Source organism: Ruditapes philippinarum, unplaced genomic scaffold, assembly GCF_026571515.1.
Source record: "Ruditapes philippinarum isolate M1 unplaced genomic scaffold, ASM2657151v2 ctg1655_1_1_1_1, whole genome shotgun sequence".
Classification (NCBI taxonomy): Eukaryota; Metazoa; Mollusca; class Bivalvia; order Venerida; family Veneridae; genus Ruditapes; species Ruditapes philippinarum.
Genome location: NW_026865771.1, coordinates 28,805 through 172,983, shown reverse-complemented (window position 1 = coordinate 172,983; position 144,179 = coordinate 28,805). Strand labels below are relative to the sequence as shown.

At 32.9% G+C, this 144,179-nt stretch overlaps 4 protein-coding genes across 7 annotated transcripts; all 4 read left to right on the top strand.

The window, feature by feature from the left end:
* The first annotated feature begins 30,981 nt into the window (after nt 1-30,981).
* Nucleotides 30,982-34,800, top strand: LOC132730255 (uncharacterized). Of its 3 annotated transcripts, none has more exons than XM_060716137.1 (3): nt 30,982-31,062; nt 31,656-31,711; nt 32,870-34,800. In XM_060716137.1, the coding sequence occupies exon 3, from the start codon at nt 32,870-32,872 to the stop codon at nt 33,737-33,739; it is 870 nt and encodes a 289-aa protein (XP_060572120.1). In that variant the 5' UTR covers nt 30,982-31,062; nt 31,656-31,711; the 3' UTR covers nt 33,740-34,800. The 3 variants fall into 3 exon arrangements, with proteins under 3 accessions (XP_060572120.1, XP_060572122.1, XP_060572121.1); XM_060716138.1 differs by having other exon boundaries at nt 31,013-31,062; nt 31,646-31,711; XM_060716139.1 differs by lacking the exon at nt 31,656-31,711.
* Nucleotides 34,801-34,804: 4 nt separating this feature from the next.
* LOC132730249 (uncharacterized) lies at nt 34,805-37,199 on the top strand. Its single transcript, XM_060716129.1, has 2 exons — nt 34,805-36,213; nt 36,295-37,199. The coding sequence occupies exons 1-2, from the start codon at nt 35,420-35,422 to the stop codon at nt 36,938-36,940; spliced, it is 1,440 nt and encodes a 479-aa protein (XP_060572112.1). The 5' UTR covers nt 34,805-35,419; the 3' UTR covers nt 36,941-37,199.
* A 4,004-nt stretch (nt 37,200-41,203) lies between these two features.
* LOC132730248 (uncharacterized) lies at nt 41,204-78,724 on the top strand. Its single transcript, XM_060716127.1, has 7 exons — nt 41,204-41,294; nt 44,013-44,174; nt 64,556-64,696; nt 71,040-71,098; nt 71,290-71,344; nt 76,708-76,893; nt 78,422-78,724. The coding sequence occupies exons 1-7, from the start codon at nt 41,204-41,206 to the stop codon at nt 78,646-78,648; spliced, it is 921 nt and encodes a 306-aa protein (XP_060572110.1). The 3' UTR covers nt 78,649-78,724.
* Nucleotides 78,725-105,726: 27,002 nt separating this feature from the next.
* Nucleotides 105,727-114,468, top strand: LOC132730254 (uncharacterized). 2 transcript variants are annotated; one of them, XM_060716135.1, is made up of 6 exons: nt 105,727-105,879; nt 108,577-108,654; nt 109,746-109,910; nt 111,169-111,464; nt 112,399-112,503; nt 113,271-114,468. In XM_060716135.1, the coding sequence occupies exons 1-6, from the start codon at nt 105,792-105,794 to the stop codon at nt 113,766-113,768; spliced, it is 1,230 nt and encodes a 409-aa protein (XP_060572118.1). In that variant the 5' UTR covers nt 105,727-105,791; the 3' UTR covers nt 113,769-114,468. The 2 variants fall into 2 exon arrangements, with proteins under 2 accessions (XP_060572118.1, XP_060572119.1); XM_060716136.1 differs by lacking the exon at nt 105,727-105,879 and adding an exon at nt 108,028-108,181.
* Nucleotides 114,469-144,179: the final 29,711 nt, after the last annotated feature.

Below are 144,179 nucleotides of genomic sequence, written 5' to 3'. Positions count from 1 at the left end.
ACAGCAAACTAATTATAAGTTGTCCATTTCTTATATATAGAGAGAGATATGATAATTTGAAAGTCAAATCTCTATAATTATTCTTTGTTTCTAACGTTTACATACGCAGAATTTGAGTGAAGCTTCACAAATCATATTTTCGTCTATAATTGTCATTATGAACAAATGTTTGAAATCATTTGTTTTAAAAACGTAAGGCCTGTGCCATTTACGTTTATGTTATCGGTAATTAACACCCTTGTAAAATATCCCGACTATGGAGAGCCATGGCTGTCTGATATTGTTTTGTTTCGATTTATTTAACCATTTGGATAATATATAAGTTCACTTCGACTATATATGACTTGAAAACACCTTCTCGAAGTGAACTTATATATTATCCAAATGGTTACATAAATCGAAAAAGAACAATATCAGACAGCCATGGCTTTCCATACCCGACCATTTACTTAATTGTTGTTGTAGTGCAAAACAAATATAAGCTACAAAGTGCTTGTGATTTGAAAATATACCAGTATAACAAGAGAACCGCAAAGCCATGGCAATATACGCCCGAATTAGGATAAAGAAACTTGTCTGAAAAAGTTTTATCTTAACTATCCTTATGCTACTATATGACATTCAAAGTGGAGGCAATTCTACACTAGCACAGCCTTTTGATATTTGGTATACAGCATCAACACATGGTCTTATATCGTGAGATTTGATTTCAGGTCTGTCTCTCATCCTTTTCCTGTCTGCCGACTTAGTAAAATTTTCAACAGTAAGGGTCAATAGTTGGAAATTTTCGTAACAGTTTTCTCAACAACTACTTATCACAGCCTTTTGATATTTGGTATACATCATTATCACGTGGTCCCATATTGTGGGATTTGATTTCAGGTCTGTAGCTCATCGACTTCCTATTTGCCGACTTAGTTATTAATGATAAATGGTAGGAAATTTTCGTAACAGTTTTCACAGCAACTACTTACCACAGCCGCTTGATATGTGGTTCACAGCACTGACATGTGGCCCCATATTGTGGGATTTCATTTCAGGTCTGATGCTCATCCACTTACGGTTTACAGACTTAGTTAAATTTTCAATATCAATGGTCAGTGGTAGAAAATTTAAGTAACATCACAGCCTCATGATATTTTGTATACATATGCAACCCGGCCTTTTCTGTCTTTGACCCATTTTTAAATTTATTTTTCGGACGAAGTCAGTGTGAGATCGGTTTGATTTCCTGTAAAATGTACAGAAGAATTTTCATTGGCCATTTTTAAATTGCAAACTAAAACCCAGGAATTTCATTGGCCAGTCTAAAATTAATAATCAAAGTTATCTAAAGGATCTTTTTGAAACGTATTCATGTCCAAATTTTAAAATAATCTATCTAAGGAGTGTCGGAAACACATATTCTCTGTGAACTTCCTTCCAATAAATATTTTACAATGCTTCAAAAGATTCATTTATTCTCTAGTGTATATCATATTCAACAAAAGAACTTAACGATTTATAAATGAGATTCAGAAATGAAGAAACGACCAAAAACGCCAACGATGCCGGAAAAACATGTGCATACCAAATGGCACCAAGTAAAAGCAGTTTTACCTCGTCCGAGTATCTTTTTAAAGATACTTCTTGTTTGAATTTAATCAATGTACATGTTTACCAAAATAATAGTTACATGACACGTCGTTATTTGCACGTAATCTGTTCACTTACGAGATGTTAAATTCAAAATGATGTTAGCATATGTTGAAAAAATAATCTTCTCCGAATCTATGTTTATATTTCACTGTTCGTCATATTGCGTTGTATTGTTTGTTGTTGTTTTTCCCAATCTCATCCTCAAGATCGTGTTGCTTTATGGAATATGAGTAATAAAAAACTGAAACATCATTATTATTCTATCAATGTGAAAATATACTTGATGTATATATAATGAGTAACTCTGATAAAAGCGGAATGAGATTAAATAAAATATCCCCAAAGAGTGTGACCTGCCGAATATTGTCGTGGGTCACATTGTCCAAGTTTGGGTTAGCCTGTCCCAATTTGGGACCGGTTTCACATGGAGCAAGATCAACTTTGAACCGGGTTGACTACTTCTTGTCATCGAAAAGTATTTTAAAATTATGCAGCTTGGTAAAAAACAACACCCAATGTGGCCTCGTAATTGACTATTGCCTTAAAATAGTGTGACCTTTTTTAAGCAATGTATCTCAGGTGAGGGATCCTGGGCCGCTATGGTCCTCGTGCTATAAATTGTCACTTGTACGGCTGGGGATATGTCATTTTGTGACTGCATTTTTGTCTCTGTCGATTTCTAAAGGTATTGTTCGAGAGTATCAAAATGACAAGAAACGTATTTGTGGATATATTTATTCCTTTGTCAGAAATAATAAATATCATAGACGTAAAAGTATCATTTTACAGAAAAATTGAATATTTCCTGTAGTTTAATAATTTAAATCATTTTATATTTTAGGTGACCTATATAGAAACTTTGGATATTTTGATATTTTTTAAACCTGATTTATTCGCAGACTGATGGCATCGGTACAAATGATTTGGACACTAATCAAACAAAAGGAAACAATACGGAAGCAAATAAAGGTAGCAACTAAAACTGTGTTTAATTTTAACGGTTAATTTGTAATGTCAAGTCGTATTGGTAGCCACTGAAGTTGTAGAGCAGTGGTTGTAATCGTTCTCTTGATCGAAAAAGTCGTGGTCAACGTTTATGTCATAGCTTTACGAGTTATCCTTTTAAAATTGGAAAATTTATTGGTAAGAAGCCTGTGTTTTTAATCTATCATTATTTTCTTTTCGTTTTCCTAGATACATATGAAGTGTTTATTCGGGTACACGTTCAACTTTCGTGGTTTGAAACAATCAATCCGGATTTTGTCATAGAGGGGTTTGAAAATTTCTTATCTGAACAACATGGCATACCGAAAAAATACATTTTTAGGGTCATTATGGACATTAACTATGGTACGTAATTCAAACATTAAATATTCTTTTCTCTTTAACATGTTTTATGAAACGATTTTGTTTAAAGTTATATGTTCAATGGCTTACGTTTGTGCAAGGTTTTTAAAAGAACTTAAATTTATTCTACTGACTTCACATTGACCTAGTCCATTTATCATGTTTGTGATTTTAAGTCAGGAAATGTCGAAGATTTAAGACATAACACGGATTTAAGAAGTCACTTAAATGAAATACACAAGAAAAGGGAAAAAGAATAAATAAACTGATTTGGTGGTATTTCTCTCTGCACGCATTTTTATAAAAAAATCTATTAAATTTATCCTGCAATTTTCAAAGTCTTCTAAGGTATAATTCTGAAATGCAACAATTTTTTTCAATTTCTAATCTGTTTTACAAATTGTTTTTTCCCCATTTTATTTGCGACTTTTTATTTACACAGTGTCTTTTCTTTTTTCACAGGATCATTTGCTTTTGAATCTGTGTTAAGTTTTTTCTCACCTTGGACGCGTCAGTTTTTATATTATATCAAAAATGGTTATTCCTGCAGCGTTTGAGTTTGGTTAGTTTATTGTACAGTTTACATTTTCCTTCTTTGGGTATTGATGAAGTTAATTTTAAAAAGTAAACTATTTCTGTATCAGGAATATTAAAATAATTTTCAACTGGGCAAAAGTTTTTAATTTTAGATTGATTTTTGTTTCTTTTCAATGTTAAAACTATTTTTATTTTATAGATATTTCATGTGAATTCTGCCATATATTTGGTCTAATATATTTTTTTATTACATTTTATTTTACTCTACTTTTACTCATTCTTTAAAGAAAATAATTGTATTTTCGTAGATCATTTGCGTTTAAATTGCCAGTAATTTTAAACCGATTCCACCTATTATTTTTGTATTTTTTCTTTATTATTTCTATCCACAATCTACTGATCCAGCTTGATTTAATCGGGTTAATGAAAATTGACAAGTCTATCATATTTAATCCTTTATATTTAAAATCTTGTATAATAGCATCCCTTTTAAATGTCTCTCCTTTTGAGTGACAACTAATTTTAAAACAGTTTTGCAAAAGTGTTTTAATAATTTCTTCTGGTGGACTCGGAAGAACAGATATTATTATGGTCAGTTTTGAAATAATTAAAGATTTGTAGACTTTGTGGATATATTGCCAATTATTGTCATATTTCTTGCTCTCCATCTTTTAAATGTCTGTTTTAAATTTGTTTAATTTCTTCTCGTAATTCAATATGATTATCAAGTCACATTTTGACTGGAACGTTACGTCTAATGTTTTTTTTCCAGATTCAGATGGACAAATTATATTTGAATATTTTTTTCTACAAAAGATTAGATCATTTTGATTTTTAAGTGAGCCTATTCTGAGAACTTAACATTTCTAGTAATTAAGTTAAAGACCATAAATAATAAATGAAAATTGTTCAAATATTTCCTTTCTTCAAAGCTGTTTAATTTAACATTTAATAGTATAGTTGCAACGTCTGCAAACATGCTATTTTTAACTTCTAAATAAAAAATTCTAAAACCAAACCTTCAATATTGTCACTAATATCTCCATTTTATGAAACCTGGTTGACTTTTTTATTATCCGTGTAATTCTGTTACCATTACCCTTTAGTAAGTATTTAATAATGTTCATTCAGCAGACTTATTGGTCGCCAGCCATTTGACAATATTAATAAATATTTATTTTGTTTTGGAATTAGATTTATTAATTATTGTGCTTAAAGCTGACTGACACAATCAATTTCAAAAGAAAAATTCAGAGCACAAGATAGTAATGATTACTCTCCTGAACCTAATATGCATTGACTATGTGATTTACATATATTAACAAATGTCTCAATCTCCACTAATATCAACAATACATACTATGTCATTTTATTTCATATACTACATTTCAAGTGTCACTTTTGACATTTAAACTTTCTTTTGTTATTTTTTTAATATAAAAAACGAACACTTAGTTTATCAGGCATCGTAAAATTAGCAAAACGGCACAATTTACCATGGTAAAGTTAAGCAGTATATGTATTTATTGTACATGTTTATAATAACTGGAGTAATTTAACTAATTTCTTTGAGAGTATTACTATGAAAAGCAAAAATAAACCATTTAACCGGCATCTAGGACAAAACTGTTATCTGACAAGTTGATAATCTTTATGTAAAATCATCTTAATCATCTCAGTTTCGAAAATTTAACAATTTCCCGTGACGGCAAAATGTCAATACCAAGCAAACAAAAAATAATTAACGGTAAGCGTCGGGGGTCACCAGAATTTGTGCGTTGTTAAAAAGTGCCGACTTGTGTGATGTCGTGTTCAAGTTTTTATTAATATCTCAACGCCCAATTGGGCAAGTGAGAAAAGAACAATATAAGAAAACATTAAAAAACAAAGTAAATTGGCATACAGTAAAATGAAACCATGGCAATGATAATAACATATGTAGTAAGAAAATAAAAGGTAAAAATAATAAAAAGAATTAACAGAGGATTGCTAGATTGAGTAATACATTTTTGCTTTCAATTTTCATTAACTTTGAAAATATTTCAATGTAAGATCTATAAAATTACGAATTGTGTTCTCAGGCAAACAACTAAATAAATGAAAATCATCACCTTACAGATTATCAGAACATAAACAACAAACTCTTACTCTTATATCCAAATTTTAAAAAAAAATCTGCCTTTTTCAATGGTCACTTTGTGGTTCATACATCTAAGTGTGAAAACGCTATTGCTAAATCTGATGGTAAAATGTTAAAATATTTTTCAAAACATAATGGCATGTTATTTTTGTCTGCATACAATCATGTTTATACGTCCTGGCAAAATTAAGCAAATGCAAAATCCCAACTAAGTGCGTCCAGTGGCAATACGCATGCGTACGAGAACGCCCACCGAGAAATTGGCTAGAGCAAGACATGTGACCATTTGCAATTTGGGGAATACGCGTGGCCATTTGCTTACACGAGCAGGACACGTGGTCCTTTTCTTAGACTTAGAAAAAATGAATCAGTATACAAATACAAACAAACAGACAAAAATATACAAACAAACGGATTTAAGTTTACTATCATTATTTACATAGGTCAGCAGATCGATGCAGAAATACATAATATATCGTGTGTACTGCATCCTGAAATTCACGACATTGAGAGAAAAGTTGAAGGACTTCAGGGACTGGAAAATTGTTTAACTGGTTTAAATTGTTCAAGCCTGTCTGTCTTGGGGTTTCAAGTTCGAATAACAAAATCAACTGGTGCTAAGATTGGAAAATGGAAAGGTATGTAAACAATTCATAAATCGTAAATTGTATTAAAATGATTTTAGGCTAATAGATAAATTAGACCTTGAAATCATAGATATTTCGATATTTGGTTTAATATAATCAGGCCATATCAGGTTATGTTCATCGTTTTTTTTATAAAACAAATGATTTTCTAAAATGCTTGGACGTCACATCTGTTTTTTGAGCTCCCTGAGAACGAAGTGCTCAATGTGATTTTTTGTGATCACAATTTTTCCGGCGTCCATCGTCCGTCAGTGCGCCCGTGCGCCAGTGCATCCGTGCGTAACTGGGCCAAATTTGATGAAATTTCCATTGGGAGGGTCCTAGCATAAAGCTCTGCTAAAATTGTTCAAATGGTTCTGCTCAGTTGAACATCTGTGTCAAGGGGGCTAAAATATTTTTTTTTAATGAAACTTTAAAAAACTTTCTTCTCTGAAAAAGCATCATCTAGAGCTTAGATATTTTGTGTGTATTATCATTCAATGAAATTTTACAAAAAATGTTCAAATTATAGCCCAAGGGTTAAAATCGGCCTCGCCCGTGCGGTCTTTGGTTTTTCTAAATTGTTTATAGAAAAAAAAACCTTAAAATATACACACACATACCACCACATAAACTGTTCTGCTAGGCGCTGTGCCGTAATTGGACTGGCATATCGATGTGGTGGTATGTGTGTATATATTCTCTCATTTCTATAACAATTTATCTGCACATTTGTATCTTTATGTGATCCCACGCAGAGGAAAGTATAACTGTATTGAATTTAATTATCTCCCTTTATATATACTTTATCTGTCTAAATTAATTGTATCCTACGGATCTACTTGATCTTACGGGATCCAGTTGACTTTCGGAAATAGATATATAGTTCCCTGGTCCCAATCAGTGAAGAAGACAATAAAATGTCATTGTGAGACATGATAACAGAGGACAAACTCTATCTATGTGAATGTTGAGCTTGTTTCAATGTGTAGTGCAGTTTGTGACTGTATATAAAGCTGTTCTGAAACCATCATTTTATGGTGGTGGATGAGCAGTGGCTATGCTTTCATAACTGTTCTGCTAGGCGCTGTATCGTAATTGGACTTGCAGATCGATGTGGTGGTATGTGTGTATATATTCTCTCATTTCTCATATTACCCCTCACTTTTTTCGTAATGCTAATTTCCCATAGGCCTCTGGGAGTTATTCTTACTGTTAATGTGCAAGTGTACCACGTGACTAAGAATTTTGTACTGTTACATAGGTAACAGTATTTTTAACAGTATAAAATCTGGTCACGTGGTCTATTTTCTAAATAAAATGAAATAAAATGGCCGCCATTTCTTTCTCTCGATTCATTCTTATTTTCGACGTTAAACCCCGATAGGACATCAATTTCTTCTCTGGAGTAGCTATGACACTCATAAAATTTAGTTGTTCGCACCCTGATGTGCTTTTCGCGTATAAAATATCTTTTTGTTGAATAGTCAAAAGGTGAACATCCGTTTTCAACGGAAGTAATTGCAATGTAAATAATTATGTGTCAAACTGGAACATGCAGACGATTTAAGCATGCAACAAAGGATTATTTAACAATTTTAATCAGTGAAACGTTACAGATATAGTGAACAGACATAGGATATAATCGTTATTTTATCAAAAACCATGCTAAGAATATTCTGGAAACAGAAGTATCAGATTTCACAGATCATAACCGTGTAAATGGGTTAGTGTTTTGTTTTCTAAATAAAACCTAGCTTATTGTATGTTTATGATTTGTAGATATCATCACTTGCTTAAAGAATAAAAGAAAAAGAAAAATTCTCAAGTAGGCCTAAAGTACATTTCAAACTTAAAAGGTAAGGATACCTTACAGTTTAGTTATTGTTACTCTTGGTGTTTTTTTTTGTTACAGTTAGATTTAGTTGACAGTTTTAGATCATCACAGTATTTTTGTTCGGGGTAATAAAATAAATAACACATGGGTTTGTGAGTAACAGTAAAAATATCATCTCTCGTAAAAATACTGTTACCCTCGGCTACGCCTCGGGTAACAGTATTTTCCTCGGGATGATATTTTTACTGTTACCCACAAACCCATGTGTTATTTATATAATAATATATATAATATAAACAATATACAATATAAAAATTTGGAGAAAAGAAGAATATTTATATATATTTCAATTTGGAGAAAATAAACGTTCATACAGTGCTAAAGTATAAATACCCAAGTACTTTCGGCGTATTATGCCTTCATCTTCACAAAATCTCTATACGTGTGCACTGTGTCAAATATTGAACTGAAACACTGTCGCTGGAAAGGTGATAAAATTGCATCGATTATGAATAGACCGTTATTGAATGGCCATTGTACTACACTTTATAGCCTGTGGACAATATGGCAAACTCGATTAAACTCGATGTGTGAAGTTGGCGGCCTAGTGGTCCAGCGGTGTGAAGTTGGCGGCCGGGCGGCCCAGCGGCTGGCGGTGTGAAGTTGGCGGCCGGGCGGCTCAGCGGCTGGCGGCGTAAAGTTTGCGGCTGGCGGCCAAAAACTTTAATGTTGCAGAAATGTTATTTAAACAATAAAACGACATTTAATGAAGTTCTAAAGACAATTCTTATTTTTTAAAGGATATATAAAAAGAAAAAAATCACTTTGAGATTATTTTGTTGATTTTATCATTTTCGTGAAGTTGGCGGCCCTGTGGCTGTGGCCAAAACTTTTGATGTTGCAAAAATGTTATTTAAACAATAAAACGGCATTTAATGAAGTTCTAAAGACAATTCTTGTTATTTAAAAGATATATAAAAAGAAAAAATCACTTTGAGATTTTTTTTATTTTATCATTTTTTGTGAAGTTGGCCCAGAATTTCAATGTTGTTAAAAAAAAGTCTGGAAAGGATTTGAAAAACGACTCTCAATAAATTCTTTTCATTTAACAGTTATATAAAGAAAATCAAATCACAATAAGAAAGTTTTTTTCTCTTACGACCTGGCAGCCGGAAATCGAAATGTTATAAATATGATAGTCAAAGCACAGAAGGCGCTGAATTTGTTTGGGTCTCAGAATGTTTTTGTATAGTGCCACCAATGCTTTCCAGCGTTTTAATTGTAGTAAATTGGCTATAAGACTAATTGCAACACTGATATTAAGTTCGATGTTTATTTGACTTAAACAGTTTGAAAAAAAAATGAGTTGTCTTAACTGGAATTTGAACTCCAGACCTCTCACTTCCTAAGTGAGCGGGCAAACCACTCGGCCACGGTGAAGTTATATGTTAATGGCCTGAAAAAAAACCATTATAGTATTCTAAATTAAGGTTTGTAATCCTTATTATTTCGACGCTAACTGTTGTTTAACACAGATGTAAATAATCATGGAGCTTACTATAAGCATGTATATCTATAAAGAATAAAACAATATTAGAAATTTTCGACCATTTTGGAACTATTTTGCTTGAAGATTAATGCGCCTGTCATTTGACCATCTTTACGCAGTGATCTCCCCTGATTTTTTCGGCGTTAGTGTACGGTTAGGTAAGTAACCGCTTCAAAAAAGCGGGCTACTTTCGGCATTTGCAATTAACAGCATCAGGGTCTGAAATTTCGCTACCATTAGTTGTTTGGTCTGACGACCCAAATAAATAAAAACGGGACTTTATGAAGTTCTTAAGACTATTCCTGATATTTAAAAGGTATATAAAAAGAAAAGAGAAAAAAAACAATTTCAGAGAACTTTTTTATTTATCATTTTTGTGAAGTTTGAAGAAATGTTATATAAAGAAATATTTAATGAAGTTCTTGCTATTTAAAATATATATACTTTGAGAGATCTTTTATCATTTTTGTAAATGTAGCGGCCTAAAATTGTCATATATGGTACACCTGGGATTCAGGCGTTGATATTTTTTGCTTATTCATAACATACTTATTCGTGTTCTTGATAATATCGATTTGCCGAACAGAAGCACATAAAAAATGATAGACTGGAACGCAGGCTAATATATGGTGTACAATTTCTGTATCAAATCTGAATCGTCCTTAATTAAGTTTAAAACAATATTTTTTCGGGTCCCATCCAATTTATTCTCCACGTACTAACCATGAGTAAAGGTTAGGTAATCATCCTTTACTGACTTTACAAAATAACTTTTGCTTACACATTTATTAACAATAACTCGTGATTATAGAATTGGGGTTATGGTCATACCCTAAATGATTACCTCCTTGTTATTGGATGAAACTGAAATGTTGAAAAAAATGGACAAATGATTGGGATTCCGATTGCAAAAGTGTAAACTAGTCGTTATTCGGGTGGAAAATCGTTGCAAGGTTGTATTGAATATTTTCATGTTGTCATTTTAACGCTATTATTTGTTTAAGTTCAATACGTGATCTTGAAGTTTTTAAACTTTGATTTGTATTAACATTTGTATACATGTATGTTGTATTTTGCTTGTAATTGTATGTAGTTGTTTAAGTTATTATCATCATTGCGAATATATAGTTCTTGCTATTGATGTATTTAAAAAATTCATTCCTATGGTGTTGTATATACAGACATTCACAGAATAAATGTACAGTAGCTGTGCTTTCTAATTAAAATTATCAAGGTGTTGCTTCCATTTTCGATCTACATCGCATAATGACATACTTATACCTCAACACACCAAGAATTTTGGTAAAAAAATACATTTTTGTTACAATGGTGTCAATATTTGGAATATAATCTAATTTTATATCCGTCCCATTTTTTTCTAACATAAAAATAAAAAATAACTTGCAGATGAAATAAATATCTTAATAACCATATCATTATGTTTTAATAATTATTATGCATGTATATTTATAATAAATTAAAGTATTAGTATGGCTAGTGGTTAGCGCGCCGGACTAGTCATCTAGTTTGGGCACAAACCCGTCAGGGTAAAGCCGTTATTTTTTTAGCAAGAAATTTAACACTAAATACATAATGGCTCCGATGCCACGAAACAACGGAACGACGATGGCCATAGGACGAAAGTACGATGACGATGATACGATATTATACCGAATTTTCACCATCGTGTTTTTTGTTGTTGTGTTTTTTTTTCTCTCGACTTTATACTTTTATTAACGTTGATTCGCGTTTTGTGTGTGTCGCGATGGCCCTAATGGGACGTCGTGGTAATCAGAAGAAAACTTTCTGGAACAAAATATTTCCATTGTTTAGCGTTTATTTAGGGCATGTTCCACTTAATTATTTAAGAAAAATGCAAATTACGTTTATTTTATGTACTAATAATCTGTAACTATTTAAATCATGAAATAAACAATAATTTTGAAATCCGAAAATATAGGCATAAAGCTTTATTCACTAGTATGAAATGCATACACTATTTTAAATACATGTACTAGTATGTCCCTTTGCTTGTTTGAATTAGGGGCATGCCGCTCATTTAGATGTTTTGGCCCGAACACCATCCGTTAACTTCGGTTTTACATCGGTTTTTGAGAAACCATTTTGTGCTTATATAAAACCATTCACGATGACTGCTTTCTTGTTACTAAAAGGTGCTCAAGTGGAAAGAAGACATAGATGGGTGTCGTGACCCAGTTACTTTTCCAGATTTAGAATATGTGACCAAATTGTTAGGAGTCCAATGCTGTATTCATTGACCACTGACACCGTAAGCTTTACGTAACTAAAGTATTGGCTGAATCTACTCCTGCTTCGTCATAGATATAAATGTGGATCATATATATAGAAGAAAAAAGATGCGACAAATGTAAGATATACAACACTTGAAAATTCAACATGAGCACAAAACCCGCATTAGATGGGGCACATGGAGATTCGTGCCAAATGTGCTCAATGTGCTCCTACATTCATGAACTTCTCATAAATAAAAAATATATAATATTAAATAAACATTATTTTGATCTCCCAATTGAAGAAACAGCATTTTCCCCTAGAAATTTCCATCACTACCATCCACAGTTATCAAAATTTTCATTACTATGATACTTTTTTACTTGCGTAACTGTGATGCACATTTTTAGCAGGCCCTTTGTATATGCTCTTCGAGCTCGTAATAAATTTTCCTTTATTCAAGTTTACTTGAGGAAAGTGACTTCCGGGGCATCGTCAATTTTGACCATGCTTAATATGCCTATTTGTAAAACTCTACAAACGATTTCTAACCCCTTTGTAGTTCACATAAATGTGTTTTCCTATAATTAAGTGACCCCGGTGTATCCTATGTTCACATAAAAAACAATGCCCAATTTGAGACAAACATACCTTGAAGACAATACTGACATTTAGTTTTTATTTATTTTTTTTTTCGGACGAAGTCAGTCTGAGATCGGGTTGATTTCCTGTAAAATGTACATATTAGAAGAATTTTCATTGGTCATTTTAAAATTGCAAACTGAAACCTGGGAATTTCATTAGCCATTCTAGAATTAATAATCATAGGAATATCTAAAGGATCTTTCTGAAACGTATACACGTCCAAATTATAAAATAATCTAAAGGAGTATCGGAAACACATATTCTCTGTGAACTTCCATCCAATAAATATTTTACAATGCTTCAAAAGATTCATCAATTCTCTAGTGTATATCATATTCAACACACGAACTTAACGATTTATAAATGAGATTCTGAAATGAAGAACGCCCAATGATGCCGAAAAAACATGTGCATACCAGATGGCACCAAGTAAAAGCAGATTTACCTCGTCCGAGTATCTTTTTAAAGATACTTCTTGTTTTAATTTAATCAATGTACATGTTTACCAAAATAATAGTTACATGACATGTCGATATTTGCACGTACATCTGTTCACTTACGAGATGTTAATTTCTAAATGATGTTGACTAAATAACCTTCTCCGAATCTTATTTATATTTCACTGTTTCGTCATATTGCGTTGTCTTGTTTGTTGTTGTTTTCCCCGAATCTTATCCTCAAGATCGTGTTACTTTATGGGATATGATTAATAAAAACTTGAATCATCATTATTCCTCTATCAATTTGAAAATATTTTTGATGTATATATGATAAGTAACTCTGACAAAGGCGGAATGAGCTTAAATAAAATACCTTTGACTGACATTCTCGAAGACTTTCAGGATTTTGGTACAAATGGATTGATAGCTTATTTTAGGTTCTAGTTACCCTCAGGAGTCCATTTCTGTAACTGTCTGCAACTGATTATTTGGCACTCGTACACTTTCTGAAATATTTAGTGCCAATGAAGATAATGAGATTTTTGATTTCTACGGGACCTTCAAGTGTCTATTTCTTTGGTCTGCGACTGATTCTGGGACAATCGCAGACTTTCAGGAATTTTTGGTGTTAATGCAGATAATGACATTTGTGAATTCTAAGGACCATCCAGAGTCCATTTCGTTGGTCGGCGACTGTTTCTAGAACACTCGCAGACTTTCAGAAATTTTCGGTGCCAATGGAGATAATGACATTTTTACTTCAAAAGGACCCTCCTGAGTCTATTTCGTTGGTCTGCGACTGATTCTAAGTCACTCGCAGACTTTCAGAAATTTTGGTGTCAATGCAGATAGTGATATTTCTGACTTATTGGGACCTTGCTGAGTCCATTTTTGGTCTGCGACTGATTCTGAGGCACTCAAGACTTTCAGGAATTTTTTATGTCAAGGCAGATAATGACATTTTTTACTTCTATGGACCAGCGATGGTCCATTTTTTTGGTCTGCGACTTATTTTAAGACAGTCGCAGATTTTAAGGAATTTTTGGTGCCAATAGAGATAATTACATTTTTGACATCTTTTGGCCAACCAGAGGCTATTTCGTTGGTCTGCGACTGATTATTGGGCACTTGCAGACTTTCAGGAATTTTTGGTGCTAATGCAGATAATGACATTTTTGAGTAAAAATGCTTTGCTTCTGACTAAGGGGTCCTTAAAATTGAAAAATGTTATGATCTGCAATGGCACCAAACATCCTGAAAGTCTGCGAGTCTCAAAGAATCACTCGCAGACCAAAGAAATGTACTTTGGCGGTTCCCTAAAAGTCAGAAATGTCATCTCCATTGACATCAAAAATTCCTGAAGGTCTGCATGTGTCCCAAAATCAGTCGCAGTCCAGCGAAATGAACTCTTGGGGGTCGCTAGATGTCAAAAATGTCATTATCTCCATTGACACCACAGATTGTTGAAAGTCTGCGAGAGTCCAAGAATCAGTCGCAGACCAAAGAAAATGGACTCTGGCGGGTCCCCAGAAGTAAAATTGCCATCATCTCTATTGGCACCAAATTTTCCTGAAAGTCTGCGAGTGTCCAACAATGCGCCGCAGGCCAATGAGATGGACTCTTAAAGGTCCTTAGAAGTCAAAAATATGATTATTACCATTGGCACCAACCATTCCTGAAACAAACAAACAAACATACGGCAATCTTCATGAAGGTGCAGCATACTCCGAAATTCGCCCGATTCATTTAAAAATATCACTTTCACACAGTGCAATCAATGGCATTTTCAAAAATGACCAATAGAGTGTCTGTGATACGTTTAGATATTTTACAAAATGTATCCAAATTTTATTACTTGTTTGTATGGAACGCCACAGCTGTCTTTTGTTCACGCATTTCGTGGTAACTTGTCAGTGGGACAAGTGAACTTCTCTTTTCAGCGTGTTTACATGTCAAGACATAATGTTGACTTGTCTAGCTACCATTTGAATATGTCAATGCGCCATGTGATATTGTTAAAATAACGTCTTATTATGTTAAAAGAACATGTGAACTTCTCAGGACTCCGTAATATTATGTTAAACAACAATGTTGACTTGTTTAACTACCATTTGAATATGTCAATGTGCCATGTGATATTGTTAAAATAACGTCTTATTGTGTGTCATGTGATATTGTCAACGTATCGTTTTATTATGTTTAAAGAACAAGTAAACTTCTCAAAACTTCACATTTATATGTTAAATGACAATGTTGACATGTTTAGGTTCAATTTGAAAAGGTCTATGTGTCATATGATATTGTTAACATAATGTCTTATTATGTTAAAAGAAGAAGTTAAATTCCCAATGCTTCATACCAATATGTTAAATGACAATTTTGACTTGTCTAACTACCATTTGTAAATGTCTATGTGTCATGTGATGTTGTTAACACTACGTTTCATTATGTTAAAATAATATGTGAACTTCTCAACACTTGGTTTTAATATGTTAAATGACAATGCTGACTTGTATAACTACCACTTGAATATGTCTATTTGCCATGTGATATTGTTAACATATCATCTTATCATGTTAATAGAACATGTGAACTTCTCAAGACTCCGTATTAATATGTTAAACGACAATGTTGACTTGTCAAACTACAGTTTGAACATGTCTATTTGCCATGTGATATTGTTAACATATCATCTTATCATGTTAATCGAACATGTGAACTTCTCAAGACTCCGTATTAATATCTTAAACGACAATGCTGACTTGTCAAACTACAGTTTGAATATGTCTATTTGCCATAAAACTGTTAACGAATGCACTTATTTAAAGTAAATGTTCTAAAATGTTTTTTTCCAAAGGAAATATAGTGGCAAAAACATTCAATTAGACAGGAAACAATACGAGATGTAACCAACGAATATCGCGCTTTTTAAAAAAAGTCGCGGGGTGAGGACACGATGTCCCTAATAGGATTCCGTAGACAAGTACTTTCAGACAACAACACACTTACATGTTGAGAAGTTCACATGCCCTATCGACATAATAAAACCATATTTAACATAACATCTTACTTTGTTAAAAGAACATGTGAACTTCTCAATATTTCCTATTTATATATTAAACGACAATGCTGACTTGTTTAACTATAGTTTGAACATGTCTATTTGCCATATGATATTGTTTACATTATGTCTTATTATGTTAAATGAACATGTGAACTTCCCCAGACTTCGTATTAATATGTTAAATGAATATATGAGATTCTCAAATCTTCGGTTTATATGTGAAACAGCATTGTTAAATTGTTAAAACTTGACTGATGATGTCTACATGACTCGTTGAATTGTTAAATACCATTTTATTTTGTTAAAAGAACATCTTAGCTTCTCATAAGAGCGTGCCATTCTGTTAAATATGGTTTTATTATGTCGATAGGGCATGTGAACTTCTCAACATGTAAGTGTGTTGTTGTCTGAAAGTACTTGTCTACGGAATCCTATTAGGGACCTCGTGTCCTCGCCCCGCGACTTTTTTTTAAAAAGCGCGATATTCGTTGGTTACATCTCGTATTTTTTACTGTCTGATTGAATGTTTTCGCCACTATATTTCCTTTGGAAAAAAAACATTTTAGAACATTTACTTTAAATAAGTGCATTCGTTAACAGTTTCATTACAATTTCGGTCACCGGGCAAAAAAAACTCGAGGTTTACAGAATGATTTCGCGGTTTTTTATGAGGTTGTTTCAATGATCCCGGACTATCTTTAAGATACCAATGGGCATTGGTGAAATGTAGCTGACCATCGGTTGACCGGTATGACTAGATATCGGAAATGGCGCCTTTCCGCGGAAAGAATTTTGCATGACCGGAAAGGGCCGATTATATGCTTATATCAAAGAAATTCCTGCAATACCTTAAAAATCTCTAAAAATCTAACATGAGAATGTACCAACGAATCTCGCGTTTTTTTCCTACGGTGTTTCAAAAGGGCGTGAGGCGAGGGCGTGATGTCCATAATAGGATTCCGTACTTGTCTGACGTCATATGTTAGTTTTTTGCTGCGCGTGCTTATTTTAAATCATGGAGGATATCCCCTCTTTGGATATGGAGGCAATTTTAGTTAGGGTAGACCTGTAGACATTATTGTCGAGATTTTAACCTGAAAAAAGACTCAGCCGTAATTGAATCAATGCGAGACGATGACCTCATTTGCCTTGGAAGTCTTAAGAAGTTCATTTATACTTTTAACATAATAAGCCGTCATTTAAACACTATATCATGTCTTAAAAACATATTCAAATTATAGTTAAACAAGTCAACATTGTCATTTAACATATTAATACGAAGCCTTGAGAAATCAACTTGTTCTTTTAACATAATAAGACGTAGTTAGACAAGTCAAAATTGTCATTTAACATATTAATATGAAGTCTTGAGAAGTTCACTTGTTCTTTAAACATAATAAAACGATACGTAAACAATATCACATGGCACATTGACATATTCAAATGGTAGTTATACAAGTCAACAGTGCCGTTTAACATATTAATACGATGTCTTGAGAAGTTCACTTGTTCTTTAAACATAATAAAACGATACGTAAACAATATCACATGGCACATTGACATATTCAAATGGTAGTTATACAAGTCAACATTGCCGTTTAACATATTAATACGATGTCTTGAGAAGTTCACTTTTTCTTTTAACATAATAAGACGTTATTTTAACAATATCTCATTGCACATTGACATATTCAAATGGTAGTCATACAAGTCAACATTGCCGTTTAACATATTAATAGGGAGTCCTGAGAAGTTCGCATGTTCTTTAAACATAATAAGAAGTTATTTTAACAATATCACATGGCACATTGACATATTGAAATGGTAGTTGGACAAGTCAACATTGCCGTTTAACATATTAATAGGGAGTCCTGAGAAGTTCGCATGTTCTTTTTACATAATAAGTCGTTATTTAACAATATCACATGGCACATTGACATATTCAAATGGTAGCAAGACAAGTCAACATTATGTCTTGACATGTAAACACGCTGAAAAGAGAAGTTCACATATCCCACTGACAAGTTACCACGAAATGCGTGAACAAAAGACAGCTATGGCGTTCCATATGTTTGGCATCAACTGTCAAAGCTTGATTTTTAGCTTTTTCACCTCCATTTGGAGAGTCACAAATACATACAAAGCTACCAAATGATCAGTTTCGGGTAAAAACCCAAAAATACTTCTCATTTCCTACACACAAACAAGAAAGAATTACAATGAAAGACGAATATCAAAAGTTTCAAGTACCTTCAAAACACCATGTCTGAGTTATTAAAAAAAATTGACCGGGGCCATCATTCGAGTATGTCCCCTGCCCCCTTAAGTATCTTTATGTGCTCCCTTTTAAAAGCGTTTCCAGTTATTTTCTTAAAATATGGAGTATTTCGCATTAAACGTTTTGTTTGAAAAGTGCGAACCGTGGTAACTTTGTATCAAATCATATTTAAAAAAGACCCTATTTCATGGGAAGTACAATGTCTGTTATATGATCTGCTTAATATCAAGTACTGCAATAAAGATACCACTGTCGACTTATTTGAAATCATATACACTTGTAACAACTGTAAGTGCTCAATTATACATTATCATGTCAATTTGCGCAATATAAAATTGTTTAATCTGGATAAATGTACACATTCTGTGAAGTACATATTTTGCCAAAATACCAAATTTTTTATTACTTCCCTTGACTTGAATGCTACCTTGTCCACACAACTTGATAAATCCTACAAGTTACTACCAATTGTTACTAACAAATGCAGGAGAAATGATTATGGGCACAATTGGGTCAATTCCAACACATTATACAAATTTTAAAACTTCCTTAAGAGGACAGGGGACCTAAAAATGAACAATTTTGTACTTCAGTGTGGCCAGAATCACAATTCCAAATATTTAAAAATCTGTTTCACAGGCAGATAATCAGTTGCACAGCATTATTCAGCGATATGAAGAAAATAATAGTTTGCATGCATTGCTCCTAACAAAAAGAACTGACAGCAATTTATATTTACCCCCACCCAGCAAAAATCACACTTAAAATATACCAATGTGAGCAATCTTCATGAATGTGCAGCATACTCCGGAATTCACCCGATTCCTTATAAAATATCACTTACACACGAAGCAATCAATGGCATTTTCAAAAATGACCAATAAAGTGTCTGTAATATAAACGTTTAAATTTCTTACTTGTTTCGCGCCAAATGTCAAAGCTTGGATTTAATCTTTTTTACTCACCTGCATTCGGAGAATTACAAAAACATACAAAGTTACCAAAATGGTTAGTTTCGGGTTAAAGTCAAAAAGTATTGCTTATTTCCTACACACAAACAAGAAAAATTACAATGACAAAGAAATATCAAAAGTTTCCAGTACCTTCAAAACACCATGACTGAGTTATTGAAAAATTGACCGGGGCCATCATTCGGATATGTCCCCTACCCCCTTAAGCCTGGAATCCGGGTTGTGCGAACCCAGTATGGCCGCAAAAATCCAAGCCGTTATATATTTGGTATTTCAGCTGTAGTCATAACTAGAAAAATATGAAATGGCACCAATGTATTATATACACATTAATTTATATTCAAGCCTCGGATCCTGGGTGTGCAAATCAAAGTTGGCATGAACAAGTTGCAAATTTATACTAAGTCAACGGCAATAACTCTAACAAAACTGAAAAATTCCATATGCAAAATCCCAGATGCATAGCTTCACAGTGATGTTGATCATTATTCCTGTATAATTGGTTGATTCTAACTCAAGCACTCAAGGAAAAAATAACACAACATAATGAAACGGTTTTTACTAAGTCACGAGCAATAACTCTACAAATTCTGGATAAATCCAAGCGAAACCCAAGGTGCACAACTGCACATGCTAACCAACATTCCTGTTAAGTTGCATGACTCTAAGTTAAATATATTTTGAGCTATGCACGATACCAATTGAAAATTGCAAATTTTCACTAACTCAAGGGCAATAACTCGGACAAAACATAAAAATTCACAAGCGAAATCCAGGTACACAGGTTTACAACTTCACATGCGAAATCAACATTGCTGTAAAGTATCATGGCCCTATGTCAAATACTTTTTGAGCTACGTGTGACACAAGTTGAAATTTGAAAAATCTAAATGCCCCGCGGCATCACCCCACCCCACCCCAACCTCCCCCCCCCCCCAAAAAAAAAAATTAAAAATGGGGCACAAAAATGGGGGTTAAACCATGTCATAATTTCATTACCTGTCCACTTTGCTAGTTTGTGATAATTTCAAGGGCTAGTAACTTGCAATCAAAACTTAACTGAGCCTAATTCAAATGATTTTATATGTATGTAGTTGACCACCTATTTGGTCATGGTGCAAAAATTAAAGGTATGGTACACAACCTTTTGTATATTCTTACCAACAGCTATGATATTTTCCCTAAAAAGGAAACACTTCATAAGAATATTTTTTCAGAGGTTTCTAGGCTATGAAATGTGTATATTGATAAGAATAAAAAGTAAAACGTAACCAAAAACTACTTGAACTAGTTTGTTCTGAGTCAAAAGTGACCAGTTCTTAGAAAACTTAGAAAATTGTTTCTGGATACTAGGCAAGTAAATTGCTGAAAATTAAGAAATATTGATATTATACAGATTTATACATCAGGTCGCTTTTATGGTACTGATTTTTAAGTGTTATCATCTAATACTGATCAGTATAAACAAGAAAAATTAAGTCAATTATTCATAATTAACACCTATTGATCTAGTACTGAATGATGGTCCAGTTAGGGTCAATTAAGTTTTATTGTTATTGTGATTCTAGAAGAACCAAATAAAAACAAAAAAGAAAGCTGAACAAATGACAAGCTACGTTGATTTCCAACAGACAACAGACAGTGAAAAAACTCACGAATTAAGCTAAATGCGGCATGATTTCCCTAGTCCTTTTGTACTTTTAAGACAGTTGTGGAAAGAAGAAAAAAAATTTAATCTAAGTAAACAACAACGGTATTTAGATTTATAATTTGCTTTGTTTTTTTTTTTAATTCTTTATATTGTAATTAAGGTTGTTACCACACTTAAGTGAAATTTTATATATGTATATAATTATGCTTCTAAAACAATTTTCAAGCATCGAAGAATATGTAAAATATGTACCGCAAATATTTATGTACATTATATGTAATCATTAAAATACATGCATTCATTTCTTATTGCTCCGCGCCCACAGGCGCGGAGCTATTTGTGTTTACTATTTTTTTTTGTCCATGGACCCGGATTTGAGCAATAAATCCTTTCGAATAACAGCTAAAAGTAAATCCGCATTCAAGAACTCCTTTTGATTTCTATATTGGTTTCCCCGTCGATGATTCGCAGCATGTCATATTAATGAATGAGAACCGGAAAGCAGTTCTGCTGTTATATAAATTCGAAAGCTATAAATAGCTATAAATGTTATACATTTGTTATTTCCCTTTTTAGTAGTACATGCAATTATAATTTGTAACATTTTGAAATACATTTACACACAGCATATCAAGTATACTATTAGTGATTGAATTTGTCAATATAAAGAAGATTTGAGGCAAAAGATTTTAACAATTTTGCTTTTGATAATTATTTTTAATTTATATTTATGAAATAAAATGTTTAATAATAACATGTTGATATATTGGTTGTTTTGAAATAATTAAACTTTAGTATATTATGTTACATTTCATTAGCGGCATTGGCACAGCATACCACTTTGTGATATTGGTATGAATAGTGACATGTTCGGGGGGTCCGGACTCGAACAGCGAAAGCTGGATTTTGTAGCCTTGCGAGCGGATGCACCCTCATTAAGGTGAATCCTCTTTTGTCAGCCAAGTTTGTTTACACAAAGTTTGAGCCAAGTGAGAGTAGGCCAAAATTCATATATCAATAAAGCTCACATTGTTAGATGATGAGCCATTTGCAAGTACACTTCCAATTCTATGTTTTAAAGACTATTTTAAACAAAAATAAAAATGATAGCAATAAGAAATTTACCTTGAATGGGCTACATTTCTGAAGACCAAAAACATTCTGTTGCAAATCTTTATGCACATTTTATGAATGGCAAAATCCAGTTTAAAGTCTATTTTAGTGCAAACAAATGGTACTTTTTGCAGAAAATACAAACAAAAACTTTTAAAAACATAAATCTTAGGAAAGTAGTTTATCTGACCTTGAAAAAACATGGCCTCCATGACATGTGTAAAAAAGTGGTACCTTAATATGAAAATAAACATCATTTACCTATTTCTTGTGTACATGACAAACAGACACACTTCACTGTTACACACAAAAAGGTTAGATTTTAAAGTTTGATTGTGTTTTCATTTTAATTGTAGTTCATAAGGCTATAAATGATGATTGTTTTCTTGCACTACTTTTTTACAAAAAAAAAATAATGGAGGCCATGTGCTTAGAAGGACATGAGATACTGATTTATTTGGAGTTAAGTTTTGAAAGATTTTTTGTATTTGCTGCAAAAACAAAAGCTTTTGTTTGCACTAAAACAGACTTTTAAAAGGATTTTGCAATTCATGAAATGTGCATAAAACTTTGCAACAGAATGTTTTTGGTCTTCAGAAATGTAGCACATTCAAAGTAAATGTTCTTATTGTTATCATTTTTATTTTTGTTTATAATTGTCCTTAAAATATAAACCTGGAAGTGTATTTTCAAATGGTTCATCATTTTACAATAAGAGCTTTGTTGTTATTTGAATTTTGGCCTACTTTCACTTTGGACAGACTTTAGTTAAAACAAACATGACCGACAAAGCGGAATCACCTTAAGCATAGGCTATAGATAGATATCATGACAACAACAGAAACATTGATCTGCAGTTTGAACATGAAGTGTAATGGTTTTTTTATGAATGGTTTTAAAGCAATTCAACATAAAATATATATTGATCTCCCTAAAAATTAATTAACAATAGTTTTTTTTATATATTACCAATGTCAAATAGCTTTCATATCTTTGTCTCACATGAATATGATACAAGTGAATTTCCTCATACCTACCTTAAATTCGGGTAACAGTCTTCTATTATATTGATAAATACTGTATCACCATGTAACGCGTGTATAACAAACAAAAAAATCCTGAATTTGGTCTTTTGGAAATTCATCCCATTTTTTCATTCCAGAGTGTGTTCTACTTTCAGTATTGAAAGAAACCATTTTTTTAATTTGACATGAAAAATATATATGTAATATTACTATATTATAATATTAGTCCCTTTTGTTACTATTTGTATATTTGTAACAATTATATTTCTATCATCTTTCTTCTGTTAATGAAACAGAACACAGTACAGTCATGTCACATAACATTTACAAGTCTTGTAAGTCTTGTTTGTATTCAATGGAATTACTTTCCTTACCAGGTAGGCATCAGTGAAAGCATTTTTATATTAAATATGTTTCCCCTCTTTTTAACAATGGACAGTTATAGACAGTGCATAAGATAAGTATAATTATGCAAAAATGGTTTACAAAACATTCGAAAAAAATCTACAATAGTACTTAATCTGAATATAACATGACCTGTGCGTAGGAATAATTTGGTAAGGTATCTGTAATAAGCACATTTTTTTGCGCGGAGCTTCTCAATTGCTGCATTGCAGCAACATTTGTACTTGGACAGATTGTACTTAGACTTCAAAGAAAACAAATTTCTAATTACCTCCCTTCATTAACATGAAATGTGGTAAATTCAGTAATATCTTTACAAATAATGCTTTTTGAAATTCAATTCAATTCAATTCAATATTTATTTGGCATAAACATATACAATGTTCATCGCCAATACACAACTGTATAATGTACAATTGCGAAAAGTATGTAATTATAAAGTTACAGTTGTAGATAATACATGCATTTAATAATTGATAAGTCAATAAATGACATTAGTCATATATAATTCTTTTAAATTATTTTACAATATCAACACAATGCAAGAAGTAGTTAACAAGCTATAACAATAAATACAGACTCATTCAAAAAATGATGAAAAATGCAATATGATCATAACATATTTCTTTTAACATTAGCTAAATATATAAATCTTGAAGTTTTATTTAAAATGCGACTCTGAGTACTAGATAATAATGTTTTGAATTTGTTCAAATTAGGCCAATGACAATAATATTTCGGCAAACATGCGTTTCTTATTTCTCTATAAAAAGGGCAAACTAGTAAAAAATGATATTCGTTTTCAATAAAACTCATGTTACATTTTGTACATATTCTTACATTTTGTACATATTCTAAGTCTTCCCTCAATATTTCTATGCATTTCCTCTTCTATAAGTAGATTATGAGCGTAACATCTTAGCATAGATAATGCAATTCTGTGATTAATATTAGAGATACTAGATAAATATTTCTCTGTACAAAAATCTGTCTTCATCAAACAATAGCCTATGTTTCTAGTTTTGGTGAGTTACGAAGTTCAGAATAAAACTGTTGAATATACTGATCATAAATTGATCTATAAACACACTGAATCTGTAAATTTGTTACATATGAATTATTCCATAGGTAGGAAAACCCTGTCCCCTCAAATCGTCCCCGACGGATACAATATGATCACGACCATTATATTGACAAAATATATAGAATGAACAACAGAACAATTTAGTTATGAAATAACGTTTAATGTGTTGCAAGCGACTTGGTTATAGCTGACTGTACATGAAATGAACCAACATATATATGTACAAATAAACCCTCATTTGCAAATAACATACATTAATTTATATCGTTTCATAAATTACATGTAAATAACTTCAGTCAAAGTACAAGACACATTACTAGAAAAGATGGAACACGTACATCTATTGTCTAAAATCCTTAACAAAACTTATAATAAAAATCTTAATTTTCTTCTTCGGACATGTTGACAGTCGGTTAACCAAGCGCTGAATGAATTTGCAACGCTATTCCGAAAATCACGTGCTGATTTTGGCGCGAATAGCGCCCTCATGTGATCCGACGGGAACAAAACCAGGGGAAATAATTTTCTTCTAATGCACTTTGTTTAAACGAAGAAAATTTTATTCCCCTCAAATCTTTCCCGACGGATACAATATGATCACGACCATTATATTGACAAAATATATAGAATGAACAACAGAACGATTTAGTTATGAAATAATGTTTAATGTGTTGCAAGCGACTTGGTTATAGCTGAACTCAAAGAACGGGATAAAGCATGAAATGAATATAAAGAGCACGTGTTCCAAATGATCAAAAATGTTTTAATCAACGAACTGGTTGTAAATATCATAAACCTAAGCGCTAAGAAACGAATAATCGTTCCTCCAAACTATCTTTTACATAGCCATCCTTAGCTTTTTCAAATATCATAAACCTAAGCGCTGAGAAACGAATAATCGTTCCTCCAAACTATCTTTTACATAGCCATCCTTAGCTTTTTCACTTAACCAACGACCATGTCGTTTGAACATTCTATCCTTGACTCCTTTATTAACGCCTGACCTTAACGAATGTAAACAATATTTGTTTATATCTGTTACAAATGGAGTTAAAGCATTCCTAAATAAATCTCGCAAAGTACTATATGACATTGCTCTGTTATCATTCCTACACTTATAACCATTTTTAGTAGCGCTCAGATTACAAAAAATGAAACATGAAGAATCCATAGAAAATTGAGCCCATTCAAGATACTTTTCAATATAAGTGACTGGACATAATTTCGTGCCTGTTCTTGCTATTATAACCCAAGATCCATCTCTATACTGATCTGTTTTACTCGACTCAATAAAAATTTTCATATGTGTACTTGAAAAATCTAGATCACATCTTTTTATACTTAACAATTCAGAACTTCTTAAAAATCCAGAAAATGAAAGTAGAAAAGCACAAATAGTTCTCTGTGACTTAAGATTTTTATCAACATACAAATTATCAAAAATAGAAGAAAGTAATTCTACGGTAATCGGTTCTTTTTTAAGCACCGGTTTTGACAAAATACGCTTTGCTGATTGTAAAACATTTTTTACCATACTAGAGTCAGTAGGTGGATCTAAACCATTAATCTCGTGAATCCATTTTATTGCATAAAATGCTGTCTCTACAGGCTTTGGAGTGAAAGAACTTTGTATTAAAGAAGTCAAATATATGGCTAACGGCAACTCACTGGCGGGCAAAATGTCCCCACTACCCAGATCATTTAACATGGCCCACTTAATCCATATATTAAACGCACTATTATAATTTTTGCACGTGCTAAAGGCTCTAGAATGTTGAAGTATCTGTGGCAATTGGGTCACCTTATCCACCAGCTTAACCGGAAGCTCGTCTATATCTTTTTTATGACACTGAAAAAATAAACGTAAAAAAATATTTTAAATTAAATATTCTAAACAAAATATATGAAGCATGAATTAACAAATCAATGTTTACATGAATAAATCGATATGAATGTATATTATACCAATGGAACTTACATTATTTAATATAAAAATTAAAGCTTAATTATAACATTATGAAATAAAAACTCCAGATATAAGAAATTGTTATAAAAAGAAAATACGATTCAGAGTACAATACTTAATCGTACATAACTGCAGTGCTGCAGTAATCTACACAAAACTACATTGAGTCAAAACTCGTGTAAATTTACTACTATCATGGCTGCAAAGCCTATATACAAAATGTAATACATAACTAATATCATGATTATAGAACCTTAATTACCATTTGATTATTATCATGATTGATTAGTCGAACTATTATTCCGAGTACAAAACGTTCTAAAACTTGTTTGGCTATAATCACGGCTGCAAAGCCTAACTGTTAACTTGGTTGCAAAACATAGCTATTATCATGGCTGCGAAGCCTAACTATTATCATAGCTTCAAAGCCTTGCTATTATCATGGCTGCAAAGCCTTACTATTATTACGGCTGCCAAGCCTTACTATTATCAAGGCTGCAAAGCTTACTTTTATGGCTGTAAATTCTTGCTATTATCATGGCTGCAAAACCTAGCTATTATAGATTCAAAACAATTCGGTATAAAATTATTATCAAAATACTTATAACAAACGAATAAAATATATCTAGCTTGCTATATCTCTATAGAATTATTTAAATGATATTCTTATAGCAAGCATATTGAAATGCAAATTCTGATTTCCAAAAATTCCCTTGCCATTTTTACAACAGGTAAAAACGGTATTTTATAACCTTGTCTAATTGTATCTATTACAAAAGAATTTGAACCTATATTTATCCAGAATTCTACATGACTTTTCAATCGACCATGTACTATAATGTCTTTTTGGCCAGATTCATATTCAAAATAGTTATTTGTTAAATTATTTTCTTGCGAATTATGACAGTTTATAATATGAGAATAATACTCATCTTCCATAGATAAATGACCCGGATTTTCATTGCTTCTTGGCTGGAAACCGTGCTGATCTATCGTCGGTGGGACCGTTGTCATAGGGACAGAAGCGCCTAAAATGATCGAATGAACCGCAGGAGAAACATGATCCGTAAGTTGAAGACTTTGGTGTGAAACTGTTGAAGCCTCGAAAAGGTCTTGTTCCCCTAGCAGGCAGGACCGGATAGATGTCGTCTGCATTACTGCGAAAAGCAGTAGGATTATTGAAAGTGCACCGGAAGTAACGGTAGAAGACGGTGGCACTTTGCGAGAAGACTGGGGACGTTTAGATGTTTTGATTTGCGTTTCTTGAGAGCCTGATTCTCAGCCTTGCGGAGTTTAGTTTCATCCTCGACATCGCTTGACAGTGGATTAGCGGTATAGCAATTAACCGTTTCCCAGCCTGCTTCGGACGTATCTGCAATACGTATAAGCTTTTGACGATGCTTCTCTTTGTCCAAAGTCTCGGAAATGATATCTCGGCAGTAGGCGTATTTGTTATTGTCAATTGCCCAAGTGGCTTGATTCAGTAAGTCGATAATATCACTGTTAAAGGTATACTGAACTTTGTTACCTTGTCGTTTCCAGGTAATATCAATGTCCGATTTGATTTTCTTCACCTCTTTGCCAACGGAAATATTCTTGCCACGTACCTCTTCTCTCAATTCTGTTACGTCTTGCCTTTGTAAAGAAAGCTGCCTTGATATCTCAGCTAATTGAGCCTGTAGAGTTGAACCGTTGTCGGTAGGTTGAAAAGGAATTGAATTTTCTTCTTTGGACATGTTGACAGTCGATTAACCAAGCGCTGAATGAATTTGCAACGCTATTCCGAAAATCACGTGCTGATTTTGGCGCGAATAGCGCCCTCATGTGATCCGACGGGAACAAAACCAGGGGAAATAATTTTCTTCTAATGCACTTTGTTTAAACGAAGAAAATTTTATTTTCATCTAGAATATTCTTAACATTTTTAGACCATTTATTTACTGGATTACCATTAAAATCATGCTTCATAAATAATTTATACATAAGCAAGGGGCAGGCCGTGAAGTGGTTGCACACTTGGTTCAAGCGAGCGAATTGGTTGCAAACTTGACAAAATGGCGAACACGGCGTGATTTTTCGAAACGGGTGAACGAATTATTGCCAGGCGAGTGGGTTTCTTTGATATTTTGAAGTTCATAAGTATGTCTATTCCATAATGTAATATATATGCCTCACTCGGTTAAAGGTTTCAGCATCCTAGATTCTGTTTTGACGAAGTTATTGAAGATATAAACTGATCATGTAGATATTTTGAAATTTGACATATGACTGTTCTGGTCGGTTTTTCTCCTAATTTATTCGAATTTGTAAGTTTTGAACTGCATTTAACAATAACAAAATATGTTTCTGTCAATGCTGTACAAATGGTTTAGTTTGCAAGTCCGAAGATAACGTTCAACACACAAAAATATCTTGTTCAAGCACATTTTGGTTGCAGACTTATACTTCAAGCATTTTTGGTTGCAAACTTATTCTTATTCTATTGAAATCCATAGTAAAACTTTTCAAAAGGAGTGTAGAAGGTTATATTTATTAACCAATTTTCAATGGCAATTATTGACATAATTTATGTTCTGTTACTTGTTTTTGTTATAAATGTTATTTATATTTTCTTCTTTTACAACAATTATGCACTTTTTGTTTCAAATTACATGGTTCTCAGTTCAATACTATAATCATCAGTAAAAGCCTGCAAACAAAATAATAGCATATAGAAAAATATTTATTGTTATTTCAAATCTAAAATATATCACCATATGTAAAATGCAAATGAAAACTGCATACAAAACAAACGTATGTGAAAGTACTGTTGTATGTAAGTGAATTATTTTCATCATAAACATAAGGACATGTGCACACACACGATGTTACTCGGCAAAATGTCCAAAGTTTATCAAAACCACAAGATATATTAATTTGTTTGTTTCATATGTAAAGATCAGTAGTTGCTTTAGACATAAAGTATGTAAATGCACTTAAAATATTTTCACAAACCAAAAGTTAAAATGACATGCTTGTTTACAATATTTCGGATTTAAGGTACATCATAATTATGTCAATTGGTATTCTAAAGATGATTTTGATTATTAGATCATAATATAAATGATATACGAGTGTTTATTTACATTGACTTATACGTGACAAAACTACTTGAAGTCATTGTTCGAGTTATGGAATTTGGAAGATGTTTCGATTGGTCAATAATAAGGAACATTTTAAAGAAACATGTGAATAATGCCCTTGTGTCAATGTTAATATAGTTTTTATCTACTATATAATCAAATTTATTTCAAATCTCAAAAAAGAACAATAATGGAAGCTGTTTGTTGCCATTTTTTTCTTCTTTTCCTTTACAGTTAGTCATGCCAAGATATAAAAAAGTCCTATGACTTTGTAAAAAAGAAAAGAAGTATATCGAGGAGAAAAAATGATGAAGATAAACACAACTGAACAATTTAGCATACACTGTATTGTGTTTTATATCTATTTGAAAGACCCTGTGTTAGGATATATCTGCACGCATGCACAATTTGTATATATATTTCTTATAAGATGAGCGGGTATTATTGCCTTAATATTGCTAATTATTTTAAAAAAAATGATTAGTTATTCCTCGCTAAAAATATGCATGCCACATTATTAACACAAAAGTTTGCAACCAAAAATGCTTGAAGTATAAGTCTGCAACCAAAATGTGCTTGAACAAGATATTTTTGTGTATTGAACGTTATCTTCGGACTTGCAAACTAAACCATTTGTACAGCATTGACAGAAATATATTTTGATATTGTTAAATGCAGTTCAAAACTTACAAATTCGAATAAATAAGTAGAAAAACCGACCAGAACAGTCATATGTCAAATTTCAAAATATCTACATGATCAGTTTATATCTTCAATAACTTCGTCAAAACAGAATCTAGGATGCTGAAACCTTTAACCGAGTGTGGCATATATATTGCATTTTGGAATAGACATACTAATGAACTTCAATATAACAAAGAAACCCACTTGTCTGGCAATAATTCGTTCACCCGTTTAAAAAAAATCAAGCCGTGTTCGCCATTTTGTCAAGTTTGCAACCAATTCGCTCGCTTGAACCAAGTGTGCAACCACTTCACGTCCTGCCCCTTGATAAGGGAATCTGTGTTTGACATTATCTTAAACCAATATTTAATCATTTTTAACTTACGCATAAAATATATTGGAAGTCTTCCAAATTCACCATATAATGTAACATTTGATGTTTGTGCTAAAATTATAAAGTTTGTTTTAAAAATTTTATATGAACCTTTTCAATATCTGGTGCCTTATGAAAATCAAACACTTCACAACCATAATACTGTTTAAGCCCTATATGCTTGAACACGTTACAAGGGGAGTAATTCTTGATGGTTTAAATTTTTTTACGGTAGATGACGGTTGTACCGGAATTTAGCAGTCTACCTTTCCATTCGCCATCTTGTACAAGGGAAGGTCAAACTTTTGGACAGGGTGTATATTTTTGTAAAATAATCATGTTTAAGTTTAAATGTATCTTGAAATTTTGGTCATAATGGATGGATTAAACATTTGTAAATAAGCAGGAATACTTTTGATATTTATTTACATTGTTTTATATGTGGATTGACGCGGATTTTGATTTAGTAAATTTTATCACATTGTATAGGAAGCAGCCATTATCGGAAAATATTTGCGTCGGTAGTTCTACAAATGTTAGATTTGGATGTTTGATTATATATGTACACTTTAATTGTCTGGAAATTTAATAGGTAATTGGAATTATAAGTGTTTGAGCTAGGCTGATTGGCAATTTTGATCACATTGTTTAAGCAGCCGTTATCGGAAAATGATTTCATCGGTAGTTCTACCAATGTTAGAAGGATGTAAGATTATTTATTACATTTATTTGATTGAAAATTTATTGATTGAGCTAGGCTATATGATTATAATATATCATTAGGTCGAACGCAGGCCTGCTCACTGAAGTAATGTGAAGTGGTGCGAGACCACTAAATTTATTTATGCAAAGATTAAAGTTTCTTGATCACTCTATTTACTTTTTAATTTTAAACAGTCTTTTACAGTTGAAGCATCCTTTATCTCTGGTTCATCATCCCTGTGTCTGACAGCTTGACAAAAGGTTTTTCTTAGGTCGAAGGTGGTATAGTATAGATCTATATTATTCAAGATGTCAAATAAACAAGGTTCCTGGCGGTGCCAAGTAGCCCATCAGGGTTGTGATTCTCTGTTGTGGTTATGCACTCTGGCTGTGGTGCCATTTTATTTTCTGTTTTTTTTTTTTTTTTTTTTTTTTTCAATTTGCCTGGCAGTAGCTTACAAATTTTGTGGACAAATGTTTTTTGTCTGGTAGAGGATATAGAAGTATTTAAAATGCTACTGTTCAGTGTTGTATTTTTTTTTTAATGGCAATGTCATGCATATTTAGATAATATGTAACTTGGCATTTATTTTCATGTCAAATTTATATTATGATACATGTCACTGTTGGGTGCAGAATACATGTCACTGTTGGGTGCAGAATGTATTGAATACCATACATATTTAGAGTTAATATGGTATTTCTTTCAATTTATTTCGTTTTTGAGTGCCTAAATAAACAGTTGCCAGTTGGGCGTCTGTTGGTAATTAATTTGATGCAGGCGTTTGACCACTTGTATATTTAGGTACTTATTTCATTTCACATTTATTTTGTATTGATTGCCCATGTAAACAGTTGCCAATTGGGCGTCTGTTGGTAATCTATTTGATGCAGGTGTTTGACCACTTGTATTTCATTTTACATTTATTTTGTATTGATTGCCCATGTAAACAGTTGCCAATTGGGCGTCTGTTGGTAATCTATTTGATGCAGGTGTTTGACCACTTGTATTTCATTTTACATTTATTTTGCATTGATTGCCCATGTAAACAGTTGCCAATTGGGCGTCTGTTGGTAATCTATTTGATGCAGGTGTTTGACCACTTGTATATTTTGATTATTATTTCATTTCACATTTATTTTGTATTTGATTGCCCATGTAAACAGTTGCCAATTGGGCATCTGTTGGTAATCTATTTGATGCAGGTGTTTGACCACTTGTATACTTTTGAAATGTGGGGTAATTGTGATAGAGTTAATGTCTGATGAATTTTGTTCCCACATAAACAGTCGTTAACTTTGCGTCTGTTGGTAATCTTAATTTGCAGGTGTTGGCCTGCTTGTGTATATGATTTGCTACAATGTATATATGTATAGTTCAGTTATTTGTTTGTTATTAGAACACTATAACCGTTACAGATGCCTAAAGCTAAAAAGAGGAAAGTGGCTTCAGGTGATGAAGCGTCAGTCCCTACATCAAGTACATGTAATGTCATCCAGTTGTCTGATCAGCAGTTGGACCAAGTGGCGGAAAAAGTTGCTGAAAAAATGCATGTCCCTCAGCAGATACAGCATGGGGCTGAACAAATTGATGACACTATGTCAGGTGAGCCTTCTTTAGAAGACAATCTAGGGGTTCATTTGAGTAATGGGACTAAAACAAAAATTATTAATGGAGAGTTTGTCGAGTTACATACACTTTTACCCTCTAATAAGGACTCAGATGACAAGCAAGTTGTTGTTATTGATGGCAATATTCTAGTAAAAGAGAAAAGGACTAAATCTTCCTTAGATATTCATGCTTGGACAGATGCCTTTTTGATTTATGCTTCCGTCTACAGTTCGGTACATTGCAATGAAAGCCAGGGTCTCTTAAAATACATGTACAATGTTCGTTTGGCAGCTTCACGAGTCATGGGTAAAGGTTGGCTAAGCTATGATGAACAGTTTAGGCACAAAAAGGCTCGTAACCCATCATTGCCATGGTTTAAAGTTGACCAGGAATTGTGGTTATTGTATGTTTACAATAGTCGTAGCTCCTCTCAAGTTAAAAGTTCTCCTAATCAGATTAAGAAGTGTTATGACTTTAATTTCAAAGGCTTTTGCAATAAAGCACCTTGCAATTATTGTCATTTATGTATACTCTGTAGCAAATCTCATCCAAGTAAATCTTGTAAATTGAAATTAAACAGACCAAATGTTTCTAGTAGCAGGTCAAGTCCTAATCAAGGAGCTAGAGCAAGTGGAAGTAACAGCTTCGTCCCTTGGTCTGGCAAAGTCGCCAATTAATCTTAAGGTTCTACAAGATTTTTTAGCAGAGTATCCAAACAAGACGGATGCTGAACTTTTAAGAAATGGTTTTATGTTTGGTTTTAAACTTATGTATGAGGGGCCCAGAGTTGAGTCCTCTTGTCAGAATTTAAAGTCAGTAATTCAAAATCCAAATGAGGCAGTTAATAAGATTATGAAAGAAGTCAGAGCAGGGCGAATAGCGGGCCCTTTTAAAGAGAGGCCTTTAAAAAAATCTAAGGTTATCACCAATTGGCCTTGTTCCAAAAAAGAACGGATCATGGCGTTTGATTCATCACTTATCTTTTCCAAAGGGTTCAAGTTTAAATGATTATATAGATGACACATTATGTTCAGTTAAGTACACCTCTCTTGATAAAGTCATTGATTCTCTCAGTTTACTAGGATGTAATACATTACTTGGAAAAATTGACATAGAGAATGCATTTAGGATTTTACCTATACATCCTAATGATTTTAGCTTACTAGGCTTTACTCTGAATGGTTCTTATTTTATCGATAAATGTTTACCTATGGGGTGTTCTTTGTCATGTGCTCTATTTGAAAAGTTTGCAAAATTCTTAGAATGGTTAGTAATGGCTAAGGCTCCAAACGGCATAGTCCACCATTATTTGGATGATTTTATTTTCATGGGAAAACCTGACACCAATGACTGTATGAATCTCATGAATGCATTTTTAGGTATTTGTAAGGCTTTAGGTGTACCTTTAGCTGATGATAAGACAGTTTGGCCAAGTAAAGTTCTCGTGTTTTTGGGCTTTGAGCTAAATTCAATCCTGATGCAACTTCGAATACCGCCAGAGAAACTGGTAAAGCTTTCGGAGTTGCTAATCCTATTCCTTAAGAAAAAAAAAGACAACATTACAGGAATTTCAATCCCTCATAGGTTTATTAGATTTCTGTGCAAGGGCAATACCTTGCTCTAGGGCATTTAACAGACGTTTCTATGATGCTACATGTGGCATTTTAAAGCCAAACCATCGTTTAAGACTTACACACTCAATCAAAGAGGATTTAAAAATGTGGCTTTTCTTCATTGATTTTTTTCAATGGGTCTTGCATTTTTCCAGAGTTAAATTGGTCCGATAATTCTGTGTTACAATTATATACAGACAGCTCAGGCACATTAAGTTTAGGTTGTGCCGCAATGTTTGGCAAGCATTGGGTGTTCATGCAATGGCCAAAAAAGTGGTGCAAGTCACCAATCATGGCTGATCTGTCATTTCTAGAATTTGTTCCCATAGCACTTGCCTTTCACATTTGGCTTCCCAATTTTAAGGGTAAGAAAATTATCCTTAACACGGATAATGAAGCTTTAGTTACAATTTTAAACAAAAAATCTTCAAAATCTAAGTATGTTATGTACCTGCTTCGCCCATTTGTTTTAAATATGATGTTGAATAATATCCAAATAAAAGCTGTGCATGTGTCAGGTTTAAATAATGGCATTGCTGACTCTATTTCTCGTAAGCAGTGGGACAGGTTCCGTCGTCTGGCACCAGATGCCGATCAGCAAGCCACTTTGGTCCCGGACAGTTTTCGGAATCTGCTCTCTGGGCTGAGGCAGACAAACTATTAGATTCCAGTTTATCTAGCAATACTCACAAGGCATATACAAATGCTATTGAAGTTTTCAATCAATTCAGAACAAGACATCAAATGTTACTAACCTGGCCACCTCCATTGGAGCAAATGATTAGATTTATTGCTTACAATTCTTTGATTGGTCGTGCCCCAAGAACAGTTAGGCAATATGTATCTGGTATCGCATTCCATTGCAAGATTAACAATATTGAAGATATAACTCAAAAGTTTATTGTACGTAAACTTCTTAATGGCCTAGACAAAAGTTCGTTAAGGGTTGATAATAGGCTTCCAATAACTTTTGACTTACTTGGGAAGTTAGTGTCAATTCTACCAGCTATCTGTATTTCCAAATACGAAGAAACGTTGTTCAAATCTATGTTTCTCACAGCTTATTTCGGATTTTTTAGGCTAAGTGAATTAGTTTTGTCAAAATCCCCTGATGTGCAGCATGCTATATCAGTTGACAATGTTTCAATTGTTTCTGACATGTTACAAATTTTTGTACAATCATCTAAAACTGATCAAACAGGAAAAGGTGCGTTAGTACAGATTTCTTCTGTTGGTGGTGAATTTTGTCCAGTTATGGCTGTAAAGCAATTTCAATTAGTTCGTCCATCACTTCCAGGGCCTTTCTATTGCCATTTTTCAGGGCAACCTGTATCACGTTATCAATTTAATGCTGTGCTTAAAAAGGCTTTAAGCGCTCTAGGCCTTGCTAAAACAAACATCAAATCTCACTCCTTTAGAATAGGTGCAGCCACTGAAGCTGCTTTAGCGGGTTTGTCAGACACTGAAATAAAGGGTCTTGGTAGGTGGCAATCAAGCGCATTTAAGAGTTATATAAGAATACCGGTAAACAAAATTATTTCTCAAAGCTAACTATTTAATTGTCTGTTCACAATTATATTAGTCACAGTAGATTGGTGGCTGCAGGAAATCTAACTTAGATTTTTAAGAATTGCAGTACCTAGGAAGGTCATATGGATTGTTGGTTCATCAATAATCAAGTGGGCTGCTTATCATGCACGGGTTAATCATATAGGGGGATCACAATTGGATTTACAACGTCACAATGCCTCGTTATTCTGGCAGGGCAAGGGCGGCATGAGGTGGTATCAGGTTTATAATCGTATTCATCATTTATTGAAATTTGAGGACCGACCACATATTTTAATTTTACATTGTGGTGGCAATGATATTGCTCAAGTACCAGTATTACTACTGAGAAGAAAAATTTTAAGAACAATTCAAATCCTTAAACATGAAATGCCTGATGTAACTTTTGTATGGTCTCAAATTTTGCCAAGGCAGAAATGGCGCAATGAGATATCCCATCAAGCAATGGAAAAGGCTCGCAAACGCCTTAATAGTTACATAGCCACTAAAGTTATTGCATTAGGTGGTGGTTATATTCGTTACCCCGAAATCACTGATTCCAGTACTGGACTGTTTAGAGATGATGGGGTTCATTTATCTCACATGGGAAATGAATTATTTTTGTACAGGTTACAACAGGCTGTTCAGGCCTTCTTGAAAGACAATGCAAGTGTTTCACCTTTGGTGGGAGAAGATGGCCCATGGCTCAGGAATTAAACATTATTGGGTGGAATTTCAATTTTTCTTTTTTCTGTGGTGGCGATATGGCTGAATTGATTTAGTCATTATTCAGCCATGTGGCGTTTTTTAGTTTTCGCCACCAGCCTTTTTTGTGCTGTATTAAGTAAAAAGGAACGAAGTCAGCATCTGTTCCCAGGGCTTTCTTCGCTCTTTTGTATGTAAAATAATAATTAAGTTTTCATTGAGCCATGGCCGTATTCTCCCATTCATAAAATAAACAAGTATCAAATTTTGATATATTTTTGTGTTTTTTGTTTAGAGTTAGTTTTCCTTGTAATACTGTTTAAGCCCTATATGCTTGAACACGTTACAAGGGGAGTAATTCTTGATGGTTTAAATTTTTTACGGTAGATGACGGTTGTACCGGAATTTAGCAGTCTACCGTTCCATTCGCCATCTTGTACAAGGGAAGGTCAAACTTTTGGACAGGGTGTATATTTTTGTAAAATAATCATGTTTAAGTTTAAATGTATCTTGAAATTTTGGTCAGAAATATTGAAAGATACAACATCGAATAATTAAGAGAATACAATGCTCTTTGTGCTTGTTGTGATAATGATTTCTGAGCTTGATAAATACATCCGTTAGAAGATAACGTTACACCTAAATATGTAAAAGTACGTACATTATTGAGCTGACAATTGATATAAAATACTTCAAAATGTTCTGGATAATTTCCCTTTTTAAAAACCATAGCATCTGTTTTATCAATGTTAACTGTTATACCCCAATTGTTACAATACACAAATAAATTATTTAACAATCGTTGAAGCCCTTCAGAAGAATATGACATTAACACAGTGTCGTCCGCAAAAAGTAAAAGGAAAAATTTCAGTTCCTCTAAACAAAACGAATCTATTGTGTCATCAAGAATACATTGATACATTTCATTTATGAAAAACAAAAATAATAACGGCGATAAAGGCTCGCCTTGTTAAACAACTTTAACACTATCAAAACTTTCAGAACACATACCATTAACACGTACACAACTTTTTACATTTTCATACATTTTTGCAACATTTTAACAAGTTTTGTCGAAGCACCTGATTCTAATAACTTTAACCATAAACCATTTCTATATACAACATCGAAAGCTTTTCTTAAAGTCAACAAAAGCACAGTATAACTTTCTTTTTTTCGAGGGAGATAACTATATCTTCAATCGAAGACAGAACAAAAATGCAATCAATTGTGCTTTTGTTTTTTCTAAAACCATATTGAAAATCTGATAATAATTCATTTGATTCTGCCCATGAGCGAAGCCTTGTATCTAGCAAAACTGAAAATATTTTTGAGAAAATACTAGTGAGAGTAATACCTCTATAATTGTTAACATCGTTTGTGTCACCTTTTTGTGGAACAGGGACAATCATGCCCTTTGCCCAACCAACTGGATATATACAATTTACATACATATGATTGAAAAGTTTACATAATAATGGGGCTAACAAATCTTTACTGTCAATAAACATTTCAGGAATTAAACAATCAATACCCCCACTTTTCCCCCTCTTTAATGCCGACATTGATTTTAGAACCTCTACTATAGTAAATGATTTATCGAGCAGCTCTACATTAGATACGTTGCTATCATTAGACAAAATATTCTCAACATCATCATTTTCCGAAAAAAGTCTTTAAAATGATAAGAAAAACTTCCGAACTTATATTATTGTTTTTTGACTTTTTAACTTTTAAATTATTCACTTCTTTCCAAAACTGCTGTGGTTGTGTGGCAGCTAATTTATGCAAATTATTTTTTTGATTTGCCTTAAATTTCGTTTTAGCCTTACGTTTAGTGTAACGGTAAATGCGTCTTTTCCAAGAAGAATGTCACTGTTATTAGTAGATCTATTGCTTTTGTATAACTTCGAGGCTGAACGAAATTCACGTTTAGCCGTCTCGCATTCTTGCGTAAACCACGGACTTTTAAATTTGCGTTTACGATTTAAATTTGAGACATTTACTGACCTACCAAAAACGCTATATGCACATTTGTAAAAGATATCTGCAAATTGATCTACTCCAGAATTTATATCTATATTGGAAAAAATAATGTTATCAACAATACTTCTAGGTTATCTTTTTCTAGGTCAATTAAATTTTTATACTCTAAACATTTTACATTTCTCAACACGTTTTTATCAACAGAAGTGTCCTTACCTAAGGACTTTTCACAATGATTTTTATACACAAATTTATCTGTATAGGTGCATGGTGAGAACATGGATTTATGTCATGAACAATAAAATCTTTAATGTAATGAAAAATGTCACATGACATTAACACATAATCAATTATGCTATACCCAACATTTGACATAAACGTATAACTGCCTACACCCGCATCATCACCAATACGGACGTTAACGATTTTTAAGTCACTACATATATAGACATATATTTAATAATTTATTGCCCGAGTAATTTAAAGTTTTGTCCATAGAAAATCTAACAGGGAGGTTATAGTTCATACTGTCAAATTCATTATTTTCTAATACTGGTATATATTTTTCAAAAGTGCAAGAATTCTGCAAAAATTCAGTACGCTCTCCGCACCTCGAGTTTAAATCACCAATTACTGACACTTAACCCAATGCTTGGAATTTCCTCATTTTACTTTCTAATAATTCAAAAAATGCTATGTCATGAGACAAAAAATACACAGAATTACAAGGTGGTATATACACAAAACATAAATAAAGATCATTATCGAACGCAAAAACATCTTTACATAACTTGATCCATATAAAACCAGAGTTATCACTTTCAATTAAAGAAATTCCGTTACTTATTATTTTTATAAAAAAGACAAACACCACCGTGTCCTCTTCTTGAACCTATACTCTCATGTCTTGGAACAGAAAATAATGTATATCTATTTAATGAAAAGTTTTCGATAGTTTTTTGCCATGTTTCACTTAAAAAGATTACATCATCATCCAAAACAAAATTCAAAAAAGTCATCGTCACTTATACATGTATTAAAGCCTTCTATATTCCAAGAAACAATTGCTTAACTAGTCCCCATACCTTTCTCTGCTTTCATTGGAACTGCCCTATGTATATATGCACGTTATTATATTAATAATTATATACTACTAAAACCAAAACGAGCCTTATTTACACCCTAAACCCATCCCCCGCGGCATGACCGTTCTTTGCGTCTATCTTAATTCCTTGCCGGTACTGCATCAGTCACATTGTAGTTTTGTCGTCTCTCTAATTTAGCAACCTTAAAGCGCATAATTCTTGTTAATAAAAAATAAAATTGAGATCATTGTCAAACTTAAAAGGCCCATCATGGCTCTTGTTTTTTTCCCCTAGGTAATCTTGCCAATTCTGTGATCCTCTGATCCATATACTTATACGGGATTTTGAGAAGTTATCTATTTTCAAGACCACCTATTTGCACAAACAACAAACACCTTCAGCACACTTTTTCAATTTGATTAGGCTCTTGTGAACTAGTTTGGTCTGTCATCACTGGACTATCGGTGTCAGAGAAAACCGGATCAGACGAAAATCCCTCAGGGATTCCAAAAAAAGTAAGTTGTCCCGCATCGAGCGACATTTAAGATCCAAAATAGATTCAGCGACGGTTTTACTGTCAGCTTTTAGCTTTCTATTTTCATTAGCTTTTTGGAATATATAATATTGATAAATCTACTTTGAGCATTATATTAATAATATAAAACCATTAAAAATGTGCTACAGGATCTTTAATTGCTTTTGGAAAAAAGTCTGTGATTAAAAAGCAACCATTTGTAATATCAGGAAAGACATATGCTTATGAAATGCTTTATCTGGTATATCCACTGCTATAAAATATAAAAGGAAGAAATTAACAAAAAAATTAAGAGCGTTGACGCTAGAATGCAGCCCCATATCATCTTTCTCATAGAAATTTGTCAAAAACGCATCATTTAATGGTGGCCATTTTGGATTTTGAAGCCAAAATGGAATTTATACCGATGCTACTAAAAAACATTTTTCCAAGAAATTACTATCATTAACCTACAATGTAAATTTATATCTTTTTCATGCCGTAAATAATTTCATTTTGTCATTTTGGTGGCCATCTTGGATTTTTAAAAAGTGAATCTCAGGCTAAAATGAACCGAAATACTATTTCCTGCCACCAAGCCAAGTTACATGCTTTTCACAGAAGGTGCCCAATTATTTCATTGATTTCTTTGACTACTAAACTACATAAAAAATTACACATTGTATAATCATGCCCATTGATGCTATTGTATTCACTACAATTAGCTTTGGTATTGCAGGAACCACATTAATTGCTGATAAGCCCAAGCTATCTGCGGGTGGTAATTTTCCTTTTATAATTTACATTGCATTACATCTGTAAATGCAATTTTAACTGCAGTTATGTCTTATGTTAAGACCTTGTTACAAATTTTTATGGTTTTATATCATAAATCTTATGTTTATGTGGCCTCTACAGTGGACCTCTATATTTTGTTTTCAAATAATAGCCCTCCGGTCAAAATTTGTTCTGTCCCGGGGAACATAGATTTTCCATTTATTGTAAAATCTTTTTAAAAACATCTCTAAATCTACAGAAGCTAAAACTTAGTTTCAATAGCATCAAGTGACTTCGTAGCAGCCATTTACTTTATAGAAATGTATTTCATAGCAACCACTGACTTCCATAGCAAACATTATCTTATCTACAATTGGATTTTATTTATTTTGTACAGCAACCAGTGACTTCTTCAAACTCCGCGCACCGGTAACGCTACGGCCAGTAACCACTGCCTTCACACAAATAACGTGATGATGGTCTTATCACATGATTGTGTAAAAATTGCGTATACGCCAATAAAATCGTTGAAAAAATGTTTTATCTGTAATAAACAGCGACATTAAAACTTGAACTCTGGTCTCAAATATGTCGATATGATTGAAAGAAAATCATTTTCGTAAAGCGAAGAGTCGAAATTAATAATTACTTGAACGAGAGGGGCCATTGTTTTGGAAATAAACGGTGCGGTATTAAAATTTTTAAAAATTATTTTCATAATATTTATGTTTCCAAAATTATTTTTTATTTTAGTTCACATCTAACACCTAACGGTCTTGAAACATTAACAAAACCGTGTTTACTTTTTAAAATAAAAATAAAAATTGAAAAAATTCATATCGTCAAAAATGTTGACGAAAATGTTGTGATGGCAGAGATCTAATCCTGTCAGGGGAGATCACTGCGTAGGAGATTGTGACTTCTTATGTAACTGTTGTGTTCACGTAGCAAAAGCAACCAGTAATGTTTTAACATGTGCAATATTTCAGATACAAATATGAACTTTGTGATATCAGTTTAAGATTTAGATTTTCTATCTGCTTTTGTTTATAGTTTAACAATGTCACTTGTTCCTTCTCATGGACATTATCAATATTCAGGTGAGCGATATTAGCGCCATCATGGCCCTCTATTTTTTGTGTTGCTGTTTAATTTGAACAAGTCTGACACAACTCCTAAATCTGAAAATAAATCAAAAACACATATATATACATGTATATAGTAAATGAATATATATTCTCTGAATATGACGATAAGTGTATCCCGTTAAGATGGTTATGGAAAAATAGAAATTACAAAATGTAATAAAAATGGGTAAATAAATAATATTGGTTTTCGTTGTATCAAGAGCCTAAAAGGAAGGAATACCTTTTTATGAAAAACAAACTGACATTTAGCTGATTAATATGCTGTGACATGTAGAGAAAAATAAATACCAACATTAACTTTGCGAATATGTTTTCTCTTGTATATCTGATACGATTTCTGATGTTTACACCGGTGCTTTAAAATCGCATTGACAAAGGGTCAAAGGGTGGTTTACCAATATCATTAAAACAAGTATTAGCATTTTCAAAAAATACTAGGTATTGCCTTTTTCGCGAAATAAATTCATGCACAATAGAGCTCTAGAGAGAAATAGTCCATAACCCCCGCAGGAGCCTACAGTTTCGTACATAATTATAAGACAGTATTTCAGTTCTGTATTTAAGTAACCCGACACAAACATGGCAAATCGCGTGCCCTGTAGACGCCCCTTTTAAAGGTCTTTCGTCGTATAACCATAATATGGTTAAATTCTCCATTCTGTTTAGCTAATGACAGGCGGTGTATGGGTAGAAATGATCAACTCCTGCTAATTCCAGGAACATCAACAAATTACCGCTACACTTTTTGCTTCATGTAAAACAAATAAGTTGAGTTAAGATTTGATGGCAAACCAACGTGACTTGGAATAAAACAAGGGCAACATTGTCGCAAAATACGTCCCTCACAAAGGCTTTTGACAGAGATGTGGGCCTTATAGATATGCATATAGGAAATATGCTCTGTGCAATATCCGAAAAATATCTGGATATTTTATCATCTCTAGTGACCTTGACCTTGCAAAAATTAACCTCAATTACATATTTCACACGTGTAGTCAAGATAGTTCATCATTTCTGTTACAATCTATAAATAAATGATGACTAAATGGTCCCTGTACACAAACTTTCACCTCTCTTTTGACCTTGACTTTGATGGGAGTCCGAGTGAGAGCATTTAGGGGTAAAAAACCTTATCCCGTCTAACGATTTCTTAGAATAAAAACATATTTTACCTACGAGTCGACGGGATGTTTACAAAATCCCAGCCAGATTTGAAGAATTTTGCAGGTGCGCGATTACCATTGCATAAGCTAAAGGAATATATCAGTTTTCTCAATCTATTTCAAAAGAATTATTGTTGAGAAATGTGCAATAAAAACGGCTCTCAGTTGTAATAAACAGTCTCCCTGGGGTTACAAATTCCGGTCTATACCGGCAGCCGATGTAAGAATTTCACTTTTATATTTCAGTACATAACACGTGACTCTCATCATGTTCTCTAACTAGAATTCCAGATCTACAAATCTGCAAAAAAATAGATCACGTCAACATAAAAAACAATTATAATGATTTTTATTCCTTACCGCAAATATAGAATTCTATTATGCAGCAGGATGTGTTTTTTATTTTTTCAGACACTAAAGCGAAAACAGGTTTTGAAATTAGCATAGGATACAGCTTCTTGGAATTTGCAGGGCTTTTTGAGGGGAAAAAACAGATAGCAGAGTTTCTGCATGAGATATTTTTGGTAGACCCGAGGGATGTATATGATCTTGAATTAGCTGAGGCTGCAGAGGGTAAACCATTTTCTAACGGTTGTCTATTGTAAAAAATAGAAATGCCAACATTTAGCAGAATACATGCATGCTCAAAATGCGAACGCACGCATTTATCAAACCGGCCAATCTTTTGAAAAGTGTAATAAAGGTCTTTTTATAAGTGTTCACATGGCAGCCACACTTACCAAAGGTCATATGGCGATTTTCAAACTTTATATTGGCGGAAAAAGACCTAAAATGCCCCTCCGTGCAGTATTTTAGACATTGATGGGCACCAGAGTTGCTTCCTCGTATGACACAATCCAAGTCCCTGGCGGGTACGAACCCACGGCGATGAGGAGCTGGTGGTTTGAGGTCAAGGACCTTAACCAGTCGGCTAGGACCGCATTACGTGAAAACCGTTTCGTAATGATCTGTTTTTGAGGTATCGTTTCTTTAACTATACCAACTTTAAAATCAGGTATATATTTCATATTTACAGTACCATTTCAGGCATGTGTTTGTCAAATTATAACAAAAAACCTACTTTTATGAGATTTTGTTTATGACAAATTATTTATTCAATTTACATTTTTACAATTGTTTTTACATATTTTGTTTAGTAAAGCTTTAAATTTTAACATGGTCATTTTGAAATTTTCTATATTGTCCTTCAACTATTCAATTAAAAATGTGAAAGCTTCTAGATTATACTTGAATGTTATTAGTCGGTTGTTACACAACTGTCAACTGTTTTGTATGTGTTCTATATTATTTAAAAATCAAAGCACTGCAAGCACTGAGGTATACATTGCTTGACATCAAGACCATGTGATTTTAATCTACTGAACTCAATAGAAGTCATCTGCTGGTTACAATCAATTTCGAACACAAATCTAGGCTTATTTCTTCTCAAGTTATTAATAGGACAAGAAAGAGGTGTTGTTCCTACAGACTAGTGCTGTGTTTTTCCAGGCAATACTATATGGTTTGCGAAATTGAAGAGCAATACAGAAATCAGTTTTCAAAAACCGGTTTATTATCTGCAGTATACAATGCTAAAATAGTAAAATAGAGTCTTAAGTGTTTTTATCTATTACTTTAAAAACAAGACCAACATGTGGGTTTGTAGTCTACAAAAATAGGGTATTGAATCATTCAGCAAGACTTAAAAGTTAGGTGAACATTTTTGTTTACATGCAAAACGCATTCACTGGAAAAAATGCACTCCATAGTGCAATTATTGATTCAAAATAAAAGCATTTGTACTTAACAAAATTTAGGCATCAAAGCCCTAAGCTCTAGCCTTGTACATTCTTAAATTTTTACTACAAGTACATTACGAAAATTAATGACCCCCCCCCCCCCCTACAAGGCAAATTTTATCCCAGGGCTAAAATTAAAACAATCTTGGTAGAGGTCGACTACACAATGCTTCATGCCAAATATCTTACCTCTAGTCTTTGTCAATTCAGAGGGGAATACTGTTTAAGTTTTTTTTCTATATATGTATATACATTTTTAAGGAAATCCTAAGACACCATGGTGCCTGGTAAACCTTGTACCTTCAGACAAGATTTTAAAAAAAAAAAAAATATTGTATACATACCATATAATGAAAACCCAAAAAGACTCCTTGGCAGAGCCATTTTGACCCCAGGGCTATAATTTGAACAATAGTTGATAGAGGTTTATTACACACGTAAAGGTTTCATGCCAAATATCAAAACATCTAGCCTTTGTCAATCCAGAGGAGAATATTTTTTAAGTTTTTTTTTTTCTATACATGTTTATACATTTAAGGAAAACCTATGACACCCTGGTGCTATTTCACTAGGGCAACATTTGAACAACTTTGGTAAAGGACGTACTTATGATATTATTTACCAAGTATCTTTAAAGCTCTAAGCCTTAAACCTTCTGATAAAAAGATTTTAAAAAAGTTTTTTGCTATATACATATAAGGAAAACCTTAATATATGACCCCAGGGGTGAGGCTAATTTTGACCCTTGGGCTGTAACGTGAATAATCTTGGTAGAGGTTAACTACCAAATGTTTCATGACAAATATCTAACCTCTAGTCTTTGTCAATTCAGAGGAGAAGATTTTAAGTTTTAACTACATACATATCAGGAAAATCTATGAACCCTAGTGCAGGGCTAATTTGACACCCAGGGTATAATGTGAAAATCTTGTGAATGTCTACCAGACAATGCCTTTTGCAAAATATCTATGCTCTAGGCCTCATTTAAGTCTTTGAACAACTTTGGAAGCCCTTTACTCATGGAACAACCCTGTCAAATTTGGTTAAATTGGACAAGATGTTTTCAAAAGATGTTAACTACATAATGTATAAAACACACACACATGCACGCATGCATGCACACACACACACACAAAAGAGGGGAATCGCTATATATATGCCAACACAGCATCTACATGCATCAGACCAGCAGTCCAACACATTTTCAAAAAATAAAATGACAATTACATTGTTGATGTGTTGAAAGCCTTGTGAAATTTAATAAAATTAAGCTTAATATAATATCTAGAATAAACTTTCATTTTTTCATTCCAAACTGTAAACAAACAATATGAGGTATGGTACATGTTATGGTCAACCAAGTGGATCTCATTGGAGCTAGGTGGAGAGGAGTGTGGGAATCCAAAGATTAGTAAATCATGTTTGCTTACTGAGTTCATCAGAAAGTATTTAAGCACTAAGTTGAAATTTATATGGCATAATGCACTTTGTGTGTGTTAATATGCTATATATCAAAATTAAATACTCAGTATCTTTTTTTGTTAACTATAAACTTAAAGAATTAATAAATTTCTTTTATATAATCTATGAATTCAGTTATAGTATCTTTTTTGGTTTGACTTTTATCACAGTCTGTGCTTTTTGTGATACCATACTATTGTTTCCGGCACCTTTACTCCAAGTAAGCAAATGAAGTAATTGAAGACCAGGACCTTGAGTGTAGTAACTTCCTTTCTGAGTGGGGGATCTCTGAACATCACTGTCTGTCCTGTCCACCTGGTCTCGATATCGGATTTGTCTTGGTACAGACCATCCTGTCTCTATGGTCTGCAAGGTCGTGCATGTATGGCCAGCTGGGACTGTTTAATGTTCACCGAGGAGAACTCCATATAGTTTTTTTGACAATCAATAAATATTTCACAATCCAATAGGAAAAAAAAGATTCATGTAGTATCTTTTTTAGCTAAATCCTTTCAAGCTATCATCATCGTGTACAATAAAACTTACTGGTAAGGAGTTAATTAAGGGCTTCTCCCCAAATACAAAAAAGGTCAAATTAAGAAGTAGTACTGTTACAATGCCTTATCAAAAATAAAGTCACATGCATATATAGACAATAACTAAATTTTTAACAATATTGATTTAATACAAATAAATCATTAATATATGCAGTCCAGCCAATAATGAGCTGAAAATATTTATCAATATCAAAGAGTGAGAAAATGAAATGCAGACTGACTAAAACTCAAACCAGAGACACTCAGAATACCATACCTCAGCACTACCAAAAAACCCAGAACCCTTGGAATACCATACAGCAGCTCTACAGCTTAAATATTTTCAGTCTCATAGTTCTATGTATTGACATAATCCACAGCATATTGAAATGTTTCCTTTTTCATTGGCACACTTAAGTAACAAAGTGAATTGACTTATGACTCAGTTATGTACCATCATCACTGCGGTATACCGTACCCCGGATATTGCTCGATATTATGAGGACGTCCCATTTCGCGACTTTGAACGAGGAAAGAAGGTAAGTTAAGTGACGTTATTTAGTCATTTTGAAATGGTTTGATATAAATTTTATAGAAAAACAAATACTTCGATAATTTCGCTAGTTATTGAAACCCCAAAAATGTTGACAAATAGCTTTGAAATGTAATTAGGAGGTAAAATTCGTCTCTTTCCTCACGTGATAAATGAGCTCGGATCAGTCAAATTTGACGTTTTTGTGCAATTACTACCTTAAAAGAAAAACTTGAATCGAGTGAAATGTGAAAATGATGATAAATTTTATGTTGTAAATGTTCATTCAACAATAGAACCTCAGATGACAGAGCATTTTGAGAATAAATACACATGTCAGTGTACCGAGTATTGCTTTGGAGTTGCCTGCCGGTGTCACGAGTATTGCTTTTTAGTGTAACGAGTATTGGTTATCAATATAGAGTAAATTGCAAGTAGTTAACACAGAGTATTTACCACATTAATTTTTAAATATTTCTTATTGTGTATACTTATGTACGGAATATGCAGTTCGGAGGTACTTTGCTGGAAACAACTGCGAATAATCCAGATTTTCATTCCTGCTCATGAAAAAATCTGAGTGGCACGAACTGAGCAATTTTGTGTGTTTACAAAGTTCTCGTTGTTATCGAAGGATCACCCTTTCCAGAATTTGTTAATAATTATTGCATATCTTACTTTAAATAGTAAAAAAATGCATTCAAAATGCATTAATGCTGCCTCAAGATTGTCAATATTAGGCGGTATTGAGCAAGTGTGTCAATATCTAATATCAACCGACTTCCTACTATGTAAAAATCCATATAAAGGTAACTTTCGGTCATTTTGCACCTGCACTCGAGCAAAGGCAGACCGTCTGCACGTGAAATTTGTTACGTCATTAGCAATGAGTTATCGTATCACTGTCGAGCGGTACAGCTAAAAAAACGAATACTGGATTTTGATAAGATTATGATAAAGGGAAGCAGATGCAATAAAAAGGTTATGTTCCTCATAACCTTTTACCTCATAAAGGCATGTTTTGAAGGCTTTACACACCACCTCTATTGAGGCCTCATATAGTGTAAAACATGCGCTATTTAGGCCCCAAACACTGTTTTTTCTTTTAAGAAATGTTGTTGACTTGATCACTTTTTCGGCGTCACTCCCCCACCATATTAAAAAAGGTACATCAAGGGGGGTGCTACAGAAGGATGTGCCCCCTTCTGTTTGGGGGGTTTGAAGTGGGGCAGTAGCCCCTCTAATCGCCGAGAAGATTTGGAACTTGTGGTGGGGGGCTTAAATGGCCTCAGGTCGATTTAAAGGTATCGTGTAATCAACGCCGAAAAGCCTTAGACCTTATCTCAATCAATTAAAAAGTTGCTGCACCTTGAAATCAGTTTTGATGGGAAAAAAAACAACGCAAAGTAGAGATTTTTGGCAATATTGAGACGGCCATGGTATTTGGAAATTTAAAATTGAGCATGCTTTTCCACAGGCTATGGTCCAGCCAACATTTGTGCCCAGTTTGATCAGTATTGAAGCATTTTTTTTTATATTTTCATAGCAGTCTGAACTTATACCAGGAGGCTTAATTCAATGAAAACGGCCATCTTTCGCAAGATGCTCATGCAGTAAAAGGTTAAGACGATACCGGCATGCTTGGACGGCATAAGCCCTCGGGCCAATATTTGACTAAGTCTGTCGATATGTTTCTTAAGGCAAACTTTCCGTGTAAAAACCTATTATTAATGTCATCTGAATATGTTTTGTATTCTTTTCCTTCTCAGAGATGGTCTCATTGATCACAGTTTCTTGAGATATGTATTTAAAGATTTTATCGTCGATTTTGATGGTTCTACCCTGCTCTCCCGACCCTGCTTCCGACCATGCACACATTTTATTTCATCCATAGTGTGATTTTCAATCAAATGGGAAATTAAATCTCTCTACGTATTTGCCCATAGGAAAAGAACAGTAATAACACTGAAAATGCATTTTTGAATCTGAAATATTTAAATAAATATATAAACAGTACATTATCAGCAAAACAAAATGGAATCGATAAACAGACGTAAAAATAAGACAAAAATATCGATTTTCCATACTAATGTGCTCATTCTGTTTTGCAATACACTGTACACTAAAGTTGAGTTAATTTGCAATACTCTGTACACTTAAAATCAATACTCGGTACACTTTCTTGTATCTTTTTTGGCCTGTATCTTTTTGTACTTTCACACTTTTTGCCTGAAATTTGGACAAAACATAATTGGATTGTGAATAAAAAAATTGCTCGATTCAATTTTTTTATATTGGTAATATAAAAATTTCTAACGATTCTACAATATCGCGGTCAGTATTTTCTCGTGAGCAGCGGAGCGTTTAGGGGTAGTTTAATAAATTTCACAAATATCTGTAATACTTTTATGTCTTTTAGAGCTACAAAAATACCTCTAGATATATAAAACCCGTTGAGATAAATGAAGTAGCCATTAGTTCGGAAAATATCGTCGCTGAACTTACCTTCGTTCCCCGTTCAAAGTCGCGAAATGGGATGAAAGTCCTCATAATATCGAGCAATATCCGGGGTACGGTATACCGCAGTGATCATAAACATATATTGGACCCTAAAAGTAACAGGGTGAAAATATCACAGGGTGAGAAAAATGTGCAGTTTGACCGGAATCAAACCTGAATCAGAATATTATACATGTATGTGGGCTGTACTGACTCACTCAGCTGAGCTATCTAGCTGGCAATGTCAATTATCTATTACACATGGGCAAAGAAGTCAAAGAAACATTCATTGATAATGACCCATTATTTAAAGTAAATCATATCAGAAACATCCCTTGAAAATGATATCATTTCATTTTTGACCCACAGTTATTACCACTACCTCCTAATGGGCCTAAGTAAACTGAGCCTGCAGAATTTTATAATTTTGCTGTCTGTCAGACATGGCAATTTCTTATGGGTTTCATCTTTATCTCCATTTGAAGGGATGTAACTCATGTTTACTAAATAGTTTGTTCTTATCTGTCTATCTTAGCCATTACAGACTATTCTAGCTTTATATAAACATAAAAAATCTTTTATATTAACAAACAAATCATAATAAGATGAAAAATTTACCAGTTGGAGAAATTCATCAAATGGATGGAGGTCCAGGAATGATGAATATGGATAGAAATATTTTTTTTGACTGGCTTTATGTACCTTCTAGTTATCATTGTGGCAAGGAATTTTATAATTATTCAGTTAAACCTGGTTTTTCAGTTAAGATTTCATCATAAAAAGATCTTCAGGACTCTAAATAAATTCAAATTTGTGGTATCAGGGGAAATTAAATTACTATTTGTGCTAAATCTGATCATAAACATCAATCTAAATATTTAGAATGTACCTGTGTTGAGTGTCATATTTCACTCTTCACTTTGGTTATCCCAGGTCAACCCTTTTTTTTACTAATGGCTTTAATTTAACTGCCCATGCAATCATAAGCTCATATATGGCTAATAATTTTACCTTATATATATATATATATATATCAATAGTCTAAGGAGTTATGTAAAAAATGTTAAGGGTGGCTCAGCCTGACTGAGTGATTTGATTGTAAATAACATATTTCAAAATATATTTCTGGACTCAACATGCTTTCAAAACTCTGTAAGAAAACTGTCAAATGATGAATAATTATCTGGATTTGTTACCCAAAATCTGTGTGATTCTAGCACTTCATTTTTTCTAGGATTGCAATAGCTTTCTATTTTGTCAAATAATTTTTTTTCACTTTCAGTTTATGTTCTGCATTTGCCCATGTAAATTGATAACTTTAAGTTTAAGTTTAAACATAGTTTATTTCAAACAATGATACAAGTACATGTTGTTAATACATTTACAATAATTAGATACACGAATGAAAAAGGATTAGAGCCGAAAGCTATAAAGCTTATAAAGGTCTTCTCCTACATATTTGCACAATGCAGTTAAATTATGACAGTGTTTGCAATATTGTTTGATAACTTTAGGTCCAGCACAGTGTAATAGGATATTTACTTGTATCTTTTCATCTTTCTCAGCATTTCCACTGGCAGTCAACACTGGTAAAGTAAATTTCCATTGGCGCTTCCATTTGATAAAGTTGTGTGATATGTTACCATTTTCAACATCTAAATGTCCAGGGGGTCTAAACATATCTGCCATGATTGTCAGTTCGAATAATACCGATTACGAAGGCTAAATTCGAATAATATTGAGTACAAATCCTTAGTTCGAATAATATTGAGTACGAATCTTCCCTTTCCCGAAAATGGCTTTTGGACGATATATTTCACTAAAGTGGCAGAAATACTTCACACTGCAGGTGTGAAACAAATAATTGCATACTCCTCCGATGCCACCACGTTGATAGGGTTCTATTATATGCAATTATATGACAATACGTCAGAACGTAAACTTTAATCCATTCATACAGACGCTTACAATGTTACATAACACTAAATAAGACATATATATCTGTATATGCTCGTTTTCTAAAACAGTTTGAAATAGAAAAAGTATGCAAGTCTATATTTAAAAGTAAATAAGGTTTATTTGTTTGATTTAATATTAATTTTGGGTGTTGGACATATTTTTATACAGAGTATGTCGTAATTCATTCATTCTTGCACGCGCATGCGTGGATACGAAGTTTGAAGCTTAGGTTTACACAATGCTTTTATGAATGAAATAGAAATTTTCATATTTTTTGCTTTCATGTTTAGAAAATGTTTATTTGAACTGAAAGTGCATAGTTTTGAACTTTCAAAGCTTATTGACCACTATGCAAACAGCATATTAATAAAAAGTGATCTTAATGTGACAATCCTGCAAAATGAGGATCTACTTTTATCGAGGTTTCATCCAAAGGTGGATGTTGTTCAGCAAAACACGTTAGGTGTACTAAATCTGAAATACAGCTATAACTCTGTATACATTGCAAGCAATGTATACAAAAATCAAAATAATTTTAACATTGCTTCCAAGATATAATTAAATATTTCCAGCTCGTGACTGCCGAGGTTAATAGCATTAGCCAGGTCCATAGTCTTTATTAAATTACTGTTTTATCAGCTAAATGATCAGTTAAAAAATCAGTTGGTTAATTTTCAAGGTTGTATGAAAATCCTTTTTAACGCTGATAGAATGTATATAAGCTCTCAACAAGCGGACGCCAAACAAAAAATGTTTTTAAGGCCCGCTTGATGATACTTCTGACCGAGCCACCGTATCTGTCTGTCATACAAATTTTATGTCAAGCCTGCATACGACAAGAAAGCAGACGACGATAATTTGCCTAAAACAAGGTATAAATCATCGAATTTTTCATTCTATCGACTGTGTCTTTTAATTGAAGCTTATTAACCTTTAGTACATGCAAAATGCTTCACTATCTAAATCAAGAAAGTGAAAACAGGGCATACTGTGAAAAATATTGCTTTGATTGCGAAATATAACGATTTTCTAGTCCGTTCAGTTCATATGACTGATCGAAATTCAGTATAAATATATACATAATTGTCGTTTGAACAAGTTATACCACTTAAACAATCTGTTTTATTTGTATATTTTATATGATTTCATGTTTTCACGTGTGTACTTTAGGCACCGTACAACTTGGTCAATAGTAAAAGTGGACATTGCATTATTCGTATTCGTCCTTAAATCATCGCATCATTTTTTTTTCAACTCTTCCATAAAATAACATATTATTTATGATAGAGAAAGTGAATAGTCCTTCATCAAATAAAACATATTTGTAAGTAGACCTGTAAGTCTACTGTTACTTTTAAAAAATGGTGCAAAAGAAAACAATTCCAGTTATTATCAGTCTAACGGAATAAAAATGCGGTGTTAGAATTCATCGTTGTGCGGTGCTCCTATATTCGTGTCAGAAGGAGTTTTTCCACCAATTTTCCCCAAAAACAATTACAAAAGAATCACATCCTTAGTGTGGAACCGTAATTTATTCTTAACCATTATATATTTATATACGGACTCGTCAATTCATAGCAAAAGCATACCACGACCCTTTGTAAACACTATTTCTCCGATATATGTGAAGTTTTGCGAATAATGTTGTGCTAGATAAACGATGAAACGTTTCAAAATTCAATGGAATAATTAAAATAAGTTTGCAATATCTTACTACTAGAGTAAGATATTTTATAAGCTATTTATTACAATTCGATCAGCCAGCCATAACTTGTCTAGAAAGATACGGTGTCTTGGGCAGAAGTATGATTGTTTTTTTTTTAATTGGTCGGTAGTACCCTGAATCCCGTTAACTTCCAACATTTCATTTACCGCGTCACGACCAATAGCGACACGAAGAAAATGTTGGTTATGAAATCATTTAATGTTACAAGATTATAGAGTATTTTTAAACTGTACCACTAACACTGTTTCATTTAAAATCAACAGAAAGTGTATATGTTAAGTTTTCCTTGCCACCCATTATGAAAAATAACATTATGGCTCTTCTTGCTGATATAAAGTCATTCGTTGATGCGCCCTGTGTCAACAACTGTACACATGTGCACGGGTTATCATCAAGCGAATGCTCCAGCTGCCAATCTATACAATTACATGGCACCAATGTTTATCCGGTTGATAAATCGTTTTGGATAGAGTGGGACACATGGTCAGGTTTGTAGGGGTTTTTTTTGTGTTTTTTTTAATGCTATTTATTTATATTTCGAGACATTTTATGATAGGAAAACAACTGGAAAGGTTTTCAAGGAAAACATCAATGTTAAATAACTAATTGGTTTTAAGAAAGTAATATGATATGAATCTTACACCGGCTGCCGGTACAGACCGGAATATCTAGCTCGAGGGTGACTGTTTACTACGGTAACGAGGTTCTGTCGAGTTTCCGCTAAACAGTTACCCGAGAGCTAGATATTCCCGTCTGCACCGACAGCCTGTGTTTGATTCTTTTTCTTGCATATTACATATCAATTATTTTCAGAACAGAAACTACGAAAACTGATATTCTCATAATGCACGTTTTTCTTATAGTAGCGTATGAACTTGCAACTTCATTCATAACGGTTTAGTGGCGTCATCCTAAGAACGCAATTCATTCAAAAAATGCGCGCGGCAATGACGTCATGTGAAGCACGCGACTTGACTTACATGGGGGTATAAGACGGGTTTTCTAGCACCGGTGTAAACGGTAGATAATCCTGTCTGATATGCAAGAAATGTAGATATCTGTTCCATTAATATGATATGGACAGGAATTTCATAAGTATTATGTTTGGGTTTTTTGTTTTATTGTGATGTAAAATGATCCACTGTGACATGTAAGGCGGCAAGTTTGCAAGCTCTGTACAGCTCGCGGTAACGTAACTGTGACATGTTAGGCGGCAAGTTTGCAATCTCTCTACTGCCTGGGGTAACGTCACTGTGACATGTTAGGCGGCAAGTTTGCAAGCTCTCTACAGTCCGGGGTAACGTCACTGTGACATGTTAGGCGGCAAGTTTGCAAGCTCTCTACAGTCCGGGGGTAACGTCACTGTGACATGTAAGGCGGCAAGTTTGCAATCTCTCTACTGTCCGGGGTAACGTCACTGTGACATGTTAGGCGGCAAGTTTGCAATCTCTCTACTGCCCGGGGTAACGTCACTGTGACATGTTAGGCGGCAAGTTTGCAAGCTCTCTACTGCCCGGGGTAACGTCACTGTGACATGTTAGGCGGCAAGTTTGCAAGCTCTGTACAGCTCGCGGTAACGTAACTGTAACATGTTAGGCGGCAAATTTGCAATCTCTCTACTTCCCGGGGTAACGTCACTGTGACATGTTAGGCGGCAAGTTTGCAAGCTCTCTACAGTCCGGGGTAACGTAACTGTGACATGTTAGGCGGCAAGTTTGCAAGCTCTCTACAGTCCGGGGTAACGTCACTGTGACATGTTAGGCGGCAAGTTTGTAATCTCTCTACTGCCCGGGGTAACGTCACTGTGACATGTTAGGCGGCAAGTTTTGCAATCTCTCTACAGTCCGGGGTAACGTCACTGTGACATGTTAGGCGGCAAGTTTGCAATCTCTCTACTGTCCGGGGTAACGTCACTGTGACATGTTAGGCGGCAAGTTTGCAAGCTCTCTACTGCCCGGGGTAACGTCACTGTGACATGTTAGGCGGCAAGTTTGCAAGCTCTGTACAGCTCGCGGTAACGTCACTGTGACATGTTAGGCGGCAAGTTTGCAATCTCTCTACTGCCGGGGTAACGTCACTGTGACATGTTAGGCGGCAAGTTTGCAAGCTCTCTACAGTCCGGGGTAACGTCACTGTGACATGTTAGGCGGCAAGTTTGCAAGCTCTCTACTGCCCGGGGTAACGTCACTGTGACATGTTAGGCGGCAAGTTTGCAAGCTCTGTACAGCTCGCGGTAACGTAACTGTGACATGTTAGGCGGCAAATTTGCAATCTCTCTACTGCCCGGGGTAACGTCACTGTGACATGTTAGGCGGCAAGTTTGCAAGCTCTCTACAGTCCGGGGTAACGTCACTGTGACATGTTAGGCGGCAAGTTCGCAAGCTCTCTACAGTCCGGGGTAACGTCACTGTGACATGTTAGGCGGCTAGTTTGCAATCTCTCTACTGCCCGGGTAACGTCACTGTGACATGTTAGGCGGCAAGTTTGCAATCTCTCTACAGTCCGGGGTAACGTCACTGTGACATGTTAGGCGGCAAGTTTTGCAATCTCTCTACTGTCCGGGTAACGTCACTGTGACATGTTAGGCGGCAAGTTTGCAAGCTCTCTACTGCCCGGGGTAACGTCACTGTGACGTGTTAGGCGGCAAGTTTGCAAGCTCTGTACAGCTCGCGGTAACGTCACTGTGGCATGTTAGGCGGCAAGTTTGCAATCTCTCTACTGCCCGGGGTAACGTCACTGTGACATGTTAGGCGGCAAGTTTGCAAGCTCTCTACAGTTCGGGGTAACGTCACTGTGACATGTTAGGCGGCAAGTTTGCAAGCTCTCTACTGCCCGGGGGTAACGTCACTGTGACATGTTAGGCGGCAAGTTTGCAAGCTCTCTACTGCCCGGGGTAACGTCACTGTGACATGTTAGGCGGCAAGTTTGCAAGCTCTCTACTGCCCGGGGTAACGTCACTGTGACATGTTAGGCGGCAAGTTTGCATGCTCTCTACTGCCCGGGGTAACGTCACTGTGACATGTTAGGCGGCAAGTTTGCAAGCTCTCTACAGTCCGGGTAACGTCACTGTGACATGTTAGGCGGCAAGTTTGCAAGCTCTCTACAGTCCGGGGTAACGTCACTGTGACATGTTAGGCGGCAAGTTTGCAAGCTCTCTACTGCCCGGGGTAACGTCACTGTGACATGTTAGGCGGCAAGTTTGCAATCTCTCTACAGTCCGGGGTAACGTCACTGTGACATGTTAGGCGGCAAGTTTGCAATCTCTCTACTGCCCGGGGTAACGTCACTGTGACATGTTAGGCGGCAAGTTTGCAAGCTCTCTACTGCCCGGGGTAACGTCACTGTGACATGTTAGGCGGCAAGTTTGCATGCTCTGTACAGCTCGAGGTAACGTTACTGTGACATGTTAGGCGGCATTTTTGCCCTCTTAACAGATGGACCCTTTTAAACATAGGATCTAGCTACTAGCTCTTGACTTGACATATTTCAGAAACAAACAACATAATTATGACCGTATTGTATTTAGAAGAAATGTACATTTTGAAAACAGGATATTGAATTGTATTGTAAATAGTTTTAACTGTCTAATTTAGGTCAGGAGGAGCGTTTTACCTTGGCAGAAAATAATGACCCAAGCAAATGCTTAGAACATCAGGTAAATTTTATAGCATAGAAAAAATATTATAGATAATCATATATCAAGCCATATATGTGTAGATATGAACATATTAGACCGGAACCTCTAGCTCGTGGTAACTGTTTACAGGTGTTGTTGGGTTTTTCTTAAATCTTTTTGTTTGCATATAACCTAGATTTTTAATATCATATCTCCCACTAAAAGTTGCACATGTATAGCATACAAGACAATAATGTGTTATATATACGCCAGTAGGAACTCAAGTTTTTGAAATGAATGCATATAGTTACATAACTTTCGGTAAGTTAGACATACGATAAAATCAGTAAAACTGAATCAATAAAACATGTTCAAGTTGTTCAACCTTTTAGAGTCCTTTTAGAATCGTTGACAATCGGACAAGTACTACCTTTTCATATTATTTATGAAATTACATCTCTACTGTACTCGTATACTCCTTTTTTAAACGAATCATTTTAGAACAAAAAAATAGAAGGTTAACATAATTCTTATCTAAGATCTTAACAGTTATACAAACATTACATCATGATTTTATTTTTAAGTCCTCAAACTTGTATTCCTCATCAACTTCTTACAGAAGTCTTCGATATATTGTTCTGCTTCTGCTTTTTTGTTTGAAAGATATACCATTTAACAGTATCTCAAATTTTGTACGGTCAATCAAATGTGTAGACAACCGTTTAACACGTCGACAGTCGTACTAATATATCAATATCTATGGAACGCCATAGCTGCCTCTTGTTGTTACATTTCGTTTTATTTTCTCCTAAAAGCGTCTTAGTATGTATAATAGAAGACTTGTGTTGGCTTGCCAACGTTTTATGAGAACCTGTCTTAACGAAGTCTTATTAGGTCAAATATTCTTTTTCTCTCGTCAAAACGTAGTGCTGACTTGTCTAAACACCGTCTTATTATTTCAAAAAGTCATGTTATCATGTGCAAATCCGGTGTTAACATGCCGAATGGAAGTCTTAATATGTCTAACATGCACGCCATCTTTTCGAATTAAGAGTTCAATATGTCTGAACACAGACTTGTTTAAATGTGGTGTTGAATTGTCTTGAAATTGTCTTATCATGTGAAACAGAAGTGTTATCTTGTCGGAAGTTGGTGGTCATCTTGTCCAAATGTGATCGTGGTATGTTATGACACTGTTGTATTATGTTATACTGTCGTTTTTGTCTTGTCCAAATGTGGTATTGACTTGTCTAAACACCGTCACACCATGTCATTGTGTTCAAATTCGGTGTTATCTTGCTAAAGAATGTCTTTTATGTCAAAATAGCATGCTGTCTTGTCCAACTGTGGTGGGTAATTTGTCTAGAAATTGTCTTATTATGTGAAACAGTAGTGTTATCTTGTCGGAACTTGGTGTCAACTTGTCAAACTCATGTCTTATTATGTCGGCTAGTAGTGATATCTTGTTCAACCATTATATTGACCTGGCTGAGCGCTGTCCTGTTTTGTCAAACTGTTATGTTGCTTAGTATGAGGTGGTGTTATTCTGTCTTATTATGCCAGAACATCACGCTTTCTTGTCTAAAACTGTTGTTATCCTGTCTAAAAATATACTTATTATGTGAAATACTAGTGCTGACTTGCCAATAAATTATGTTTGTTTGTGTAAACGTTATTGCATTATATCAAACAGTATTGTTGACTTGTCGAAAGATGGTATTGACATGTCTAAACACTGCCTAATTTTCTCAGATCGCCATGCTATTTTATCCAAACTTTATGTTAACCGGCCTAAACACCGTCTTATTATGTGAAATAATGGTGGTATCATTTTTTCCTTTTCAAATGTGGTGTTTACTTGTTGAAACACAGTATTATTATGTAGTACAGTAGCGTTAACTTGCCAGTTTATGACGTTAACATGTCTAAATACCGTCTCATTATGTCAGATAATCGTGTTATCCTGTCTCAAAACTCAGTATCACGTGACCAGAATCCGCGCGGAGCGTGAAAAGAAAGAGCAAAAAAGATAACGAGGCAGTTTCGCAAAATCAGACAGCGCTTTCTTAAGACAGAACTAAATTTGAACAAATTTACACAATTATCAGACACAATAAGACTATTTCTGTGTTTTACGAGAAAACATCAAATTTGGACAATATAACACTTCTGTTTTACATTATAAGAAAGAGTTTAGACACGTCTTTACCACATTCCGACAAGATACCTTTTTTTTTTGACTTTATAAGACTGAGTTTTAACCAGTCAAAACCGCTTTTTGATAAAATAGCATACAGTTTATCATAATAAGGCATGATTTAGCCCAGTCAACACTCCATTTCGGCAAGATAATTCGAATATTTGATATAAAAAGACAACTCAGAAGTGTACGTTGGCAAATTAACACAGATGTTTGACACAATAAGACAATGTTAAGGCATTTAAACACCGTATTTTGACAAAATAGCATGGCAGTTTGATAAAATAAAGCTTTGCTTTCACAAGTTAACACCAAATAACGACAAGAGAACACTACTGTTTCAAATGATCAGGCAGTCTTTTGATTAAACAGCTCCACAATTTGACCAAATAGCGCGACAAGTTGACATAATATGACACATTTCAGACACGCCAAAACGACATTTTGACATGATAACACTATTGTTTGAAAAAATCAAACAATGTTAACACAAGTCAACATCACATTTTAAAGAGATAAGACTACTGTTACGCATAATAAGGCAATGTTTAGACAAGTCGACAAATTACAATGGCATTACAACGCTTATATTTGACATAATAAGACGCTTTCTGAGCAAGATAAAAAGAAATGTAAAAACATGATGCAGCTATGGCGTTCCATAAATATCGGTATAAAACATAATTGACGTACGGTAACTATTTATCTATTTTTTAGGTCGACTATTCTATAAGAATAAGTAAAACTATTGTAGGCACCCGAGCGTCGGTGTCGGCGTCCGCGTAACAAAGTCCATTGACATACGGCTTTGAAACTTTGCATACTTATCCACCATCTAACAGTTTCAAGATTCAAGCATTGACACAATTATGCCCACTTTTCGACTTAGAATTTACATTAAAGTTTTTGTAATATCTCAAATATTTTCAAAGTCCTTAGACATATGTTTTTGAAACATTTTCACATTTGTTCACCATCATGACCTCAACCTGTAGACAGGAGGCGGTAACTGTATCAAGCATTTTGACAGAATTTTGCCCCTTTTTCGACTTAGAATTTATGTTAAAGATTTTGTAATACCTCAAATATTTTCAAAGTCCATTGACATATGGCTTTGAAACTTTGCACATTTGTTAACCATCATAACCCCAAACAGTAGACAGGAGGAAGTAACTTATCAAGCATTTTAACAGAATAATGCTTCCTTTTTTAGTTAGAATTTACGTTAATTTGTTTTGTTATACCTCAAATATTTTCAAAGACCATTGACATATGGCTTTGAAACTTTGCTCACTTGTTTAACATCATGACCCCAACCTGTAGACAGGAGGAGGTAATTTTATCATGCTTTTTGACAAAATTATGCCCCATTTTTACTTAAAATTACGTTAAAGTTTTTGTAACACCTTAAAGTCCATTGACATATGGCTTTGGAACTTTGACACTAGCCTGTAGACAGGAGAGGGTAACTGTTTCAAGCATTTTGACAGATTTATGCCCATTTTTCGACTTAGAATTTTCGTTAAAGTTTTTGTTATACCTTAAATATTTTCAAAGTCCATTGACATATGGCTTTTAAAGTTTGCACGCTTGTTCACCATCATGATCCCAACCTGTAGACAGGAGGAGGTAACTCTATGAAGCATTTGGCAAATTAAATCCCCATTTTAAACTTAGAATTGACATTTAAGTTTGCATACCACCTCAGATATTTTCATATTCTATTGACACCTGGCTTTGAAACAAGTTGAAATTTTATACTCTTCTTTGGGAGCATAAAATGACTCTCTCCAAGGCCTATAACTGTAGCATGTATTTAAAGAAAAAAATTGCCTTTTTTTAACTTATAAATTTTACATTTGTTACGTACATATGTATGTACTGAGTTATTGCGCCTTTATTAAACGTGACGCGCCTTTTTATATGTTATTGTATTGACGTCATTATATGAGTTGACTTCAGGTAATCGATAATAAAACAACGTTATTGAAGAACCAGTGCAATCTTTTGATTATTATTAATTATTAACAACATTATCAAGGCTCTTTTACTAACAAGAACTAAGTATAGTCGAGCGTTGCTGTCCTACTGACAGCTCTTGTTAAATTTCCCTAACAATGTTCGAGTAAATCAATGTAATGGATTCATAGTCAACATCTTAAGAAGCCTGCTTACGAATTTCTGGTCCTGTGCAAACTTTACTCTACATGAATTTTGATTGAAAATAACCACACTTTCCGATGAGATGAGGCATTTAAAAATGTCTTTTTCTCATGATAATATATCATTTTAAGATACGATTCGTAAACATCGACAATTTGTCATTAAGTATTCCAAACCATACCTTCAAAAATGCTTTTCTTCTAAAGATAAAGGGTATGTTAGTTTGTATGTCTTCAAAATTTGAGTAACGTCATCAACCGTTCGCCTCTACTAAATGATAACATCGACATCCAGTCATCAGCAAGAATGAAAAACACTGAAAACCGTTCAACGAAACAATTTTTAGGGCTTTTTCGCTATAGAAGCTAGGAAAGAGTAAATTTTTTTTTGTTCATTTAAAGTACATTAATTCATGGTACTTTTGTTGTACCGCAAATTGTGCAGCGTATTATTTGTTCGTTGTTCTTGATGTAGTTGTTGTTCAAGTTTCGGGAAAACTCTCAGGCTATAAGCTGTTACTGACTTAAAGTCATTGATATTCAAAATCTAAAATATTGTCATAAGCTTCCTGAGTTTAGTTTTATAATGCTATTTTGCCAACTTCAGGAAACGACGAGCTTATACAGGTTTTGTGTGTCATAATATGTCTAAAGAGTTAACCAATGAAAATTTCCGGAAATACATAAAAGCTTTAAATTGACCAATCAGACTCAAACATGTATATAACATTCTGTTTACAATTGACCACTTGTTTCTCAGACTTATGTGACATGTAGACTAATTAAAGTAACAACTTTATTGTGTCAAAACATTAAGTTGACATTTATTTGTCTGTAGAATTTGTACATAGTGTGTCCACAACTTATTATATATTCTATGGCAGATAAAAAAACACAATACTTCATTCAATAACAGTATCTGATAAAATCTTTGAGAATACTTTTTCATTGTTTTAAAACAATTATTTAAACTGAATTATATTTCAATAATAAAAAAAATATATTTATAATATCAATAAATCCATTATAATATCTATATTTTCACGGCAGAACACTTTCTAATGGACCTCTTGTTTACGAAATCCATCTACACTTCAATAATTTTTAATTGTGCTCCATATAAGATGATTTATTTTACAGCATATCAATTAATTTATAAATGTAAGCATAAGAAAATAACACCATTAAATATGATACTTTACATCGCCTTTCTTAATATCACTTCATAAACATCATCATCATCATCGACAAAGTTATATTCTTCGCCAATAAGTGATTGACATATTTTCTTATGCTATTCGAACTGTGTTAAAAGGTCATTGTGAAATGGACTCATGAAACTCGTCAACGGTGAAAGGTCAAACAAGAGATTACTCTATCTACATGTTATCAAATATCAGTTGTAAAAAGTAATATCAGAAATGTTAGATTCAACATTTATTTCTCTAAATCAAAGTTTGTTAACATTTTTATAACCCTTGCATAATGTAGGGAGGACGATTTTTTATTTTATTTTTTTTATTTTTATTATTTTTTTTTTTGGGGGGGGGGGGTGGTGCTCTATTTTTTGTTGTTGTTTTGTTTGTTTGTTTTGGCGGGGGGGAGGTAGTATATATCAACCAACGAGGTGTTCATTGAGAATCTAATGTTACTGAATGTGTGGTTGGGGTGAGACAAATAATAAATAAGAATTTTCATATAAGATGGCTATAAACAGTACAATAATATAGAATTAAATAATGAGATTGAATAACGACTTTGCTACAATTAGTATGCAAGGATACCTTGATATCACCGACATGTTTTTTATATAATTATTTATATGGTTAAAGAAAAAAAAGATAAATTTATTTTAAATTGAAAAATGCCATATCAAACATTGTATTACCTATTCTTTTGCATTAAAACAGGAGGTCTGCAGAGACCAGACGGGTGTACACAAATGTGTTGGGATTGGTAGATGTGATAAGTTATTTTATAAGACTGTAAAATGTACGCATGCATACAACTTATTATTTATAGTTATTATTTTACCATTTCTTGAAAAAGCCTAGCGGCCCGGCTTATATGTGCAAACAACTGTTTATATAGGGCCACATAACCTATCAAAATCTTTATAACAATATTCGCTCACTTTTTTGAAAAGCAAAAACAACTTAGCTTAAAGCGAAGACACAAGCTGCTGACGTAATTTTAGACTAAAAATGAGCAAATTACACGTATTCTGTGATCAAACTTTGATCAAACTATATATAGAAACGTTTGGCATACTCATGAGACTTTAAAACAAAAAGGAAGTAAAATTGATAAAGTTTGTTATGTATCAGTAAAAAAAAGATGAAATTAAATTTATTTATTAAGATGTAAACAAATGGTGCATTTCCTTGAATTAATTTTTGTCCACATCTAAATGAAATATAAACATTTAAATTTCCAGTGTTGTCGAAAATCTCTTTCTTTTCAGTTTACCTTGGTATCTATGGTGATATCAATGTCCTTGATTTCTACGGATTGGACTATGCAGCAGAGACTGTGCTCAATACCGTTGCAAGTTTTATAGAACTTTCCTGCAAATCAGCCATTAACATATACTTTTCCGAAAAAGGTAAGGTTGAACAAAGTCCACCACTGGATATTAAAGGCTTATTATGCCATCGCAATGCTTTTATTTTTTATTTCTCAAAAGTTCTTTAATTTTGTTGACCTTTCATATTTTCTAAATAAAATTTACATACCTATCACCTGAACAATCATTTGCTAATGTTGCAATTTAGCAATTAGTACAGATTTGGTGAATAAGTATTTTGTATGGAAGTCAAAATACTACTGTGTTTACATTTTGCTTCATTTTCGACATAAATTTTCACATACAGTGCTAGTTTCTTCAAGTAAAATACATTTACTGTGCATTTAAATGGTTAAAAAAACATTATAAAAACCCATTTTTGTCCTTTCTTAAGAAGAAAAAAAATATTCGTTTGTGAACCATAATGTGCCTTTAAAGTAGTAAGGTTTCCACAACATCTACAATACTATCGCAAAGGTAAGTTTTTAATAAAATCCACTTCACTATCCAAAATGTACAGTTTAATCCACCACAGTATGTAAAGGGTAAGGTTCAACAAAATCCGCCAAACTTTCTGAAAAATTAGGTTCGTTCAACAAAATTCACCACACTGTCTGTAAGGTAAGGTTTCAACAAAATCCACCACACTGTCTCTAAAGTATGGTACAACAAAATCCATCAAACTTTTTGAAGAGTAAGGTTGAACAAAATCGACCACAGTGTCTTATAAAAATCCACCACACTGTCTCTAAGGATAGATTTAACAAAATTCACCACATTGCCTCAAAGGCGGGGTTCAACAAAATCCACCACAATGTCTCTCAGGTAATATTCAACAAAATTCACCACACTTATTTGAAGGTGATGTTGAACAAACTTTTCCACACTAACTCGAAGGTAATGTTGAACAAAATCCGCAACACTATCTTAACGGTTATGTTCAATAAAATCCACCACAGTCTATGAGTAAAGAACACATGACAAAATCACCCACAGTCTATGAGTAAAGAATACATGACAAAATCCACCACAGTCTATGAGTGAAAAATACATGACAAAAGCCACCACAGTCTATGAGTGAAAAATACATGACAAAATCCACTACAGTCTATGAGTGAAAAATACATGACAAAGTCCACCACAGTCTATGAGTAAAGAATAAATGAAAAAATCCACCACAGTCTATGAGTAAAGAATACATGACACAATCCACCACAGTCTATGAGTAAAGAATACATGACAAAATCCACCACAGTCTATGAGTGAAAAATACATGACAAAATCCACTACAGTCTATGGGTGAAAAATACATGACAAAGTCCACCACAGTCTATGAGTAAAGAATACATGAAAAAAATCCACCACAGTCTATGAGTAAAGAATACATGACACAATCCACCACAGTCTATGAGTAAAGAATACATGACAAAATCCACTACAGTCTATGAGTAAAGAATACATGACAAAATCCACCACAGCCTATGAGTAAAGAATACATGACAAAATCCACCACAGCCTATGAGTAAAGAATAAATGACAAAATCCACCACAGCCTATGAGTAAAGTATACATGACAAAATCCACCACACAGTCATAAAAGTTAAGAATACTTGACATATTTCGGTGTAATGAAAATAACATGCAACGCTCATCTTTTCTAATACATGCAATTCTTCATAATTCAAGTGCCTATACATATGATTCGGTTAAAATTTTGTTTAATTGCTTAAGATTTCAAAAAGCCAAACAATTACTAAGTATTTATTTAAGAGTTATAGTAAAGAATTGTAAGATAGTGAAACTATATGTAGGAATATGTTTCCATCTTTCTAGCAAGAGCTACAATGGGTGCGCACATTGATGTCGAACCATCTCCCGGTAGAACAACTAGCTTGCAGAAAATGGAGGACTTAATTTTGAATACCAAAACTTTTCAATTTGGCACTTTAACGATTGAAGCTATTAAAAATTCTTTTAGAAAGACATACGCAGATATTGGTAATGTATCTTTCTTGAATATTCTGTAAATTAGACAAAAATGTTTTGTCATTTCGGCCAGAAATTAGACGACAGAGGTTGTTGATAAAGTTTTGTGATTTTGCACATTTTAGCATTATTCATTCTAGGACTAAATGATTATTAATTATCTGAGATTCCCTTACTTACCATGAACGAATTTGTTCCGAAAATTGTATGCCATCCATTAGTTTAAAAATACTTTTTACGTTACATAGAGATAAATGATATTCGCCTCTGATATAATGGAAGACGTATGTAACATCTATCAATCCGGTAAGCGTATAGTGTTTTGTTTTTTTTAGGTTTTATATATAACAATGCACCGAAAAAATCACAATGGTTGACATTAGATAAATCCATCATTATTCATTGCTTGTATCAAGACAATATTACAGTCATTATAATATATAATCGGTATAAATAATTTCTTTTTGCTTCCAAGTCATGTTTTTTGCAACTTAACTTTATGAGCTAAGCCTTACATATGCTTTTTTTTTCAAAAGCTTTTTATTTTTATGGTGTCGTGTATCAGATTCCAAAATGTTACTCAATATATTTACAGCTAAGTCATCTTGTGTTTGGTTTTTTTTATTGCAGTTATATTTTTCAGGTGATCAGAATCTTACATGCTCTTTTTTCAATATTACACATATTACTCCTTTCTAAAGAATTGGGGGAAAATCTTACACTTAATATGCCATTAAAACTTAATTTAGATATATGCAAATACCAGCGCTACTGCTCTTTCTTGTAAGTCACTGCTGCTCGTTGCATTGTACAATTGATCTCTTACCGGATCATTAAGGCTTGATAATAAAGCCAGGGTCTGACTATTATAACAGGCTCAAAGTCTAGAATATTAAGAAAATAACGCAATTATTTCTATTTTTATATTTCAATGATGTTAATTTTAATCCCGTTTGTGACTGAATTTAATCGAGAGAAATATTAACAATATGAACCTGTTTTTGTTTCTGTATACAGCTCATGCATCATGGTGTAAATCACCAAAGAAAATATAACTATCTTATCCTTTATTTGTTCCTCTGTTGGTAATTTCTTTAAATTCGCTAAAGATAATAAGTGGCTCAAACTGGATAATAAGATGATATTTTTTCGTTTGATTGAAATATGGAATATATTTTCACGAAACATTATAAGATGCCACATATTTTCACGAGCCGGGACGGCGAGTGAAAATATGAGGCATTTTATCATGTTGAGTGAAAATATATACCATATTTCACGAAAAACGAAAAAATAACCTTTTTATTTAATTTCATTATCAAAGAAAAATGGTTATGACCCCCCTTGCCTGCTACGCAACTGCAATTGTAAGCGTTAATGACTGAATTAAAGATATTGGTGTTCGGATTTATTTTCTTAGTTAGACCATTTTCTATCATTTCTAGATAGTTTTCAAAACAAACTTCAACAAAAAAGTTGTTTGTATTTAGCAGATTTTTCAAACAAAATGGCGAAAGAAGTCCCTTAAAATAAATATGAGTTTTGACTCCGCCCACTTTCATTTTATATTTCATATTTATTTTAAAAAAATATGAAATATATTTGACTGATAATAGCATCATATTTCATAGGTAAAATTAAATAATGAGCAGGAATTTAATTTTGGCATCAAACAAAATTATCGATAAGTAGAGGATATTCAATACTGAATTTATTGAACGAGTTGTATTATTTATTAAAATTGTATTATGCGAGTCTCTGGCGAGCATACTATCATTTCATTCAGCGAATTTAATAAATTTAGTAATGAATACAACTTTTAAATCTGCGAGATTTTATGTCAAAATTGTATAAAATGTCGCGGCTTAGGGAAATTCGCGAGTTTTTCTGTCACACTTCTGTGTAAAAAGTCGAGTTTTACTAAGGAAACCGCGACATTTTCTGTCTACATAGTATATTAAGCTACCCAAACATATGCCCACTTAAGGTAGCCAATTGCGGCCATTATAATCCGCAATATTTTGTTTTGATGCATAGGCCTACCTTGTAAAAAGTCGAATTTGAGCACTCAGTTTCGACTTTTTGTGCCGGGAAATCTCTGCGTAAAAAGTTGCGGCTAAAAAGTCGCGGATTTCTTACAAAAATCTCGGGTAAAAACAAACGCGACTTTTTATGAAAAAGTCGTTGTAGAGGAACAAAAAGTCGCGGCCTGTTATTTTTCTCCTCGACTTTTGGTAGAATTTCTACTACACTTGCAAAAAAATGTCGCGGATTTCTTTCTTTTCGACTTTTTTTACTACAGACAAATGAGAGATACAATGTAGAGTCAAACCATGGACGCTACCGACCACTTGAGTCAAAATGTTCCTTGCTGTGTCCAACAACTATTATAAGATATCGAGGTTTATAAGTTCCCCCCGACATTTTGTATGATTTCGGCCGAAAATCTCGCGGATTTGTATGATTTCGGTAGGAAATTTCGCGGATTTGTGTGATTTCGGCAGAAAATCTCGCAGATTTGTAAGTTGCACGCGACATTTATGGTAAAACGATAAAATTTCTCGCGGGTTTGGAATGGCCGCAACCGGCCACCATAAGGGTATGTGACCAGTTCTCATCTGCTAAATTACGCTCCGTCCGTCTCTTTAAGTGAAATTGAAAAAAAACATTGGATGTACAAATGAAAGATTCAAAATGAAACAGAAAATGTAATAATTATGTATAATCTGAGTTTATTGACATGACAATTATGAATATATTATAGCACCCATTAAAATATTCGCACTTCGGTTCTGTCCGTGTAGTTTACGAGAATTAATATGGAGTATATCTTATGTTTTAAAGTTCACACCAGCCTAATGTAATGACAGTCGTTACATCCGCAATAGCACAGTCTGATAAGTGATTGCCTGATATATGAGAGGTTTGTGGTTCGATCCCTTCTGTTGCCATTGTTTTAGACCTACTCTTTATTTTTGCAGTATATTTTATTGAAAATGGCCGAGTTAACATAATTGTCTACACGGATATGAAGCTACTTAGAAACACTGTTTTGTTTTGAGTTTTACGGTATTAAATTGACACGTACTGATTTTAATCTGAATGGATTTTAAATATTAATTCTCACACAAAGTTATTTTTAAAAAAAGCATACTTTACCAAAATAAGCGCAAAACATATTAAAACAAAAAGAACAACATAAAAAGCCAATCATAGCTCCGATAACGTTGAAAATATAAATAAAGAAAAAGCAAGGACCTACACGGTCTCGGTCTTACAACACCTAGGGCATTTAGAAATTATTAACCCGTAGTTCCCCCTATTGCGCTATAACGCTCACTATACTACTGCACGTTTGTAACGTCGCTTTTCATTGGATAACCGTGACGTTTATATTATTAGTTATAAAGATTGTTGACAGGTTATATGGCCATATATAAACGGCTGTTTGTAAATATAACCCGAGCCGCGATTATCCAATTAAAAGCGACGTTACAAACGTGCAGTATTATAAAATTCTATATACACGGATGCTGTCGATTCATGAAGTAATCTTACCTTTTCTCTAAAAAATTGATGCGTGCTGTATTATAAATTCGTGATAAAGATTGTTGACAGGATATATGGCCGTATATAAACGGCTGTTTGCAATATAACCCTCGCCTAACGGCTCGCGTTATATTTACAAACAGCCGTTTATATAGGGTCATATAACCTGTCAACAATCTTTATAACTATTAGTATAATTACTTCGTTCACAAACACATCATCTTACTGCGAACATATCACGGAACTTACCGAAAATCTACCGAAGATTAATATGTTGTGTGCATCGACCGTATAATCAGTATGCAATTGACAGGTTAATAAAATCAAACAGTACATCGGAAAAAATCTTTCAAGAAAATAGTTGAATAAAAATGTAATGAAATATGTAACTAACGAACAACCATTTGAAATTCACGAGCGATACCTTTCATATCCTTGCATTCAATTTTTCCACGTGCAGAATTGCAACAAAATGGTTGGTCAATATATTTCGGGACTTGTGTACGGTAAAGATTTATGAAAAATAACATACGAGTTTATTGCATACAAGTACATGTAGTCAATTTTCTTTACACAACTACCTAAAGTTAAATGGAAAATAATTGTAATGTTGAGCGATTGGTCGAAATCTCCACCTTGTTTAGTGATATTCACCATGAAGCAAGTAGCCTAATATAATAAGTTTTACTTTACTTTTATAATGCATTTAAAAAAATCAGCACTTGTAGTCATTTGATCATGATCCAGACTTTTTCTTAGTAAACATGGGGCCATATGAAAACTTGTTTGAAAACGAAGATGCTATAAATAAGTATGCCGTTAAGTGTTTCTTGTTTTCCCTTTCCAGACAAGCCAATACCAAAATACCTTGCTAATTCTGAATGTTTCGGATGTCTTGAAAACGAGGTAATTTGCTTATTTAAATACAAATTTACATTACTGTTTGTAAGAAGTACAATATTGTTAATGTACAATTGAGCCGACAAATATAGAATAAAATTAATTGAAATAAAATAAATAATTTACTTAACTCATCTTGCAGTATTGATTTATTTTAATTAATAGATTTTTCGGCTTAATTCATTATTTTATTTCAGGTTTGGTGTATATTGATGAATGCTTCTTTGTGCATGGAAAAGGTTAAGTGCATCGGTAAGTTTGTCGTATAAATTAATGTATCGATATGACTGTATATAGAGCAGAGTAAAACAAAACTTAAGTTTCTTCGTTTTAGAATGTTAAACAAAAATACCAGTACATGTATGTGTATATTAGTACATGTATTTGAAAAAGTGGACCGTTTTGAATATATACTAGTAGTCTATGCAAATAGTATTGCTACCAGTGTTTTTGTATGAGTATGTTGCAAAGTGTAAGGTATGAGAATGTTTGCAAAGTGTATAAGTATAACTATATTGGAAAAAGGGTATTAGTATGTTGGCAAAATATATTGGTATTATTTTGCAAGCATAGTATTGGTATGCTTATATTGGCAAAGGGTTTTGTATGAGTATGCTGCCAATTGAATATGTATGAGCTTTTTTCAACGTGCATTGGTATGACTATGTTTGCAATGTAACTTGGTATGGTAAGGCTGGCAAAATGTTTTGTTATGGGTACGTTGGCAAAGTGTGTTGTTATTATTATATTGAAAAAAATGTTTTGGAATATTATTTTGTTGACAAAGAAAATTGGTAAAAATATGCTAACAAAATATATTGTTATTATCATGTTTGCAAAGTATATTGGTATGAGTTTATCTGCAAAGTGAATTGGTATGATTATATTGGCAAAAATGTTTTGGTATGAGTATGTTTGAAAAGTGTATTGGTATAATTTTTTCAGCAAAGTGAATTGGATGATTATGTTTGCAAAGTGAATTGGTATGAAGAAATTTACCATGTGTATTGGTATGAGTATGCTGACAAAGTGTTTTAATATCAGTTTACTGGAAAAGTGTATTGGTATTATGATGCTGGCAATGTGTTTTGGTATGAGGATGTTTGCAAAGTGTATTCGTTTGAGTATGCTGGCAAAGTGTTTGGTATGAGTGTGCTGGTAAAGTGTATTGGTATTATTATTCTGGCAATGTGTATTAGTATTATTATGCAGGAAATGTGTATTGGTATGAGGATGTTTGCAAAGTCTATTCGTATGAGTATGCTGGCAAAGTGTTTGGTTTGAGTGTGCTGGTAAAGTGTATTGGTATTATCATTCTGGCAATGTGTATTGGTACGAGTATGCTGCAAATGGTATTGGTATGATTATAATGGCAAAGTGAATTGGTATGATTATTTCAGCAAAGTGAATTATCATGTTTATATTTGCAAAGTGTATTGGTATGAGTATGCTGGCAAAGTGTTTGGCATGTTTTGTCTGGTAAAGTGTATTGGTAAATTGTATTATTATACTGGCAAAGTGTATTGGTATGAGTATGCTGGCAAAGTGTTTGGCATGTTTTGTCTGGTAAAGTGTATTGGTAAATTGTATTATTATACTGGCAAAGTGTATTGGTATGGTTATGTTTTCAAAGTGTAATTTTTTTAATTTATATTGGTAAAGTGTATTGGTAACGGTATGCAAACAAAGTGCATTGATACGAATATGCTGGCAAAGTGTGTTGGTATGAGTATGTTAACAAAATGAATTGGTATGATTATGCTGGAAAAGTGTATTGATATGATTATGCTGGAAAAATGTATTGATATGTGTATGTTTGCAAAGGGTACTTGTATAAGTATGTTTGCAAAGTGTATTGATATGAGTATGTTTGCAAAGTGTATTGGTATGAGTATGTTGTAAAGTGTATTGATATGAGTATGAATGCAGAGTGTATCGATATGAGTATGTTTGCAAAGTGTATTGATATGAATATGTTTGCAAAGTGTATTGAGTATGTTTGCAAAGTGTATTGCTATTGCTATGATTGCAAAGTGAATTAATATAAAATTTAATATGTTTGCAAAGTGTATTGAGTATGTTTGCAAAGTGTATTGGTATTGCTATGTTTGCAAAGTGTTTTGGTAACATTATGCTGGAAAAGTGTATTGATATGATTATGCTGGAGAATGTATTGATATAAGTATGTTTGCAAAGTGTTTTGATAAGAGTATGTTTGCAAAGTGTATTGATATGAATATGTTTGCAAAGTGTATTGTTATTTCCATGTTTGCAAATGTATTTATATAAATATGTTTGCAAAGTGTATTGGTATTAGTTTGTTTGCAATTATATTAATATGATTCTGTACAAAATATGAATTAGTATGACTGTTTGTAAAGTTTATTGGTATGATTATATTGGCAAAGTGTATTATTTCAGCAAATTCAGCAAAGTGAATTAGTATAATTATTTCAGCAAAGCGAATAATAATGTTTATATTTGCAAGGTATATTGGTATCAGTATGCAGGCAAAGTGTATTGTTATTTCCATGTTTGCAAATGTATTTATATAAATATGTTTGCAAAGTGTATTGGTATTAGTTTGTTTGCAATTCTATTAATATGATTCTGTACAAAATATGAATTAGTATGACTGTTTGTAAAGTTTATTGGTATGATTATATTGGTAAAGCGTATTATTTCAGCAAATTCAGCAAAGTGAATTGGTATGATTATTTCAGCAAAGCGAATAATAATGTTTATATTTGCAAGGTATATTGGTATCAGTATGCAGGCAAAGTGTATTGGTATGAGCATGTTTGCAAAATTTATTGGTATGATTATGCTAAAAAGTGTATTGATATGATTATGCTGGAAAAGTGTATTGATATGAGTATGTTATGCAAAGTGCATTGGTATGACTTTGTTTGCAATGTGAATTGGTATGGCAAGTTTACGGTATTATTATGCTGGCAATTTGAATTGGTATTATTATTTCAGCAAAGTGAATTGTTATGATTATATTTGCAAAGTGTATTGGTATGAGTGTGCTGGCAAAGTGTATTGGTACGATTATGTTTGCAAAATATATTGGCATTACTTTGCCGGAAAAGTGTATTGTTATGATTATGCTGGATAAGTGTATTGATAGGAGTATGTTTGAAAAGTGTATTGATATATTGTGTTTTTTGATATAAGTATGTTAGCAAAGTGTATTGGTATGAGTATGTTTGCAAAGTGTATTGGTATGAGTATGTTTGCAAAGTGTATTGGTATGTGTATCTTTGCAAAGAGTATTAGTATGAGGTATGTTTGCAAAGTGTATTGGTATGACTATGTTTGCAAAGTGTATTGAGTATGTTTGCAAAGTGTATTGATATTGCTAGATTTGCAAGTGAATTGATATGAGGTATGTTTGCAAATTTATTGATATGAGGTATGTTTGCAAAGTGTATTGGTATGTATATGTTAGCAAAGTGTATTGGTATGAATATGTTTGCAAAGTGTATTGAGTATGTTTGCAAAGTGTATTGATATTGCTATGTTTGCAAAGTGTAATGATATTGCTATGTTTGCAAAGTGTATTGATATGAGGTATGTTTGCAAAGTGTATTGGTATGTGTATGTTAGCAAAGTGTATTGGTATGAATATGTTTGCAAAGTGTATTGAGTATGTTTGCAAAGTGTATTGATATTGCTATGTTTGCAAAGTGTATTGATATGAGGTATGTTTGCAAAGTGTATTGGTATGTGTATGTTCGCAAAGTGTATTTGTATGAATATATTTGCAAAGTGTATTTGTATATTCATGTTTGCAAAGTGTATTGATACGAGGTAAGTTTGCAAAGTGTATTGATATGAGTATCTTTTCAAAGTGTATTGGTATGTGTATGTTTGCAAAGTGTATTGGTCTGAGGTATGTTTGCAAAGTGTTTTGGTATGAATATTTTTGCAAAGTGTATTGAGTATGTTTGCAAAGTGTATTGATATTGCTATGTTTGCAAAGTGTATTGATATGAGGTATGTTTGCAAAGTTTATTGATATGAGGTATGTTTGCAAAGTGTATTGGTATGTGTATGTTTGCAAAGTGTATTGGTCTGAGGTTTGTTTGCAAAGTGTTTTCGTATGAATATTTTTGCAAAGTGTATTGATATTGCTATGTTTGCAAAGTGTATTGATATGAGGTATGTTTGCAAAGTTTATTGATATGATGTATGTTTGCAAAGTGTATTGGTATGTGTATGTTTGCAAAGTGTATTGGTCTGAGGTATGTTTGCAAAGTTTATTGATATGAATATTTTTGCAAAGTGTATTGAGTATGTTTGCAAAGTGTATTGATATTGCTATGTTTTCAAAGTGTATTGATATGAGGTATGTTTGCAAAGTTTATTGATATGAGGTATGTTTGCAAAGTGTATTGGTATGTGTATGTTTGCAAAGTGTATTGATATGAGGTATGTTTGCAAAGTTTATTGATATGAGGTATGTTTGCAAAGTGTATTGGTATGTGTATGTTTGCAAAGTGTATTGGTCTGAGGTTTGTTTCCAAAGTGTTTTCGTATGAATATTTTTGCAAAGTGTATTGATATTGCTATGTTTGCAAAGTGTATTGATATGAGGTATGTTTGCAAAGTTTATTGATATGAGGTATGTTTGCAAAGTGTATTGGTATGTGTATGTTTGCAAAGTGTATTGGTCTGAGGTATGTTTGCAAAGTTTATTGATATGAATATTTTTGCAAAGTGTATTGAGTATGTTTGCAAAGTGTATTGATATTGCTATGTTTTCAAAGTGTATTGATATGAGGTATGTTTGCAAAGTTAATTGATATGAGGTATGTTTGCAAAGTGTATTGGTATGTGTATGTTTGCAAAGTGTATTGGTATGAGTATCTTTTCAAAGTGTATTGGTATGTGTATGTTTGCAAAGTGTATTGGTCTGAGGTATGTTTGCAAAGTGTTTTGGTATGAATATTTTTGCAAAGTGTATTGAGTATGTTTGCAAAGTGTATTGATATTGCTATGTTTGCAAAGTGTATTGATATGAGGTATGTTTGCAAAGTGTATTGATATGAGGTATGTTTGCAAAGTGTATTGGTATGTGTATTTTAGCAAAGTGTATTAATATGAATATATTTGCAAAGTGTATGGGTAAGATTATGTTGGTTAAGTGCATTGATATATGGTATGTTTGCAAAGTGTATTGATATGAGGTATGTTTGCAAAGTGTATTAATATGAGTATGTTTGCAAAGTGTATTGGTATGAATATATTTGCAAAGTGTATGGTTAAGATTATATTGGCTAAGTGCATTGATATGAGTATGTTTTCAAAGTGTATTGATAAGAATATGTTTGCAAAATGTATTGATATGAGTATGTTTGCAAAGTGTATTGGTATGTGTATGTTTTCAAAGTGTATTGTTATTGCCATGTTTGCAAAATGTATTGATATGAGTATGTTTGCAACGTCTATTGGTATTTGTTTGTTTGCAATTGTATTAATATGATTCTGTATAAAATATGAATTAGTATGATTATGTTTGTAAAGTGTAATGGTATGATTATATTGGCAAAGTGTATGGGTATGATAATTTCAGCAAAGTCAAAATATTTCAATCTTATTTATTGCAGAGAATCTAATCAAGCTACCGAAGTTTGCAAACGATACTGATTTAGTGCGTATTAGTATTCTGGTGGAAAGTGATACGACAGACTTTGTCATTGACGAAATACTTAAGGTAGCCATCAAACAACAACTTGCCGAACAAATTATGTGTCCATCGAATATATTAACAAGGGTAGACATTGTTCACTTGGGTAAGAATTAATATGTATATTACATGTTACATTGTTACAACGACGTGCTGTATACTTTTATGTGAATAAACTCCTGTTCTGCTGTGTTCTATTTTGCATAAATTAGTGGAATGAATTTGCGATGTAAGGTTTAAAGTAAAACAAAAATTTATGAATATAAGCAAACATATTAATAATAGACTTATATCTATATAGCAATATTGACAATGAAGCCGCCTGTAAGAGGAACACTCTTTTGGAGTGGGGCAATATACGGTAATGAGGGTTTTAATAGCATTTAGTATTGTTTAAAAATTAGATAACAAGTACAATAAACGTTAGTGTAAATTTCATATTAGACAAGTTACAGTTATTCGTTCTTGGACGTCATGTGGTAAATTTCTAAAAGAAATGCGAAATGATTTTATAGGTCGTTTTGGCGGACTTTTTTGTTTGTGCTTTTTTTCTAAATAAATAACTTTGGGAAGTTGTGATATAACATATTTCCCAACCCTTCAATCTCTCCCAGAATTGTATTTTAATATGTTGTTTCCCCGTAATGGCTTACATAATATTTTCGTTGGAAATCGTCACAAGAACATTAAAGGATTACTTTGAAAGTTTACTGCCTAATTGTTACTTCTACAGATGTAACTTTATTTTAAATAACCTCTGCCGTCCCTCTCACAGGTGAACGTCGCGTGGCCATGACTTACAATATACCCCGTCCCCCCTCTACAACCAAAAACCCTTAAACATCATCCAAAAATCATAAGTATTGACAAAAATTAATTTTATGAAAAAAAAATATGACTCTAAAAAATTAAAAGGTATTTAACTCTACTTTCATTTTGTATAGAAAAATCACTAGCATCTCGATTTTCAGCGCATATATTCTTCAAATTTTAACCAATCTTAACAATCTTTGTGTCAAATCTTAGATAAATAAATACTTTTTAAGAAAACAACACTGGCACCTTCGCTGATTATACGTAGCAAGTAATATTCAAGCCCAAACTGTCAACAAATGAAACTCGGAAGAGATCTGATTGCACTGTTTCAGTATAACTCTCATGAGTAAAAACACACTAAATTCACAGTCAATGAAAATTTTGTTGTATTGCGTATTTAAATATGATAAAATTAAATTATTATTTGTAATAGTGTAAAAGCATCATAAGAAACTATAACGCAACTTCGTTTTCCTTTGCTTTTGTGTGGAGTATTTTCATTGGTCCGAGGTTTTCACGTGTCCAATGAAAATACTCCATATGAAAACAATCTGCTGTGCCATTTTACTTTAATTTTTTATTGATATTTTGACATTTCGGAAAAAAGGTGCGTTATAGTTTTATTCGATGGAACCCCTTAATAATATTAAATCCCACCTTTATTCTGTAGACAACATGCCATGATTAACGTCAATAATTTCATTAAAAAATAAAGAATGAAAGGTACATAATTAATCAAAGTTTCTATACATGTTTAGTGCATTTAATTTGTTACCGATTGTAATGTCATTTTTGTTCTTTATTTCCATGGCAACCAGAACAGTTACATTATGAAATAGGATTGCAGATCAACAATCAAAATAACCTAACCGAACTTGAAGAGTTCACCATGAAACTGTACAAGCTCACTGATATTGGAATTCTCAAATTTGTTACTCAGAGTGCGATACTCACTTCAGTACAGGAAAGTTTTTTGTATCAACAGCGTATATATGGCTACACGAAGGAAGCAGAAAAGCAGACAGCATCGTCAGTAGGGACTTAAATCATCATCGGGGTTATTCTGCTGCTAGTTTTCATCGCCCTCTGTTTGACTTTGTCTCTATCGTTGCGTGCTAGGATAACTTCTCGTAAGTTAACACATTCCTAGCCAAAGAATCTTATAAAAGACCACTGGCATAAGGAAACAATCTTTACGGCATTTATCAGACAAACTAGTAATGTATGCTTAAAGATTTTCAATTCTCTAGCTCTTTAAAAAGTAAAACAAACTACAGACACCTGCTTATCAACATCCATTTATATTTACCTTTAACATCTCAATGATAACTCTCTTTTTATTTTTAACGTCTATTATTACCTTGTATAAATGTCATTTGGTATTTTTTACTGTTTTCTGAAATTCTTAAAACATCCACGTTCGACTGTTCAACTGTTGACCGGTCAATAGTTTTGACTGTTTCCCTCGCGTGCTCTGACGTCATGTAGAGGATCCCCCCTTGGAGCGTCATAAACCAGACGTGACGTGACAGAGTTAAAAGATTGTTAAATTCGGAAAATGACGTCATTTTCGGCATCATTTCCAAGACAAATATAGCTCGATTCGGAAAAGAAAATAGCCGTAAATATTTTATTTCTGTACCAATTTCTTTGGGATATACACCAGTCTACGGGGGAAAATATAAGCTTTCCACAGAATATTGGATCTTCGTCAGTTTATAAGCCGTTTTATCAAACACTTTGCATAACCTTGGAAGTTGCTTGTATTAGAGCGGGCTTCAGTTGCAAGCTATTTCGTTTTCTGGCGTTTTCTGGTCTACGCCATGATTAAAAAGTCAGGTTTACATCAACCGGGAGTACGGAAGGCAAAACTCTACCTAAATATGTTCATATTTTTATTATGAATGACATAAATCTTACATTTTTCTTCAATTGTCAATTCTGGCACCAGTTCCAAGTCGAAAAAAAGGACTACAGTTTAAAACAGATTTTAGAATCCGTTGCAAATGCGAAGCAACATGCCTACCGTTCTCTTTCTACAAATTAGTTTTTTATTATTGATCTTTCACAGAGAGATTTTGAAAAAACTGATTGTTCCTTAAAGCAATAACACTTATATACTTGTATCACAGTAGTGCGCGTCAAATCACGTAGATTTAGTCCTCTCGAAAAATAATATTTTGGTTTCGTTTTGAAGATGTTTAAAGTTTTGCTCATCTTATCCTATGTAGTAAAATGTGTTTTATTCTATTTCACAATGGCGAAATTGATAAGAAATATATGTGCTCTCAGTGAGAGAAAGAGTTAAAATAAAAAAAAAACTTTTGTATGCTACGGAAAGGGTTACACTTTAACGCGAGTGTTGTAAAGCTAAAGGTAATTTTTTTCAGTCTATTTTTCGTAAAGAGTAAAGTTTGACAAACACTGACACTCGTTAACGTGACGAATAGGTTCTTCTGTCATCTAAAGAGAGACTTTTCAAAGGTATATATTTTTTCTGGAATTGCCGTATAATAAATTTCTATAAAGTTTGATAAACGAAATCACAATTTGAAGTACTATGCACATGTATCGGTATTAAAATCTAATTGTCACGCGCATTAACATGCCGTTGACATTTTATGCTTATTAAACTATAAGCACTTTCATCATCAGTCAGATTCTGTTCTTTGTGTAGAACAACTTTAAATATCATTACATATAACTTTGCCGTGTAAACCTGATAGAATTGTTACTTAGTTACATTACTAATGATTCTCTATTTATCAAAAAGGCCCAAAATAGCCATGAGTCGCCAACAGAGAAGAGAATGGACGCCATGTGGAGTAAACAAAGTAGAAAATAGTAAACAAATAAATGATTTTACAAACCAATAGCCATCGATCACAGTCAAATTTCTTGAAACAAAACATTCAAAAAGACGGAAATAACAATGATTATCAAAACTTAAATATTTACATTAACATCTGTAATAGCAACACCGGCAAGATCAACATATGATTGGGGTCCATATGACACGGATGCGTCCATTGAATAATTGATAGCTAACATAAGCTAAGTAATAAATTACGATTACATTTGAAGAGTATATTCAATTTTTATCCTTCAACTGCCAAATCTTTATATACATATCAGATAATTCACTTATTTTGCATATGCATTATGTTTATCATGTTTTAGATTTTAATATGTAGTCCTTTTTTAAATCTTAAAATGCTACAAAAATCCTGTTGAGGACATCTGCAGGTCATGCCGCGTGCAATAATCCATGCATTTACAGCCAATGACCACATCGATAAGAAATAGTCCCAAATAGACCTATCGTTTTTATTCAGTTGAAAGAGACATTATTGTTAAAAAATTCTACTCGATTTAAATGTTTTCAAACCATAAATATTCCGTTCCCTTCCTCTTTTTACAATGAGTTTTGGTGAGCTGTCTGATCTTCTTCTCTTCTTCTTCTTCTTCTTCTTGTCGTTCGCCCTTCTACAACGTCACCCCAGCCACAGCGATGAAATGTGCAGTCTTCTGGAGGGCCTCAAGGTTCCCGTAGAGTTTCTCCTCCAGTGGGGTGCTTGCTGGCCACACTTCTCTTCGCAGCTGCTCTAAATGTGGGCATCTTTGTAATAAATGTTCTGCCGTTTGATTTTCCAAGGCACAGGAGCATAGAGGTGATTTGGACAGCTTTAGCTTATCATGCATGTGTGCGTTCAGCCTGTTATGGCCAGTGCGTAGCCTGACAAGCGCTACCTGTTCAGCTCGGGTAAGCAGATGGTAATCATCTTGTGCTGTCTTTGGCTTCATCAGTGCCTTTATCAGCGTAACTTTCTCCTCATGCCTTACGGTGTTCTGTGGTTGGTCTCTTTTGGCACCTAATTTGGCTAAGCTGTCTGCTTGCTCATTTCCAGGGACTCCGCAGTGGGCTGGAATCCATTGCAGTGCCAGCTCTCTGCCATGGCTAACATGGCTTACAGCTCTGGAGAGTTCTGGTAGCCGACAGTTGTTTAGGGCCTCAAGAACAGACAGGGCATCTGTAAGCACCACCACGGGTGAGCAGTCTTCTTGCGACTCTTCAATAAGAGTAATAGCCTGCATAATAGCTTCAACTTCTGCCCTGTAATTGGTGCAGTGTTTTCCGGTTGGGCAACTATTTGTCTCCGTTTTGCCTCCTGGGTACACAATGTAGATGCCAGCTCCCCCATCTTGGACAGCGGCAGTCGCTGAGCCATCTGTATATACATGGGTCCAGATCTCTTGTGGGAAGTCCTCATGTATCATAGCTTGTGTAAGGGATTTCTTGGTCATCTCCTGTTCCCCGGATGATAATTGTGGGACAGTAGTGCGAATTTGTATGTGTGACAGGTCATGTTTCCATGGCTCTGATAGGTCCTTCCTACCGAGAGGAGTGATTGCTGGTCCAAGTCTAGGGCTGTATTTTTTGACTAGCTGCTTGGATTCATGTATAAAGCTGCTCCTTCTAAGACGATTCTTTGTTAGACCATACAATTTGTTTTTCATGGGATGGTCTGGCAGGTACTGGTATTTTGCCACTTGTATCATCGTTTTTCTTCTCTTCTGTGACCAAGTGGTGGAATAGCGGTGAGATCTTCCATAGCTTTTATTGGAGTCGATTTCATTGCTCCAGTGATCACACGCAGGGCTTGGTTTTGGACCTTGTCAAGCACTTGCTGGTTTGTCTTGGCATATGTCATCCATGCTAAGGATCCATACTCCAGGTGGGGTCTTATAGTGCCTTTATATACTGTTTTTAGTATGTCCTGACTGGCTCCCAAGGTGGTGCCTGCAAGTTTTCGGAGGATGGCTAGTTTCTTCCGTGCTTTGCTTTCAGCTTGTGCTATATGAGCCTTCCATGTAAGCCGTATTCCATATCTGTGGGAGGTTGCCCTCTTTCCAGCTGAGGTTGAAGATCTCAAGAAGGGTATTGGTTGCAAACGTGCCCAGGTGGGTGAGCATTTCAATTGTTATGCCATCTGGTCCTGGTGACTTTCTGGCTTTCTGAGAGCTGCCTGTAGCTCATAGAGAGTGAGGTCTTTCTCCATGGGTTCTACATCTGAAGTGTTTCTTCTCCTCTCTCTTTGTTCTCTTCTGGACTCTCTCTGTTGTTCTCTGCTGATGGGGATGTTGCTTACATTTCTTTAATTGTCAGCAAAAGTGTTGGCTGCCTGTTTTCCTGTCAGCAGAGTGTCATTCTCTTCCAGTGTTACCGTGCCTTTTTCGTTTCCACCCTCATCATTCAATTGTTTGGTCAGTCTCTAAAGTTTGGTGCCATCCTTTTCCATGTTAAGAGAGGCAGTTTTCTCTCTCCAGCTTCTCCTGGTGTCTGGATCTTGGTTTTAAGGAATTTGGCTTTTGCTTGCTGGAGCCGCAAGTTGTTGTCTTGAGATGGTTTGGATTCAGCCTCTCTCCTGGCCTGTGATAAATCATTCTGCAAATCCTCCAACTCTGTCTGATAAAGCTGGGTTGACTCATATAATTAACTAAATTTGTCAGATATGCAGTTTATCAACAGAAATAAATGCAATAATAAAACTAGAAATGTGTCATCATGCCACGGATGCCCCCGCATGCAGCCAAAATTTCAGATGGTGCATTAATTATTTTTTTCATTTTAAGTTCAAAGCCCTTAAAACTTTTCAATGTTAACACAAACCATTTTCATACAATGTTCAAGGCACTGAAATTATTCAGTCTTAACCTTTTAAAAATAGCATATTGCATATTTGTAGCCAAAATAATGGCTAAAAGTATGAGTGCTGAAACTGAAAGTTCAAAATTTTTCCAACATTCAGGAAAGATAAGTTTGTCTAAAATCATTGAACCACGACCAAATTCAAACTTAAACTGCTTATTCCTAAGATGTATCTATATTATTTTCAAAGTGAAAGGGACATAACTCTGCCAAAAAATCATCAAACCATGACCAAATTCCAACTTGACCTGCCCATTCCTTTGACATATCCATATGTCAAATTTGAGTTGAATATGTAACACTGTTGGGTAGATAATGAACAGAAACTGAAAATTTCATATTATTTTCAAAGTAAAAGGGGCATAACTCTGCCAAAAATCATCGAACCATGACCAAATTCGAACTTGACCTGTATTTTCTCATGACATATCCATATGTCAAGTTTGAGTTGAATGTGTTGTACCGTTGGGGAGATAATGAACGGAAACTGAAAATTTCATATTATTTTCAAAGTAAAAGGGGCATAACTCTGCCAAAAATCATCGAACCATGACCAAATTCGAACTTGACCTGTATTTTCTCATGACATATCCATATGTCAAGTTTGAGTTGAATGTGTTGTACCGTTGGGGAGATAATGAACGGAAACTGAAATTTCATATTATTTTCAAAGTAAAAGGGGCATAACTCTGCCAAAAATCATCGAACCATGACCAAATTCGAACTTGACCTGTATTTTCTCATGACATATCCATATGTCAAGTTTGATTTGAATGTGTTGTACCTTTGAGGAGATAATGAACGGAAACTGAAAATTTCATATTATTTTCAAAGTAAAAGGGGCATAACTCTGCCAAAAATCATCGAACCATGACCAAATTCGAATTTGACCTGTATTTTCTCATGACATATCCATATGTCAAGTTTGAGTTGAATGTGTTGTACCGTTGGGGAGATAATGAACGGAAACTGAAAATTTCATATTATTTTCAAAGTAAAAGGGGCATAACTCTACCAAAAATCATCGAACCATGACCAAATTCTAACTTGACCTGTATTTTCTCATGACATATCCATATGTCAAATTTGAGTTGAATGTGTTGTACCGTTGGGGAGATAATGAACGGAAACTGAAATTTCATATTATTTTCAAAGTAAAAGGGGCATAACTCTGCCAAAAATCATCGAACCATGACCAAATTCGAACTGGACCTGAATTTTCTCATGACATATCCATATGTCAAATTTGAGTTGAATGTGTTGTACCGTTGGGGAGATAATGAACGGAAACTGAAATTTCATATTATTTTCAAAGTAAAAGGGGCATAACTCTGCCAAAAATCATTGAACCATGACCAAATTCGAACTGGACCTGTATTTTCTCATGACATATCCATATGTCAAATTTGAGTTGAATGTGTGCAACTGTTCTTAAGATAATGAACGGAAACTGATGATGAAGGAAAGACAGAATGACGGAAGGACGGAAGGACGGAACAGGGTAACACTATATGCCCCGGCCATTACATGGCGGGGGCATAATAAATAGTGTTTAGTGTTCTTCAATGAACGAAGTTATATCCAGTTTACGAAAAAACTGTTACCGTGGGTATGAAAACAGGATGCAAAATATTTTTTATCAACGAGTGCCACTGTTTTAAAAAGCTGAATCTATCATACTAAAACATTGCTACAGGTTCTTTACCAATTATGGTTATTCGTATAAATAACTCTTTACAGAAGAATAACATTTCACATTAAAATTGCCGCGTTGAGGCGTAACCCTTTTTACAGCATACAAATGGAAGTGATCCTGAATGTGCACGTTCATTGGACAGGCTAGCTAAGTCAAACCGAGCCTGCAACATTTTCAATTTTGCCGTTTTGGGCGATATTTAGCAGGGTTTATGTTTTCTCTCTATTTTGAATATTCCACGTTTAGTATTGCTACATAACACTAATAGATTTTTCATTATCATTACCGTGAAAGAACAATGATTAAAGAGCAAATCAATTTCTTTACAAATAAGACAACAATTTTACGACTTTTAAAATCACTTAAAGCGCAGCGAGTAAAAATCATTTAAATATTCATTTGTGCTTATGTAAATCGTATAGTAAATAAAATGTTTTTCATGGTTAACATAATTATAGAAAAAGAGAACAGTAGGCATGTTGCTTTGCATTTGCAACGGATTCTAAAATCTGCTTTAAACTGTAGTCCTTTTTTCGACTTGGAACTGATGCCAGAATTGACAATTGAAGAAAAAGGCCAGATTTACGCCATAAATAATAAACATATAAACATATTAAGGAAGGATTTTGCTGTATGTACCCCCGGTTGATGTAAACCTGACCTATTAATCATGGCGTAGACAAAATAACGCCAGAATACGAAATAGCTTGCAACTGAAGCCCGCTCTAATACAAGCAACTTCCAAGGTTATGCAAAGTGTTTGATAAAACGGCTTATAAACTGACGAAGATCCAATATTCTGTGGAAAGCTTATATTTTCCCCGTAGACTGGTGCATATCTCAAAGAAATTGGTACAGAAATAAAATATTTACGGCTATTTTCTTTTCCGAATCGAGCAATATTTGTCTTGGAAATGATGCCGAAAATGACGTCAATGTCACGTGGTATTGCTACACTGTACTTGAAAAACTATTTTCTTGTTCCTTTTTTCTTTTGCAAGTACTGTTAAAACAGTGATTGATCTGGTACTAAAACAGTTATTGCAACGTGATTTGGGAACAGTCAACCAGTTGTCCCTCTGTGTCGGCAAAGTGTTTTGAACTGTTGTCCTCGGCCTACGGCCTTGGGCAACAGTTCAAAACACTATCCCCTCCACCTCGGGCCAACAGTTTGACTGTTCCCAAATCACGTATGAAATAACTGTATACTACAATATGCAATGTACATCTGTTGACGTCATTTTTCTAAAAAATGTTAATTAGAAATCAATACATTAATTTATCTATAATTTATACGTATTTAGACCAACTAATCAAAAGTAGTTTACAAATACATGTATCTTAACATATTTAATATCACAAATTAACAAGTAATATTTTCTAGGTCTTCCTTAATAAACTTAAAAATGATAAGATGATTATCAGCGTTTTATTTTATTCCAGGAAGACATGTACATGGATATACAATATCTCAAAAGAAGCAAATATAGAGGATGTGATACATGCAATAATAGAAACACTTTCTTTTTATTCAAATTACGATACGTACTTGTAAATCCTTTTTGACACGATAGATCATGTGACACTGATTCCAATTAAAATTATAAGCAAACTGTTCTTTCTTGTATTGTTTGGTTGATTGACTTGAGATATTAAGCTAGCCTCTGTGATAAGGAGTTAAGGGTTTTACTTTGAAATTGAAGATTGCTTGTTCGAATCTTAATGAAACATTATTGTTTATGTTTTTTTTGTTTGTTTGTTTTTTGTTACCTCACCTGACCACGAAATATGGGTTGTCTCCGGTCAAAAATTAGGTCACATTGCCCAAATACGGAAAAACCTTTTTAACACACTAGAGGTCACATGTTTGACTGTCATCAAACTTGGCAAGGATGCTTGTCTAAGAAATTGCTTGGATGTGGTTGATGGGTCAGGGGAACGATCCAGGGCCATCGTGGCCCTCTTGTTGTTTTTATTTTTATTTTATTTTATTTTTTTTTGCAACACATTTTTACATGCGAAACACCCATTGCACGACTGTACAAATTGAAATTATGGAAATTTACATATACACTTTACGTCTATATATCAGTTATGTTATTTATTTAAAAAAAAGACACAAGAAATTAAAGAAATTATTCATCCACTAATTATGCATATAATTTTACAAAAATATGATCTTCCGAAAAAATTACAACAGTCTAAAATTGTTGAGGATTTGTACTTGCAAATATTCGATTTCATGCTAAACAATCATACTTACCACTAGATCATCGGGACGTTAGTATAAAATAAAGTATCGAGAATTTTCCTATCATTAAATTACGGAAACTAACGAAAATCCCTTCCGAAAATTTATGAGTCTCAGGTCAATATTTCCAAATAATACGCTGTACGAGGGATGTTCAAATATGAATGCAACTGTGTCAATTTTCTAAAGTGTGTAAATAACAGTGCCAAAATAATTATCACAGTCCTTCAAAATACTCACCACCAAGTGATGTACAAAGTTTTAGTCTTTAATCCAATTTTTAAATGCGTTTTCATTATTTTACCGAGGTACATTGTATACTGTTCAGACATTGGAAAATAGCCTAACCGCGATAATTCGTGTTTGATATTTTCTTCCAGCAAGGTGTGTTTTTGAGCCTCGGAAATAGAAAAAGTTATAAGGGGCAAAAATTGGCAAAAAAGAAGGGTGAGAAAGCTCGACAGCCTTTTCTGTTTAAGATATGCTCGTGAAATGGCCGCTTTGTCTGACGAAGCATTGTCATGCAACAACCTGACACCACGGAGACCAGTTGCTGGTCGACGGTTTTTGAAATATTTCTTTAATTTATGAAGGAACTTGCCTATGTAATATTTGGCAGTTACAGATTCACCCTTTGGTACGGCAATTTGAATAGCAGGACCGTGATCGGTAAGGAAAATTACATACATGACCTTTTTGACGTTCATGGTGCGTTTTGCTATGCTAGGGTTTTAACTTCCTTTGGTTGCTCACATTTTGTTATGTGTCTTTCGCTTGGGCTCATAAAAGTGAACCCAAGTCTCATCGCTAGTGATGATCTTTGCGAAATATCGATTGTTGTATTAAGGAAACTGTTTCAACAATTGTTTGGAGATAATTAACCGAGCAAGTTTTTTTTTCTTTTGTAAAGAGATGGAGTATCGATCTGACACTTTTCCTTCTCCTTTTTAAATCACGTCTGATAATTGAATAAGAGGCTCCTACAGAGATACTAACACATTTAGCTATATACCTAGTTATAAATCTTGCATTTACTTTTTTAACCATTTTTGGCGAAGTTGCAGTTTTCGGACGCCGTGCATGAGGTATATCTTTTACTGAATCCACACCACTTTTAAATTTTCTTACACAACCGTGTGACAGATGAAAAAGAAAGTTCATTGTTCCCATAAGTACGACATATTTCCTTAAATATGTCGTTTCCCTGTATAATAAGAATACAGCGGTTCTTGATATAGGACCGTATTTGGTCAGTGAAAGGATTTTAACCATTTTTGCTTTAGTATACATGAGTAGATAACGTTAATCGAGCTTTTGTCAAGGCTCTGAACTGATTTACACATATATTTATCAATTGAGAGCTTACATAACCATCTTTTCGATTCATGTACATAGTTTGTTTAAAACCTTGTAAAAAACGAGATATTGGCCTAGTTGCATTTATATTTGAACACCGCTCGTAATATTAATTCGTTATGGTTCACAGGTCATTTGTTAAATTGAACATTTATCTCGAAAATTATTTAAGTCACGTTATATCAATTAATCTTAGTGGTGTCCCTTTAAATTTGACTTTATCTTGTCTGTGTATAACTTTTCTTTTTTCATTCTATTTAAGTATTGTTTATGTTCAGCAAATCAATATCTTTATACGGATAAACTTGTAAATAATTTTGAAACTTTCCATTGGAATTTGTGTTTCTTAAAGATACTTTCAGGGAAGCTTCAGACTCCGGTAAATAATTTTCAGACTAAGTTCATATAGGGAGATCAATCGAATAGTTGTATATTGCTCATTATCAATAAAATAAATTTTTCGCCATGACTGGTCATTAAGTGACATAAAGGTTATGTTTATGCTAGATTTCCTATACTTTGAAGAAAAGACAAATTTTTGAAAGGGACTACTTACAGAAGACTCAACAGTTCGAGAAGTATGAAATAATGTGAAATAAGGTGTCGTCTATGATTAAGAAAAGCAAAAAAAAGGTTATCAGACTATAATGGAAATTAAAAGCACACGTTTTATTTGGAAATATAAAAAAAAATATGACAAACAATGGCACCATAGATGACAGTGTTGCTTTACCAGTTTAGATGCTAAAATGATAATGAAGGGGATAGAAGGTGAAACAAATATATCAAATATGTTAACGAAAATTTCACAAATATATCTAATATAATCAATAAAAAAATAATGATAAAACATTATATACCTTTACACCACCTAGCGGGAGAGACATTTTTTTGGATTTTTATATTGAAGCTATAAGTAATGAAATTATGCACTCTTCCAAACAAAAATGGTTTCGTTCTTACATATCCAAGCAAGAAAACTCCAGTCGGTTCAAGACCCGTCTCAATACCATCGTTATAATGGACAAACAGAAGTATATAAGCGAAGTGAATCGACAACTGAACGATGAGCGATATTACAAATCAAAAGGCTGCAAGCTCTGTGGTATTTTCTGATATTTGCAATCTAAATCGTACTGTATATCTGTATGTATTTTCCTGTATTAGTTTAATTTTATATACTATAATTCATCTTGCAAGGCACCAGAGTTTGATACATACGGAATTTTGCATAACTACAGTAGAGTTGCATCAAAAAATCATTTACGTTCATTTTTATGACAGCCACACTTTATCCTTGCATATCATGGCTACTTCCTTAACAAAGATACTTAAAAAAGAATTTTAAAAAAGTTGCCTCGACTGGGATTTGAACTCCAGACCTCTCACACACTAGACGAGCGCGTTACCCCTGCACCACGGAGAAGTTATTTATAAAAGATGCCTAAATTAAATCTAGTCATTCTAAATTTAGAACTTCCATTGCATTCCGGGTTTGTAATCCTTACTAATTTCGAGGTATTTTGTTCAGGATAACCCTGTTGTTTAAAATTGAAGTAAAATGATTTAGCGAAAATCTTCTCGCCGAAACAGTCCGACATGTAAAATCTATATATTCCACTACTCGGCAGTCAGATTATAAAATTTGTGTAGTATTCGGTAATCGCCCATCGCTAAAAAATAGGCATTTTCATTGATTAAAATCAAAATTCATTTCCGCGTAATTTGGGGTGATTATGGTGCCATTTTTGACAATCTCTATAAGACAACGCTACTTTTAAACTTTGAATCTGCGTTGTAATTTGTTTGGATTACTTGTAAACAAAATAAAAATAATTTCTTTCTCTTTTAAAAGCGCTAGTTTTAAGCTGTTTGAGAGAACTATTGTTGTTAGGTTTGTTCTATGAAATTCTTCGTGTCAGAGAATTGAAATGTCAGCTTTTGGTATTTTGACTTCGGTCAGAAAAATACAAAAAGTAGAAAGGGAACAACAGAATTTGAAACTAAATTAAAAATAGAAGAAATGTCAAAAATGAAATACAAGGAAAATAATGTAAGCATTACTAAAAAACAATTTGGACATTTCCCGTCAACTATAGGTACACCTCCAGTTTTACATTTTAACCGAAATTTGCATAAAAAATTAGATGATGAAAATACCTGGTCACGGTCCCATTGTTTCAGCATTGTAGCTCCAGTAACTGAGAACAATTTTAGCAAAAATTTACCTAGGACTTTGATTTTAAAGATTTACCCCGACTTCATAAATAAGGTTCGTAATCTTAAATTAAATCAAAGGACACCTTTATCTAGTTACCCTTGATGTTCCATCAATTATACACAAATATCCCTCAATAATGAAGGTATTCAATCTTTTGTGTATATTTTTTAACAGAAAATGGATAAACGGAAAATAATAATATCCAAAGCTAATGATACTAAGGAAAAATTGTTAAATATTGTTAATTGCTTTGGGACTTTAAAACGATCAGAGTTATTTACAAACCATGGACACGACAATGGGAAGCCCTATGGCACCTTCTTATGCTTCATTATTCATTGGTACACTAGAAGAGCAATTTCTTTAACTCACCTTATGTAAAGCCTGATGTCTGGTTACGTTTCCTAGATGATATTTTCATGATTTTGAATGATTCTTTGGAAACGCTAAACTTATTTATAGATTCCACCCGAATATTAAATTCACTTACAATATTCTAAGTGTTCGGTATCTTTTCTTGATGTTTCTATATCTAAAGACGTAACAGGAAAAAATTGTTACCGATATATATTTTGCAAACCTACAAATATGCATTTGTATTTAGATTTTACATCCTCACATCCTTTATCATGTAAATGTGGTTTCCCGTTTAGTCAAGCTAAACGTTATAGACGTGTCATTTCCGATGACGGCAGTTTTAAGCAGTCTTTAGATATGTTGAATAGATATTTTTTCAGATAGAAATTATCCTAAATCTATTATTGAGAAAGCGTTTTCTAAAATTCACGGCATGTCCAAAAATGATGTTCTTAGTCCTGCCGTTAAAAGTACAAGTTCAATAATACAATTTACTGTATGTTTTGATACATCTCTGCCTATTTTTTGTGAAATCTTAAATAAATATTGGGAACAATCACTTCTGTCTAATAAGGAAAGCGTTAAAAATGTCTGTTAAGGAAAGCGTTAAAATATATATTCGAAGTTAAAACCTATTTTAGCATATAGACATACTAAAAATATTCGAGATTATCGTATGAGAAGTGCTTTACTTGATCGCACATTTTTATCTTGCCAATGTTTACGAAGTAGATGTTCACATTGTAACAATATAATTGTTGGTTCACAATTTAATAGCCGAATTACAGGTTGTTCTTTTGATTTACATAATGATGTTAACTGTACTACGCGTAATGTAATTTACTTCATTACTATAAGCAATACTGGGTCAAACTAATCAAAATGTATCGTGAAGAATGAACATAGATATACGAAATTGTAACGTAAATCCTGTTTCACATGTTGCGATCCATTTCGGGTGCGAAAATAAGTGTTGATTGTCAGATTTTTCATTTTTACCTATAGAAATTATAGATAAACAACATGGACCGGTTATGTAAAGAATCTGTTTGGATCCATAAATTAAATTCTATGATTCCAAATGGACTAAATAATAAAGTATTGTTTGATTTATAATGAATGAGTGAATGAATGAATGAATGAATGAATGAATGAATGAATGAATGAATGAATGAATGAATGAATGAATGAATGAATGAACGAATGAATGAATTAATTAATTAATTAACTAATTAATTAATTAATGAACGAACGAATGATGCAACCAGAAATGAAAAAATGTTGAATAATTTAGTTTGTTTCCTAAATTGTGCATTAAGAATTAGGCATAATCTTTTACAATAAATAATTAATAAATATATAATAAATAAATAAATGCTCAATTTATTGTCATGTACGTTAAGAATTTCATGTTAAATGATACTGATACATATTCTATACCTTCTTTTGTCATTTGTACCACAGATACTGTCATTTTCAATATTGTGTTATATCATTATATTGTTTGACTTTGACATAATAATGTATAATTATGTTATGGATGAGGAGCGAAATGCTCAAATCTAAAATAAAATTCATGTTCTGTTCTGTTCTGTTCTGTTTATAATGTGTTACATGAATATTAATATGTTTGTCTATTTTATTATTTTTATTCACACTGTCTAATAGACATCTGTATCACTATTGATTATTGACTATTGACTATTTTAATTCATGTACCAGCTTTATTTACAAGAAAAGCATTGATGCAAAGCATCAAAGGGCGTCCAAGCAAGAAATTCAGCAGGTGCAGATGAACTAGTAGATATATGATGACCAGATATTCTTAGAACTTTTTCAATGGTTAATTGGTATTAACCAGAATTGTATATTATTTATGAATTGGCAGACAAAAGACATTGTTTATCGTGAACTTTGGTAGGCATGCTAGAGGTTAGAATATTGAATATTTTTTCCACAGTATACAGGTCTATAATATCCAAAATATACCCCCATAAGGAATAGGTTTATTTATATTATAAAGAGGGTATTTTTGGATATAATCATTAATATTGGTTATTTGATAGAATTTCAAGTTCATGGTATTTTCTTTGCAACATACAAAATAGTATTCAAAATGAACAGAGTCTGTGATATTGGTTTATTGGGAGGTCAATCTACTATTTTAATGAATTACTTCAAAAACCTCGTCTGACCCACCAGTGTGTTTACATTCCTATCAATAAACCCATTACAACTTGTGTTAAAATTGCAGCCGAAAGTTTCTGTTATTAAAATGTCACAATATTCGGCAAAAGAACATTCCACTCAAACTACCATAAAATCGTTTTCCTTCAAACAAAATATAGAACAGTTACCTAATGAGACTTGAACAGCGATTAGGTTTTATAGTATACTACTACTATACCTGTTAACTGTCGCACAACGTCAAAAATAAAAGCGACATTTAAAGTTATGAACTAGGTATATTAAAAAATTGACGGTAAAAATGTCATAAGTGCAATCAGGGCCGTAAAAAAAGAAAACCGGAGATACCTTCGGAAAAGACAATTTCAAAATGAAAATACTATGATACATAAATTCGTTATTATTATTATTATTATATTATTATTATTATTATTATTATTATTATTATTATTATTATTATTATTATTATTATTATTATTATTATTATTATTATTATAACATTTGTATTATTATAATTATTATTGTAAAACAGTGTTTTGTTTTGTAACGTTATCGTTTATTTATCTCTTAAGTCAATTCTACAAATATCAGGCAGTCACACATTGGTGGAGGCAACAGCAAGGCAAAATAAAAGGGCGGGCAAGTATTGTTTCCATGTTGGTTCAGGGCAGCTTCAGAGCCTTGGAGACTTGATAAAAAAAGAGTTTGCAAAAGCGTGCTTGGTTTATATACCTAGTCTACTGAGCATGTGCAAACGGGATTGAATAGGAGGAGGAGCCAGATAATTATACAGGTCATTGCAAAAAATACTGTGACGTATTGCGTGAAAAATAAATAGTTTATGCTCAAGCGCTTAAACTTAATGTTAACGTACTACTCTCCCTTTATCTTTTGTGCACACAATTCATTTGTACGCAGTTTTTAATTACATATTTATGGATAATATTGACGAAAAGCTATTTAATGAGTAGAACGTTTATTGATCGTTAATGTTTATTGTAACTAAAGATGATACTTTAATATTTGTAATGTAATTAAATGTCATTCAAACAAGCATGTTATTGAAATAGTTGTGCAAATATTGAATAATTTACGCTAATGGAGTTACATAGAACTGTTCAATCATATTGAAATCAATGATTTAAAAAAAACTCGACAGCCGATTTATACGGGTAATATACACAGCTCGAAACAACAAAAACACGAAGTACGATTGTTTTCAAAAGTCGAAATAACGGAACCACGATGTTGAAAAGTCGAAAGTACGATGGTGAAAAGTCGACGATGGTAAAATCTCGATATCATGTAACACGAGAATCACCATTATCGGCATGCTGTCATATGGACAAGCTTTCGAACACTCTTTTTCTTACTTATCTTTCTGCTAACAAAATGCACAAATACATATATGTTGTACCATGCGCATTCTATTTTTAAATACGTATTAAATAAGTATTACCAAGTGATCGTATTTATTTGCGCACCCATTCCTTTAACAAGGAGAACAAAACCAAATAAAACCTTCACAACAGAAACCTGCTTTGTGAAATTTCTACGATTTTTCCTGTTAGTTATAGGAGTAAATTCTCTTTGTGACTGATATTCGCTGAGAATAGCAATTACAATGTAATGATTTTTTTCCTGGTCCGATGTACCTAAGAACTGCAGCATAACATGCCTTTAAAAGGCTAAAACCGAATGATATACTTATTTACATCAATCTTTTAAGTAACCCTTATCTTCTTTTTCAGAGGATCTTGTGTAATAATTTCCAACTCGTAGAGGAAAAGGGGTGAATCCGTAACCGACACAAACAAAAAAGGGACACAAAAAGGGTAGCCACAAGAACCATGTACCAATAAACAAGATTTACAACTGAGGCATATAGTGGGACGCCACCTTGGGTTAGTCAGTAGCATAAAAAACTACTAAGGACTTTATACCGGTTAATGGTGCACCAAACCTATTTCTTAGCCCTAATATATTCCTGTTAAACGAGACAGTGTAAATAAAAAATCAAACCCCAACAATTGAAATTCTTACTGAAGAGTTTTCAAATCGCTATTGACTTGAAATTGAATCGAAATTACGATAATAAAATTTAGCCTTATATTCTCGTCATATGTAAAAGCGGTATGAAGGTATCGGAAAGTGCTATTTAATGTTACTATAACATCTTGTTATGTATCTGCAGAGAGGGTCAACATAAAGTCCTTCCACAGCAATACAAAAATGGTTATACAATTAGCACCCATAGGAATTCCTATTTTCTGTTTGTAAAAGGATATTACCAAACCTGCTTAAAAGAGGATGCTCTATAAACATCGTCCACACAGGTCCTTATGGTATAAGTTTTTTTTACAATACAGTTTGCTGTTAAATGTTTGTTAAGAAAGCCTTTTGAGAATAACATGCAAGAAAAGTAAGTTTTTCGCGTGCAAAAGTTTTTTTAATAAGATATATAAAAGTTGCGACATTGGTGCTAAGAAACATGAGCTAGAAAAAGATTACCCAAAATGTAAACAATTTTCTTTATTTCTGCTCTTAGATTTAGGACCAAGACAAAGATTGCATATGTCGTATATGATAAATAGGATAAAATAAATAAGAAATAGGCGCGAAGAGAGCTCTTAGACAAAACTTACTTAAACATTAAATAGTCGTGTATCATTTTTAGCGATCAAAGAAAGGGGTATCTAAATGTGTATCAAATCAGTGAGCTCAATCTTTGCATAACGACATTTGAAATCTTAAATATACGAGGGGTTATCCAAAAATTCGTGGACTTTTTAAATATCTTTTGAACGTGAACGTGTATTGTAATGAAATTTTATCAGCATACAATGTAGAATATTATCAAGACGTTTTGAAACGAACAGTTAACTGCGTCAATAAATAATGATTTTATACTGCTTTTAAATGTACATGTCTTTCACAGAGGATATATACTAGCATAACAAATTAAATAGTCGACCGTTATATTTAAATGATAATAAACATTACAAAGATTATATCAAGGCGCCATATAAGCTGTTGTTATGCGAATTCAGTCGACCTTTCCTGCTTATCAAAATTTTGCTGGGAATGTTAATTTGTACATTTTTGTATTATAAATAATAATCATATAGAAAAAAATAACTGATTAATCTTTTTTTAAAATATGGCAGACATAAACCGTCCTTGTATAATAATGCCTTAATCTTTAAAACTGCTAGAGCCCAAAGTGAAAACTTTTAAAAAACCCTTAAAGTAAATACAGACGGGTACGTTCGTACAATTATAGGGGTACTCCATGACATTTCAATATAAATAGAAAAAAACAACAGATAATGTAAACACAGTATACTAACTTAAAACCAAAGATAATGAAATGAAGACCTAAACAGCCGTATAAACAAATCTGAGAAAGTCAGTCGGCAGAATGGACTTACTGCGGAATTAAGAATATTTGTTGTTTTTTTCTCAGCTAATCCGTAGGTACGAACAAACTATAAGACATAGTTGAATCAATTAAGTTAGCTGGAAAAGGAATAGCAGACATTGTATTAGTTGAAGGAAATAAAAGTGACTTGCAATTTATGTTCGATTTTTAACTTTATTGATTTGACAATTATAACATGAATGTTAATACAAAGAAAAGCAATATTGTTCAGATTATGTTCGGTACCTTGGACTAAAGGTGGAAATCATAGACTGAGACATTTTGCCTACAACACTTTCATAGGTTTATTGTTTACATAATTTCTCGATCCTATTGTGCTGTATATGTAGGTCTGTAACACCGCACTTTGGGGTCCAACGCACTCGGTGTCAAAATCGAGAAATTTACCCCAAAGTGCGTTAATGTGCTACATATCAACGCACTTTGGGTTCCATAGTTCTGAAGGTGTCAACAGAGTTCTGCTTAAATGCTGAGTACTGACTTATTTTCGATCAGCAACATTGAAATATTGAGGTGGAGTTCAAGATGACGGTCGATACTTTGTTTGATGCTTAAGTGACAAAAGTTTCATTAATTTTACAACTTGAAATATCTAAATATTGTGTCCATATAACAAAGTACTCTAGTACATAAATTGTGAATGTATTCCTAAAATTAAAAGTTTCTGTGAAAAATATCCTGTGCCAGTCATTTAGTGCCATATTGAGCCCCATTTTAAATATGATGGAGATGATATAAAATGCAGTTAATATTTTTTCCAAGAACCATAGATATCAAGTTTCTCGATCGGACTTTAAATTGTGATTTTTACAAATACTTTATTAAGCTTATCGAGAAACTTGAGGTTTTTTTTGTAAGCTCCGTAACAACCGTTCGCATGAGGCTATTTTAATGGGAAATCTTACCTACTTCAATAGAAAGGGCAAACGTGAATTTATAATGTTAAAATAATGGTATCAGAGAAATGTCAGATGCTTGTTACCTGAATATAGTAGCGATAAATGTGAAATAATTTGTCATAAAAGTAGCAAAATGTAAACAGTGAAGTATTTGTCATCCATATAAAATACAAATTCACTATAACTGTACTAATTGTTAAAAAGGAACAGATGGAAAGATAAGGTTCAGGTAATTGGCCAATGAGTAAAGGCCTCAACAGACGGTGGAATTTATTTGTGTAACACTAATTAGTGATATGTTGTACAATGTTCACTGCAATACAACACTTGCATTCAGACAGTAATTCTGCATTGAAGGAATCATCTCAGGTTTCCCTCAAAAACAGTTCCCTCCCAATTGATTCCTTACATACTTTACTCACTAAAAATTATGTTTCTCCATGTGTAATGATAGAAACACTTCAATTTTTTTTTTTAAATATAATTGTCACAGGGCGAGATTAATGTGCAACCTAATCAAGACTCGAACCTGGGACCATCGAAATACCGAACTGCGGCTCTACTGACTGAGTTATCCGCTCTTAATGTGTGACTACTTACATTGTTTATGATATTTTACGGACTACTACTTAAGGCCGAATCTACATCTAGTCAAGTTTCTTAAATATCAGATTTAGATAAGCTAAATAAGTGGCCCTTTCAACATATTATCAGGCACATTATTTACTCTTATTAAGATTTCCCATGATTTATACCTTTGTCTCTGCTAAGACTATCATATTTCTATAAAATATGTAAATTAAAAAAAACGGGAAAATGATGCAATTAGGTAAAACAATGGATCGAGTTAGTGAAAGGTGTGCATTCTTTTAAAATAAATGGAAAATGTGAGAAAAAATATTTTGAGCATATTAATTGGTAAAAATTCTTTATTTGATGAAAGTTCTTCTCTAAACGATAAAGATAATTTAAAATCCCTATAAATGATTTTACTATAATTCAGGGCACATGTTTTGCGTCTAATTAATACCTTGATTTTTGTTTACCATTGGCTTTGAATACAATATATTATTTAAAACATCATGAAAATTCATTTTTATTGATTGAATTTTTATGACCCCCAAAGTGCGGTCGTTTGTCTGATGTAAAAATGCATATGTACCTGTGTATGAACCCCAAAGTGCGGTGTTACATATGTCTATAAATGTCATAGAAGTCTATGTATTGTCAAAAGTTCAGGAAGGATCCTTAGGCTACTTATAACCAAGTTTAAGTCAAATGGTGGCTTCTCATATAAAGTCTTGAAAATGCTGTATGGAAGCACATTACGACCAGTCATGTATAAGTATGGGGAAAACTTGTAGGTCCTACCCATGTATAAATACCATGAAAGCTCGGGCGGTGAGATTGTTCCTCAGTGTGGGTAAATATACTCCTATTAATGCCATATATGGTGAGTTTGTTCGTGTGAAACAGTGGCGTTTTTTGTCCAAACATTGGTGTAGAATTCAGGAAATTAATAGAAATTAATTAAGAAGTTGTGAGTTAATTTCAAAATATTTCAATATTGTGACTCAAAAGAAAAAGGTTATAGTAGATAATTGGCAATTATGTTTATAAGAAACACTAAGAAGTGTTAAATTTGCAAAATTTCATACATTGTACGATTTTTTTCCTTTTAAAATGATACGATTACATCCAGTTTAATGAATATTCTATAGATAAAGTTCAAACGCAGAGACTACAAGTTTTTTTAAACATAATCATGAAAAATTAAGTGTACGTAGTTCCTAGAAAACAAAACTGCACTTGTTAAATTTCGGTGCGGTGTTGTCCTGTCCGCTTAGACGCGATGCTAGAAGTCCGAAGATATAAAGATTGAAAGATTGTGACATATGCGCTCGCTTGTAAAAATGATGAAAATGAAAGTCGTGTCTTTTTTTTTTGTTTGTAGTATAATCTCAGACATGATATGTTAAACAAAGCATATAGTTTAATTAAATGAACTATAAGACCAAGATAGAATAAACTGGGTTTGGTAAGGTGAACAAATATTAAAAAAAACCCAACGCTAAAGAGCCAAATTTTAAACTATAAATGTTATAAATAAAATGAAACATGATGTTATTATTTTTATAATTAAATCTTTATGTATAATAATAAAAAAAATATTGAGAGATGATCAGTGTGAATAAATTGTTGTAACCAAGCTAAGTGACAAACATTCATTTTTGAACAAAGATCTTATTTATTTGTTACGAAATCAAATGAAATATCTACTCCAAAACCGGGAGAGACCGGAAAATAAACATGTGATACTAATAGCCGGCCGGTCAAGATAGAGGAATAACCGATAGGAGAATAGTACATCCTCGTTGTCTACTTTATCTATTTGTCAATTTATTTCATTTTTTATATACTATCGCAGTGAAATGTGTTATTATACCCCCACCACAAAATGTGTGGGGGGGGGGGCTATAATGGATTCGGTTTGTCGCGTCGGTCGGTCGGTCGGTCCGTCCATCCGTTGGTCGGTCCATCTCCATTTTCGTGTCCGCTCTATAGATCCTATACCAATTGAAGGATTTTCTCCAAACTTGGCTCAAATGTTCACCTCAACAAGGGCATGTGCAGACCCCGTGTTGCCCGTGTGTCAGCTGAAGGTCAAGGTCACAATTGAAGGTCAAATATCAAACTCAATCAAATAAAAGACTTATGTCGTGTTGCTCTGTAAGTCCTACACTAATTGAAGGATTTTCTTCAAACTTGGCTCAAATGTTCACCTCAACAAGGGGATGTGTAGAACCCATGTTGCCCATGTGTCAGCTCAAGGTCAAGGTCACAAATGAAGATCAAATTTCAAACAATCAAATATTACACAATATGTCGTGTCTGCTCTGTAAGTCCTACACTAATTGAAAGATTTTCTTCAATATGGCTCAAATGTTCACCTTAACAAGGTAATGTACAGAACCCATGTTACCCTTTTGCCGGCTTCAGGTTAAGGTCACACTTGAAGGTCAAAAATTGACTTAGAAAATATTCTTAAATTTTAACATGTAATTTAAATATTTCTGAAACTAGAAAAGTTATTTGCTTGAAACTTAAAATATATATGAAGTGTCACAATTAAGATATGCTGGTCAAGTTTCATAACTCTGTATTGCATTTTGACAAAGTTATGCCCCTTTTTAAGTCTTAAATTTACATACAATCAAATATAAGACAATATGTTGTGATCACTCTATAAATCCACAACTAATGGAGGGATTTTCTTCAAACTTTACTCAAATGTTCACCTCAACAAGGTTATGTGCAGAATCAATGTCACCTTTGTGCTGACTAAAGGTCAAGGTCACACTTGAAGGTCAAAAATTGACTTAAAAATGTTGTTAATTTTTCACATGTACTTAAATATTTCTGAAACTAGAAAAGGTATTTGATTGAAACTTAAAATGTATATGAGGTGTCACAAATAAGATATGCAGGTCAAGTTTCATAACTCTGTATTGCATTTTGACAAAGTTATGCCCTCTTTTAAGTCTTTAAATTTACATACAATTAATACTAGACAACATGTTGTGTCCGCTCTATAATTTCTATACTAATGGAAGGATTTTCTTCAAACTTTACTCAATTGATCACCCCAACTTGGCAATGTGCAGAACCCATCTTATCTTTGTGCCAGCTTAAGGTCAAGGCCACAGTTGAAGGTAAAAAATTGACTTATAAAATGTTTAGTACATTGGGAAAATGAAAGGTTATTTGTAACTGTTTCGAACATGATTTGATAATAAATATTGAAATATTACCTGTACAATTACTCTTTTTTCACCAGGGATAATTTCTTTTTATGTATTTGTGCCACTAAAGTTATTCCCTGAACCACCTTTCCAAGTTGTCTTCTGTCAAGGACATTGGTGGGGGTATGAATCGCATTCAGCGATAGTTCTAGTGATTTTAGTATATGTTAAACAGAGTCCAAAGTGAGTCTTCTCTGTTTCATATGCATCAATCAATATTATATTTGAAATAATCGGACAATAAACTTAACTAAAACTAAGTATTAAGCACATCCATGTAGTCTTACCAGGTTGGTTGTTCATTTTTTGTATGTTGATACTGAGATCTCTTTAACATTAATTAACTTCAAAGCAGGCCTTATCAATTATGTAATCGTAGCCCCCGAGTATTAATCAGATTGCCGAGTGTTTTGGTGTTCTTTCTCTTTTGTATCATAGTCAAACATAAAAGCACGTTCCCTGTTGTCACAATATGAAACCCCGGCAAAAATGAACCAATGAACGAACATCTGAATATGCCATTTCTGTCGCTTTCCCTTTCTCTGCCGTCACAATATGTAAACCCCAGCAAAAATGAGCCAATCAATGGGCATGCTCTGGAGTGCGGTTAACTAATACCCGCACTCCAGTTAACGCACTGTGCATGTATATGTACATATACGATTTAACCCTGACACATTTTCAACAGAAAGGTCTCCAAACTATGATACAAATAAATGTTATAAGTGTTAATCGCTTGAGTCATTTTTTTTATTTAAAAGCAATGAAATGTACAAAAGATAACTTCAGTGTTGAATTATGAAGCAAAGGGCGGTTATTTTTTTTCCTCAAACAATTTTCATACGTAATTTAATGTGTCTTTTTTGGACAATATCAAAGGGAAATGTTGTGTGCTTATACCAATGCAATCCTTATTAGATGTGTTTTTTTCCACGTGATTTCTGGCGTTCAGAATAATGGGGCTAATCTGCTTAATAATAATTATTATTCCAAAAATAAAATGATGTTGGGCGGATTTAGGAACAATCGTATGGGGCGTTTCTCAAAATTATTATTTCAACTTCTATCAAAAATTGTAATATTAGCATAATAATATGTCTTTTAAAGAAAACAAATGAACAACAGATTAAAGTGTATAAACCTATACGTTGTTTGAATTTAAAATAAAAGTACTCCCAAAAAAATGTTTGTAACGGATTGGGCATGAGCAAAATCATTTCGTAAACTTTTATTCTATATTTTTATTTGTTAAATAGCATGCAGCTCTTTTGGAAATCGACCATAAGATTATGGAAATAACATATTTTGACTATTCTATAAATTTTATATGGATTTTTATTGTATATAGATTGACAAATGTTAACATTTACATTGTACATTATTTTTACATCTGGCATGCTTTAAAATTTACAACTGTTACACACCCCTGATAATTTAAAAATACCCGTATCATACAGGTGTATCTTTTGTTATCCCCCATCGAAAGGCGGCGGGGATATAGAAATAGTCTCCGTCCGTCCTTCCGTCCATCCGTCCGTCCATCCGAGCGAACATTCTATGGTTTATGAGCTTCATTCCGTCCGTAATTTTGGTTAAAAAAAGAAGAAAATCACCATAAACCGACTGTTTTATGTGGTAACTTTACTGGTTAATGGGGGAAAATGCCACATAAAGATCAAAGAAAAAGCACCGTTCGTCCGTCCGTCCTTCCGTCCGACATTTTTGTCGGAGCATATCTCAAAAAGTATTTGAGGTATCAACTTGAAACTTCATAGGTAAATAGACCTCATTGAGAAGGAGTGCAGTGCATAAGAATGATAACTCTACCCTGCATATTTTTTGAGTTATTGCCCTTTGTTATTTTTCAAAATCAATTTTTGTCCAGAGCATAACTCAAAAAGCCTTTGAGATATCAACATGAAACTTCATAGGTGCATAGATCTCACTCAGGAGGTGTGCAGTTTACAAGAATGATAACTCTACCTTTCATAATTTTTGAGTTATTGCCCTTTGTTATTTTTCATACTTAATTTTTCACCTGAGTGGTACATCACTCAAAAAGTGTTTGAGATGTCAACATGAAATGTCATAGATGGATAGATCTTATTGGGGAGGAATGCTGTGCGAAAGAATGATAACTCTTCCCTATACAATTTTTGAGTTATTGCCTTTTGTTCTTTATCATACTATTTTGTCCGGAGCTGATCTCAAAAAGTATTAGAGGTATCAACTTGAAACTTCATAGGTGGATGGATCTCATTTAGGAGGTGTGCAGTGCACAAGAATGATAACTCTATCCTGCATAACTCTATCCTTGCCCTTTGTTATATTTCAAAATTATTTTTTGTCCAGAGCATAACTCAAAAAGCCTTTGAGATATCAACACGAAAATTCATAGGTCCATAGATTTCACTCAGGAGGTGTGCAGTGCATAAAAATGATAACTCTACCTGTCATAATTTTTGAGTTATTGCCCTTTGTTATTTTTCATACTTAATTTTTCACCTGAGTGGAGCATAACTCAAAAGTGTATGAGATGTCAACATGAAATGTTATAGGTGGATAGATCTTATTGAGGAGGAATGCTGTGCGAAAGAATGATAACTCTTCTCTATACAATTTTTGAGTTATTGCCCTTTGTTCTTTTTCATACTATTTTGTCCGGAGCTTATCTCAAAAAGTATTAGAGGTATCAACTTGAAACTTCATAGGTAAATGGATTTCATTAAGGAGGAATGCAGTGCATAAGAATGATAAGTCTATCCTGCATAATTTTTGAGTTATTGCTCTTTGTTATTTTTCAAAATTAATTTTTGTCCAGAGCATAACTCAAAAAGCCTTTGAGATATAAACATGAAACTTCATAGGTCCATAGATTTCACTCAGGAGGTGTGCAGTGCATAAAAATGATAACTCTACCTTTCATATTTTTTTAGTTATTGCCCTTTGTTATTTTTCATACTTAATTTTTCACCTAAGTGGAGCATAACTCAAAAGTGTATGAGATGTCAACATGAAATGTCATAGGTGGATAGATCTTATTGAGAAGGAATGCTGTGCGCAAGAATGATAACTCTTCCCTATATAATTTTTGAGTAATTGCCCTTTGTTCTTTTTCATACTATTCTGTTGAGAGCCTATCTCAAAAAGTATTTAAGGTATCAACTTGAAACCTCATAGGTGGAATTTACTGAGGAGGGTGCAGCACACAAGAATGATAACCTATCCTGCATTATTTTTCAGTTATTGCCCTTTGTTATTTTAGCCATCACTATTCACATAGGTTTTAAATCTGTTATCACTTTAGCCATCAGTTTTCATTACCAGAAGACCTCTTAAAATTGAATTATTTTGCTCTACTACATATACATTCTTCCAATGAGCAAACACATTCGGCGGGGGATGGCCATGTTGACATGGCTCTTGTTGATAGTAGGCAGGTTGGTTTATGTGAATTTGTGTAGATTTTTAAATAAATTTATTGAATTCTTAGAAAAAAAATTAAATCTACGCGAATTTAATATTATGAATATACATATTAATACACATATTTGACCTTCGCTGTTGAGTGATTAAAAACGCTGATTATGCATTCTTTGCACTTACAAAGTTCGAGTCTCATACGGAACTTTGCTAATGTCCAGAAACTGTTTTGCTTAAGATCCTGGTTTAACCGGTGGTAAATGAAATACTCCATAAAAGAACTTCAAAGTTTTCAGGGATTTATTTTCACTAGTAAAAATCTGAAGATTATTTTCCATAAGAACTGCATGACTCTAGATGTGCCAATTTTTTGTTAATTATTTTTTTAAGATTATTATCATGGAAAATCAACATTGAGAAAATTGTATTAAGACTTTCAGAAAATGATTTACATTTTATATACAATGACTGACTGATTTTGCAGTATTTATCACCATATTTCTACTGCGTGACAAACGCAGTAAGGTCTATTTTGCATATTTTGACCTTTTTAATTAACGTGGTTGAAATTTACAATGTGTAAATTTCTTTCTTTGTTCACATTGACTGTTTGATACATTTAAAAAAAATCATGTAAATTAACATATTTCTTGAGGCATAATGTGTTATCGTTCTGACTTAATTTACAATCTTGAGACAGTCCCCATTCGTACTCGTCAGCTGTTTCCCTGTAAGTCGTGTTATTATGTGAAATGATTTCTATTGAAGCGAGTATTTTTCTTGTAATTAAAAACCCTGCGACCATATTATGTAATTGAACAATGCGCGTGTAATGCTTGAAATATGTTTTATTATTTACCTTACCATATTTCAATTTTGCTAACGTGTTTTATTGTTAAAAGTAAGATAAATGGGCTAGTTAAAATGACTGGTATGTATTTTATTTACTTCTATGAATAATTGTTATACAATACGTAATGCTTCTAAATTACGCACATTCATATAATACTAAATTCAATTAAATTGTTTCAAACAAAATTATCCGCCAAAAGGAAAATATATATTTTTCCATTTACGGAAATTTATATCTTATTCAATACACCCAAAAGAAAGTAAACTGTACCATGTTACATATCTTAAAGTCAGAAATTCTGTTATTTTTATTTCTCAGAAGAATTTCATTTTTTTTCCCATGAATGTGATACATTGTGTATTACAGTTTGCAAAACGGTACTCACTGAATGAAGATAATAAATGAAACATTATTCTTTTGAAAACAAGTTTTTATTTTTGAGGCGAAAACTCCCTTTTGCAGGGACCAGATTTGATTCTTGTTTATATATGGAGAATAAAATGAGGAAAATGGTAATTCTAAATAGTCTTTCGGTTGTTTCACGCCACATGTTACATGTCATTTAATATAAATGATATAATATATAACATTTAAATCTCGTTGTTTGAAAACAAATGTCCATTAGAAGGCAAATAGTCAATTTCGCAAATGTTCTCTCTATATACCCTCCGTAATGTGTTTTATTGTTGCATTAAATAGCCGCTCATCTAACGTCTTGAGGTTATACGACCTAAGACTTTATGAGGTTCCATAAAATAATGCTTAAAACCCTAGTGTTGTTACACTGGTAAAAGAGTAATTTTGGTCCGCTGTTGCTTCGAAGGAAAAAAATAACACCTTCTGGAGTGAGTTGCCAATATGTGAGTCTCCGGTGCAGTGGTGACTAAAAACAAACGTATATCCACAGGTGAAATTGGATCACCAAGGTGGTAGTTTTCACTCCGGATCACGGCAGTAAGCCACATTTAATTTACCATAGCACAGTTCAGCCACCACATCGTTCCTGGGCAGGCTTACAAGCCCAGTACTAGTTGCCTTCACTTTCGCTGGGAACTGATTACTTATGTACATGTTAGAGCAGATGTATAGTGCGAATGACTGTAGAAAGTATTCTTGATCAATCACAACGAATGTGACGGGAATCGAACCTGGATCAGAATACCTCGACCATTAATTATAATTGTTCAAAGGACTGGCGGATAACGTCGAAAAGTTGCTAACCTGATACAGTATCAAACGTATAATATGTACGGCCAGGCAATTTATCTTCTTTTTTTAGATTTTGATCACTATAATTATATATAATTGAAAAACTCAATACGCTTATAACCAGTACAATTTGTATTTATCTTTTGACGGGAACTAAAGCATGAATTATCTACTTTTTGGGAGTGAATAGCACCTCATAAATTGTAACTCTTTTTATAGTTTAATTTTTAAATGTCAATCTTAGTACAATTACAATCTTTTTCTAAATTTATAAATTTTCATCAAAAATGCATGAAACTGGAAGCGTACTGTTTTAAATAAACAACGCTATCTTCAAGCAAGGTGGGGGTATATATTTATAGTTTCAGAAATGTATAAACATTCACAATACAATACATGTGACTCTTTAAATATTAAATGCAAAATATGACAGTATATATTATTTTGTTAGGCTACTACTAACTGTTTACGTATATAAACTAAATGAAGTAATACAAAAACTTTGCCTGATTACGAATACATAGATTCTAGCCTCGCCAACAGCGAAATTTATCATGTCTGCCCTGTTTGCTTTATAATCATTACATGTTTGATATTATCCCTTATTGTCAACACTGAAAGATGTGCAACGTTAATATAAATTGTATGTACTATGGTAAAAAAGAATTAAATCGATTGAAGACAATAATTAACAAAACCATGATTTTAGTTATATTATATCATATGATCGTTAGCCTTACTTTAAATCACTTCTTCTAAAATATCTTAATTACCATAGTCCTCTTTTTTTCTTCTCATTGAAAAGGACAACTTTGTATACATTGGATTCGAACATTGTATAATAATAGTTCGGCATTTTCCGTCACAGACCTTGATTTACTTAAACTTGAGTAATTTGAAACCCCTAGTTGTATATACACAATAAAATATTTCAATAACTCCACTGATTCATTTGTAAATTTTCAATGGACTAAAGCTGATTTAGATCTATATAAAAAAAAAATTATTTTGAACATTAGATTTATTTTGTGTTATAAATAGATATTGTACGCTCTAGATCATAATATTAAAACAATATGGACGTTATAACTGTTTTCTATTCTATGTAAAAGTTATATATATTGAAAGAGATTTTATTTGTCTGGATTATTTCATTAATACGCTATGAACGGTAAAGCTGTTATATGCAAGTTTTTTGTCGTTGTGTTGTTTTGTTTTGTTTGTTTTTTTTGTTTTTGTTTTTTTTTTGGGGGGGGGGGGGGGGGGGGGAGGGATGAACGTTTTATTTTTACACTTGTTGAAACACAAATTTCGACATCCGTCTGCAAAAGATAACGTGCAGTGACAAAGTTAGTTGAATCATTTTGCCAAGGATCTTCTGATCTCAGAAATTCTCACTAATGAGATCTTGGTTACTATAGTGCCTGTTTGATATTTTTTTTATTTAAGAAATATTTGAAGGTGTTCAAGTGTTTGATTCATTTATTTCTTTAGGTAAGATCTGCTGGATTTTTATATTTTGCAAATTATTATAAATATATGATACAGTTTATATTAATTTTACAGTTTGTAAGAGAAAGAAGAGAGCATTCATTTGGTTGTCTACACCTCTACTGGTCTCAATATTCCTAACCATTCATACAGGTAAGTCAAAGACAAAGACTTTAATGTGCCTTCTAAAATAAACACAAAATGTGACACATATATTTATACATAGTTTATCTCGGTCAAGTTCAGTTGTAATGATTATTCATATTCATCTAAAGATATAATGTTTTCATCGTGTTTTAGAGAAAGTTACATTGCTCTTAAAAATGTATTTTTTACATAATATACAGAGAATTTCAAAAGCTGTCATGAAAGTTGCAGAATGTAAACAAAGACTATACTATAATGGAAACAAACACTATACTATAATGTAAAATAAACAAAAGATGGTTCGTCTTTCGTTATGGTTTATAACTGTTAGTGCCGGTTTGCAAATTGTAATTAAAAGATTTTATAATAAAAAAACAAATATGGGCCTTGCACTTTAGGGGTTTCCTTAAAGATATACTTTGCTAAAATTTGATAATAGGAATTATTGGTAATTGCTACACTGTCTCTTTGAAAATATAAAATAAACATGTTTTCTCTTCACACAAAGTAGATATTTCATGTTTTAAACTTTACACACTATAGGTTGTCACAATATGAATTTATAGTGCCGTTAAAAATCTGGCAGTTTTTTTTTTTAAAAATACCAACTTTACTTGTCCTGTAAAATGGAACGCGACTTTCAATACATAGTTAATTCGTTTTTTTATTCAAATTAGATATATTCAGTAAGGATTTCATAGGTTTTAACAAATTTCTTTAATTAAAATATTTTACTCAAAGATGAGCATAGTATATCTTTAAATAGGACAAAGCTATTATAAAGTACTCCTTTTAAAAAGTAATCAATCTCGCTGTTTTCTACGAAAGCATACTTATTATCTGATGAGCACGATGTTGCTGCGCATGTGCTAATTACTGTATCGAATAAAAAAAATCATCTATAAATATACTTTACTATGAATTTTATAAATAAACAACAAATTACATTTTTTAATTGAAACTGTAGTTGATTTCTATATTCAAACTTATATAAATTAACAAACAAATGTTTTACGCCTATATTGGAGCGAAACTGTGTAGTTAAATTCAACACAGTGACTTTTTTATTTTTTGTTGTTGTTTTTTTATACTTTCAGTATTCCGTTACCAACCACAATCTATTGAAATAGAAAAGTCTAGCTCAGTTAAGTTTGATGACAACAGTCATAATGTAATCCGTGAAACAGCTTTGCCTTCACCTAGAATAATAAACACATTTTCAAACAAGACAATAGTTTACATATCAAATACCACGTTTAAAGGTAAGTCTAATTATACTGGTTTGTGTACAACTGTAACTGAAATACCATTTATTATTGTTAAGGTATTTAAATGAAACAGCTGCTCCAATAGATTGACACGATGACAAAGTGTATTATATAACTGCATCCTGGTATATATCTTAGGAACCAGACGAGGCCGGGGTTGTGTATAAAACAATAGTTTATTCATGGTTGTGTAACATTTAAAAATATTTTGAACATTTTATGGTACTGAACAAATTCCAAATTTGATTTAGAAAGTTGTAGCAATCTTCTTTTTAGATGTTTTAAGTTTTCACTTTAGATGCGTTAATTTTCATTGCATTATTATGACAGTTTTCATACACGTTTGTAGCAAATTATGACTTATCTTCAATTTTAAAGGTAGAAAGCATATAATTTTATCTGGCATTAAAATATAGCAATATAGACTTTATACAAAAAAGTTCACAAATGCCTAGCCGCCATCAAGCATAAGTAATTTTGTTTTTTATACAACAGACCAGCACATTATCAGCAATAGATCTAACTGATAGAGAAAAAAAATTCAATGTTAATAAAATAGGCAAAACTATATTAAGATCAAGGGATTTAGATGTATCTATTTTAATCTCGCTAATGCCAAATTGACGTATATCGACGTAAGAGTACGTAATCGCATGCTTAAAACTACAGGGTATAAAAATGAAAATAAGTTATAAGATTTTAATATGTTCTGCCGGAAGATAATGTGTTTATTATATACTTATAAATGAAATATTGAGAAATATTGATAAAATAAAATGCGTATTTTCATTTTCTGTATTTTCACTGTAAAAATTTATTTTTCACTGCAGTGAAACATATTTTCCGTATTTTCACTGGTGTCTTGCCGGACTACTTTCTTTTAAATTCTGCCAGTACACAAAATTTAAGGGAAAGTCTTTCCAATTTTATCGCAAAAAAGAGAAAAATGTATATAATAAACAGAAAATTCAAGTTTTTTCTATAAATACATGATTTATTTTCATCTTGTGGCATGAAAATTACCATATTTCACTCGTGGCTACCGCCACTCATGAAATATTTATTTTCATACCACTCGATGAAAATAAATCATGTATTTATAGAAAAAACTTGAATATCCTCAATATATTGTTTTTTATTTACTTTATTCTACAGCTAGAATTAAATAAAAAAAACATCAACATTGATTCAGAATTTAAGTAACATAAGTAGAAATGATTTATGTACATGTAATTGCGTTTTACATTTTCAGTAAACACAAGTGCATGTGAGCATTGGTTCGAACCAACATTTGTGGAAAACTTAAAAGTTGTTTCAAATTATCCACGTGGCAATGTAACGGAATACTTTTTGAAAATTGGCGGGAATTTGACGCAACCAAAGCAGATGATGACTAAATTTCCGGTGTTAGTAACGGCAGCAAGTTCCGGCCATTTCAAAGTGTCCCAAGGGCTGCTGAAATCCATTCATGAAATTTTGATGCCGAAATACGGAGACGTCAAAATTATATATTACGACATGGGCTTATTAAGTGATCAACTTATAGCAGTAATATTTTTGTATTTGACTGGATAAGAATTGTCAAAATAATTATAAAATTCACATAAGCTTTTTGGAAGAGGTCGATGGTAGTATTCTTAGAAACTTTGATTCTGTTTGATATGACAGTGTTGAATTGTTTTTTAAAAAAACTTTTGTAAGCTCGACAAATATTATGTACAGAAACCACAAAATATAAACGAATCACTGTACCCTGTCTTGCGAGCCTAAACTATAACCTGTGTTGTGATTACAAGCACGTGTTACTTCCGATCAATGTACCCTTCTTGGGAGCCTAAATATTTGAACGTTAACCTTTCTTGCTAAAACAGAAAGTAGACCTATTTATATACCTTTTACCATCGGCACATTTTGATGTCGCAATAATTATGCTAGTTTTACATAGATGAAAGATCATGCATCACTATAAACGTCTTCGTCAGTGTCATTATCATCATCGACATTATCATCATCATTATCAGCAGCAGCAGCAATATTATCATCATTATCATCATCACGATCATTATCATTATCATCGTCATCATCATCATAATTTACATCATAATTATCGTCATAATTATCATAAACAATATCATCATAATCAAAACCACAACCATTATCATCATTTACATCATAATTATATTTATAGTCATCATAAACGACATTCAATCAGCATCAAACTGATTCATTCATAGTCATATGTTTTTGTAATTGGTTTAGAATGTCAGTTGTTGTTGTTGTTGATGATGATGATGATGATAATGATGATCATGATGATAATGATGATAATGATGATGATGATGATGATATTTTCAGTATTCTAGCAAAGATTAACACATGTTAACACAAATTTTATTATGTTTGCAAATTTATTTTTCGTTATAATTCATTTCTTTTCTTAAGGCTTTTATATTTATAATAAAGAAAATTATTTTATTTTCAGCTTGAAAAGTACTGCCGGTGTGAAGTAAGAAAATTCCCATTTAGTGATTTACCGAAACATGTTAGCCTGTTAAAAACGTACACATGGAAACCAATTATTGTGAAGGTAAGCTAACTTATAACATTTTTGTTATTTTGTGCAAATTTATGATGTATACTTTGCTAAATTATTTTATATTAAACTTATTCTTATTTTGAAAATATGATATTTATATTTTAGTATTCAGTAATTCATGTTATACTTTTTTATTTTGGTCTAACTTTTTAAGAAAGCTTCGGACATAAAGACATTCCTAGAAAAAATAGATATCAAAAGCTGTAGATTATAAGAATCTTACACCTGCTCCCGGAACATGTTTACGCTGCATTGTTTCAGCTGAACAGTGATATTCCCCCGGTGTTTCATTCTTTTTCTTGCATTTCACATATATAAACCATGACAAAAACAAATATTTTCATTTAGCCTTTTTCTAAATGTAGCGTTTGATTCATAGTGTTCTTAAAGATTGAAAGCTTTAGATTAGATATGTAACTGTAGAATTGAAGGAGATGTTGGGATCTGTATATTTATAGAAGATGGTGAGAGCTTTAAATTAAAGAATGCGTTGAAACCTATAGATTTTAGGAGGCAATTGAAGCTGCAGATTTATAGAAATGTCGTAAGCTATTTAATTAAAAAAAGACATCGATAGTCAGATATATCTGTGAACATGTAAACTGTATAGTTAATTTTTCTCATATTTGTCGTTGTTGTTGTTTTGGAAATTGTTTTAAACATTAAAAAAGATAATAAAAAAAGAAGTACATGTAGTGTTTTTATACTTAATGTTTGCACTTTAATTAAAGTATATTAATGTTATTTTATATTTTCAGATGTTATTAATGGAATATGGTTGGGTATGGTATATGGACAGCTCGGCACGATTTACAACAAATGACCTTGACCTACCTTTAAAGTATAGTTTGGACAACTCCGTCCTGTATTTCACTTACGGTAATTCTCTATCTGTCGCCCAGCATACAGACAAACGTACAGTTGCCTATTTAGGAGAGGACATGTGTAAATATCGTTACTTTGGTGAACTGGAAGCCGGATTCGTGTTGTATCACTTTGATCACGTGACTAGTGTTATTGTAGACCAATGGGTCTCGTGCGCTCTTGTCCAAGACTGTATGGCACCGGCCGGTGCCAAATTAGGGTGCAATAACAAAATTACAACTGACGCTCAGTGCCATAGATATGATCAAGCAGTGTTAAGTATAATAATAAGACGGTTATTCCACGAAATAAATGATTATCCGAATGTGATAAAACCATTCCGTATCCATGTGATAAGACGTGGTGATGGAGTAAATTATTTTCCTATTTGATATGTTTTCTAGAATGTACATTATTTATTTAAATACAGACTAGTTTACTTGAAAGCTTCACGGGCTGTCATTCGTGTTGAATCAGACGAGTCTACACATTCTTGAAGTCTGGTCAGGTACTATACTATTGGAAGCTTAATATTTGGTATTCTGATACTAAAATACTTAAAACTTCAAATGGACTATTCTTAAATTTAAAGCAGAGTAGATCCATGACATAAATTCAGCAGTTTTGATTCAAGGTACGTATTTCAAACAGAAGATAATAAAGCTTAGCTTGTTCAAAGGTATGAAGAAACATATAGTTAGCATTAGTGAGATTCATTCTGAAAGGACTGTCAGAACTTATCTACCATCATCGGCAGCCTCGAAATGCATTTCTACCTACAAAAGCAGTATGTTCTCCTCGAAGGGGCTAGTTTCGACGCCTGTTACATTTTCAAACGACGCACAATGTTGATATTTGGCATGCATGACCCTAAGTGATAAATGTCTTTATTATATGATCTAAATAAAGCTGCAATCTCATTGGTCCAAACAGTAGTCAACAGAACTTTTTATAAAATCATATTTACTGGGTGTAGTATCATATTCACTGGCTGAATTGGATTTTCCCAGTCTAAAAATAGATTGAGACTCATATTCAATGATCATACACCGTAGACTGTTAATTACGCGTGTTAATTAAAAAATAATTGTTGCTTTTTGTTCTTTATGGCATATTTCTCGATTAAAATATCAATACCTTACTATTATACTTAAAGGTTACACCGCAATGATGAGTATAAACTTGAATCATTTTTGTATGCGCAGCGTTCGCGTAGTCGTTGCACGCCTAACACGTGCGTCTTTTTTCCCGCGCTTAAACGAGGCAAAATTTGTACATGTATAATTATAAAGTTGTACTTTTATGATTTTTTTTAAATTTCTTAGCCTATTCATACAATAAAACAATTATTGACTAGTGAACCATTGAATATGATGTGATATTCACCGGCAGAAAGTCATATTGACCGAGGCGATCTGCCGGTGAATATCACATCATATTCAATGGCTCACTAGTCAATAATTGTATAATAACACTAAATCCCTTGAAACATTTCAAACTTGAAATATTTTGAACAAAAAGTATCATTATTACGGATTCTTTGAATGCTGACATTTTTAACCCGTTCATATTAGTTTATGAAATGGGGAAACAATTCTATTGTTGCTAGTTCCTCCAGTCAATGAACAGTACGTCTATAACAATGAAATTGTCCTTATTTGCGAATTACAAATATACCAATCAAGTTTATTATCTAACTGTAGTCAATCGTCACTGACGACATGTGCTTACTCATTCTGGGTTGCCTTCCAATTCTTATTAATTTTAGGAGAGGAAAAAATTGTCCATCATCGTGTTTGAAATCAAGCTATAACAAGTAAAAATGTTGCTGCAATGCAGACATTGAGAAGCTCCGCGCGCAAAAAATTATGCGCTCATTACAGATACCTTACCAAAGCATATCTACACACTGGTCATTTTCTATTTAGAACATTTGGATTTGCATAATTATAGTCATTGCATTGTCCATGAGAGAGGGCCAGTTATTAAATCATAAAAAAAAATATGCTTTCACTGATGCCTACCTTGTAAGGAAAGAAATTCCAATACAAGCAAGACTTACAAGACTTGTAATGTGACATGACAGTGGTGCAACATTGTTCTGTTTGTGTCCTTACAGTAGTCAGTAATATTAGATGATAACAATATCAAACTATGTACATTTTTCTTTTGCACCTATAAGGCTACTCATTTTCTACAAATAACAACACCTTAGCATGGTAAGAAATATAAAAATCCTTATGTAAATAAGCCAAAATAAAAACCCTCACCGACTTTATTTTTCAAAATGTCCGTAAATTGTTCGCAGCAAGTGGTATATCATGATAAAACAATAAAAGCATTGATGCAAAGCATCAAAGGGCACCCAAGCTTGAAACTAAGAGACATGTGATGACCAGATTTTCTTTCCAATGCTTTGGATTTTACCAGAATATATCATAGATGAATAGGAGGACGAAAGACATTGTTCATCATGAACTTTGATAGGCTTGCTATAGGTTAGAATATTAAATGTATTTTCTTTGGAACATACAAAACATTTGTCAACATGAACAAAGGCTGTTGTTTTTTATATTGTTATAATTGTAACAAATGTACAAACAGTATATAAAATAGTTACAAATGGACTAATATAGTAATACCACATGCATTTTTTCGTGTCATATTAAAAAATGGTTTCTATTAATACCTGGGACTTAAGATACAGTAGTTATATTTTAAGTCCTAGATAAATACTGAAAGTAGAACACGCACTAGAATGAAAAATGGGATGAATTTCAAAAAGACCAATTTCAGGGTCGATTTAAAAATTTACGTTAAAAAATGTCAATCAGGGCCGTAAATTTGAAAGGAGCTATTATTTTACCAAAAAGAACCTACGAAAAAGACAATTTCAAAATGATAATACTATGATATAACAATTCTTTTTAAAGAGTGCAATTTATTGTCGAATATGTCTGCTTTTCATTTCCTGCAAAGTTCACCAGTTCGTTTTTTATTACCAAAGCGCTACATGATTGTCCTTTTTGTTTAATTTCGTAGACGCTTGGGGTCAGATTCTGCCCCACCCCCACCCCAACGTGATACGCCCCTGTAAACACTCTATCAAACATATTTTAATAATTACACACGAATGGGAGTCTGTTACAACGATAAAACTGGTTTTCAAACAATTTCTATATATACGAAAAAATACCGTATACCATGAAGTCTCAATACAGAAAAGGTTGCAGACTTTATGTTATGGTATTGCCCATGTATTCTTCCTTCCTCTGAGCCAAGTACGGGTGTCGCTTAACAAGTCATCTACAGGTTTAACAGTGACTTCTGACCTGAATGATAATAACAACAACAAATAACTAAATAATAAAATATATTTAACTCCTTTAATTTGTCAAAATTGTATTTCAATATTATTATAATAGACATACAGATTGTATTTTAATTTATTAAAAAAATATCAAATAAAAAACAGAAAAAAGTAATTAGGTATCATAAAAATATATGTGCAGACCGTAATGGAAGAAAATGATACACGGATTTAAAACTAGGAGTGTTCTACGCTTTGAAAGTTCTTATTTCGATATGTGATAAATAAAAAAACCGCCTCTGTTAATAAAGCTTAAAACGCTAACCTGTATCTATATTCACTTTGCTGTGTTTACTTTGATTCTGCAAGCGTTGACTTCCGGTCCCAAAAAATGATAAAACAATAATACAGTAAAACATGAAAAATCAAATTAAATTATACTAAAGATAACACAAAAGGAGAACTTAATCTTTTATTTCATTTAGATCCTTAAGTACTTATGGTAATGACAAAGATGCCACAATTTAGCTCCAATAACATGCAAAGCAGAAGACACAAATCGCTCGGCTGTATTTGGCATAAAGAGTTGTGGTTGAGAAGAGTACCTCAGTCTGAGAGGCTGCCAAGGTGTTTGGTGTACCAAATATTACATTAAGAGACATAACACTTGACCTTAAACCTGTTCCTACATTAAAAGTGTTCCCTGTAAACCCTGAGCGATTACCTTCTTCAATGAATTCAATCCTGAAGAGGAAAAAAAAACTTGTCAACCATCATTCGTGTATAGCTAGTATTGTCTATGGCTATTCAATGAAAACATTTTGACTTTATCAACGGACTGTGCAGTTAGCCTCAATTAAAAGATCAAAGACCCAGTATTTGCACAGTCTTGGTTTGAAATTTTCAAAAAGACCAAGTCAGAAATATCATTTCACAAGCCTCAGATATCATTTTTCGTCCGGGCTGAATGTATTTTGTTTTCCTGCTCTTGAAGTTGCGACGAACACAAATGATATAATTGTTAAAAGTTGAAAATATGAGCATAATGTCACTTTAAGATAATTTATTAAGCCGCTGAAATACAAAACAAGAGATGTACTAAAGACGATGTCTGATACTAATTATGGGTTATTACGTGCTCTTAAATATGTCTTTTCAATATCTTAAGATATTATTTCTCACTTAATTTTTTTTCGCTTTTTGCAATAGCAAACAGCATGATTAACTGACCGCTAATTAGTGTCATAGGGACAAGCAGAATAAATGCTGAAAAGCGTACAGTCCTACTTTCGCTATGCAAATAAGCCCCAGTTTGCACAAAAGGACATTTGTGACCTAAGACTTTGGAATTGTTCATTCTTAATAATATAATCGATTGTAGCAAATGTTTAAGGTTTTATATGTAAGCAGATTACGGGAAAATCCTAATTACATGATGTTACACATGCTTCAGGGCGACAAGTATAATATAGTTTATCCGCTTAATTAATATAATATAGCACGAAATCCCATCAGTGGACTAGGGAATAATGCATATCTCCTATAATTATTTCTGAGATCCTATATTGTGCGTCACTCCTAGTTATATCGTCATATAAGTGTCGGTATAGGATGCTTTAAGTGAACGTTACTTTCCCCTGTTTATTTATTCTCTGATATATTTTAAGTTCCTTTATTTAAATTTTACTGCAAATCGTACTGTTTAATCTCATTTATAGCACTCAATTATGATTATTTTACATGAACATGAAAATGTTTTTGAATCGATATATTAAGTCGCACACTGCACCTTTATAAAAACATCAGGCCTAGATTTAATAAATAATTGTTTTTAGTTCAAAAGCATCAGCTAAATTACCAGATCCTCACTGTTCTCTCTTTAACCGATTAATTTTGTGGGGTTGTGGCAGGTGGGAACAGGAAGGTGTCTCCGTAGCCGAGTGGTGAAGGTGGTTCATATCACTTGCTTTGATCGCTGTAGGTAAAAATCCTGTCACGTACTTTGGATTCTTTCATGTGAAGAAACTAGCTTATGACAAACTGGTGGTTCAGCTGAGTTTCCCGCTCGTTCCTAAAATAATGCAAAATGGACACCTTGGGTCTTCCTTCTCCAGTAATGCTGGAAAACAAACAGCAAAGACGGTTACAATCGGTGTGTCTTAAAACCCAAGAAGACAAACGAACAAAAACACTCTCTTTGACAACTCGTTGACTCTAAAAACAATTCAACAATGTAAGTCGACGCTCATTGATGAGTGAGGGAATTCAACGCAGACGGATGAATAATTGAATAAGGGCCTCATTTCTAAAAATGATAATATATTATTGTTCTCAGTCTGGATTAATTAATGATCAAAACAAAATCCTTTGCCGCATTTATCTCCATATCAGAATCATTTAGCTTTATTATCTGATCACTGATTATACATGTACATTATTTAATTATATTTGATGGAAAAAGCAAATGGTATATTTGCGTACCTTATTATAAGAAGATTATTTTAACATTATGATAATACGAAATTTTGATACGGAATAATTATAATATGACGGTATAATTAATCTGATAACAAGTTTATATGCTGGTATATATATGCCGGAATTACTTAAAATCATCGGGTATGCCGGCGTAAGTTTGTCAAGCAATGTTGTTTTTATATGAAGAAAAAAAAAACAGTAAGTTTTTGTTTTTTTTTTGCTTTTTTATTGATTTTTATTTGTTTTACTTATTCAAATCGCTCTCATTGTGTAAAGAATGTTTGAAATAATATATGTAAAAAGGTGGAAAATTTATTATAACTATATACAGTATACTGCAGTACAGTGTACAGACAATATCGTTGAATATTATGTGCAAATAAATAAGACAGTAATTGTACAACGTAAAGCAGAGTTGTGCAATTATATGGTCGGAACGAGCACCACAGAAAGTAAATGAACCAATATTTTTTATCAAATTTTATCAAATGGGGAAAAATGAATTAATTCTGGTTGATGCAAAATAATATTTTAAAACTCATTTAAAATATTCCGACGATCGGGCTAGCGAATTGGAAACGACATTTTTATCCGTCGGTATATTTAAATACAATAACATATAAATATATATATCATATACATATACATCATCGGTGTATCTCAGACATTTGCAAAACTATTCGGATAATCTTACACTTAAATTAGCAGATAAAATGTGACTAAAGGCCATTTTACGAGGTAACGCCAAATTCGTGAATACTGCGTCGAAGCAATTTGTTACCTGAATCATATTTTGTATTAAATGACACTACATGTATAGGAATTCGGTAAACTGAATAGCAAAACAAGAACGTTTCATTTGCGATATTGTCAATATCAACGGAACTCAAAAGTCGCCTGCAACATGACTAATAATAAAAAGTAAACATATTCCTGAAATTATTTGTAATACTGGTTAAAGTGTAATTTAATAGTAGCTGTAAAAACTTATTCGTTTCTTTTAATTTGATTAACGTTAAAATATTTTGGTTCGTATATTAGCACTGCACAAATTTCGGCGTTCCTTTTGCGTTATTTGCTCATTCCGGTGTGTAACATGTGCGTTTTAAATATATATGCTATATAATTGTATACATTGTGTTTAGGACATAAGAATTTCATGTTCACGGTGGTACAGATTCGTATCGCAAGCGTTTTTAAATTCTACTTGTCAAAACTGTTAAGGTATAAGAGTTAAGATATTTATTGAATTAAATGCTCTAGTAGCATCTTACAAAATCCATTCTAATTATTGCTCATGGGTCAAATATATTGATCTACGTTTAATATAACGCATGATTTACTGCGAAATGACACGATTTATTTTGCCAGTCTACAGCGAAACAGTACATCAAAAACATACACGTGCGTCAGCTTTGGAACGCATTTAATTTTTTTTGCTTTGTTGCAAAAAATAATTCATATCTTTTGTCAAAAAAAAAGACAATGTTATCTTATCTCCTTATTGGCGGCCGCACCGAAGCGCCACGCCCTATATGGAATGAAATCAGATTTTGTGAAAGGGCAATTGCAACTTCTCGGACCTTTTCGTCTGTCATAATAGCCGATCATACCAATTGGTATGAGGGTGTTTGATTATCACAAATGAAATGTCGCGATATGTACAATGAATAGCGAACTGGAGAAGTTCGAAATGCAAACACATTCAAATGAAATTATCTTATCCGTCAATTAATCGCGCTCTTCGTTTTCTTTTGTTTTGTTTTTATTTGTTTGGGTCGTCAGACCAAACAAATAATGGTAGCGAAATTTCAGAGTCTAATGTTGTTAATTGCAAATGCCGAAAGTAGTCCACTTTTTTGAAGCGGTTACTTCCCTTTTGTATGTAGACTAACGACGAAAAATTCAGGGGAGATCACTGCGTAAAGATGGTTAAAGACAGGCGCCTTAATTTTTCAAGCAAAGTGATTCCCGAATGGTCGAATATTTATAATATTCTTTTATTGTATTTTCTGATCGAAAATAAGTAAATACATAGCGGACATTCAATCTCTGACACAGAAGTATACGACAAACCTAACAACAAGTAGTTCTCTAAACAGCTTAAAACTAGCGATTTTAAAGAAAGAATAATTTTTTTTTGTTACAAGTATCCAACAAATTACACCGCATTCCAAGTTTAAAAATAGCGTTGGCTTATAGAATTGTCAATAAATGCACAATCACAAATTACGCGGATGAATATGATTTTATCAATGAAAATACTATTTTTAGCCATGGCGATTACCGAATACTACACAAACCGAGTAGTGGAATATATTTATTCTACATGTCGGACTGTTTGGGCGAGAAGATTTTCGCTAAAATATTTACTTCAATTTTAAACAACAGGTTTATCCTGAACAAAATACCTCGAAATTAATAAGGATTACAAACCCGAAATGCAATGGAAGTTCTAAATTTAGAATGACTTGATGTTATTCAGACATTGTTTGTATAACTTCTCCGTGGTACAGGGGTAACGCGCTCGCTTAGTGAGTGAGAGGTCTCGAGTTCAAATCCCAGTCGAGGAAACTTTTTTTTTTTGTTAAATTCTTTTTTAAGTGTCTTTGTTAAGGAAGTAGCCATGATATGCAAGGATAAAGTGTGGCTGTCGTAAAAAAATGAACATAAATGATTTTTTGATGCAACTCTAGTTATGCAGAATTCCGTATGTATCAAACTCTGGTGCCTTGCAAAATGAATTATAATACATAAAAATAAACTTATACGGGAAAATGCATACAGATATACAGTACGATTTAGGTTGCAAAGATCAGAAAATACCACAGAACTTGCAGCCCTTTGATTCTTTATAAATATACATGCTTATAGTAAGCTCCATGATTATTTACATCTGTGTAAAACAACAGTTAAAGTCGTTACAAGCCCTAATTTAGAATAATATGGTTTTCTTTAGGCCGTTCACATATAAATTCACCGTGGCTGAAGGGTATTCGGGCTCGCTTAGGAAGCGAGAGGTCTGGAGTTCAAATCCCAGTAAAGTTAACTAATTTTTTTTTCAAATTGTTTAAGTCAAATAAACATTGGATTGAATATCAGTGTTGCAATTAGTCTTATAGCCAATTTACTACAATTAAAACGCTGGAAAGCATTGATGGCACTATACATATAATCTCACAACCTGCACCTTTCTTACATTCTGAGACCCAAACAAATTCAGCGCCTTCTGTGCTTTGATTTTATTTGTTTGGGTCGTAGCGAAATTTCAGACCCTGATCCGTTATTGGCAAATACCGAAAGTAGTCCAAACTCCTCGAAGCGGTTTATCAGTACACTAACGCCGAAAAATTATGGGGAAATCACTGCGTAAAGATTGTCAAATGACAGGCGCATTAATTTTCAAGCCATTCTCGGGGAAGAAAAGATAGTTACCGATTGGTCGAAGATTTCTAATATTGTGTTATTCTTTACAGATAAACATGTTTATTTTAAGCTCCGTGATTATTTACATCACTGTTAAACAACAGGTTTACCGTGAAATTAATAAAGGTTACAAACCCTTATGTAGAATAATGTGGTTATATTCAATCAGTTGTCTTAAAACTTCACCGTGGTCGAGGGGTTAAACGCTCGGTTAAGAGCGAGAGGTCTGGAGTTCAGATCCCAGATAAGGCAACTTTTTTTTAATTGTTTAAGCCAAATTAACATTGAATTGGATATCAGTGTTGCAATTAGCCTTGTAGCCAATTTACTACAGTTATAACACTGGAAACAACATTGGTGGCACTATATAAAATCAAATTGGTTTATAATCTCACAACCTTCACCTTTCTGACATTCTGAGACCCAAACAAATTCAGCACTTTCTGTGCTTTGATTTGTTTCATTAATCATGTGGGTTATTATTGGAGAGGTCATCAGACCTCTCCGTAGTGTTCAGACTGATTGCTGGCGGCATCCATTTTTGCGTATCTGATTTTAGTGAACGAATCTCATTTAAAGCCTAAAATCATTAGGAGCAGTCTACAAAAATTGTTTTGCGCATTGCGAAATACGACTTAAACGGAAATTTAATATCGAAGTGAACAAATCGGTACATAGAAAAATCGGAAAATATCATTTACGATACTAAGCGCTACGTGGATGTTTCATTCCGTTTTAATCTTTTAAATTGTATAAATCGATTACCGTATTGTTTTCTGAATAGCGTTTTACTTTTTCATGTTCCGATAAATAGTAACAGTGAACATTACAGGTACAATATCACCATGCACTATTATATGACCGAAATTTTCCTGCACTTTAAACTTTTGAACCGGTATGACTAAATAACGCAACGGAGATATTTTGGTGCAAATGGCACATATTTAACAAATATTGTGGTTGGAGGCATACAGTGTTATATACTGTTTATTCCAATCAAATGATATAAACATTTTTTATGTAAATCTGGGACTTAAAATTGTTTGATTAACAAACTTTATTTCCGTTTTGAAAAATGTAGAGGAAATGTTTCCATACTGGTTTCCTAGCAGTTTCCGTCCCCTAGCAGTTTCCCGGCCGTTTATCATTTTCGTCCAGTACCGTCTATTTTTACCAGTAAGGCATCCACATTATTTCATCAATCAGAGAGACATTTGTTTTCTATGCTAAACAGCATTTGAAATAGTACAACGATTTATAAGTTTTGAAGTTTTGCCTGTTATTTAAAGTTACATAAGAGAACTTTGCGACTTTCAAAAATAAAGCAACACCTGGGAAAATTCTTAGTTTGAATATCCATGAAGCAATAACTTAAAACCCATTTTAGGTAAATCAATACTTCGGAAAATATTTTTGCAGACGACACGGGAAAAGGTTGGAAGTTCTGTTTGTCTGATAAAAAACCATTCTTAACATTGCTTTACGGTACTGAATAATATTCAAAATAAAAAAGGTCCGGAAACTGCTTATGAATTTTTGAATAAAGGTGAAAAAAGGTCTGTTACGTTTCAGGCCTGTATTCAAATAAAAAGTAAAATGAAAGTGCAACATTAAAACACATGGCAATACCGGACAGGTACCTAATCTTGTTTCTGTTCACAGTTTTGTACCCCTCCGTAAACTGATTTTTATTTTATTTGTTTAAAAAGTGCAATTTATGGCCGGAAACTGCTTGGAAACCAGTAACCAAAACATTAACCGAAAATGTGCTTTATTGAATTTTATTAAAAAACTTTTATTTTGATGCTACTTCTAATATATATATATATATATATATATATATATATATATATATAATATATATATATTATATATATATATATATATATTTATAACTATATATATATATATATATATATATATATATTATATATATATATATATATATATATATATATATATATTATACACATGTGTATATCATTTATTTTAAATTCAGTTTGATGACATAACATAAATTGTTCCCTTTTAGAAAAAGTATCCCTAATGCGTCATTTCTCTTGCATATTATCATTTAAAACATTTTTTAAAAATGACGTGTAAAACAAACTTTCATTATGATACTATATTCAATATAAATAATAAATTCTATTTTTTTTTTAATAATTGTAATTTATAACCATTCAGTGTGTCTTTTATGCAAAAAATATCCCCAAATATTGTCGAATTAAACAAATCATCTACAGCAGCAAAAAGACCTCTCGCATGCTTCTTTTTAAACATGTTACTGCTGTACCTATAAATAGAATGATGACCTTAACATTGTTGGAAAATTTATTTTAGTTTAGTTTAACGAAACAGTCATTCGTGTCGCGTTATGGTAATAAATAATGAACCGGAGAATTTTGCAGGAAATGAAATGCAAACATATTCAAACAATTAATTGCACTCTTTATAAATCTATAGAAATCTATAAATCTAAGGAAAAGATTAAGTAGGCCATTTTAACGAATTGTTATATCATAGTAATATCATTTTGAAATTGTCTCTTCCGTAGGTCTCTCCGGTTTTCTTTTTGGCTTGCAGCCACGGCTGCAAGCATTTCATCTGGAAAACTTGTTCCGGTTAGGTGGTTTCCTGCTTACATCTGTTGGTGCATGATTGAACGGGAAACCAGCTGCAATCGTGCCAATCGCAACTTTTCGGCCTTTTCCGTCAGTCTTCGGATTAATGATAATAGCCGATGTAGTTCCGATTGCAATCGTGACAATTCGGGCGATTCCGTCATACTGCGGGTAATATTACGGAAATCTAAGCTATTTTAGTACTTCGGTAATCCCAGTTTGTGTATATAAATAGGATTTCTATTTTTACTTGATTTATCGGTTTAAACCGTAATAAATTAGAAACGAAATTGTTCCGTTTCATTTGTTTTTCAAGACGCAAAAGTTAGTTTCTTTTATAATTGTTTTTTTGTCTGTATTAGTTTTATACAATAGAGAATGGTGACTGTAGTATTATTCCGTCTTCAAAGGGTGGTCCTGCATGATCGAGTTATATTTAGATCTACTGAACGCAATTCAACTTCTTGGTGAGGTAATCTAAAAATAGCCCATGCATATCATTAACCTTGCCACGTGCTGATCTATGTATCATAGTTGATACATGCCACGTAACGAAGTATTTTAGTGCATTTACTTGTCTATAAAGCAAAGGAATGATTTCGCTGCGAAAAAGGGGAAATGAGATGTGCACACTTGTTTTCCTTCAGTATCACGTTTTTACGATTGATCATTTTCTTTATTAGTTTTATACAATAGAGAATAGATCTAAATCGTTTTGACAAAAAACTATTCGGTTTTCCAAAAAAAACAAAACTAAATAAACCCTTTATGATATACAAATACCGTAATTCAAAAAAAAATGTGATAATAAATTGAAACCCAAGAAAAAAAGAACAATTTTAAAGGGTTGGGATGAAGGCACAACTGTGCAAGCCTTTCCTTTTAAAAGGAAACTTTATTTACGGCTCTGCTTGCACTTATGACATTTTTACCGTGAATATTTAAATAGACCTAGTTCATTGGCCTTTTCGAAAACCTAGCTAAACCTCGTTTTCCGGACGTCACGGATTTAGCTCTGGGGAACTACATATGATTAAGTACATAACACTCTTACATGATTTTTCTGTTTTTAATAATTTTTTTACCGTTTTAGGAGAAAAAACTTGACATGTTTGAAAATTATCTATGTTCCTTTAATATATATTGCAAATTTTTCAAAAAATAAATTGTTTATAAATAAAATCAATAAAATTTAAACAGTCGTAGTGGCCTCTTTTAATAAATAAAGTAATTTTCGGTGTAAACCTGTGTAATTTCAACTATCTAATTTCACTTAAATTTAAAAAAGTCCAAAAACATAGAGTTCGTTATTACACTCCAGAGATGTGCACAGAAAGTACCGGAAAACGGCGTTTAGCTAGGTTTTCAAAGTCGTGAATAACTTTAAATGCCGCTTTTATTTTGACGTTGTGCGAGAGTTAACAGGTGTAGCAGTACTGTAGTACACTATAGTTTAAGTCTCTTTAGCTAACACTGTTCTATATTTTGTTTGAAGGCAATCGGTTTTGGAATGCTCACTAGCCGAATATTGCGACATGTTAACAACAGAAACTTTCGTCTGCAATTTTAACAAGAGTTGTTTTTGGTTTATTGATAGGAATGTAAACACACTGGTACGTGGGTCAGACGAGGTTTTTGAAGTAATTCATTAAAATAGTAGATTGACCTCCCAATAAATCAATGAACAGACTTTGTTCATTTTGATAACTATTTTGTATGTTCCAACTGGGTCTTTCAATTTGAAAGACTGGTTCCAAAGAAAATACCATATGAACTTGAAATTCTATCAAATAACCAATATTAATGATAATATCCAAAAATACCCCCTTTATAGTGTAAATAAACTTATACCATATAAGAGGTATATTTTGGATATCATAGACCTGTACATCTTCGATAGTATCGTTAATTTTGATAGAATTTCAATTTCCTGTGGGAAAAAAAATAATATTCTAATCTCTAGCATGCCTACCAAAGTTCATGAAGAACAATGCCTTTTGTCTTTCCATTCATAAATTCATAATTCTGGTGAAAACCAATAAACCATTGAAGAGTATACATAAGAATATCTTGTCATCAGATGTCTACTAGTTCATCTTCACTTACTGCACGCCATTTGATGCGTTGCATGTACAATTAATGGAATGTACGAATGTCTGATTTCGTGTAGTGAGGATGAGTGTATGTTTGGTTTACCCTCACCACCGGAATGAACCATATGGGCGAGCATATACATATATGGGCGAGCATATACATATATGGGCGAGCATATACATATATGGGCGAACATATACATATATGGGCGAGCATATACATATATGGGCGAGCATATACATATATGGGCGAGCATATACATATATGGGGGCGAATATACATATATGGGCGAGCATATACATATATGGGCGAACATATACATATATTGGCGAGCATATACATATATGGGCGAGCATAATCAATATATGGGCGAGCATATACATATATGGGCGAGCATATAACATATATGAGCGAGCATATACATATATGGGGGAGCATATACATATATGGGCGAGCATATACATATATGGGCGAGCATATACATATATGGGCGAGCATATACATATATGGGCGAACATATACATATATGGGCGAGCATATACATATATGGGCGAACATATACATATATAGGCGAGCATATACATATATGGGCGAACATATACATATATAGGCGAGCATATACATATATGGGCGAGCATATACATATATGGGCGAGCATATACATATATGGGCGAGCATATACATATATGGGCGAGCATATACATATATTGGCGAGCATATACATATATGGGCGAGCATTTACATATATGGGCGAGCATATACATATATGGGGGAGCATATACATATATATGGGGAGCATATACATATATGGGGGAGCATATACATATATGGGCGAGCATATACATATATAGGGAGCATATACATATATGGGCGAGCATATACATATATAGGGGAGCATATACATATATGGGCGAGCATATACATATATGGGGGAGCATATACATATATGTACGAAAATATACATATATGGGCGAGCATATACATTATTTATGGTGATTTCATATCCAAAATTTTCGTACTCGGATATTTCATACATTGTCTACAACAATATAACAAAGCTCAAAAATAAAATTTCTATTTTAAATTATTTTAATTTATGGGTATGATATTACATTAATAACAAGATTAAACATACGAGTATTTTAGGATAAAACAATGCAACTAGCACCTTTGGTCTTTATCATACCACTTCATGTTTTTGGGCTTTGTTATTTTGATTGTTGGTTGTTGTTTTTTTACGGAATATTATGTTTAAGTAGCTCTCTGAGGCTTTGTATTTGATAACTCAATTTTCCCAAGCTGCGAGTAGCAAAATACATGGCTTCAGAAAACTACTACAACGTGTTTATTTGAGTTTATTTATATTTTCACCGGTTGCCCATATGGGGAGTCCTCTCAAAGAGTATTAATAATTATAGATTTTTGAGGATAGTGCAACTACTACAACATAATTTTCCTTCTGTTATATAACATACATTTTAAGACAAAAATAGTTTCAGTAAACTGAACTTCAAAAACACAATTATAGCTGTCAATAAATGAAATTCATGAAGTATTTTTGCAAAAAACACCATACTTTCAATAGCTTCAAAATGCTTAGTAATACACACAGCTAAGATGGAAAGTAATAGTTAATTAATAAATAGTACGGCACTCTCATATATGGTACCGTATTTGTCACTTTTTTCCTATACGTTTAATCATATTAGCGCTTCAAGATTTGCAAGTATTTTACTAAATAAAATTTATAGGTATATAATAAAAATAAATACATTCGTTTATAAATTGAAAAAAGTCACAAAATCACTTCTACATCTCTTTTGTATTTTTATTTTCAGATGTTGGACATTGGAGTTCTCGCTTCTGCAGAAATCTATTCAATGGTTCCAAACTTTATCTGCTTAAACCCACAGTGAAAGGAAAAGTAAACTGAAGGCATGATCGAACATTTCTGTAAACAAAGACAATGAGCCCTTTAGATCAATTCATCGAGTATAAAATTTATTTGCACATATTTAAATATGTTTTGCCAATACTAGTCATTATTGGCACTGTTGGTAATATTATATCTCTTATTGTTTTACTCCAGCCTAAACATCGACGTACTCCAGTTGGACGAATATTAACAATTCTTTCTATTACCGACTTGTGCCTACTTTTAGTGTGTGCATTTAATAATTTAACAGTATTTGTATTCGGGTCTGACATCAGAGATTCCTCGAATTACGCGTGTAAAATCTTGGTATTCACAGCTTTTTCCCTGGGCCAACTTTCTGCTTTATGCATTGTCATCTTATCAGTCAACAGATTAATTTCTGTTTGCCTTCCATTCAAGGTTAAATCTATTTGCACCTTACGAAACACAAACCTCTCACTAGCAGGTGCAGTGGCGATCAGTGTTCTGGTCAATTGCCACGCACTTATCGGATTGGGTGTCAATGAACAAGGAGACTGTGTCCAAATAAAAGAAATATATGATTCGCGACCTGTTAAAATGTGGATTAATTTGCAAATTGCATTTCTCTTTTTTACACCAATTATATGTGTAGTCATAATAAATGTCGGTATCATCTCAACATTATTGTACAAAGCAAAAAAATCAAAATTAATATCTTCAAATGCTGGCCGTTTTCAAGTAAATGCATCGAAAACGACAAAAGTGTTATGCATTCTATGCGTTGTATATCTCTTTTCCATTGCTCCTTTAGGACTTTTTAATATAATGTATGACGGAAAACAACTGGATTACGGTACAGACCACAACGATGCCGTTATTTTGCTGTTCTATGCCGTGGCATTTGTTGCATTTTGCTTCAATAGTTCAGTGAACTTTTTGCTCTATTTCCTCAGCGGATCTAAATTCCGAAACGATGTCAAGGAATTGTTTTCTGTAAAGAAAGGATAATTTATATCGCTTTCTGGACTTAACAAAAATTGTGAAGACGCCCAGGTTTATAAAATTACTATGTCTACTATCATTTTATGCCTGAGAAATTACGTCTCACTGAGGATCGAACCAGCCAACACTGGATTACTTATCCGAGGCTCTCCATATAGAACAGGCAGAGCTCCTGACATATAATGTATTAATGACAATTTATACACACAAAAATGTGTTAAAGTATTCTGATACATATCTATAAAAGTTCAAATTGAATAAACAATTTTTTTTTGTAAACATATATGAGACGCGTCACGACAAAACCAACATAATGGGTTTGCGACCAGCATGGATCCAGACCAGCCTGCGCATTCGCGCAGTCTGATCAGGATCCATGCTGTTCGCTATCAGTTTCTCTACTTGTTATAGAGTTTGTAAGCGAACAGCATGGATCCTGATCAGACTGCGCGGATGCGCAGGCTGGTCTGGATCCATGCTGGTCGCAAACCCATTATGTTGGTTTTGTCGTGACACGGCTCATATATGTGTCATAGTCATGCAATTATATTATTCTATCATCTACATTATGAATACCACGTGACTGCTTAACTAGTCTGTACACGCCTATCGGAGAAACATGTTCATATCAGGGGATGGGCTTAATTTTTATATATTTTCTTATTTTTGGAGGGAGATGGTCTGGGGACCAAAGGGAAAAAATGAAACTATCTATTTAATGGGGGCTTCTGGTTCATTTTCAGGTGCAAACTTTTAAATACACGTTTCTACATTTCCTCAAAATAGCAAAATAGTTCACAGTTTAAACCATGCAAGGCTGTTAATTAAATACTTTTCTTTCTTAGAATCAGGAACCAGGAAAAACTCATATTTGTTCTCGCAAGGGAAACTGTCAAAACCATTAAATATTAGGCTTATGTTATTTGTAATATCAGTATTGTTACCAATAATATACAATAAGAAAATTATGTTGTAATTAACAAACTTTTAACAGCCTAATGTTTCTTTGCTAATGTAATTCTTTGCTAATGTAATAATAATTTAATCTGATTTATGTTAGACCCATATTTTAAACTCATTTTTCAGATAACAAGACATTTTGTCATGGTATGAAGTGCTCAGTGTTTTATTAAACCTTTTCATGTTGATGTTATTACAAGGATATTTAAGCTTTTAGCTGTAGATAATGTATATAACACAATGTTGTATTTTCAATCTAAGCCTCGTATATATTTGGATTTATCCAGATTGACAATGCACTGTTTTATATGTTGTCACTCTCGGGAATACTTTGATGAGACTTGATTAGAGAAAAAAATATATATGCGAGTTAAATGTTAAGAAATAGAAATTGCTGCTAATTAGTTCAAGAACTTTTATGACATTAAGTTAAACCAAAAGAACTGTGCTAGAGTGTTCTTTGTAAAATCGCTATGGACACTGGAAATTCTTTCGGAAAGAAAGGTAACTCTTCAGTGCATATTGGAAATACTTGCAGTATGGGCTGAGGAGTTACTCTTTTTCAATATGATTCTAGTCTCTGAACGGAATGACCGTACATGCAACTTTATGATTTTATGCTTTATAATTTATAATTGAAATGTTGTATATGTTGTTATGTATATGGATGAGAATTTATTAAAGATTTCAAATGGTTATTGGTAATATCTAACATCAAAAATATGATTTGTGTAAATAATAGCATGGCATTGGTCACAAAATCTAAATTGTCTGTACCCTAGTAAAATCACATTTTTTGCTAAGTATTTCTGTTTATATTTACCACTATGATGTCTGGATTTTAAAGTAAATGAAATGTTATGCATGATGTACATGTACTAGAAGTCTTCATGCGGCTTGTTGATAATAAAATGTGTGGTGTAACGAACGAACTGTATATCTGCTTTGTTTACCAGGGCGTACCATATTTGTCTTCTGTATAATTATGATATTATACATGTATATCCGTATATCTGTGTACAATTAATGATTATAGTCAAATGAATGTTTAGCGTATCAATGTTAATGGAGAATCTCTAATGTGCTATTATTTATTTTCTATTTTACATGCAATAACATCGTAATGATTTCAACGTATATGATATAAACTTGAATTTTTACCATGGTATGTCAGCATCCTTATATTTGTATATAATAGCAAACTTTAACTTGAAGTGTTTACCATGGTATGTCAGCATCCTTATATTTGTATATAATAGCAAACTTAAACTTGAAGTTTTTACCATGGTATGTCAGTATCCTTATATTTGTATATAATAGCAAACTTTAACTTGAAGTGTTTACCATGGTATGTCAGCATCCTTATATTTGTATATAATAGCAAACTTTAACTTGAAGTGTTTACCATGGTATGTCAGTATCCTTATATTTGTATATAATAGCAAACTTTAACTTGAAGTGTTTACCATGGTATGTCAGTATCCTTATATTTGAATGTATATAATAGCAAACTTTAACTTTAAGTGTTTACCATGGTATGTCAGTATCCTTATATTTGAATGTATATAATAGCAAACTTTAACTTTAAGTGTTTACCATGGTATGTCAGTATCCTTATATTTGTAAATAATAGCAAACTTTATCATCTGATGAATACTGTTAGTATTAAATCTTAGTTGAAGGATTCCCCATAACGTCTATTATTAAATTTAAATGAATCGAAACACTATTTATTCATCGGCTGATATAGTGCGAGATACCGGAGGTTTATTTGTCATATTGTATCTGTATATATAGTATATCCCCATTTTGTATTGTTATGTACCTTGGGGAAGAGTAAAGGGGTATGTCTGTGTTTGTTTGTCTGTTTCAAGTAATAGAGTAAAGTGCTGTTACAAATCGGAAGATATATTTAATGATAATCAATTTGGTATCGAAAACATTAGAAATTGAAACAAGAAGATTAATTTAATTTTACCCATGAAATATGGTGCAATATCAGTCAAATATATTTCATATTTTTTAAAAATAAATATGAAATATAAATATGAAAGTGGGCGGAGTCAAAACTCATATTTATTTTAAGGGACTTCTTTCGCCGTTTTGTTTGAAAAATCTGATGAATACAGAACAACTTTTTCTTGAATATTGTTTTGAAAACTATCTAGCATGATAGAAAATTGTCTTACTAAGAAAATTAATCCGAACACCAATATCTTTAATTCAGTAATTAACGCTGTACAGACGTTTAAAGAGTTGTTTACATGACGTCACAATGTAGCGCCAAACAGCGCGTGCTTACGCATAAATTACTGCGCGCTGTACAATTGCAGTTGGTAGCAAGCAAGGGGATTCGTTACCGTTTTCTTTGATAATGAAATTAAATAAAAAGGTTATTTTTTCGTTTTTCGTGAAATATGGTATATATTTTCACTCAACATGATAAAATGCCACATATTTTCACTCGCCGTACCGGCTCGTGAAAATATGTGGCATTTTATCATGTTTCGTGAAAATATATTCCATATTTCACGCAAACGAAAAAATATCCTCTTAATATTCGGTGTAGAATCAAATGCGAGATTACCGGTATATAAAATTTGTTCTCAGCGAACTGTGAATCGGAGCACCACTTTCTTTTATAATGTTCACTATATAGAGAATAAAATGCTAGTGTCTGATATTACAAAATTTTATAAGACAAGGCTTAGACAAAAAGAAGGATGAGGCTATGCCGAGCCCTTAATTTTTCGTGCTGAGTCTGATCATTTTATAATATCAGACACTCGTTTTGTATTCTATTTATCTTGTTTTCAGTTATATTATGCGTTTCTGGTGAAAAAAAACCTATCGAGAACCTCTCGATCTAATGTCACGTGCAGTAATATGCCAATGTCATATCAATAAGAAATAGTTCCGAATGTTTTCAGTCAAGTGTAAGAGAGACTTTAATATTCAAAAAATCAATTCGATTCAAAGTCATATATTTCAAACTAGTAAGAGGTATAGATATTCAATTTTCTTCATTTTATTTAAATATGTTATAAATGCGGTGTCTAAAAATACTAAGCAAAATTTATCAGACCTAAATCAATAAAATGACCTGATAAAATCAAATACAAATTGCCATATTCTTTTTCAAATCTAAAAAGATTTTATTGAGGAACGTCAAATAAGGAAACAAAATTAATAATTCATATTAGTAAATCATTTTTAAAAAAATCAGGAATGCATTTGATAGGAGGAAGGAACAATTATATAAAAAAATCTTAAGATTTTGCTTTGATTTAGTATTAAATTGTAGATATACCTGTAAGATATAAAACATAATACAATGTATATATTTGCTATGTATAATATTTTTTCAATATAGCATTTTCTTTTTTATGTTTATTATTGTATGTTTATATAAGTTTGTATTGATCTGTCGAATGTTAATAAAATTTTGACTCTGACTTTGTCAATTGAAATTGAAAGAAGGATGATATAAAATAAGTATATAAAATTTGAAGAAGTGTATTACTTTCATACAATAAAATTTGTCCCTGGACATAAAATATGGAAATTCTGGACGTAGATTCCGGGTACGTTGGACATCGTTATGGAAAGTAAAGTCCAGCTAATAATAGCATATTACATAACCGTTCCATAATATTTATTTTTTTATTTTTTATAAATACATAGATATTGTGCTTGATAGATATCAGTTCAAGGGTTTAAGCCGACAAAGTGTACACCGAGGCTTTTTACAAACATCTGTGTAATATCAGCTTGTAAAATTGATCAGTCTTGTAGAGGAAATATTGCGACTATACATGTGTTGTGACTAGTGAAATTAGGTGTTTCGGGAAAATGAGATTTTGCCAAAATAAAGAAAAATTCATTTAACTATTCTAGAGGCAATTATTCCTAAACATATTGGTAATTCAAAAATGAACACGCACCGTCAACAATTTTAACTTACCACCTGGAAGGTGTAGAATAGAATAGAATAGAATAATTTTATTTCACCAATCAAGGGTCATACTATATGACATATATAATCACAAGCATAAAACATAAGGCATGAAACAAAATATATCAACCAACAAATTGTGTATTGTATGGTAGAAACGAAGACAATAAAGTAACTAAAGCTTAATTCGTATTATTGGAAAAACAAATAACACAGGCATAGTAATGTTAAAATAAGAAGTAAATAAACAAAACAGACACTAATTACTCATTCGATATTCAAGTACAATAATATACATTCAATGGTCTGACAAATTTTTATTACTAATAGTACTACCTAACATAATAGGTGTATGTTAGGGCCAGTGCGTTTTATTTACCTGAGAACGGAAATCGCCAAACATAACAGTACGATGGTTACAGTACGACAGTACGATGGTGACAATAAGACAGTACGATGGAGAAACATGACATCGTACTGTCATGACATACGTAATATCGATCGGAATACGACGGACTGTCACCATCGTACTGTCATGTTTCGCGCAGAAAATGTCCTGGCCCTACCGGAACACCGTAGTTTTGCCCTTCTGACATTGTTAACATGTCTCAGTAAACTTTCCTGCACGGAAATGATATTATCTACGATGGTTGTCCTGCACGGAAATGATATTATCTACGATGGTTGTCCTAAAAGTTTAATTATGAAAAATATAATTGTTTGCATTTTTGAGATCACATACGTTATATATCGATCGGAACAGACATGTATGTTGTATCGTAGTCATGGTAACTCCTATTTTCAGTTGAAAAAAAAATATGACTAACAATAATTTTTGTTTGCCAATGTTTGTCTAATACATGAAATGGTTTTAATCTGCTCAATTACAACATATAATCAACATTTGATACTAGCGCAGGTTATATATACAAATATAACCGTTATATAAGGCCATATAATCTGTCAAAAATCTTTATAATTAATGATATAATCTGGTTGTCTTAAAAACATTAATTTTTTATAATCTACTAGTTATTATAAAATGTTGCCCCGTACTTCACTTAAGTGTTGTTATATTTGTCTGGTCCTTCAGCATGTAAGTGTTGAAGGCTGAATACCCCTCAAGCCGGTGATTGGTGACGTGAAAGATGTTTAACTTTTACATAATCTCTCATGAACAGACTCAATCAAATTGTTGTTGTTGTTTTTCAGTGTTTTACGCTAATTTTCCTTGACTAAAAATGAGACAATACAACGAACAAAATATGAGCAGAACTAATATTAGCAATAATGTTTCTAGAGGACATCGGCATTATTTATGAATCTGACAAAAGTGAAAATCAAACAGCTGGTAACACATTCATTTTTATGAAATTTAAACAAATATCACATTGGTAATATTAATTGGAACCATCTAAAATGAAATTGAAAAAAGTGAAGAAATGTAAACACTATAAAAACAAAAGAAATGTGTGTTTCTAATTAAATGATAGAGAGAAAACATACTACGTCTACTGCTCATCGGTCACACTAATGAAATATTTTATTTTCAATCTCATACCTATCGGCATCTCATTTTAGTTTCTTTTATAATTCTTATAAAGTAATTATGACAAGGTGATTCCACTGACATCAATTATCATCTGTGAGGGGTTCCGGTGAATACAAAAGGGACATATAATCAAAATGATTAGTTTTGACGTCAAAAGTCAGCACTCCCTCTTTCATCAAGTCCTTATATATTTTATTTGATTTGCGTGTTTTAGCCAAACTGACATAAACATCCAAAGTTTAGATAAGGTAAGATATTTTCTAATATTTCTTTATATTTGAAATATGTGTATACCTGTAAAATAACAACGATGAAAATATAAAAGATTTTAACTTTCATATGTCTGCTTAGACATTTAGGACTATTTATTAGTATCTGGATATTAACTTTTCTATGTCAGTAGTTTACAACTTTATTTTACTGAATAATAACAAAGGCACGATCAAAATTCACCATATACGGCAGTTTAATAATTTGCTGTTTTACACCCGGTAATTGCTTAAAAAATTATGAACATGTTCTATGTCTGGTGCATTATGCAAACCCCATACTTTAGAACCATAACTGAGAATGTGCATAATCATTTAATCAAATAGTTTTTTTTTCCCGATATTTCTAGTGACAAGTTATAAAATAATGAATTAAGTGTGTTAAAGCTGCACGCCGCCAGATGAACCAGAAATTCAATCTTTAGAAAAATGTATTAGAAATCTTAAGAAAAGATTCAATGTTTAATTAATTATTTACATGCTATGTGCGATTAATGACTGATTTTGCAGTGTCAATCACTATAATTCTACTGTGTTACTAACGCAGTAAGAGGTATTTATGTATACTTTAACCTCTTTTTGGTAATTAACGTGGATTTTAAGTGCCGTTTGCAATGCGTTATCTACTTACTTTGTTCACTTAACAATATTTTACTTTTAAATACATTTTCAAAATTTTCATGAAAATGAGCATTAATCTGGAGGCGTGTTGCTTTAAGAGCCTTTACGGCTTGCTTTGACTAAGATTTGTGTGCTTGGAATAAGCTATCGTTTGGCGAAACAGGGTCAGTAAATTTCAAGATTTTGCCATTATACATAAATACGCGTACATCATTTTCTAGTCTCGTGCCTTTGTTAAATATCACGACAATTGATTTTTTTTTCGAATTGAAAGCGCATTGATTCCCCATTGATAAAAATACATAATTATGTAATGTATATAATTTGTACAGTTATAATTGTAAACCATTTATGTAGAAGAAACAACTGTATCATCCGCGAACATTTACAGAAATAATTTTATCTCTTCCAGCGTAAACGTCTCAAAATTATCATAATATTCACAGATCATTTATAACAAATACAATTTATATCTAACAGATTACTATGTCATGTATCCTCAATGTATTTTAGTATCTGTGTTTCTTTTAATGACAGTTTAAAAAAATGAGCGTATGGTTTATCCAAAGAGCTTTTAAGACAAATTTATTTGATAAAACGTCATTGGTCAACTATTCAACCATCTTCAATCAATCACCTTTAGAATATGTTACTTGCTTTTTTAGATTTCATGTTTTACAGCTTTTCTGTGATATGCAGGCTTCATAACCTCTGATTTCCCGTTCAAAATTCCATTTCATTTAGTTCCGCCCATTTCTCGATTAGGACACACGCATTCTTATACGCCGCTTTTAATTTAATAGTATGGAGTGTCACATTGAAGGTTGTATGAACACATCTGCGGATGTTTCTGAATTCCAATTTCACAAATTTCATGTTTACTACTGCTTAAGCCTGTGCTAGGGGGCGTGGAAGGTAATTTGCACTTTCCAGTACCGTCCATGAACAGGCTCAACCAAACCGGGCCTGCAACATTTTCAATTTTGTCGTTTTCGCATTTAATTTCTCTATATTTTATCAAGCTATATACATTAGCAAAATAAATAAGTAAGTTAACCATTTTTACCGATTAGTTATGTCCGTATCTTATTCAATTTTAGCTCCATTAATATTTCAACTCCGAAAGTACCCAAGACTCTGACCTTCTCCAAAGAATTCACGGCATATTGTTTGTTTCCCGAGCTTCTTATTTTAAGTGCTTTTAATGTATATTATTTGTTTAATTCAAAATACAACATATATATAATTGCGTCAAGTTTGTATATCAATGTCTCCCGCGGTCATACAAATAGAGTACTAGATAATCTCGTAATAACTAAACCCTCGAATATAATAAGTCACTGGCAATTATCTATATATATGTAGTTTACTTATCATAATTATAAAGATGTTGTTTAAGAAATAACATCGGCCTGAGAGGTGTATACTCGGTATAGGCCTATCGGCTATCTAACACCGGTTTGGAGTTTTGATGCGTAGGAATTGACCACGAAGGCCGTAGGCCTGAGTGGTTATTTTTTTCGCATCAAAACGACAAAACCGGTGTTAAATAGCCGATATACACCTCTCAGACCGATTTTATTTCGATTCTATCACGATAAAATAAGGAAGATCACTAATGTTAATTTTTCAAGCGGAAATAACTTCCAGTGCCGATTTTCGTAAAACGCTGTTCGATTTTCGCACCCTACTGTTGCAAAGATATAGAAATTATTAAACAAAATAAATAATTAGGAAAAAAACGTTATTTTATCAAGTTTTCAACAATAAAAACTTACGTCGTATTCAGTGTCCCATTTATCATTCTTGTATGTATAAAATAACGTCAGCCTGTTTATAAAGGGGAAGGTTTTTTATTTTTAGATGACGTCCATTCCCACTGTTTAGGGTTTGGGCCCCCTTTTGTAAAAATTTTTATTAATGATAGGATCAAATATGTGGCGTTAGGTTATTAGATATTTTTTCCCGGTTTTTGTATAAAAAGGGAAAAAATTTATAAAAAACTGAAAATAAAAATTTAAAAAATGCTTTTTATTGTTGTTTTTAAAAGGCTTTTTAAATTATTAATCGGGGTTTTGAAAAACAAAAAAGCCCCCTTTAACCCAAGTAGCCCCCAAACCAGGTTTATTGGCAGTTTAACCCCCCCCTTTTTTTTTCCCCTTTTTTGTCTTAGTGAAAAAATTTCCGGGGAATATAGAATGAAAGTTTTTGTTTTAAAATGTTTTTGAAAAAAATATTTTCTTGAATTTTTTCGAAAAAAATTTAAGGGCCCCAAATTTATTTTAAAAGGGGACCCCATTTTTCTTTCACCTTTAAACCCTGTTTATTTTTTTAAAGAATATTTGATCTGCTTTGTGTATATTGTAAATTGTATCATGTACATGTATATATATTCTGAGAAACAAAATACTTTTAACTAAACAATCATCATTATTATTATAATAAACATTAACTGATTTATATACCAACAAGTCAAATAAAATGTCTTTTCTTCTTTTCAGAAAAACATGCAAGAATAGAGGTTGTATGGATATATGGACAAAATGTGATAAAATTCTGAAATGAACCAATCACGAAAGTGCAGCTGAATTAGTCTGAGATAAGTGAAGTTGAAATAGTCTGATATTAAAGTGCAGTTGGAATGTCTGATATAAGTGCAGTTGAAACAGCTATAAGTGCAGTTGAAATAATCTGACATAAGTGCAGTTGAAATAGTCTGACATAAGTGCAGTTCAGATAGTCTGACATAAGTGCAGTTAAGATAGTCTGACATAAGTGCAGTTCAGATAGTCTGACATAAGTGCAGTTGAGATAGTCTGACATAAGTGCAGTTGAGATAGTCTGACATAAGTGCAGTTGAGATAGTCTGACATAAGTGCAGTTGAGATAGTCTGACATAAGTGCAGTTGAAATAGTCTGACATAAGTGCAGTTGAGATAGTCTGACATAAGTGCAGTTGAAATAGTCTGACATAAGTGTAGTTGAAATAGTCTGACATAAATGCATTTGAAATAGTCTGTATCAAAATAAAATGGCATCTCTAGACCGTTTTATCGAATATCAGTTATATTTAAACATTTTACGAATATCAATACCATTTATTATAGCTTTCGGAACAGCCGGTAATGCAATATCCGTCATTGTTCTTCTTAAACCAAAACAACGGCATTGCTCCATTGCAAGAATTCTTACTGTACTTGCATTTACAGATTTGTTTTTACTCTGGGTAGGTGGGCTTAATCATTGGACCCAGGTTATGTTTGGGATAAAAATCGGAGATTCTTCTAATTTTGCGTGCAAATGTCTTTCATTTTTAGGTTTCTGTTCTGGGCAGATGTCAACTTTGTTTATCGGAACATTGACCCTAAACAGATTAATTGCCATCATGCTACCCTTAAGAGTTAAATCTATTTGCTCCCTCGGAAATACAAATGTCATGATAATCATGACAGTAATTTTGAGCATTTTGGTGAACTGTCATACATTCGTTGGATTAGGTCTTACAGAAGAAGGGCGCTGTGCTCGTATTGAAGAAATCTACAGTACTTTACCTATGCAAGTGTGGACATTTTTACAGATCGCATTACTTCTCATCATGCCAGTTGTATTTGTGATAATAGCGAATGCCATAATTGGTGCACGATTAGCTTTCAGAAAAATGATTCCTTCAAAACCACAAGTCGGCATAAAAAAGTTAAATGTTCAAAGAGCAACCAGAACAACAAAAGTGCTGATACTTCTAAGTGTTGTTTATCTAGTTTCTGTAACACCAATAGCAGTATTCTTTATGAAGTATGGTGGCAAACAGTTGGGTTATGGGACGGAACACCACGATGCTGAAGTTTTACTGTTCTGGGGCGTGGCATTAACTGTTTACTTTACCAACAGTGCAACCAATTTTGTACTTTATTTCCTTTTTGGTTCCAAATTCCGAAAAGAGGTCAAACGTTTATTTATCTCCAAGCAAAACAATTGATATCTTGCTAGATCTGTAAGTTTAAAGGATTGATTATAAAAAGAGTCAATTCGGCAAATATATAACAGTAAATTGTCGAAAGATCACGGAAAAACTAGTTTGCAACTAGTTCTCTCTTTTTTGTTAATGTTGTTTCATCTTTTTTTAAAAACAGAAAGAGCTTTGTTTGTTATTCTCCTTTGGAACTTTATCGCCATAGATACTGTTCATAGGAATAATTTTGTTACTAGATTGCAAAGTTGCACTTGAAGTGTCAGCAAAAGTATGTTTATTATGTAATTAAGGTGGTATAGTCGGCATCTTAATATGAACTGGTCGATGATAGACTTGCTTTCATTTTTTATGTGACATCGTACTGAGCACACAAAGAAAACAACAACTTACCTCTGATGGGGTTTGAACCCATGCGTCTAGCAATCAGTAGATAACTAGTCTGGCGCGCTAACAACTCATATCGATGATAGACTTTCTTTCTCTTTTTTTTTCTAATGTGTAAAATACTATATAATAAAAGGTGCTATACAGACTGGTTCGACAGCATACATGTATGTAAAGGCTGGCCTGGATCTGTAATGGCGGCAAAGGCTGGTTCTTTCATTTCGAGCAGATCTATATAATATCATATAGAGAAAATACAGGATTTATTTTCATCGAGAGGTATGAAAATAAATCCTGTATTTATAGAAAAAACTTGAATTTTCTGTTTATTTTATACATTTTCCTTCTTCTCCTTTTTTTGACAATACAATTTGAAAGACTTCCCCTAAAAGTGTGTGCATTTACTGAATTTAGAGGAAAGTGGTCCGGCAATACACCGGTGAATATAAGGAAAATAAGTTTTCACTGCAGTGAAAAATAAATTTTTGCAGTGAAAAATACGGAAAATACACATTTTATTTCATTATTTTTCTCAATATTTCATTGATAAGTATATAATAAACATTAAGTGTTGTCGATGTTATAATCAATTGTTTTATTTTATTTTGAAAAAAAAAATTGTTTGTGCTGTCAGAATGCTCTCTTTGTTCTTTGAAATGTTATCTTTCATCACTTTGTATTATAACACTATCCTAAACACAGATTTGCAAAAGATAACTTCTTGGGCCGAAAGGTGGTTGGTAAAATTCAATCCCCTAAAAACAGAATCATTATTAATATCGCGTAAAACAAACAGACTTATAAATCATCCTCCTATTTTTATGCAAAACACACAAATAAAAGAAGTACGTAATCACAAACACTTAGGTATAACTTTTACTCATGATTTACGTTGGTCAACACATATTGAATACATTAAAAATAAAGCTTGGAAAAGAATAAATGTCATGAAAAAACTAAAATTTCAACTCGACAGGAACTCACTACAAATCATATACCTATCATTTATTAGACCGATTATAGAATATGGAGATGTATTATTTGACAATTGTAATCAAAATGATAAAAAAGAGCTCGAACAAATTCACCAAGAAGCAGCTAGAATAATTACCGGAACAACCAAACTTGTGTCTATTGATAAACTCATGAAAGAAGTTGGGTGGGAATCCTTGGAAAAAAGGCGTTACAAACATATATTGATTCTTTTCTTTAAAATGAAAAAAGTCTTACCCCTCAATACCTCTCTGACCTTGTCCCTTCGTCTGTTGGTAGTGAGCATCGGTACCCACTCCGAAACTCAAACGACACACAGAATATTCACACAAATACAGATTATTACTATAAATCATTCTTGCCTTCTGTTATCAGAGATTTTAATTCTCTTCCACCTCAAACGCAAAATGCCTCAACCTTAGCTTATTTTAAGCGCCTTCTTAATAATGATTTGCCAAGTGTGCCTGCTTATTTTCTTTCTGGTGATCGCAAACTTCAAATTTTTCACACAAGATTACGCACTCACTGCAGTTCGCTTTCTGCCGATCTATTTGAAAAGAATATTATCGAATCTCCATTTTGCGAATGTGGTGCGAGAGAAAATGCTGATCACTATTTCTTGGAATGCCCTAAATATACTAACCTTCGACCAGAATTAATAACGGCTATTTCCCAATTTTGTAATCCTTCTTTAAATGTCATTCTTACTGGAAACACTTCTTTATCTTACGAGTCTAATGTATCTATCTTTACAGCTGTTCAAAAATACATCCGAGAAACGAAGCGCTTTTAGCGCGTACCCCAAGTCTTACTTACACTTGTTCATCTAAACATACATAGTTACTATACTATATAATGCATCTTTGTCTACTCCTACTGCTTTATTATTGTTCATCCACCACTCCTTTTCTTTCTCAATTTTTTTTTTGTCAATATTAGCTGGTAGTTTTTGTTGTTGTTTTTTTCGTAATTGCATAATTGTACTTTATAACTATCAATTAAGATTCTTATTACATTCTTTTGTCTCCGTTAATAAACAGTGTCTTCTCGATTGCACATTCCTAGGTGAAAATTAAACGGCGGCTTCTAACTAAATTAATCTCTGTCATATAATAATTTATTTTTTCACCTCCATTTTGTTTCATTTTTCTTTTGCTTTTTTTTTTCTCATGACCATTTATTTAGTATCTATTAATTGCAAAATACATATTTTTTGAAAATGTCTTTGATATATTTTCAACTAAATGAATTTTGTGCATGATAATGCA

What these genes read in the sequence shown, in the direction of transcription:
- LOC132730255 (XM_060716139.1), top strand. Translation starts at nt 32,870, where the DNA reads ATGCCTAAAGCTAAAAAGAGGAAAGTGGCTTCAGGTGATGAAGCGTCA.
- LOC132730249 (XM_060716129.1), top strand. Translation starts at nt 35,420, where the DNA reads ATGTTACTAACCTGGCCACCTCCATTGGAGCAAATGATTAGATTTATT. An exon ending in ATACCGGTAAACAAAATTAT is followed by an intron (nt 36,214 to 36,294) that starts TTCTCAAAGCTA and finishes AATCTAACTTAG; the next exon opens with ATTTTTAAGAATTGCAGTAC.
- LOC132730248 (XM_060716127.1), top strand. Translation starts at nt 41,204, where the DNA reads ATGCCCATTGATGCTATTGTATTCACTACAATTAGCTTTGGTATTGCA. An exon ending in GCCCAAGCTATCTGCGGGTG is followed by an intron (nt 41,295 to 44,012) that starts GTAATTTTCCTT and finishes TTATTTTTTCAG; the next exon opens with ACACTAAAGCGAAAACAGGT. An exon ending in GGTAGACATTGTTCACTTGG is followed by an intron (nt 76,894 to 78,421) that starts GTAAGAATTAAT and finishes CATGGCAACCAG; the next exon opens with AACAGTTACATTATGAAATA.
- LOC132730254 (XM_060716135.1), top strand. Translation starts at nt 105,792, where the DNA reads ATGTTTTATTATTTACCTTACCATATTTCAATTTTGCTAACGTGTTTT. An exon ending in TGGGCTAGTTAAAATGACTG is followed by an intron (nt 105,880 to 108,576) that starts GTATGTATTTTA and finishes TTAATTTTACAG; the next exon opens with TTTGTAAGAGAAAGAAGAGA. An exon ending in ATTCCTAACCATTCATACAG is followed by an intron (nt 108,655 to 109,745) that starts GTAAGTCAAAGA and finishes TTATACTTTCAG; the next exon opens with TATTCCGTTACCAACCACAA.